The sequence below is a fragment of the Macrotis lagotis genome, chromosome X (assembly GCF_037893015.1).
Source record: "Macrotis lagotis isolate mMagLag1 chromosome X, bilby.v1.9.chrom.fasta, whole genome shotgun sequence".
Lineage (NCBI taxonomy): Eukaryota > Metazoa > Chordata > Mammalia > Peramelemorphia > Peramelidae > Macrotis > Macrotis lagotis.
In genome coordinates, this window is record NC_133666.1 from 24,833,481 (window position 1) to 24,947,292 (window position 113,812).

Here is a 113,812-nt window from a genome sequence, read left to right on the forward strand (position 1 = left end):
ACTAAGTGGACTCCCCAAGATACACAAAGCAGTGTTTCCTTCAAGTCACCCCTTGAACCTCTAGAAGTATTAAAGTGATACCTTTAATCACTGTATATATAAAATAAATTGATCAAAGGGTATAATATCCTTTGGAGGGCCTACTTTGCTCCATGTACATTTTTTCAAAGGGCTAGATTACATGTGAAGTATAACCTTTTGGGAGCAAATATACTTTAAATTTGTTGCACAATTTGCCGAGATTTTTCAGATCTTCTCTGTCTCTTAATGAATTGCCTATTGGTGGATGAAATCTAGTGTATTCCCATTTTCCATTTGTTCTGTATCCCTTGATTACTTTTTTTTTTTTGGTTTTGTTTTTTTTTTTTTTTTGATTACTTATTAATCCTAGTACTCAGGTAATCTTATAATCTTGTTTGGATAAACCTTTGGTAAAAAATGTCCCTAAGGCAAGAATACATACACACACACACACACACACACAAAACAACAAAAACCATTCCATAACTGCTCTGCAGTTCCTTCCATGTTATACCAGCAGGTATATTTTTAATGTGTTTCCATTGGGTCATCAGTTCTACATTTCAAAGAGAAGGATCTGAATTTTTCCATATGTCAGTTTTTCTGCTGTGTGAATTTAACCCCCAACCAAATAAGCTATTAATTCACAGAGAAAATTTTTTGTTCTGGAAAAGAAATGCTTTTTCTGAGGGAGGAAAATTGCACTTCAAAATAAATTTGAAAAAAAAAAACACTAAAAGAAAGAAGGCAGTTTCTTCTCTCTTTTCCTGAGATTAGCTTGCAAATGTTTACACAATATAAAATGTATTGGTAGACATGCTAAAACTGCTAACAACACCTAAGAGTCAATCTGGGAGATTTATCATTTAGGATGACACTTAGAAGTCTTATGTGCATCTTCTGCAGGTCTGACTCTTGACCCCTTTCCATCCTAGTCATCTGCCAAGGCACATTTTCATTTTCTTTAGACTCTAAAGGGGACAGCTCTCAAACCATGGTTCCAAGATTATCATCTCCATAATTAACCCAACTCCTAGCACCATGGGGAATGAGAATCACTGGTTATGTCTTGGATAACCTCAGCAATATCCCACCCTCTCCTCCCACCCCAACTTTAGCTCTGCTGAAGACCACCTCCTCATAAAGAAATCTGGGGAATATGGAGTTTCAATTTTCTTTTTTGAAGAAAAGCCTTACAAGGTAAAAATAGCATCTAAATCCAAACAACAAAAATACTGCCAAGTATATACTATGTTTCTACAAACCTTAAACCTCCCCCCCACACACACACACACACTACAAAAAAAGCTGCTCTTCTTTGGAGGTGGGGTGGGTAGATGGAAAAGGGATGGATCCCAACCCATAGTTGTTGTCAATTCTCTTAAAACTGCCACAGTATGAGAAGACTCAAAATATACTCCAAATGTAAGGACTATAGAAAAAGCAAATATTCATGGACCCTGGTTCAGCAACATGCTTAAATCCACCCTCAGAACAACAAAATGTGGTAGAGAACAAAAAAAATATCACTATTCTCAGGAGAAACTCAATTTTCTAATCTCTGGTCATTTGGAATACTCCTATAATCCTTTGTGGATTAGGCAATGTTCATTCTTAAAAACAAGGCTTTCAATCCTGCATATTTCTTAGCGACTATTGACAATAGCTGTGCATGTCTTGGCTTGTCCAACTAAAGATCAGAAGCTTCTTTGCTCCTAGGACCTACTCCTGAAACAAGGGAACCCTGGACCTTCAGTCATTCACATCTTCAGTTCCTGCACCTCATGGTCTAGAGGGCTATGGGCCCCTGAAAGAGATTCTGGAAACCATGCCCTTGCAGTCATCTCTAATGATGGTAATCCCTTAAAATCAAGTCCTAGGAGATGAACTTTGTGAAAGTACCCTGGAAGTGTAGTTGGCACTTTGTGATTAAGCAAGGCAACTCTCATATACTTGGCTCCCTGCTGCTTATGTGCAGGGATCCAGTCCTGGGTGGCTGCATCTAAAGATGCTAAATCATGGTCCCTCCCCCAAAGTCTCCCAAAAGATCTCTGGTATTCCTGATTTTGCCAACCTGTCTTGGAGCTTCCATGTTCCAGGTCTTAGTGGAACAATGCTGCCCATTCTATTATGAGCCGACCTCTGGCTTAACCACAAGACTCTGACTTTACTGGATTTCTGCCTGGTTGCCTGGGGTTGCCATGTCTGTTCTACATCAGATCTGAATAGCACAGTATCTGGGAATAGCACAGTATCTGGGAAAAGAACATATCTGAAAAATGCTCATCAAATAATGGGAGTGAGTGGGATTTATCAGTTTGGGTCTTACATCAGCCCACCCAGAAGTTGGTAGCCAAAGAGTTAACTTAGTGACAAATAAAGAAGTTAGTAGTAAAGAATGCAACTGGGCAAATATTACTGCTGTACTGCTGCCCCCAAAAAACAAGAATAATTAAATTTCTCATAGATATTTCTTTATTATGTTTTCCCATCTGAATATTTTAGAGAATAATTTAAATGTAATGTGTACTGACAGCAAACACAGTATCAAATATTAGCTTTATAATATTTTTTCTTTTCTCACCCTTTATTCCAGTAGGAAAAAAATATTTAGATGACCTCAAAGAAACAATTATTATGCTAATCATAGTCTGTAGCTCATACTCCAGAGAAAAGAAAGCAACAAAGAAGTCAGAAGTCTATTTCTCCTCAAATCATTTTAATTCTATTTTTCCACAGCCATATAAATTTTAAGTATGAAAGAACAATGATACAACTATAGAATCTAGGTTTTTGTCCAAAGCAGCAGTAGCGTACAAAACATAGAAAAGCTAAAACCTCAGCAGGAACTTCAGAAGAAGAAGGACAGGGAAGATCTTGAGGAAGGCATGAATTCACAAACTACAGGTCACAAAAATTTGGGGAATGAATAAAGTGGAACATCACACGTTTCAGGTAGAAAGCATCATTAAAAGATATAAAATATGCAAAAAATTAGGACTAGCGAGAAACTGTTAATTATTGAGAATACAATAGAAACTAGCAAGATTAATATTTAACCATAAAGAGAATGAGGCTGAGTGGCTGGGGAGGGATGAGTAGACATTCCTCAGTTAACACTACTTCTAGGTTTTACGATTTCACCTTCTTGGTTTCCTTCTTGCCAGAGCCTTCAGTAGCTGACTCCGCCTTTCTTTTCTGGGTCTAAAATAGAAAAGAAATTTAATATTCTGCTCCAATAAGCACATGAAAAACCTGAACCCATCATGTTAAATCTAGGATGTAACTTTAAAAAAAATCTTTAAAACATGGTTATTTCACTTGAAGGTTAGGAATGCATGCAGTCAATGTTCTATGTTGTCCAAGAAAATACACAGACCACAGCAAAAAACCTCACCAAGTATTTTTTACAAGAAAAAAAAAGCCCACATAATAACCTTCAAATAATAGTCACTCTTCATCCACCTACACTATACTTTTATCTATAAGAACCACTTTATTTTCATCAAGTACATTTCTTGAGCAAAATTTAATTTAGAAGAATGTGCTTTTACAACTCTGAGGGTGGCTCTGCAGACAATCCCAAGTTCTCTCAGGTAATGCAATTTATTAAAATATTTCAGATTGTCTATACAAAGTCAAGAGTCTTATTCAGAAGCCAGGGGAAGCTGATTTCACAGAGAATTAACTAATGACTAAAAATAAAGGTTCACGAACTGTTGGAGGTTCTGATTTACACTGAGATGGCAAACAAGGACCAGCTTAAAATAACTGAGCAGGAATTCAAGTTTCCATTCAATCCCCCTGGTTCCATGAACATAGCACTAGCATCATTCAAAGGGCATAGGAGCATAGACCCGTTACCAGAAATCATGAGTCCAAACTCTATTCTTTTACAAATGAGGGGCAAAGAAGTGAAATTATTTGTCTAAGGTTCCATTGGTAGTGACAGAGCTGAGATTTGAACCCAGGCCAGAGGGTATCAGAGGATATCAGATCCATTACTCTTTCCAATGTGACCAAGCTACCTCTAATTATTAGGAATCTTTTGGAAGACTTTTTTAAAATCACTGAGTCCTATTAAGAAAGAGCTAGTAAGTATGTGCTTATTACAGCACGTGAGTCTCATCAACAAAGACATTTACTTTTTTGTTTTGTTTTGTTCTTTCAAGGCAAATGGGGTTGAGTGACTAGCCCAAGGTCACACACCTAGGTAATTATTAAGTATCTAAGTCCAGATTTAAACTCCAGGGCTGGTGCTCTATCCACTGCACCACCTAGCCATCCCTTAGACATTTACTTTTTATAAAAATTGTATAAGCTAATAATTCTTTTTTTATTAAAGATATTGAGTTTTACAATTTCCCCCCAATCCTACTTCCCTCCCCCCACCCCCCATGGAAAGCAATGTCAGTCTTTACTAGGTTTCCATGTTGTACATTGATCCAAATTGAGTGTGATGAGAGAGAAATCATATCCTTAAAGAAGAGACAAAAAGTATACGAGATAACAAGATTAGACAAGTAAGATATGTTTTTTTTTTCTGACAAGTAAGATGTTTTTTTTCTAAATTAAAGGGAATAGTCCTTGAACTTTGTTCAAACTCCATGGTTCTTTATCTGGATACAGATGGTATTCTCCATTGCAGACAGCCCAAAATTGTTCCCGATTGTTGCATTGATGGAATAAGCGAGTCCTTCAAGGTCGAACATCACCCCCATGCTGTTGATAGGGCGTACAGTGTTTTTCTGGTTCTGCTCATCTCACTCAGCATCAGCTCATGCAAATCCCTCCAGGCTTCCCTGAAATCCCGTCCCTCCTGGTTTCTAATAGAACAATAGTGTTCCATGACATACATATACCACAGTTTGCTAAGCCATTCCCCAATTGAAGGACATTTACTTGACTTCCAATTCTTTGCCACCACAAACAGGGCTGCTATGAATATTTTTGAACAAGTGATATTTAGACCCAGTAGTGGTATTGCTGGGTCAAAGGGTATGCTCATTTTTGTTGCCCTTTGGGCATAGTTCCAAATTGCTCTCCAGAAAGGTTGGATGAGTTCACAGCTCCACCAACAGTGTAATAGTGTCTCAGATTTCCCACAACCCTTCCAACAATGATCATTATCCTTTCTGGTCATATTGGCCAGTCTGAGAGGTATGAGGCGGTACCTCAGAGAAGCTTAATTTGCATTTCTCTAATTAATGATTTAGAGCAATTTTTCATATGGCTACGGATTGCTTTGATCTCCTCATCTGTAAATTGCCTTTGCATATCCTTTGACCATTTGTCAATTGGGGAATGGCTTTTTGTTTTAAAAATATGACTCAGTTCTCTGTATATTTTAGAAATGAGTCTTTTGTCAGAATCATTAGTTGTAAAGATTGTTTCCTAATTTACTACTTTTCTTTGGATCTTGGTTACAGTGGTTTTATCTGTGCAAAAGCTTTTTAATTTAATGTAACTGAAATCATCTAGTTGGTTTTTGGTGATGTTCTCCAACTCTTCCTTAGTCATAAAATGCTTCCCTTTCCATAGATCTCACAGGTAAACTAGTCATAAGCTAATAATTCTAAGTACTACTTTAAATTTGCTTTATTCTTTTTCCCCCAAATTAAGATTAGGAATCTAAAATTGACTCTGAACTGTTTTAAAATAATTTAAAAAAAAACACCTTACCGTTGGCCCTTTTACTCCACGTTTCTTTTTTTCTGCTCTTTCTTTTTCTTCAATTTCCATATTTTCTTTTTCAATCAGTGATATGAGAGTATTACAGCGTCTCTGGAATTCCTAAATCAAAATAAGGTTTTAACAACACCATTCATTTCTGCAACATAGTCTAAGTAAGTCACAAGATTTAAAGCTGAAAGAGATCTTAGGAGGCTGCACAGTCTAAGACCTTCATTTCACAAAGAGAGAAACTGAGGCTAAAGGAGAAAAAAAACTTCTGGGAACTCAAACAGGCTCTAAATGCAGTCTTCTTACCAATATGGTCTGCTGTCCTATTTCTACAGTTAGAATGGAAAATGGTGTCCCCAAGAAATTTTAAACACGCTTTCTCAATGGCAGCTTGGAGGTTCTCTCCAATGAAGTGTCTCAGAGATCTGTGCTTAGTCTTGTACTATGAGTAGTTTGGACAAAGGCATAAATGACCCAAAGCTAGCTAGGAGGGCTAGTGAACTTGCCAGATAATGGAATCAGAACATAAAAGAGCTCCACAGGCTGCACTGCAAGGGCAGATCTGCTAAGATGAAAGGGAATAGGAATAAATGTCAATTCTTACACCTAAGTCCAAAACAATCAATGTTAGAGGCACAAGATGGGAGAGGTGGGGCTGGACAGCAGTTCATCTGAAAACAAGCTGAGGTTTATAGTGGTCTATGAGCACAAGTGAGTAAACAGAGTAATATGGCAGCTGAAAAATCCAAGGAGATCTTAGGCAGCACTACAAAAGGTAAATTGGGGGTTCAAAATATGCCCACACTGTCAAGCCAAATTGATATACCCCTTTGTTCTGCTGAACTGGTTTTTGCCAAATTCTTCTTCACTCTTAATCACAAAGGATGGCACTCTGGGGAGGGGAGGAGGAGATATTTGCAAATGAAGGTAATGTAAAAAAGAAAAGAAACCAATAAGAAAAAGTTTCTGAAGAAAGAGACAGTTCCTAGGCTCAATGAAGTGCTAGTCACACTGTCTTCTGCCCTGGTCAAATCATGACTACAGAACTGGATTCAGTTCTGGGCATCAGAGTTTAATGGGGAAATCAATAAACCAGAGAGTCTCCAAAGGAGAGGGAGAAAGATGGCCATAGCATATGAGGAAAGGATGAAGATATTCAAGATGTTTATTCTAGAGAAAACAAGACTTAGAGAATTACTGTGTTCAAGTATCTAAAGGGCTATTCTATAGAAGGAAGATTAGACTTGTTCTGTTGGGTCAAACCAAGACTTATGGGTAGAAATTGCAAAGAGGCTACTTTAGTGGATTGGGCAGCTTTGGGAAGTAGTGGACCCACTCTCACTGCAGGTGTTCAAGTAGAAGTTGTATGATCACTTGTCATTCAGACAGCCAGATGGCTAAGTAGACAGAACACTGGGCCAAGAGTCAGGAAGACATAGAGCCCTAACTAGCTAAGTGACCTTGGGCTAATAACTTATATACCCCTGTCTTAGCTTCCACATCTGGAAAATAGGGGAAATAATAACACCTATCTGCCTGGGTTGTTGTAAAGATGAAAATGAAACATTAAGCATTTTGCAAACATTAAAACATGCTTTAAAAACTAGCTGTTTTGTTATTGTTTGGCTATCAATTGGACAAAAGAGCCTCTGGGGGTTCCTTCAGTCCTAAGATTCTGTGTGTTAACCTTGACAACAGCATAAAATATCAGCAATGAATTTACAAAACAGATTTTTACAAATGGACAACAAATTTACACACTATTCATGAAACCTGGAAAATAGCATGCTATTAGCCCTGTCTGCTGCTTTTCTCTTGGGACAAAGGAATGGTAGTCTCTGTCAACTACTCATTCAACAAACATTTATCCAGTGAATCTCATGTGCCATGGTGCTAGAAACTCACAGGATCTAAAGCTAAAAGGTAAGTGAGGAACAACTCTTCCTTTTCAAGATAAGGAAAATGCATTCTAGAGAGCTTAAGTGACTTTCCAAAGTTATACCTAAGTACTAGAGATGGGATTTGAACCAAGCCTACAAATACAGTCATATTCCATCACTCTGGATCTAACAAAATGAGCATAACTATACACAGTATTACATAATACTTTTAAAAGTTACCAAGATTCTTGGGGCAGCTAGGTGGCGCAGTGGATAGAGCACTGGCCCTGGAGTCAGGGGTACCTGAGTTCAAATCCAGCCTCAGACACTTAATATTTACCTAGCTGTGTGGCCTTGGGAAAGCCACTAAACCCCATTTACCTTTCAAAAAAAAAGTTACCAAGATTCTTGTTAAATGAGGAAATCTTGGAAGAGGAAGCAAGAGATTGGGGATTTTGAGAATGGATAGGAAATCCAATAAGTAAAGAGAAAAGGAGAGAATTCCGTTAATAGCATGTTTCTTATTGATAATAACTACAGTGTATTACCATCAGTGTTCTAAAACATAAACCAAAGTGATACACAACAAAATGGTTAAGTATTTTCAACAACCCTGTTTTCATTATTTCATTCTAGAGCTAAGTCCTTAACTAGGGGTCCATGAACTTTTTTTTAATATTTTAACAATTGTATTTCAGGATAATTGGTTTCCTCTTTAATCCTATGCATTTTCCTTGATGCATTTACAAATGTAATTCAGATTAGAAATTCATAGGCTTCATCACATTGACCACCCAAGGTGTTCACGGTTTATTGTTGCAAAGATACTGAAGTGGTTAACCATTTCCTTCTCCCGCCCATTTTACAGATGAGGAAACTGAGACAAACAGGGTAAAATGACTTACCCAGGGTCACACAGCTAGTAGAACTGAACTCAGGTCTTCCTGAGTCCAGGCCAATCCCAGGTCAAGTTCAGGTTAGAATTATAACCAGAAAAGACCATATTAAAGTTCATTATAAACTTAAAGGTGCAGTGCAAATGTGGGTTTTTTTCCCTTTTGTTTTGACTATTATGATCATCATTACTTCATTCTTCTAATCTTTTGATGGAGTTACAAACAGGACAAATCACTGTCCTGCTATTATTTGTTTACATTCAGTATTATGTGGATTACTGCACAGTGAAGAAAACTGATGCTTTCTTTTTTTTTTTTGGTAATTAACTACAAGCAATGAGTAGAAAGCATCTATGAGACAGCCAGGATCACAGGAATGATATGGTCCTCATGCTGATCCTACTTTTGCTTTCTCCTTCTAAATCTCTGTATTTTGAAAGCTATTTAGTCCATGTAGTTTGGAAATAATGAGTATTTGTATGTGGCCACATCTATTGAAAACACTGTTCTTAAATTTTTAAAGATCAATGTTAGATCCAGGAGTTGTAAGCCACAGTTTATCTCTAACAGTGTTCTAGTTCTTGGAGAGATTATTTGCTGAAATCTCAAGTATGCTTTCAGGTCTGTATTTGCGGTAAGGGGATTGGTCATCTGTTAGTATCTAAAGTAGTGACCTTCTGCTATTGAAATTCCCTCCTGCAGAGAGGCTACAATATCCATGACTGGAAGAATACTCTTGCTGATAAAGTATTAGAAGCATTTTTAAAAAATGAATTCGGAATCCATAAGTATATGGGGAATCTAGACAGTGCAGTGCACCTGGAATGACGAAGACTCATCTTCATGAGTCCAAAATTGGCCTCAGATGCTTAATAGCTATGTTACCCTGGGCAAGTTCCTTTACTCTACATGCCTCAATTTCCTCATTTGTAAAATAAGCTGGGGAAGAAAATGGCAAAACATTCCAGCATCTTTGCCAAGAAAACCCCAAAAAGGAGCCATCAAGAGTCAGGCATGACTACAAGGTTATTCCAGGTTGACCATTATCTTGCTAAAGAATTTAAATTTCCTTACCAAATGATTTTCATACCCTCCCTCAAAAATAAGCACATAAACTAAACAGCATGTTTCTTTAATTTATCTATTATTAAAAGGGCCAAGTTGAGAGCAGATGATGAGATGTGCTCCTCAGTTTCCAGGGAATTTAGGTACACAGCAAGGTCAATTCTCAAATGATTAGGTATCCTCCTCTGGCTATTATTATTTTCAATAAGTAATAGATGCCTGTACCAGCAGATACCTTCAGAGAGGTTCTGTCTCAGATACATATTCATGAGTCATATGGATGAGTCAGAAAGAACTAATACTTTTAGGGGAAGTATGCTATGCAGCAAAGTAAAGCATCTCATTGGGTCTATAAATAGACTGCACAGTAAGTTTGAACCTTTGGGCTTTTCAACTGATCACTAATGATTCAAGGCACAAAAAAATAACCAGAGAAATGCGAGTGGGGATGGATGCATAGGGAGGTGGCTTTCATAGACCTTCAATTACAGGTAATGTCACTTTTCTCTAATGGTACCCACCCTAATATTGATCCCCACTCATAAGTGATCCCAAAACTAAATAGATGACTCTATAAACAGAATCCTGGCTTATACATTGAGTCTCCTGCCAGCTTTTTTAAAAGGAGAAAGTACTGGTATGGCAGTGAGTCTACCTTTAAAAAAAGGAGTGTATATAAAAGATCGTGAAAAATATCTTTTGGGAGAATGTTTTAACTCCCTATAAACTCTACTCCCTTCCATGTCCCTTTGAGCCTTTTATGCTAGCTAGATGACCCAGTAAATAGAATATCAGTCCTACAGTCAGGAGGATCTGAGTTCTAACATTGCCTCAGATATTTACTTGCTATATGACCTTAGGTAAGTTCACTTGACCCTAATGGGGTCACTAGGAGTGGGGTAACGACTGAAAAACAACAACAATCTTTCTGAGTGTTCGGTGAATGGATTGTGCAGCATCTACCAGCTCCACCATCCCATAGTCCTCCTATCACCCAAAAACAAGGCTTTGTCCCAAGGGGCAAAAAATGGGTGGCTTTAGTTGCAGGGAAAAACAATACATAACAACAATAGCAGCAATTCACATTGCCACAGCACTTTGTGTTTACCAAAGCATGTTCCTCAGCACAGCTCTGTGAGTTGATTAATACATATGCCATTATTTCCATTTTAAAAGTATGGAAAATGAGTCCCCTTCCTCAGATCACTTGACTTTTCTCTGCCATGATATCACAACTAGTCTAGCCCCAGGCTTGAGCCCATATCTTCTTGTTCTTAGCTGATGTTCCTTCCAACAATATAAAAACGATAAAACTGCAAAACTACTATCAGGAATGCATTTACTATTCTACAAGGATTTCTGGAAGAAGGGACAATTCTAAAGGTAATGCTAGTGGCACTGAATTTAGATGTGTCTGACATTCCAGTTCTGCAGCGAAAAGTTATAATTCACTAGAGCTTATGGCAAACTCAGCATCCCCTCCAACTTAAAGATGGACATCATCTCCCTCAAGAAGTCATTTTGCAAAATACTTTTTAAAAGTTTTCTTGTATACCACTTCTGTCTTCACTCCTCTACTCAACATTGCTGAATGGCAAAAATTCAGAAGACAGTTTTGTTTCAAAGCTGACCACTAATAGTAGAAACCCCACCTTCTCGCTGCCATCTAAAAGGGCACGATTGATGATGTACAATGTGTAATATACTACACTAGACCTGTCCAACATAGGGAATTCCTGGCTTCAAGAAGCTTATAATCAAACAGTGAGTAAAAGAAGGAAGAGAGGACACGTACTCAGAGAAATATGAAAGTACAAAGTAAAAAGGATCAGGAAAGATCATACCTAGTTTGTGAGAAGAGTCAAGCAGGGAAGAAACAGCCCAAAACACAGACTAGTCAATCAGCAAGCACTTAAGTGCTTACCATGTACCCGGAAGGGCACATAGAAAGGTAGCTAGGTGGATAGAGTGCTGGGCCTGGAAGTCGGGAAGACTCCTCTTTCTAAATTCAAATCCAGCCACAAACATTTCCTACTAAGTGACTCTGAGTGAATCCTTCACCCTGTCTGCTTCAGTTTGCTCGTCTGTAAAGTGAGTTGGAGAAGGAAATGACAAAGTCTTCCAGTATCTTTGCCAAGAGAACACCAAAAAGGGTCACAAAGAGTCAGACACAACTGAAAAATGATTTAACTAATGTACCAGGAATAATGCTAAGCACTGAGAATATGAGGCTCAAACAGTCTGCCCCCTTCAAGGAGTTCACATTTTAACAGGGGAGACAATATGCCAACAACGAGATACCTGTAAAATGTAATGTAAGCCATGTAAATGGGAGGGAATCTATGAGGGAAGGCTCTAGCAGAGGGCGAGATTGGGAAAGACCTTTTGTAGAAAGGAAGATTTGAGGAAGTCAAGAGGTCATGGGTAGGAGGGAAGCATTCTAGGCAGATGCCCACAGCAGGGGATGGAGTGCCATGGTCTGAGCAAATATGGATTGTCTTTCCATCATCTCAGCTGCTTTTTCTGTAGACTTTTCCTCTTTGAAGATTTTTTTGTTTCTTTGTAGATATTTTTCCAACCTCTTTAGCAAAGTAGGGAATCACTAGAGTCAGCATCAGAAGGAAACTCATCTTCATGGGTCTGTTCTTCAGTAACTGACTGCACCTTCTATCACCTTTTTCTCCCTCATTCTCTAAAAATTGCTCCCAAGTTGATTTTTTTTAAATTTCAGCATTTTCTTTAAGACCAGGAACCCATTCACTTTCCATTTTCATGTCACCATCTTTGCATTTCTTTTCTTTTTCTTGAATTAGCTGCAAAAGTAGCCTGGCCTTGGCAATCCATTTCTGAACATCTTTCTGACTTTTCTTTGAGTTCACATCTTCTGTTCCAGAGGAAGCCAAATAGGCTTAGAAAATCATGTCAAGAAGTTTGTCTTTTTAAAAATCATGTTTTGTGAGAGAATTTTTTCATGATTACTCTGACCACAGATAATTTCTGCTAGCTATGTTCCCATCACAGCAGATGTGATGGGATTTATCCAACGGCATGTCCATCGGCTATCTAAGACTACATCTTTTGGTTTATCATCAAATCTAATGTGACCTGGGATAAAACTTTCCAGATGTTGTTACTGATTGCTTCAAAATGATAAGATTTCATTCAAACCACCAAAGCTTTTGAGCTGGGTCTTAAAGGATGAGAAAAAATTGACAGGCAGAGATGAAGTGAAAAGAAAGAATACAGACAAAGGTGTGGAGGTAGGAAAGCATGAGGCACATGAGTAATAAAGTAAGCTTAATGGTAGTCTGGAGTATGTATAAGGAAATAATGGGAGATAAGACTGGAAAAATAGGTCAGGGTTAGAGTACAGAGGGGCTTTAATATCAGGCTAAAGAGTCTGAACTTTATTTGATAAGCAGGTGGCAGGAAGGGGAAAGAAAAGAAAGAATCAGAACTGGATTTGTTGGTGAGAAAAATGTCGAAATTCAATTTTTCAACAGTAAAATTTCAAGTTCTTCCTTCATCTTCCACATGTTTTAGGAAACTTATTTGCTAGTTACAGGACAGCTAGATAATACAGTGGATAGGGCACCAGCCCTGGAGTCAGGAAGACTCATCTTCATGAGTTCAAACCTAGCCTCAGATACTGACTAGCTGTGTGACCCTGGGCAAGTCACTTCACCCTATTTGTCTCAGTTTCCTCATCTGTAAAATGAGCTGGAGAAGGAAATGACAAATCTTTGCCCAAGAAAAACTCCAATGGGGTTACAATAAGTCAGACAGAACTGAAAAACTCCTGAACAACAAGCAATATTTGCTAGCTAATAATCCTGAATTCCAATTTAGGATACTGAAATTCACACATACATCTTTAAAGTAAGATAGAACACCAGCATTGTGCAACATTGCTCCTTAGTGTGAGCCAGAAATATCAACAATGGAGGTGCCCCAATTCCAACAGAGTCTACCCCAATACTCAGTCTCAAAGACTCAATGGAACAGGCACAGAAAACCTGGGAGACTTGAAGTGACTTATTGAACAAGATTAAAGAGACTCAACATTACATTTCCTATGTACTAAAAATCCTAGACACTAAAGCCTGCCTAAGTCTGAATGACAGAAGGCCTGGAGGAGTCCTGGCTGAACGTCAAGGGCAGATGAAGGAGGAAGGGCAAAGAGCTACAGAACATGCACCAGGACAGCTGAACTTGAAGGGGAAAAGCTCTTTATAAGAATCTCAGTTTAGTTCTTCAATTTTTAGCAAATGAAAATGAATGTTCTCTCTCTCTTTCCTCTTTTCTTGTCTCCTTCTCTCGTCTGTTTCTCCTGTTTGCTCATCCCAATAGTCACTCAACTCTTCATTTCCTCCTCCTCCACCTTTCTTTTTTCTCTGCCTTGCCTTCCTTCTTTCTCTCCTCTAATTCTCCCTTCCCCTTTGTTCCCTCCTCTCTTCTATATTTCTCTCCCCGCTTCTTTCTCTCCTTTCTTGCCTTCTCTCTATCCTTTCCCTCATTGTCTCTCTCCCCTTCCTCTGTTTTTCCTTCTGCTTTCCCCACCCCAAATCTCTAATGTACTCACTCTCTCTACTCAACTTTCTCTCCTCCTCTGCTCCCTCCCTCTTTGTTTCAGAAGGACTTTAAAAAAACCCAAACATATACACAAAATCTCCCAAATTAGAAATTCTCTGGAGCATTTTCCAGGTCAATGGCTAACCTGTCCCTTCTCACAAAAAAATTCACAGTTGTTCTCAGGGCCACAAGTACTTAAGTGTGAGCTCTCGGTCCAATAACTCTACCCTGCACTTCTCAGAAAAGACAAAATGTTCTGATACTTCTATTCAACAACTGCTGCTTGAACGTTTTTAAAAAATCCACATTTGTGGCATGTTGTATCACCTTCCAAAAAAGATGATGGAGAGGTAGGAAGACCCTAAGGTGACTGTTGTGGGTACATTTATAACCCTTCTCTTCCCATCAGCATCCCAAATCTAACCCTATAGCCATGTGACAACACCAGTCTCAAATTGCTGAGTGGCTCTTCAAACTTACAAATTAATAAGCACTGTGGGAGCAATGCCTGCCCATCAGCGACACCCCAGAAGTTGTTTCAATCTTTTCATTTTGCACTCCTCACACACAGCCCATCACAGGACTTTGCAATATTTCTTAATTCCTCATAATCAATAACTAGTCTGAATAAGGACAACATTACCAAATTAGGAAAATGAGGTCGAGAACTGTGAAGTTGATTGCGCCAAAATTCAGAACTCCAACAGATACTAAATTCTACATTTCACAAGCAGTCAAAATACTTAGACTTTCAATTGTCCCAAAGACTACTATGTTCCCATGAACATAAAAGGATTTTGCAGGGCAGCTAGGTGGCACAATGGATAGAGCACGAGCCCTGGAGTCAGGAGGACCTGAGTTCAAATCCAGCCTCAGACACTTAACAATTACCTAGCTGTGTGGCCTTGGGCAAGCCACTTAACCCCACTGCCTTGCAAAAAGCTAATAAAAAAAAGGATTTTTCTTTATATTTGGTAAGAAGCCAGTACAAAGTCTTTACTATTAATGTGTACTCTCCTATTGTCCAACTTTCATCTAACCCTTTCTGATTTCTGGACCCCCTGTTGGGCAGGCTGGGGGAAGCCTCAGGATGAGTCTTTTCTAAGAATCATCTCTGTAAATGCATAAAATAAAATATATTAAGATTACCATGGAAACTGATCATATTGAAATACAATCATCAAAATAACTTCAAACCAAGTTCATGGACAACAGGTTAAGAATTCTTTTTAGAATGTGCTGCTTTTTAAAAAAAAGTAACAGAATTAGGTACTAATGCACCAAGCAAGGAAGCTCAAAAGACCATCATCCTTTTCCCTTTTATGTTGTATCACCAAACAAGCTACAAGTGATAAGTAAGACTCTCAAATGAGTTATAGGATTTTAAATCTGGCTTTCAATTTTCTGGAGGAAAACTACAAGGAAAATTCATCCTTGACCAAGCAGATAGTTTATAAAATACTCTTGTGCAATGAACTGATAAACAAGTTAAAGTTTAGACTTCATTGTGAACCCTATCAAAGTGGAGAAAGTTAACACAAAAGTATACCAGTAAAATAAGAAATTCTATGTTCACTTACAGTTCTAATGGGGAATATTATTATTTTCTTAATCTTCATTAAGCTACAAGTTAATTAATAATAAAGTTGTGATTTGTAAACAAACCAGTAATAACACTAAAATCTAATTGCACTGTGGGCAGCAATATTACTTTGTGTGACTCACTCTCAAATTCCATTAAAAAAAGGAAATGTTCATGTTAATACAAAGGACTGAGTCACTCTTTTGAATGGCCATCACTTGACTCAACTGCCAGCATCTACACCAGAGACAATAAAGAAATCTATGGCTTTTTGAAAAGGCTCATCCTGGCCATGTCTCCAAGCTATTGCTCAGTGAGTGAAATGACTCATAGGCTGAGCAGGGTAAAGAGTTTGAAAAAAACTCTAATGAGTCAAAAGGGGCCTTCTGAATTCATGCCAAAAAGTAAGACAGCTCTTGTTTGGGAAGAGAAAAGTAAAAAAGTTCAAAATTTAGAAGAAAAAGAAAATACTGGGGATAGCTAGATGGTTCAGTGAATACAACATTGGTTCTGGAGTCAGGAAGATCTGAACTCAGATCTGACCTCAGACACTTACTAGCTGTGTGATCCAGAATAAATCACTTAATCCTGATTGGGAGGGAGGGAAGAAGGGAGAAAAAGAGGGAGGGAGGGAGGGAGGGAAGGAAGGAAGGAAGGAAGGAAAAAACTGGGGGAAAAGGAGGTAAGCACAATGGATAGAGATGAGGCAAAACTGAGGGATGCTACTGATTAACTGGCAGGAGATTAGAAACCACTCTTTTCCCTTGATACATTTGGAAGAAATAAAGTCAATCAAGAGGATTGCTCAGTGGTTGGTCAGAGTAATGATCTTCAAATATACAGATCTAAACAAATGTATACCTTTGTTCTCTCTAGTATGCATGCCTATCACTCTTTTCTGGATCCCAATAGGTTACCTTATTAAAAAGAATCATAGATTAAGAGCTACCTAGAGGAGCAGCTAGGTAGCGCAGTGGATGGAGCACTGGCCTTGGAGTCAGGAGGACCTGAGTTCAAATCCAACCTCAGATACATAATAATTACCTAGCTGTGTGACCTTGGAGAAGTCACTTAACCCCTACTGCCTTGCAAAAAAAAGAGCTAGAGGAACCTTAGGGAACACTGAGACTAAGCTCCTTACACTTTACAGAGGAGGAACCTGAAACCTGGAGATAGGTAGTGAATCACACATTGCCACCAAATTTGTAAAATGAGGACTTCGATCTGGGTCTTCCTCACAGCAAAAGCAGTGCTCTATCTACTACACCACACTGCCTATCAAGGTATCTATATAAGAAATTGGATAGTAAGAAGAATTTGCTAACAATTAGGAGAGTCCAAAGGTGGGAACAGGCTGCCTTGGGAGGCAATAAATCTTTCAAGTAAAGGTTGGATACCTCCTGCTATTGTTGTTGTATCTTTTTTAGTCATTTAGACAAAGATCCTAGAGTAGTTGCCATTTCCTTCTCTAGCTCACTATACAGATGAAAAAAGTAACTAAGGCAAACAGAGTGAAGTGATTTTCCCAGCATCACAAAGCTGGGAAATTATCTTAGGCCAGATTTGAACTCAGGTCCTCCTAACTCCAGATCTGCCACTCCAACTCACTGTCAGATACACTATTTTGGGGGAACTCAACTATAGAACAAGTTGTACTAGATGTAGATGGTCATCGTGTGCCCTTCCACATTGAGATTTAACGATTCTTTAATGTGTGTATGATTTCAAATTCTATCAAATATAGTCTTGCTCTCAGTCTTTTGGGTTACTTAAGGATGACACAGTTAATGTAAAGGTTTGAAAAATCTAGTATGAAATATAGAAGAACAAAATGTTAGCAATTCCTTTTCTCATAATGATTTTGAAATATTCCATTTAGGTTTGACAGTCTTTGGAAATTCTAAGACTAAGAATCCATCTTGATATGTTCCTCTTGGAAGAAAAATGGTCCTGCCATTTGTATGCTCAAAGCTTTTAAAAGACTTACCAGTTGATCATATCCTTTCTGCTTGTTTATGCAGTTCAATAGAGACTGATTACTTACTTAAATACCAAACAAGTTCTCAGGGAAAGAAATCACAATCTTTTTAGTTTGGAGAAATAAAACTGAGCCTCATTTTCCCTTTTGTGTAGTCAGAATTCTGAATGGTAAAGAAACTCAAAGTAATCTCCAACCTTTAGATGAAGGCCTTCAGAGTGAGGCAAATTTAGAACTGAAGGTTGATGCTTTGAAGTACTCTGAGACTTTTCGTTAAGTCAGAAACCATGGATTCAGTATTTGAGATTCTTGAATAAATTAGAGCCACTGAGGTTTTATAAAATCTACGAAGGGTTTCAGAGTATTTGTTGGTGTCTCCGGGCAACAGAGTAGAATGTTTTTTAGCAAAATCCTGTTTTCACCAGACAGATTCTATGTGAGCTAACTTTAATTAACAGGAGGATTTCAATTTCCATGTAACAATATACTCAAACAATGAAGCCAACTGCATCCGCTGGATTTGTGATATAGGATTCTCAACAAAACCAAGTATCTTAGAAGTCCAGAAATAGAGAGTTCTTTGCCAGGATTACACATAACAGTCACAACCTATTAGAATGCCATTATTAAAACTAGAAGAAAATCACAAAATATAGGAATTTTTTAGCAATGCAATTTATCTAGTCATCCTTATTTCACAATGCTCCCTATATATGGTGTATATGGAATATAATCCATATTCCAAATGAAGTCTATCTTATACATATAGAATAAACACAAAAATAACCATGAACTACGAGTAAGTTAAAAAAAAAGATTACGACCAAGATGGAGTTGACAGACAAAATTATAATAGAAATACATACACATAAATAGATATGTGAAATATAAATCTATAGGTGTGTGAATATACACACACCATAGAACCATCAAATCTCAGTGCCATAGAGGCCCTCAGAGACCATCTACATCTAGTCTAATCTGTACCTATGGATGAAATGCCCCCCAATATAATTGCTTAATTGTATTCTCCCTGGGTTCAACCCTTCACAATCAGAGGTGAGACTCAGCTCTGCCTCACCTGCTGTCTCCCTCAGCCCATATCCCTAGAACAGTGAAGCTTGCATTTAGACTTCATCTGGAAGACTATCATTTCCCCAAACAGATTGATCCCACCTTCCACCTGTTAGCAAGTTCTCTCTTCCATGTAGACAAAATCTGTTTCCCTGAAATTTCTACTCACTGCTCATACTACTACCCTCTGAGACCAAGCAGAACAAACACAATCCCTTCTTCCACATTACAACTCTTCAAATATGTGAAGACAGCTATCAACTTCCATACCACACACACACACCCCTCCTAGATTTTCTTCTTTGAGGGATGAAACATTAGCAATTCCTTCAGCTGAGTCTCCTAAGTCATGATATCACTGTCCAGGTGTTCTCCTAGCTTGTCAAGGTGGTACCCTGCTCTCTAAATATAGCCTTGACAGTGAGGCTCTACCTTCCCTCACTTTGGACCCCGCTTCTCTCAACATGAAAGTTATAAAATGAAACATCAATCATTTTGCAAAGAAAACTTCCAAAGATTCCTTCTCAAAGGTAACAAAAGACAAAGAGATTTTCATTCTTTTCCAGATGCAAAGCAAAGCACTACTCAGAAAATACAATGAAGAGTTAAATTTGATTTTTAAAAGCTTTTGCTTTCAATTTTGAACATATAATGCAGTTGACATCTGCCTTTGGAAAAAATAAAGAAATGAGGGAAAATTTACATCTGTTGGTAGAAAAAAATTGTTCAGAGGGAAATGTTTTGAAGGAGCAGAAGAGAAAATGGAGGCAGGCAAAGCTGATTGTTTGCATGGAACATTGCCGACACCTAGTGGTTCTTAAAGTGAACTGCCTTTTTTCCTCTTCAAATAATGGTGCGTAGTAAGAGTCTGTCTATACACTTTGCTTACAAAAAGCATACAAGGTTTTCCCTGAATTTTTTAATCCGCTTCAACATAAGGCTTTGATACGGTGCTGCCAGAGCCCAAAGGGGAATAAGAGTAGAAATACAGACACAAGCCATCACTGAAATAAGCTTCCTGCCATAAAACCCTGAAGAGATGATTGGCATTCGGATGGCTTCACAGAACAGTTGAACCTGCTTGACATGATATGGTTGCAGGCCTTAAGTCCCATATGCCTCCCAGTGGGAGAAATGTGGCTCTGGGAGGCTGTTCTTTTGCAAACCACACCAAAGAATAACTAATCACTAATGCTTGTTGACTAAGCTTAGAGGAACCTCTAGGTGCCCCTCTCCCTCCCTCTCTCTCTCTCTCCCAGACTCATTCCAGGCAAAGAAGAATTTTATTCTCCAAGGCGAATAAAGAGAATATTCACACTGCATTATTCTTTAATAATCAATTTCCAAGTTAGTCAAAACATTCTGTCCTTAATCTTAATGAGATGGACTAATCATTCTTATTCTTTCTTCATTAAAGATACAGAATAGCTGACCACCCATGTCTCACCAAGATAGAGAGGTAGAGAGACAAATTATACATACAGATTGAGAGGTAAGTAGGGAGACAGACAGGGAAAGAGAAAGAGAGGTAGAGAGGTAGGTAGGTAGGTAGACAGGACAGATAGACAAAGAGAGAAAGAGACAGAGAGGTAGATAGAGACAGAAATGTGGTTAAGTAGATAGATGGACAGTCACAGAAGTAGACAGAGACAGAAAGGTAGATAAGACAGAACAATGGACAAATAAACAAAGAGACAGAGACAGAGAGGTAGAGGCAGAGATTGGCAGATAGGTAGATAGAGAAAAACAAATACAGATGCCTTTCCACATTTATTCTTTTCATATTCACATATTCTTAGAGGTTTTGGGTTTTTTTTTTGTTCTTTTTGTTCCATACCTAAGGCCAAATGTATATCTATTCTATGACAAGAAATGGAAGCTACTATCATCACTTGAAGCAGCTGATTTCTAAAAGTCCTGAATGGCCAGGAGTCTCCTGAGTCTCTGGGTACAACCTCATACCTGGCTGCCTATGGGCTGCGGGGACACACTTCTCTGGGTATCTGCACATTATCTATAATCCATCAGAAACACTTCCTGAATTGCTATTAGCCCAAGCAAGCACAATGCATAGAAATCCAGTAAGACACTCACTTCACTCATCGCAAGACAAACTCCATTGAAACATGAAGCATTTGATGCTAAGTTAGGATGCATGCCTTTATAAGTCAATTACTCATAATGATGCTAATTAGAGAAGTCACGAACACCATGAAATAAAAGAATGTGGCATGTTTCAGAGAAGCACAGTATTACGGAAATAATACTGAAGAGCAGGCTCAGAAGACCTAGATTCAAATGCTGAGTCTGGAACTTATTGATTGGATGACTGTAGAAGGGTCACTTCACCTCTCTAAATCTCAGTGTCCTCATTTGTAACACTTCAAGACTCCTTGATATTATCTGTGAAGGGGTACTCAGTAGATGGTAGGTAGACATGACTATGGCCAAAAACAAACAATATACTTCATTCCCCTGTGGCCAACCAGGAGGCGAGCCTCTCTAGAGTTAGGAGGGTGGACTTCAGCAAAAAGGCATCCAATCTCACTGCGATGCCCATGATCAAATGCCCTTCCCAGCTTGGCACTAAATGCCAGAGCTGGCACAATCTTCAAAAACACTCAAAGTTATCTTCTATGTCCTGATCAGACAGCTTAAGATGACTTTACTGAGGGTGACCACATCTGTCAAATGGGGACAATAGAGACATTCCTAGAGTGCTTTAAGGTTTAGCAAAACAAGCCTTTTCTCCTTGGGGACCTCCCAACTACTTCATAGATGAAGGAAAAGGCTCCAAGAAATTAGGGATTTTTCCCTCTTCCTCCCCTCTTCATGATCACATAGCAAGCATGAAAGGCAGGTATAACTGGAATCCAGATCTTCCAGGCCCCATGTCAGTGCCTCTGGCAATGGTTCTGACACTTATACTATATTCCTTTTAGAAGGTCATTGTGACAAAAGTACTTTGGAGACTATAAAAAATGTTTCTACAAATGTGGCTAGTTATTTAATTTTTAAATGACTTAATCTCCTACACACTAAAATTTCAATTAAAAAAAATGAGGATTTTCCGTAGAATAGCCAAAATCTTTGTCCCTCCCCTCAAAGGAAGGTGAGAATGTGCTCTAAAATAAGCAGGCAATGTTTTATATTCCACCCAAGCTGGAGCTAAGATTGGGCTCTTCAGAGCACCAGCCACTTGTGAAAAATGTGTGCCATTTTAGGAGATACTACGGAATCAATGTTTGGGTTGCTGGCTTATTGATTTTGTTTACTTTTGCCTGAGAAATCTTAGTTAATTCTTTGACTTACTAGATATCTGGCCGTTTGTATGTAAAGTGTTTCACAATGTCAACTATTATGACTATCAGTTATCATGGGTCCATTTATTATCTCTACAGAGTCCATTCCCAATATTCTATAGGCATGTCCAAAAATTTGCATAATGTCCCATTTCTGTCAAGGGCACCAATATCATTCCAGTCTACAAGCTGGCCATCTCAGAGCCATCCTCAACCTTCATCAATTACTAAGTCTTGTGGATGCTATTGCTGTTCAGGCATGTCTGACTCTTCGTAACCCTTCTATCCTCCACTATCTCTTTCTTGTTTCTTCCCTTACATTCACATAACTACCAACTGAGTTCAGGCCCTTCTTACTTCTCACCTGGATTATTTTAAGAGCCTGCCAATTGGTCTCCCTACCTCCAGGGTCTCTCCCCTTTGTAATCTATTCTTTCCACAGCTGCTCAGTTGATTTTCCCTGAAGCTCTGGTTTGATCACATCACATCTCCTGCTTGGAAGCTTTACTAGCTCCCTATTGCCACTATAATAAAATTTAGCTCATCTGTTTGGCATTTAAAAGCCTTCACAATCTAGCTCCAACCTTTCTCCAGTGATTTCACATCACTGTCTCTCACCTATGCTCTATGCCCCTGCATACTGTCCTATTGCCATTCCCCCAGGAGTCATTCCATCTCCTGTCCCTATGCCTTTGCAAAAACTGGCATACATTTATGCCTTCCTCACACATCCACCTCTTAAAATTTCTGATTTGCTACAAGACTCAAATTTATTTGCCACCTCTTACAGGCAGCCTTTCCTGATTGGTAGTATGCCCAGTTCCTGAACTGTCTTAATTTTTATTTTTGTATTTCTTACCTAGCTACATGCTGCCATTCCCCCCTCACTTCTAAAAAATGTAAATTCTGGAGGTCAAGGCCAATTTCATTCTTATCCCAAAACTTAGAACAGCACCTAGAATACTTAATAAACATTTGTTGAATTATAGTAGCTATTTATATTAGCTGGCTACATTGAGAACAGCATAGAAAAAAGGTTATCTTTTGCTTACATGTGTTCTAACTTCTAATGTCTAAAGAGACTCTACATTTGGTCAATGCAACAGATACATACCATGGCAGTTCTGGATTTGATAAACCAATCAAATCTAAACTGAGGAGCATTGCGCACACACTGCCGTAATTCTTCATACACATTTTCCTTGTCAAAACCCATTTTATGTAGCATACAAATCAAGAATCTATCTTCTTCTTCGGTGTAGTTCTTCCCTTTGTTGGTTCCATACTGAATGCGCAGCTGATGAAATGGTGCCTTATATCTTGCAATCTGAAAACAAGACGACAAGTATGTCTATCTGGGTACACAAGTACAAATGAAGTTTAATCACTACCACATTAATAGCAGTCTAAAGATTCCAAAGGGGAAAAAAATACTACTTTAGCATCCAGAGCTTTCTTGATACTGATGCGTCGCTGAATTCTAGCTTCTCCTCGTTCAATCTGAGCCATGATTCTTTCAATATCTTGTAGCTCATTACAACGCTCCCAAAATACAGCTGAAAGACAGATATTTACTTTATCACAAAAACTTATCACCCACACTATATGCACACAAGAAGTGGACAAATTGGATTTAATAGCATTAACTAGATTGGAAAAGAGAGAACATCAATGGAGTAAAAAGAATATATGTTTTACTTACATGGGTAGATAGTATAATGAATTATGAACTAGCCAGGATCTGAGACTTACCTGTAGAAGGCCTCAACAGTTGTTTTTACCTTCCTCAAGAGATACTCTAGTTAGACAACAGATGCAACAAATGAAAAATGATTCACACTTCAAAATTTCATCACAAATTCCCCTTCCTTAAAACAAACGGAATCTTTCATGATGGCAAATAAAAAGTGATTCGGTATCCCAGGATCTCAGACACTGAGGCCCCATTATATGACCTCATTTGATCATCACAATAAGCTTGAGAAGTAGATGCTATTATTATCCACATTTTACAGTTAAGGCAACTGAGGCAGAGTGGTAAAGTGATTTGCTCAAGGTCACATGGCTAAGCTGAAGCCAGATTTTAACTCAAGTCTTCCCTTCTCCAGTCACAGTGCTCTTATCATAGAGATGTAGAAATCTAACATACACTATGACTACCCTAAGGCCCTGACCTATCTAAGCATTCTCTGTGACTACAAAATGACCCTGACCTACCCTGTCAAAAAAGATAAAGAGGAAGGATCTGCAATAACCTACTCTGAATGAATCCAATATGATCACTGCTTCTTTCTCCCAGGCAATCCCCTTAAAGATGCATTCTAGAATATTGCCAGAAATAGAAGTCAAATCTATGGGTTCAAAAGTCTGCATATGCCCCTAAGATTTTTTTTAAAAAAAGGGGCCTTTTTCCTCCTTCAGTCTTGTTCTTTGAAATCTTTCAAGATCACCAAAAGCAATGCCGTACTTAATCCTATCAGTCAATTCCTTCTGTTCAAGCATGCCTGGAGGTCACTGAAGATAGCTGGAAGCTTTCAGACCATCTCTTCTTTCATCTTGGGTGGCCACTCCTCCAAAGTCAAAGTTCATTCACTGCCAACTCATTCTAGATTTAGGTGCTCCTAACACTGTTCTTGCAGGACCATACTAATCCTCTGAATTCATCCTCAGCCATTTGTCTTGATTTTCATCTTTTACTTTAAGTCTTTTAAAACTCTGAGTTTATCATTGTATTCTCCAGGCACCCCAGCTAACCAGCTGTGCCCTTCTTCCTCCTTAACAAAATCATTTCTGCTCAGACCTGGAGAAATTCATTCCTCCTGCCCTTCCTCTTTACAATATTAACCTATTGGAGTCAGGTAGGTGGTTCAGCAGATAAAGTACTAGAATTGGAGTCAAGAAAAGATGAATTCAAATTTGGCCTCAGGTGCTTACTAGCCACGGTGACCTGGGCAAATCATTTAATAGGGATAACAATGGTGCCTATGTCCCAAAGTTGTTAGAGGATCAAATGAAAAAGCATCTGTAAAGTGCTTTGCAAAACTTAAAATGATTTATAAATGTTAACTAGCTATCACTATTATTATTTCTCATTGGTGAAAATCCAGTCCAAAACAGAATTCCCTTTATTATTTCCTCCTTCATTTGAAGGACGAAATTATTAGTAGGGTAAATTCCAAATTGATCAGATTTTGGCAGAGAGATAAGGCCAGATGCCCAGAGACTTAAAAATTCCTAATACTATAGTATCATGTTTTTGTGACATGCTAGATCTGTTTCTCACACTCATCAATTCTTCCTTCTGCCCACTGCTACATAAATTCCATTTCTATGCCTGGTGATCCTTATCATGTTCCTCCCTGTCCAGTTCCCAAATTTCTTCCATGAGTTCTTTTTTTTAAAGGTTTTTGCAAGGCAAATGGGGTTAAGTGCCTTGCCCAAGGCTACACACCTAAGTAATTATTAAGTGTCTGACACCAGAGTTGAACTCATGCACTCTTGACTCCAGGGCTGGTGCTCTATCCACTGTGCCAACTAGCCACCCCAAACATGAGTTCTTTTTTTTTAGGTTTTTGCAAGGCAATTGGGGCTAAGTGGCTTGCCCAAGCCCACACAGTTAGGTAAGTATTAAGTGTCTGATGCTGGATTTGAACTCAGATACTGACTCCAGTACTCTATCCGGTACTTTAGAGCCAAATTCTAGAAGTCGCATTTCTCAAAGTCTCAATGAGATTTACTTCCTTGCATTAGAATCATCCTGTTTACTACCCATCCTTTCTGCATTTGTATGTAACATTTGAAATCTCAGATTTTACTACTGACTCTTTCTCTGAATGTTAAGACACAAGTCAGAAATATATTGAGGCTTCAGGCCCCCATTAGTCCAGATCTGAACCCTCAGAGTTAACTAAAACTAGATTAACCTCCAAGGGTAAAAATTCAGGGCATAATGTGTTGCATTTCTTGCTTTCAATATTTAGCAGGTATCACAGTTTTAGTTATTAACTAATTACTGCAGCACTTTTAATAATCCCAAGCTTCTCCCAGAAATAAAGACCTATCTTTTAACATCTGTATTATTCTAATGATATAGCATAGGTGCAAGCTTTGGAATACCATGGTCCCTGAAGACCATGTTACAGGTTACCCAAAGGGTAAAGTAGAGAATCATTGTGGGCATGTAGCATATTAGCAATAAAGAACTGTGTACCAGAAAAGAAAGCAGGCTAGTCATGTGACAAAGGCTAACCAGTGCTCCACCAATCTATCTCCAGATGATGTTAAAAGATCTAGGGGCGGCTAGGTTGCACAGTGGATAGAGCACCAGACCTGGAGTCAGGAGTACCTGAGTTTAAATCTGGCCTCAGACACTCAATAATTGCCTAGATGTGGAACCTTGGGCAAGTCACTTAACCCCACTGCCTTGCAAAAAAAAAAAAAATTAAAAAGAATCTACAGAAATACCCTCAGGGCACTGGGTGAATTCCCTTTGGACGGCTCTCAAGAGAACTTGGAGGAGAGGATGCCATCTGCACTGTTGGAGGGAAGCCTACACGGATGAGATCATAGATGCCAAAATATTCTAAATCAGATTCATATGCAGAAATTAACATCCTCCAAAGGGAGCTAGTTTAATATTCTACTTTCGTGTAAGTTTTCACACCTGTAAGTTAGAATGATCTTTAAACAAGACAAAATCCTATTTGAGATTTAAAATAAAAAGAAATGAGTAAAACTTAGCTGAGACCTTGTTTCAACTGATGTACAAACCTGAATATTCAATGACCTCCTCAGGTGATTTTCCCTCCACCTCTCGGGCAATATTATCTATATCATCACGCCCATACTTCTCATTAGCTTTAATAAACTGGTTAAAATCTCGTTTGTTCCAGTTTGTGAATCCCTGTAAGCCAAAAGAAAAATATCACTATTAACTACTGTTAATCAAAACCAGACTCGGTGTTCTTTGCACATTATTGTTAATAACGTGGAATCTGTTGAAAACACCTTCTGTTATATATTTTTAAATTTGAGAAATATGATAGTGTTTATTCCAGAATCAAGATTTGAGAGTTATTGTAAAACTAATGCATCTCTTTCATCAAGAGAAAGGAATCCTTCTGATGAATGAAAAGTTAACTGACAACTCTAAATCAAAAGATATTTGTAATTTTTTAATTACAAAACTTATTAATTTCCTATTAATAAAATTTTATGGACCAGTATCATTACTGATCAAGAAATGCTGCACAGTAATAGTCAAGGTAAGGATGACTATATGGGCATTAGGTGGCAAATAGAGCACTGGGGTTGGAATTAAAAAGACCTGAATTCAAATCAGCCTCAAACACTTGCTAGCTGTGACTCTGGGCAAGTCACTTAATCCAGTTTACCTCGGTTTCTCATCTGTAATAAGAGCTGAAGAATGAGTTGTAATATGAGGCAAACCCCTCTAAAGTATCTTTGCCAAGAAAACTCCAAATTAGGGCCATGAAGAGTTCAATACAACTGAAAAACGACTGGAACAATGACAAAAGTAAGAATAATGTTAATGATACTTCTTTGAATTTTCAAGAAAATAAAAGTATCAAATGTAGCTATGCATAGTTGATATGGTACAGGATGTGCAGTGAGGAAGATCTAGCTGTGTTAATGTGAGGAAGTCAATTTCTGAGTCTCTTTTCTAATCTGTAAAATGGACAAAATAATAGTACCTCCTTCACAGGGTTATTGTGAGGATCAAATGACATAATGGATATAAAGTGCTTTGCTAACCTTAAGGAGTTATAGAAATATGAGCTTTTAGGAAAACAGTATTTTCATATTGCTACATTCAAGCAAATTATAAGGAGATACTTGGCAAGAATAAGGAGTGCTGAGTTTTCACATAAATGTACCTTCAATTACAGAATTCTGTTTTCTTATTTTAAAAAACAATCACCCATTAAGTAAATCATTTTCTAACTTCAGTTAAAATGCTGGAGAAACGTTCCTACATTAGACTGAAGACGGCAGCAGGGCTTGGAGAGTATTTGCCTATGGCAGATGTCAATAAATTCAACAAACCCTTTCCTTGTCCTTTAAGGACAGGAAAAAGTGAGGGAAGAGCTGCTTCTCCCAGAAGTGAAATATTGACAAAGGATTTACATCCAGACAATAGATAACAAACATGGTTTCCTCTATATATGTTTTCTCCCTACTCCAGCTACAGCAGAAATGGTTAAGTATGCAGCAGAAAATGTTGTGAAAATTCTAAAAGACTTAGGATAGAAAATGCCATCCACATCCAGAAAAGGAACTACAGAGTTTATGTGCAGACCAAAGCTTACTACCCTCAATTTTTAAAAATTACTTGTATATTATTTTTTTCGCTCTAATTTTTTTCCTGTTGCAATCTGATTCTTCTTTCACAACATGATTAAAATGGATATATGTTTAACATAGTTATACATGTATAAGCCTATATTATATTGCTTTCTTTCAGGGGGAGAGGGAAGGGAGGGTAACAAAAATGTGAAACTCAAAACCTTACCAAACAGATTGCTGAAAACTACTGTTGCATGTTGTTGGAAAAATAAAGAAATAAAATATTTTTTAAAATAAACAAACATAAAAGAAGAGGTGGTGAATATGGCAAGATATCTCAGAAAGGCAATAAACAAAACCCTGGATGCATGAAGGCTTAGCAGGGTAGAAGCACGCCTGGATTTAGCAGAAGCCCCTAGGTTTCCATATTGCAGGACTCACAATCAATCAACATTGATTAAAGTTCCTCCTATGCCCCAAGCATTGCACTAGAAAAACAAAGACAGAAACATGAAGCAAACCCTATCCTCCAAAATATCACAAAAACTTTTTTTAAATCCACAAACTGTTTCATTTTGTAGTTTGAAATTCTGGATAAATTTTTCGTCCATTGGAAACCAACAATGTTGAATTGTAACTGTTTTTCTAAACTATGGTAAGTCTATTAAGCTTATGGATATTTTTTAAAATGTTGTTTTAGGCAGCTAGGTGGCTTAGTGAATAGAGCACCAGCCCTGGAATCAGGAGGACTTGAATTCAAATCCAGCCTCACACTCTTTATAATTATCTAGCTGTGTGACCTTGGGCAAGTCACCTAATCCCATTACCTTACCAAAAAAAGTTTCCCTTCAAATGTTAAGGAACACTAGGGAAATATGAAGCAGAATTGACCCCCCCAAATCTTTGTCACTCTCTACATATTATACCAAACCACTGTACCTAAATCAACTGAACTCAAAAGGATATTTGAAAATGGCAAAGGTAGAAATATCATACTGTCTCCATAACTTCTTCACTAAAACTTCAGTGTTTTTTAACTGCTCAGAATTGAGGAAGAACTACTTTTGGTATTAATTAATATGTCTTAAAATTCACAAGAGAAGCATCTTTACATATTCACTCACCCAGCCCAGGTTGAGTAGGGTAAATATTTAACAACTGACTTTCTTAAGGAAAATAAAATCCCCTGGACATATCTATAAGGTTAAACTATGTTACTAACAATTTTTCCCCAATCACTTTCTAGACTAAACAACAAATCAATAAATCAAGCCCTGACTTTTTTCTGAGGTGTAGATAAATGCTCACACTGAAAATCTGACAATCAGTGCACCAACAAAAAGGAGTTGGCTGTAGCACATCCCTGCACTCACCTTCCCCTCCCTATCCCCTGCCCCATCCACTAAAAAAAAATCTAATTTTTAAAAATATACCATGGATGGCAAAACAGCTCAAATAAGCTAGAAAAGATTTAAGAAAATCTTAAACCTTGTGCTTCCACTCTGCCCATCTTTCTATTCCTCCCTCCTTTTTTCTTAAAAAAACCCCCAACAAACTGTAGTTTTCTTTTAGGGCAATAAATTCAACTACTGAGAGTGATGAGGAGACCTCTTAACTTCTATATTACTACTTAAGCTTGCTCCATTCAAATGCATTCAGCAATCCTCATTCATAATATAGCAACTGGGTAAGCCCAGTAGAATTTTTAAGAACATAGCAGCATAGCTTCATTTTTCTGTGTTGAGGGAAAAAATGAAACTAAAATGTAAATATGACAGTGTTTTAATTCACCTCTGTGAATGTTCCAGAGATGCTGTAAATGATGACTGTACTTTCAAATGAGACTTTTGCACCTATGGGTGGCTCAATTTGAAGAAGTACATTAATGATGTACAATGAAACATACAGCAAATAAAAAGATCCACTGTCAGGAATGGTCTGCTATCTAATAACAAGAGAGTTTTCCTATTGCAAAGCCTCATACATAAGTAGATATTCAAATATTGATTCAGCAAATGGATAAATCTTGCTGTAGTGGGAATAGATCATAGAGAAGCCTAAAAGGAAAAAGGAATAAGAAAAGTGAAGGGAAAATATCAGTCTGAAGAAAGAGACTTTGCAAATCTTTGAAATAGAAGAATGGATGAGTTGAGTAGAGACTAAGAACATTACATAGGGAAATCTTATCCAAGCTGGGAAAGGGAAAGGTTAAACAGAAGGGAGAGACCATAATAAAAGAAAACTAAAAAAATTTAGTTTAGGGGTTATGAAAATGAGAGGGAGGGAAACCTCAAGGAAAAGAATGGGTTCAGGTTAGTATAAGCAAAGAAAATGGAAGACACTAAGTTATGTGCTGACTAAAAAGAAAAGGTAAATATATATGTGTGCATGTGTGTGTGTTTATACACACACATTCTAAAAACATATTCATAAAATAGACAAAGTAATAATCAATGAACAAAGAGCTTACATATATATGCACTATATATATATATATATATATATATATATATACATATAATTCTTCTATACCCATGTAAATTTATATGAAATATATACAAAATTTATGGAAGAAAACAAACTTCACAATTATAATCCTAAATGTGAACAGATTAAATTTTCCCCAAAAAAAGATAAGAAAACAAAATCTAAGAATTTGTTCCCTACCAAAAATAAAATATTTTAAAAATACAGAGATATACAGGGTGAAAACAAGGGAAATAGAAAAAATTCTATTTCGCTTCAGGCAACTATAAAAAGCTGGAGTTGCAATCATGATCTCAGATAAGGCAACACTAAAAATTGAAAAAGTCAAGAGTGACAAACAGGGAAACTGCATTAGGCTTAGGGGCACACCAAGACAATGAAAATAGCAACATTAAATGTATATGTATGAAGTCACATAGCAACTAAGTTTTATAAATCATAAACAAATGTAAAAAGGCAGAAAATGTCTCCTTTTACAGATTTCTTGCTAAAAAATGAGTAAAAATAAAGGAAATGAGCAAAAGATACAGATCTAAAGAAGATGAAATAATGACAACGGGTCCAAAAACCATAGAAACAAGAAGCAATTATGTCAAATAATAACAATGAAATAGTATACTAAAACTTTTGGGATGGTAGTGTAGCAGTCTTCAGATGAAATTATTTCTGAAAACAAAATAGTCAAAGAATAATCAATGAACAAAGCATTCAATTAAAAAAGATAGGAATTAAATTAGCAACTTGAAAACAAATTCAAAAAAAGAAATCTTTAATCTGAGAGAAATACAAACTAAAAAATTTTGGAGAGACCATTAGAAATCAATGACTTTTAAACCTCAAAGACAGAGGATCTTGGTGTGGTCTCTTTGAAAGCCAGTCTGGAAGAAGAGGAACCAACAGTGCAAGTATTTTGATTCTTAAAAAATTGACTGAATGACGTTTAAGATAAAGAACCAGGGGCAGGTAGGTTGCCCAATGGATAGAGCACCGGCCCTGGAGTCAGAAGTTCAAATTTGACCTATGACACTTAATAACTGCCTAGCTGTGTGACCTTGGGAAAAGTCCATTTAACCCCATTGCCTTGCAAAAACTAAAAAAAGGTACCATCTTATTATTTTTCAACTATGCTATCTGGGACACACAATAAAGCAACAGTGACATGAAAACATCATTATTTTGTTTAATTGGAAAAGTTCTTGATTTGATAACTGTGAACTTTTAATTAATCAGTGACCAATGACCACTTTTGAAAAAATTATATTTCCAATTGAAGAAGGCTGAGACATAAACAACATTGCGAATCTTTCACAGTCACACTCAAAATCTTCCCAGAAAGGATAAAAGATTTCTAAGTTGTCCTCTGAAAATTAAATAATCATTTTAGAAATAAAGATTGATGAATAGGGTGCATTTAGAGGTATGAATTATTACTAATCAGCATAAGCAATTTAAATATAAAAAATAAAATTGTAATTGTCTATCAGCATGATTAAATGCCTCTAAAATAAGAAAATGTAAAGGTTCTTCTAAAAATGATTGCTGTAAAACATGTTTCAGATTTCACTGGAACTCCATCATCAGCATGTTGGAGAGGATTTGTTTTATAAAATCTTGAAAGGATTCAGAGGCCCAAGCCTCTTGTTTTACAGATGAGGAAACCAAGGCCCAGTGAGAAGAGTTTTCTTGGGCATTCAGAAAACCAGGTAGCAATAAGGGTTTTATTACTAGGGCCATGCTCTCCTGAGAGCTGTGCAGGGCTAAGCTAAGCCAAAGAGAACCTTAACTGGGATACAACCACTAGCAGATGATGAGCAGCTCAAACACCCAAGGATGCCTGCTAGAAAAGAATATTGGCAATGTGCCTCTGTACGGTCAGGCAAAGGGGCTCTGTCTCTTAAGTGCCTCTATTGTGCCTTGTGACTTTCTCAGGGAAGAGCTTACAAGTCTATCATATACAGAAATTTTTACTTGAGTGAGAAGTTTTTCTTTCTCCTCAGTCTCCTCAGCTGTGTGAGGTTCAGCTTCATCAATCTTCTTCTGCTCTTCCTTCTGAGCCTGAGTGGAATTGGGAAGTTCAGGATTTCTCGGCACCTACAAATCAGCAAAGTAAAGAGTTAATGAGTCAACAGTTAGGGAGCGCTCTTCTTGTGGCTCACAACCCCCCAACAAATCTGACTGGCATCAAGTCTCAACCCAAGGAGATGGCTTTTTGTCACATTTATTACAAAAGGAGCCATTTCAGCTATCATGAAACTCTCATCATGAAAATCATTTCTTAAATGTGCCATACAATGATTGTACTAAATTCTGGATTACCTCATGATACCCCAGATTGGTTTGCATCATGTGATCAATTATGTCTCCTCCATACACAATAACCTATAGGATCTCCTATCTCTCTAATAGAGAAATCTTAGAACATTAAAAGTGAGTATTACCTTCCCCAGATTAATATCAGCATCACACAAGATATTCTCAGTTATCCATTATTTGTCCCCAGGTCCCCAGATCAACTTCAAAAATAAAATTTCCACAGTATCAAAACCCCTGCCCTTGTCACCCAAGGCTTTGGGTGAGAAGAATTAGAAACCAAGACTCAAAGGGTGTGTGTCTGATAAGTTAGCTACCCAAATGCAGAGGATACTCTGCTAGGCCCTCACTGTCTATAACCATTCTATTATTTTTTTTTAAAAACTGGAAAGCTTAATACTGCAGGACAGTGATAGGTGGCTGAAAAGACAAATAGTTGAGAAGATGGCATAGAGGAACAGTCAGAAGACTGTTGGCATGGAATCACAATGCTGACGACAGATATCAGAATAGCTGGCAGTAGCCAAAGGAGAAAAGAAGCAGAGACAGAGATGGCACTGGCTTAAGCCAGCAGAGACAGGGTAGGAATGGAGTTTGGAGGCAGGAGAAAGGCAGAGCAAATGACAAACACTCTGATGGTGGAGAAGCCAGAGTGAGAGATAGAGACAGGACAGCAAAGCTCAGCCAAGGGAGGCCAAAATTCCCAAGAGAAGGAGGGTACCACAGTCACAGCAGGGACAAGCATCGTGTCCCCTTATACACCTAGTCTGAAGTGTGATAACAAGTCATTAACCCATCTCTGTGTCTTTTATCTATGACAGCCAGGTTTATACCTACATCTAACAAAGAAGGGGAACCATCATTTAAGATGGCACTTCATGAGACTGTAAAAAGTTTTCTGTCAAAAAGAAAAAAAGCTTAAAAACTAAAGGGTGTCCTTAAGGAATACAGAATGACATTCCCTATGGGTACCAGCTAAGCCTCTTGTAATGGGATTCTTTTGTAAGTGAAAGTCATAGAATATCATATTGCTCACTTTCCAGGTGTGATGCATGTTTGATGCAGACATGGGGAGTTGGAAAAGAAGTCCTTTTTAATTTAACACCCAAGTGACCACTCTCATCTAAGCTTAGCACAGAATCATAAAAACAAAACACTTGACCTTTAAAGGCTGAATGTTATACAGCAGAATTAAGAGAAGCATCAGCTGGGTTTAAGATACAGTAAAACTAAACTCTCAATTTTTTGTTTTTTAAAAAAAAGGAAATCTGTACATGCAAGTGTTCACCGATAATTTAAATATTACTCTGAAATATATGATACAAACACTTCCCCCTTTGACACGTTCTGGTTATGCCTACCTTTCCCACCTTCCCACACTGTCTTTCCTTGGGCAGCACTCACCTTTCTAGAGCTCATCCTGCCATTCTCATCTTCAATCTATTCACTCAGGCCTGGAATGTATGGCCCCTTCCTTCCTCCCCCACCTTCACTTGTCCTCAAGGTCAGGCTTGGTTATTCCCTCCTCCATGAAGCTTTCCCCAATTATCTCTACCACTTGCCCCAGAAATAATCCCCCTCTCCTCTCCGTACGCTTTTGTAAAACTTTTTTGGTTCCTATCAAATGCTATTTAGCATAGTCTAATTTATCTTAGTAACTTCTGAGTCTACGTGCTGGGATCAGAGGCAAAGAGCCAGAAAACCCTTAGAGGTTATGGAGTCCAAGCCCCTTTTTTTTCAGAGAGGAAAACGGAGGTGCAAGGAAATAGATTCTAAATCTTCTTGAGAACAAAGACTCTCTTATTCAGTTTTTTATTTCCCTCCTCAGGATGCCCAGTGGTAAAACTTAATACACGTTTTTGAATATAACTAAGAAGAATAAAATTCTTAATTTCTTACCTTAGGATAAAAATATTGATATGTGTAGGGAAGAGTGGATCAAAAAACCATGCCGGCATATTGTAAGATCTACTGGGACAGGGCTGGGCCCAGGTTCAAAAACCACCAAAGAATATCAGCCCCAGAAAAAGCATGCAAATAAAAACCAAAACCCAAAAAAGCAGGATGTGGCAGGATGCAATTCAGGGTGGCCCAATGGGATGGCCCTTTCTCCCCCACAGTTAAGTTCTGCTCCTGGTATATATAGCTGCTCTATGATTCTCTTTTGGACAAAGAGCTAACTAACTTGCCTATACAGAAAAGGAACAAAGTAAAGAGCTTGTAATATCAAACATTCCAATAGAGTAATAGCTGAGAAACATGAATAAATGGTTTTGGTCAATGATAAGAGATATGAGATCATTTGGCAGAGCTAGGCAGAAAAAGAAACAAATAAATAACAAGGTCAGAAAAAGAGGTAACACAGAAAATGACGAGGACAAAAAAACACAAATATGAGTCCAAAGTAAGAAGGTCAATTCATGATGGGATGACTGAGTACCTGACGGCTTTGAGAGAGAGGAGGGCAGGACACATGGCCCTTTGCCTGCTGGACACCGGACAAAAGGGAGAAGAACCTTGGTTGGCCCTGCTCTCTCCTGGCCAATAGATCTGCTACCCAGTTTCCCAGATCATGGGAGAAAGCTACCTCAATGACTGACTGAAATTTCCAACTCCCCTTCTAATAAGGATGAGGATGAGGGTAAAAAGAAGGGCTCATGTCTGGAGGGGCAACCTAGCAAAAGGCAATTTGTATCATGCTCTACACCCCTGTTTAGAAATCCTGACCATTTTTGGTGTTCTGGACCCTTTTGGCAATCTGAAGAAGCCTAAGGATACCTTCTCACACACACACACAAAAAAAAATGCTTTTAAGTGCATAAAATCAAATGTGAAGGATTTATAAAGGAAACAAATTATTTTGAAATCGTTGCCAATTTTTAAAAACACAACTTAAGAGCCTAGCTGGATAAAAGCATTTGTTCTACCCTGATTACAGAGAGCTCAGAGAACCCTATATCCAGAATTACCTGCCCTATAGGGATGGGAAAAGTAGCTAGAAAATTCTGTGCCCACCCTCCACCTTCACCAACACAATAAAATGCATACTTTTCACTTTGCAAACAGTCTATATACACTGCATTTGGAGGATGGATGGAGGGGGAGGAACCAGACCTATGATTTCATGGGAATAGAGAACTCTGTAAAACCTCTACCAATGTAGATGGGCACCTGACTTGAAACTCCTAGGATTAGATGTCTGGAGTTAAGAGCAGGGAAATGACTGGAACCTGGAGCTCCAAGGCCAGCTCTCTAGCCACTATCTACTCTGCCTTGTTAGCACTGCATTAATACAACCTACACAGAGATGTCTGATTCATCTTCCCCAAATTATACTTTCACAATATCTTCTCTATCAATCAGTCAATCAACGACATTTATAAAATCACTGAGCTAAACTCTGGGGACACAAAGGGCTGGCTGCCTTAGAGGAACTTCTGATCTAGAGAGGAGGGACCATAATTTCCCATCTAAACAGGATCATCTGAGAGACAAAGCCCCAGAAGTTTGGGGAGGGGGTCAGGAAAGGTAGTGTGAGAGTTGAGCTACATAGGAGCCAGAGTTCTAAGAGGTGGAGGTGTAGATGGAACAGTAAAGCCTGTTAAGTTATGTGAAGATGAATAATGAATAACATAGCTAGAAAGAGGGGAAGGGGGATCAGTTTGTGAAGGGCTTTTAATGCCAAACAAGCTTTCTATTTGATTCTTAAGTAATAGGGAGCCACTGAAATTTACTGAGAAGGTGAGGGAGTGACATGTTCAGTTCTGCATTTTAGGTGCAGTTATATGGAAGATGGTTTGGAGACCAGTTGGGAAGCTCATGTAGTAGAGTTCAGGTGAGAAATAATAAAGGGCCTGAAGTATGTGAGGGCAACATGTGAGAAATGATGGGGAGATAAAATCACAAGCTTAACCAAGTATGAGTTGGAGATAACCCCAGGACAGCCAGTTTAAAACATCCAATAGGTTGTTTGTGGTATTCAAGGTACTGTACAAACAAATGCCGCCTAATTCTTCATTTCATTTCTCTTCTTCACTTTTCTTTAGCTCCCGTGGTTCTTCCCAGGTGAGTCTCCTCCCTGCCCCCTAACATAATAATAAAACCACAGAATGTGAGAGCAAGAAAGAGCCCTGGAAGTCATTTAAAACAACCATTTCATTTTAAGGGTGACAAAACTGAGGCAGGCTGAGGTTGACTTGCTCAAGGTTACACAGTTAATTAAGTAGGTACTCTCCAATGTATCACCTTACTGCCAGAACTGAAAGGCTATAAAATATCTTCCAAGGACATAGAATATATTCTTTCAAGAAAATATGAATATCTAAAATAATGAACCTGTTCATCACTAAACTTCTTGGCAGTTAAATTCCAAAGAGAGTAAAGAAGTTTCCCTAACTTACAACGGAAATTTTAAACCAAGCTATCTAGTACTAAACAGTTTTAAAAACTTCCAGTAAATAGTCTAAAAACTTCCCCCCAGTTATTCCCAGACCAAGTCACTTGGTTTCCTCATCTTTAAAATGGCAATAATAGATAGCATCTACCTCTAATGACAACCAGGAGAATAAAATGAGATAATATATGCAGAACGCTTTTCAAACCTTAAAGTGCCACATAAATGCTAGCTATTATTATTCTAATTGTCATAATGGAAAAGACTTAATCAAACAAAATAAAATGCTTATTCTTATTTAGAAATTCCACATAATCAAAGATCCTACTCGAGTTAATGAAAGTAGAGTTTAGAACAATGAATATTTAATTCAATGGATTCTGGGACCTGCAACAAAAAGCAGCATCAATTCTGAGACTAATGATTTCATTTTGGACTCAAGCATATATGTCTCCCACTAAAGCCTCATTATGGGAACAACACTGAATGCCAGACTTGCTATCCATATCTGATGGAAGTTAGTTCTGTGACTTTCAGCAAGCTCCAAAAATTTCCCTCAGTACTTAAAGTAAGCAGACCATTCACAGATTCTACTTCATCCACTTCGTGATGGTATTTGGCTCCTAGTGAAGTTAAACAATTACAGCCCAACTCCTTTGAAAATGCCAATCCGGTACTTCAAAGGAACCACCAATGTTTTGGTAGGTCTGTCATCATTCTGTTCCAAATATCATACAACCACAATCTCCGAAAATGAGATTTTAAAAGGAATCTCTGACCACAATTTGGATTTCTAGGCAGCATTTGATGATGAGTTATGGGACAGGGAGAGGCAAGGGGCCTTTTTTGGTCTTTTGCCCTATGCTGGCATTTTAGTCAGCATTTCATAGAAACATGAGGCACTGGATTAAATGTGATGGCACATAAAATGAAAACAGTAACCAGAAATCACCCTTTGAGTTGTACCTCTGCAAAACTGGCTGCCTACACTGCCACATCCCCCCAAACTCAAGAACATTACAGAACTGCCTCCCTGTGGAACAAATGCTGTTGGCCACTCCTAAGAATTTTGATAGAGAAAAAATGTCAAAAGGTGTTTACATTTCCCTCATCTACAGAGAGGAACCCAGACAAACCCTTTCACTCCACTTCTCAAAGCCGACTGTGCTATTCTTTCCCTGAAGATATTTAAGTGAGGTTTCAAGAGGAGCATAAAGTGAATAAATTTCAGAGGTTGAACTATCATATGGATCTAGGTAATTCTCCTGACTAGTATCAAGAAGTAGATGAGCAATTTGGCCAGCGGTTTCCATTGCAGCATTGGCAGTAAGGAAGTGGTCCTCTGACACATATTGCCTGAATGACCCTGGATAGGTCATCTGCCTTGGGTACCAAGAGTCTAAGTCACAGAAGAGTTTGCTGACCTCCCTGGATACTGGGAGGGCTCCCATAGTGAAAAGAAATCACAGGTCTGGGACCTGTGATTATTATCTTACTGAATCATTTTTTGAATTGAAAAATAACAACAAAAATGAATTGAATTTTGTCAGGAGTTAAAACATCTGGGGAGTAAGCTGACCACCTGAGGAGTGTATTAACCACATAGCCTTCCACTGGCTCATTAAGACCAAAATTAGAAGGAAACATGCATTTCTAAAACTAAGCATTCTGCTCTTGAGCCATTTATTAGAATAACAACTCACATTTACACAGCACTTTAAGGTTTAAAAAGCATTTTCCTTACAAGAACGCTGTGAGGTAGTTAACATAGATCATTATCCCCATTTTACATATGGAGAAATAAAGTCTGGAAGGTGATTTGTATTCAAGATGACAATGACAGGAAACATCTGAACAAAGACATGAACTCAGGTATTCTCAGTCCTGTGTTCTCTTTATGACATCAAACTACCTTCATTTGGGGATTTGGGGATCTCAGGTCTGATTTATTATCATATCTTGATTGTAACATATCAAACAACATGTTTCAGTGGGAAAATACATTCTGCATTCCAAACAAAGTCTATGGAAATTGAGAGTTTAGAAAAGAAAAACTAAATAGTGAAATCGAGGCTCTCCTGACTTGAATCTCAACCACAAGGCAAGTAGGGAAAAGTCTCCTGTTGCCTGAGGGCACCAGAGAGACCAGGACTCAATCAATAGCTAATCAAACAATTTCTAATCAACAGTATCAAACAATAGCTAATGGTAATTAAAGATTCAAACATTTGAGCAGTTAAAATTTTGGCCATTAGTAAGGACTATATATGATCTCTGAGCATTCTGCCCATTCTGAATTAGTGAAAAGAAATACAAATCTAAATGTGGCATTATTAGGCATTTTGTGATTAAAGCTCAGTAACATATACCTCAAAACTAAAAGTAAAATAATTCCCCCTCAATCACAAACACTAAAAAAAAATCCAGGACATAGCAGGTACCTCATATATGCTTACTGACTGATCTACCTTAGAAAAATCTGGAGTCATTTTCTTCCATGACCACCAATATACTGAAAGGGAGGATATATTCTATTTTGGAAAAGTTTACTCTTAGCCCTTAATTAATCAAGGTTAGCCTTTCAGTAATCAAATTAGTGAAAGAACAGAAAAAATCTTCATCTTAAGATATACGCAATCACATAAAAGGAAAGGTTTTTGTGAGACTCACCAGAGCGAATAATTTCTGCCCAAAGAAGTGGTTTCTGAAAGCACAATGGAAGTGTTTCTAGCAAGGGTCACTACCCAGGAACCCTGGACCAAAACTGGCGATGGCTAAGATCTTCTGATCAAATCTCACCCTACTTTAAGACTAACAGAGAAACAGCCCCCCAAGTCCTGGTCTCTCTGGTGCCCTCAGGCAACAGGAGACTTTTCCCTACTTGCCGTGTGGTTGAGATTCAAGTCAGGAGAGCCTCGATTTCACTATTTAGTTTTTCTTTTCTAAACAGAAGCAGTCCTCGACTTACATAGATTGTGTTTGGAATGCAGAATGTATTTTCCCACTGAAACTATGTGATAAATGGGGTTTAGGTTCCCAGCTCAGGCCAACAAACCCAGCCTATTTCAGCCATGACTACAGAACTGAACCACTGTTTATAACCTCGTTTCTATGGGGAAATGCATTCTAAGTTCCAACTTGGGATGCCAAACGCACATCTCTCTCTAATGTGACCCCAGCAGTGGGAATTCCCTCAGCTCCAAGCTGCTGGTGAAACAGGGGAGCTCATTAGAGCAGAAAAGAAAGCCAAGGCTTCTCAGGACTGTAGAAGAGGCTACAAAGTGGTGGGGGATAGGGGGGGGAATAGTGGCAGAAAGCCCCACTCTCCCCTCTTCTCTCCTGCCAATTAACTTTTCAGGCAGAGAGGAAAAGGAGAGAGCAACAGTGGGGCCTACAATATTCTACCTCCCCTCCCCCACCCCACTTCTCATTCCCCCTCAACACCACCTCCCTGGGCAACAACAGACATCATCCCACAGTCAGGCAACTGATGGAAAGGAAGGGAAGGGAAGAAGTCAGAGAATGGGGGGAGAAAATGAGTGGGAAGAACCCCAAAGCCATTCTTGGAATGCCTGACTTGGATATCCATTGGGTGCCCCGAAGTTGAAACCAAAAGTTAATAAGTTAAATCTAAGACTGGTCTCCAAATTCAGTGGAGCTCACTGGTAAGCACAGCTAAGGTTCATCAGAGATGACAGCTGCACTCTAGGAGTTTGGGCTAGTCCAGTGGGGGATGAAGGATGGCTGTCCATGCAATGTTACTGGCTCCCCAGCACTCCTTAACTGCTCCACTGCTCTTCCTTGTGCCCCCACCTGGAATATTCCATTCCCCATTCATCAGATCACAGTTGTCATGCTCACAGCTGGGTCATCTTAGGGCTACAGAAGGTCATGTGGCCAAATCTCAAGGTGAAATGGGTCATCCCCACTTTGAGATATAGGAGCAAGTTCAAAAGTCAAATGCTAGTCCATTGTTTCAAGTAATCCTTATGATCAGCAAGCTAAATAGCAAATTTTAGAATGTGATTATTAATCCTTCAATAGGTTTTTACCTCCTTAAATTTTTAGGCACCTTTGTTACAAAGGTTTTGTTTTGGTTTTTTGGTTTGTTTTCAGTAGAGAAGAGAGAAATGGGAAGGCAGGAAATTGATTTATGTTCACTAAAAAAAATAAAATGGAATTTTTTAAAACCTGACTTCTCATATTGAGATAAAAAAAAACAAAATGATGTTATAACTAATTTGATGATATTTATCTGATTCAGTTTTTAATAAAATGAGGGACTTCATATTCAGGCCCAGGCTGAATTGTACTGCCTCTACAGTACCAAAATATAAATCATCAACATCCATTCCCACTTCACTAACTTTCTTTGCTTAAAAATTCCTTCTATATCCGTTCTCTTAAGAGTTTTCCTTTTCTTTGTGTGTATGTGTGTGTGTGTGTGTGTGTGTGTGTGTGTGTGTGTGTGTGTTGCTAGGCAACGGGGTTAAGTGACTTGTCCAAGGTCACATAAATAATTATTGAGTGTCTGAGGCTGGATTTGAATTCAGGTCCTCATACCTCCCGGGCAGTGCTCAATCCACTGCACCACCTAGCAGCCCCTCTCTTACGAGTTTTCCCAAGGAGCAATACTGCTTTTCTTGCTCATTGTTTTAAAATCTGAAGATATGTCTTATTCAGCCAAGTTGGTTTCAAGAAATTCACATTTCTAACTATTTCCTCTGCTGATCTCTAAACAGCCCCCCTCTGATCCTGAACAGGCCAAAAGTTTTCTGAAGTATAAGCAAGGCTGTAGGCAGGCTAGGGTCATCTTGGTTAGGTTCCTTTTTCAATATTTCACCACATTGCAGGCTGATTTAAAAGCCTTCCTCCAAGTGACTCCCCAATTAATAAATCGTCAAAGGATACAAATAGGTAGTTTTCAGATAAAGAAATTAAACCTGTCTATAGCCATATGAAAAAACTCTCTAAATCACTATTGATTAAAGAACTGTAAACTAAAACAACTCTGAAGTATCAACTCGTACATGTCAGATGGACTAATATGACAGAAAAGGAAAATACTAAATGTTGGGAAGGATGCAGGAAAACTGGTACACTAATGTACTTCTGGTGGAGTTGTGAACTGATCTTACTATTCTGGAGAGTAATTTCAATCCATATCCAAAGGACTATAGACTGTGCATACTCTTTGATACAGAAATACCACTACAAGGCAAAGAGATCATTAAAAAGGGGAAAAGACCTACATGTACAAAAATATTTATTTATAACAGTTCTTATTGTGATGGCAAAGAATTCGAAACTGAAGGGATGTCCATCAATTGGGGAATGGCTAAACAAGTTCTGGTATTTGAATGCAATGGAATACTATTGTGCTATAAAGAAATGATGAGCAGGTATATTTTAGAAAATCCTGAAAACACTTACATGACCTGATACTAACAAGTGAGCAAAACCAGGAGAACATTGTACAGATTAACAGCAACATTGAGCAATGATCAACTGTGACTGACTCAGCTCTTCTCAGTAATACCATAATCCAAGACAAATCCAAAAAAACTCATGATGGAAAATGTTATCCACATATAAAAAAAAGAACTCTGGAGTCTAAATGCTGATCAAAGCATACTATTTTCATTTTTTAGTTTTTTATTGTGACTTTTCCTTTTTGTTCTATTTTTTCTTTCACAAGATGAATAATGTGGAAATATGTTTACATGATTGCAAATGCATAAACTATAGGAGACTGTTTGCCATCTTGGGGAAGAGGGATGGGTGGGAAGGATGTCTGAAATTCATAACCTCCTTATCATTCCTATTAAACTGACCCCAAAAGCAACTATGCAGTCCCCTAAGAATTATCCACAAGCATAAACATGGAAACCTCATATATAGGCTTCAATCCAAATTTCCTTGACCTTAAATCAGTCTTCCTTTTAATTACATACACAAATCCTTCCATGAAGCTTTCATCATCCAAATACAATCATCACAAAACTGTATATTGATATCTTGTCCAAGCAGTACATAATGTTCCATTCATCCCATTAAGTGACTGAATTGGGGATCCAGGCTCACCATAGTCACTCAAATCTCCTTTTCATTTTATTAACACAGACAACCCTTGCTAATCCCCAGATTCAAGTGAACTGCTACTTTTACATCCCAATAAAGTCCATTGTTAGCTAAAAAGGGGCGGAAAAAAGGAGAAATTACCTTATAACCTATAGTCTTCCGATAATAGAGGATTTCTTTTTCCAGAAGCTCAAATAAACGTGGTGGAAAGAATTGAAAATCTTGGATGTTTGGTTGTTTTGGTGGTCGGGGGGCCTGTAGAAGTAAAACAAATGCATTAAAAATGAAAAAATTCATAATGATAAACAACTACATAAAGAAACTTTACTCATTTTGCTAAAAAAAAGAAAACTATTGTGTATTGGGGAACCACTTTCTGACACTTATGTTAGGAGACTGGGTTCCATCCCCTTCTGATGATATGTCAGAGCAAGCCTTTGGGGGCAGTTGTTGTCCAGCTCAGAGAAGTATGATATGGGTGGTGTATGCCCTATTCTACATATGGTTAACAAAACACGTTCAGACTACAGAGAGCTAGCTTCACTTACCTTTGGAACCTTTGGCTCACTAACACGTAAAGCCTCCCTGAAATAGGCATCCACTGCATAATTGGCCTTCCGTTCTCGCTTAGGAGGTTCTATCCATTCCATCATGCTGAGCTAGATGAGAAACAAAAAGCAGATATTTAAACATTTCCAAAACATGCTTAGAAAAGAAAGCATGCAAAGATTCCAGAAATAAGAGGGAACCAAATCAAACCCAATGAAAAAGCTGTGAACGATATTTCGTAACCTACAATGTCCCAAGAATCTCTGCTTTGATAATAAGCCCAGTTAGAATTTCAATGGAAAAGCTTTGAAAGTTAAGCTAAAATCCTCAATTCCAAAGGAGTTGTCCAGGACCTCTGGGGTATTGATATGAAAAGATTCTTCAATATTATGAAATAACCTCAGTGACAGATTCAGTGGAACTAATATATACAAATATAGGGTTAGGGTTAGGGTTAGGGTTATATAGTATAATATAAAGAAGAAGAGGTTCAAAGGATAAACAAAGACTATGGGCCATATCACAGTAAGAGTTTTTCATACATCCTTTGAAGTCAAGAGAAAGAAGTGAATGGAACAAGGATCATAATCAGCTGGAAAATATAACTCAGAACCCCTTACCCTACACCTTACCCTGCACCTCAGCAGGCTCTCTTCCTCTAGGGTTCAACATTGTCTTTATCAGATCATCCAGTCCAGGTCCTTGATGATCTATCAGCTTCCAGGTCACTTCAAAACACATATAAATGGTCCCTCAAGGCCCCCTTGGCCTCCCACTTCACCCAAATTCCTCAACTCCCAAGTTGACTCTACCTCAGACATTCACAGGAATGATCTTATCTTAGACCTCATCACCATTCACAACTGCTCCCTCCATCGTCTTCAAATGCTGAAATTTCCCTCTCTACCCACCCTGCTATCCTTTCATTGCTCCCTCTGGCTCACTCATAAACCAATACTTCATCTTTGTCACAAATTTTAGTTATTAGCAACAATAATAACAGACAACTTGTATATAACTCTTACTATGTGCTAGCCTAATCGATTTATAATTATTATCTCATTTAAGCCTCACAACCACCTTGGGAGGTTATAGTTTATCCCTGTTTTACAGATGAGGAAACTGAAACAAGTAATGAATAAGTGAAGTGACTAAGAGCTGGCCTTTATGTAATACTCTAATGTTTGCAAATGGAATTATATACATTATCTCTTTACAGTCTCAAACAACCCTCTGAGGTAGGTACTTCAACTCTCATCATCCTCATTTTAGAAATATGGAAACAAAGTCAAAGAGGTAAAGTGACTTGGCCACAGGTCTCAAGTCAGGATAATGACTCCACTCACCACGCCATGTCACTTCAGTTGAATTACCCCTCTTTCTCTGTTCCCAGATCACTAACCCTATTATGGCCTCACTTCCTTCCCTTCAGACCCTTGATTCTGCAGTTCTCCAATTCAACTATATACATTCTTCCCATCCTGAGTGCCTTGTCCTCACACCACTCCTGAGCTGTATCACATCCTACTTTTCTCTCATCCTGCAGAGATGCATGTAGTAGGTAGTTAATAAATGTTTATTGACTGACTGACAGACACTGTTGGAGAAATCACATCACTGTGTCGATTCCCTACAAATTCGGGTTCCCTGCTCTCAGTTTGGCCCTTACTTCTGCAGAACAAAACCGCTCATCTTTCTCACTCATTGATCTCGGCAGCTGTTGTAAATGGTCTTTTCAAGTCTCTTGAGTTCATAATTTTTTTATCAATGTTGCAAACACCCCACAAAATAGCAGCTTTCTAGGGACCACTTCATTTTTTTCTCATTTTAGTCTCCAGGACCTAGTATAGTACCTAGCACACTCAGTTGTTCAGTCATTTTTTGATCAGATATGATTCTCTGTGACCTTTGGTGTTTTCTTGGCAAAGATACTGAAGTGGTTTGCTATTGCCTTATTTTATAGCTCATTTTACAGATAAAGAAACTGAGGCAAACAAGATGAAGTGACTTGTCCAGGGTCACAGTTAAGCATCTGAAGCTGAATCTGAACTCATAAAGATGAGTCTTCTTGATTGAAGCCCAATACTCTATCCCCTGAGGTGCCATTTTGTTGCATCCCATCCCCACCCCAACGAACAGTGAGCATCACAGTGAGCATTTATATAATGCTTCTTTAATCTTTTGTTGAAATGGAAAGATGATACCCTTCTCACTTTGGGTCTTAGTAATAGGTGAGATCTACTATGATTCTGAAGACAAACCTCACAAGAAATGGTCAGAGGATTCTGATATTGGACAAAAATGACAGTAAACTCAGGGTACTCTGGGACACTCCTGTCCTTTCTCACCTCTCTCCATTGGTTCCTTCCTTTTTATCTTGAAAAAAAGCACAAATCTTTCTCATCATGAAGAAAATCTCCACTCATCCCTGATGATAGTTGCACTGACCATACTAATATTATTTCCTTCCCTTTGTGCTTAAACTTCCAGGGAGTTCTAATAATTTAGCTTCTGTCCTCCATTAAAATATTTTTTCAACCACCAAAAACTTCCTCCTAGCTAGATCCAATGATGGTTTCTCTGTTCTTGGGTGTTTTCACTCCTTCCCATTAGACAATGGTGACCACGTATCACTTTTCTTCTTTACAATGCCACTCTCCTTCTCTTCTCTCTCCAACTTCCCTCTTTAGTAAGTCCTCTTACTATCCCATCAAGCTTGTAAGACTCAAACCCTAGTCTTCTCTTTTTCTGCCTCTAAACTTATTTCTTTAATAAAAATATTCACTCTCATAGGTTCAGAAATCATCCCGAGTGGTACAGTAAGATCACTGTTCCAAAGTAGAAATGCATCTCAAAAGCCATCTTCTCCAAGCCCCTCATTTTACAGGGAAGGAAACTAAGGGCCAAGAAGGTAAAGGGATTTGCCTAAGGTCCCACACATAGGATCCTAGATCTGTAACTAGAGGGGACAGCAGAGGTCACATTTTATAGCAAAGGAACCTGATGAGGTCCAGGGAAGTGAAGGGGTGTGCTCAAAGTCAAAGAATCTTAGATCTAGAGTTAGAAGGAGTCGCAGAGGAATCTAACCTCCAACCATTTCACTTTACAAAAGAGGAAACTGAGATCTAGAGAGGAGAAGTCACCAAGGTTGCTCAGGCAGTAAGCATCAGAAGGAGAATCTGAACCTAGGTCTTATGGCAGAACCACAATAGTATCTATACCTCCACTACCCAATTTCTATTTTCAGCACTGACCTCTTAGCCTCTTTTTAATGTGAACTCTTAGTCACACCTAAAAAGTCTCAAAAAGGGAGCTCATTTTCCACCCAATACAAGATATGCTTAGCCTAACCCATGAAAATCAACCTCATTACTTTATTGGCACACTTCATATTGTCAAGGCCTGCATTTAGGCAATATTCCTTCTTCCCAGGGGAATATTCCACACATTTGGAGAACCCTGCTAGCAAAATGGAAGTCACAAAATTTCAATGTAATCTTGGCTCAAAGTCTTGAGAGAAAACCTCCTGCTTATTTATTCTCAGGTATATAAATGACTTCTTGCTTCTTAAATATTACGCCATAATTGATGTGATGACAAAATGCTTCGGCTAGAGCTTTAGATCCCTGTATGCCTGGGGGAGATAGGCTCTGTTGCTAAGAGAATCAGCACCTTTCCATAAAGTAACCAAGTACATTCAAATTAGCTAAGTAACTTTTTGAAAAATCATGTTTGCTTCCTAGGAATGAAATTGAATGTTTTTACTGATTTTTTAGCCTCTTGCAAAATTAATTTTTTCTCTCAAATATAGAAAACATTTTTAGTAACAATAAACCCCTGGGAACGATTTTCAAATTCATAAAAGTCATATATAATGAGTAAAGGATAGTATAAAAAGAAAATTTGCTCATTACCAGGGTAATTCTACACTTAAAATGCAGCTAGTTCTCCAACTCAACAGGAAGTCAAGAGCCAGGGACAGTGACTGAGTATGGTCAATATATTGGTTGTGCTGCAAATGAAAATGTGCAATCAATTTCTTAATAAAATTGACAAATATAAGAAAAAAGTTTTAGTATTCATTAGGCTAGTTCCCAAAATGATGACTTTAAATTCAGACTAAAAACTGCCAAGCATTCACCTGTCCCTGGGTTCCATTATATGGGGCTGCTTTATAGATGACACAATCTCTTTTAGCATTACTTGAAATCCATATATTGGACTGGAGTCAGGCTATAAAATGATGGTTGGAATAAAACACCTTCAGACTCCTCTGGGGCATCTTATATCAAAATGTCTAACCCAGAGATATCTCATTCTCAATATGTCCCAAACTGAACTCATTATCTTGAACCCAAACCCCTACCCCTTTCCTCCCAATCCCTTAGGCTCCCTACCTCGGAGTCACCCTAGCCACCTCACTCTCCCTCACACCCTCAATTTCATCTTTGAAGCCTCTTTGAAGCTCCCTGGTATCCTCTAATAATGCCACCACCCTGATGCGGGACCACATCACCCTGTGCCTTGAATATTACAATAGCTGCTTCTGGTTCTACCTGCCCTCTCCAATCCATCCTCCTCTCAGCTGCCAAGGTGAGTTTCCTAAAGCTGAGGTCCAACTATGCCAGCTCCTACTCCAAAACCCCAGGTTAATAAGATTTCATTTCACTAATTAAATTCTAATCTTCTGTTTGGCAAGGCCCCTTCCTACCTTTTCCCGTCTTCTCACACTTTTCTCCCCTCCACGTACTCTGGGATCCAGTGACACTGGCCTCCTGGCTGTGCCTTGCAAAAGACACTCCACCTCCTGAATCTGGGTATTTGCTGGGGCTGTCCATCACGCCTATAACTCTCACCCTCCTCATCTCCGCCTCCTGGTTTCCGTGGTATCCTTCAAGTCTCAGCTCAAGTCCCCCTTTCTGCAAAAAAGCCTTTCCCAGTCCTCATTAAGTCTGGTGCCTTTCCTCTGAGATTATCTGCAATTCATTCTGGGCATATATTGTTTATATATAGTTATTTGCATATAGTCTCTCCCATCAAAGGATGAACTATCCATAAGAGATCTTTGCCTTTCTTTGTAATCCTAGGACTTAATACACGGTAGTGAACATCACCCAGTAGGAACTTGGTAAATGCTTGCTGACTAGCCCTGACTAAATGTTATAGGTTAAGTTCTAATCAAATTTCATGATCATGAAAAGTCTGACTTGGTTGTTTAAAGGGTAAGGCATACAAATGCTGGGATCAGCAGGAACCTGGACTGAATCCTCAGTCAAATGCTTGGTAAAATATATGAACATGGGCCAAAGCACTTGGTTCTCTGGGCCCCAGGTCTTCATCTCTTAAAGAAAGGAGCTGGCTTGAATAGCTTCTAAAGCCCCATTCAGCCTCAGAACCATAATGTGATGATTTATATGGAGTCCTATATACTTTTCATTTGAAAGTAAAAATATATATTAATAATATAATTACAATTCTTCCATAAATAATAATGGAACAACTTAAGGAGTACAAGACCCCAAAAGATGACCTGGTAGACTGGGTCGGAGTGTTGAGCTTGGAAGCAGAGAGCCCCAAAGTCTGAGCATGCTTCTGCCCCAGACAAGCTCCAGAACCTGGGGTGCCTCAGTCGAAGCCCCAAGACTGCTCCACTGATTCACGATGCACAATGGGCTGGACTGGTGGGAGAGTTCCCCAAACTGAGGAGCAAACAGGTCCTTTGAGGACTCCTGGGCATAAGGTACTGAGGATGCAGAGAAAAATCAGGAAGCAGTCCTTCTTTTCCAGGAACTTCTGTTCTATTGATGGGTACAAATGGACACAGAAAAGGAAAAGCAAGCTAACATGAGGAGACAGAGATGACAAATAATCCAAGGGGATCAGGGAGGCTTCATGGAGGCTTAGGTTAAGCCTTCAAGGAAAAGAAGAAATCTAAGGAGTCAAGGCAAGCAGGGATATGCAATAGAGAAATGGGAGCCAGCTGATGCAAAGGCACAGTGATAAGAAACTAAATGCAGAATCCATGGAACAGTTTGTAATTTGTCAAGATTTAGAACTGTGAGATGGACAGTGATCTGAAATGTCTGGAAGGGTTGATGTTATGGGGGACTGAGGTGTTTGTACCCTGCCCCGTAAACGAGAGGCTGCTCTTGAACAGAGGGAATGATGTGATCAGATCTATGTCTCAGGAAAAAAAAACTGCGCAGATGGACCAGAGAAAACTGGAACCAAGGAAATGATTTAGAAGACTATTAAACCAGTCCAAGCAAAAAGTAATGAGGGCTTAAACTAGGCTGGTGGCCAAAGAAGTGAAGAAAAAGAAAGGAATGTAAGAGATGGTTAAAAATAGATGTTAATAAAGGACAACTGTGCAACTTGGGTCCGTTTGGTCTCACATCCAAAGTTACCTTTTGTTTTTCTCTATAATCTTCACCTTCAAAGTTGTACAAACTTGTTTCAGTGTCCATGGAGAAATTTCTAAGAGAGTTCTCTCCCATTTTCTGCAACCGTTCATTCATTTCTGCAGTCTAAACACAATAAAGCATGCTCAGATGGCCAAATACTTTTTTTATCTCTTATCAACATTTCCCAACTCAATTTTAGACATTATAAAATAACTCTTTATCAAATATTAACCTGCATGAAAATTCTATTTGTCCCCAAGTAGTCTTCAATCACTATTGACCCATTGTTCTCATTTATGCATTCCTAACAACCTTCAACCAATGGCTGCATATTTATATTAGAAGCTGTTCAATTCATTTTCTTTGAATCAATTTATTCTATTAAGAGATAAAAGCACATTTGAGGCAAGATAGTACAATGGTAGGATACATGCTACCATAATATCAGGTAAAATTCAATCAAGGACCTTAGAAACAGAAATTCTATGATAACTGAATTGCCTATAAAATTATAATAGCTTATCAAATTACTTGCTGTCATAAGAGAGGGTGGAAGGCAGGGAGGGAGAGAGAAAATGTACAATTCAAAATCTTAATAAAACAAAGCAATGTTGAAAACTATCTTAATGTGTAATTGGAAAAAAGTAAAATTAAAATTAAAAAATCATGATAGTAAAAACTATATTATTCTGACACTTAAGTAATGTTCTCATTGTTTTATATAATAGCAAAAAAATTAAATAAACACAAATGGAAAAATATAATACTCAACAAGCAAATCTACATTGGGTTGTAGCTGAGATCTGACAGGATGAAACCAGTGACTGCAAAAATATCTGTGGAAGGGTCTATCTTAGCCACAAGGAGGACCAGAGGTCAAAGTGGCAAGGGCTGTGCTATCCTGTATTCTCTTTATCCTAAGCTGGGCACCATCCCATCCCTTCCTTCCGATACCTTCAGAGTTGATCCCTCAATTCCCTCAAAGTTTTCACACTGTCAACTCAGATGACATCTGTGTATAACTGGTCTATTTCAACTGTTTTCCCCATCTTTGCTTTCTCTACTGCCTTTCTTATTTCCTCTAGAAATGCATTCAAGACTATGGATGTTTGGTCTCCTTATTGGTGAAATTTGTTCGAAAACCAATGTGAAATGAACTGTCCTATGTGGTCTAGGCAATTCAGGCTTAGGTAACTATTGCATGTAAGTCCCTTCTAATTCAATGATTCTATGAATTAAAAGTATTCTAATATATCAATAATGAGTAACTTCAAATACAGTGCCTCAAAAATCTTTTTTTTAAAAGTTGTTGCGGGGCAGCTAGGTGGCGCAGTGGATAGAGCACCAGCCCTGGAGTCAGGAGTACCTGAGTTCAAATCCAGCCTCAGACACTTAATAATTACCTAGCTGTGTGGCCTTGAGCAAGCCATTTAGCCCCATTTGCCTTGCAAAAACTAAAAAACAAATAAAAAGTTGCTGCAATCGAACCTGGCAGTATAGTATTCAATAAATTAAGAAACACCAACTATTCCTGGATTGAATCCTTAACAAGGATTAATGGGAATAATAGAATGCAGACTAGTAGAAATTAGGTTAATATGAAAATTCTCTGTCATATCAACAATAAGTTCCAGATGAATACATAAATGGGTGAAGTTCATAGCAAGGCCCTGGGAAACTAAGCAACAACCATGGAATATAAAGAAAAAGGATCAATAGATTTTTTGTTTAAGTTGTTGTCCTAAAACATCTATTTTTTTCATTTTTGGTGAAGACAGGGTGGTTTCCCTGTAACACTTTGGCTGACACAAAGCAGCCATTGATGGCTGAACCAACTGTTGACCACCATGGAAGTTCTGATCTGCCCCATTTTCCAACTTGCACTGTCACTGGTTAACCTCTCCTTGGGCAGCCTACTGGTCCCAAGTCCAAAGGATTGCTCCAAGATGTTCACCATATTGGTAGCAAGGCTTGGGACAGATGCCTCATGAACTTTAGCAACTCAGAGTTCTAGTGATCCAGTGACCTCATCTTCCCCCAGAAGCAGGAGCTATAGACAGGTCAGTCTTAAAATTCATAAATGACAAAAATGATTTGATTTACAAGTAGATCAATTTCCTACTTTTTTCAACAGGTATGTTGAGTTTTCATTTCCTCCCCCAAAAAGCAAAGCAAATTGTCCCTGATTAAAATAAACAATCAAATTGTCGTAATAAACATAAAACAAACATAATCAAGATGCAAAGTTCCATTTCTAAAGTCTACTTTAACTGACCTTCTTTTCCCCTCTCTCTAAAATAGTTGTAATGTCTTCCTCTGTCAGTTCACTTTCTTTGGAAGCAAAAACGTGTGTGGCTCCATGGCGTATCATCTGTAGCATTTCGTCTTTTGCCAACTTGTTAGATTGTTGATCAATGAGTCTACCTAATATCAAAAGTAAATGGTGGGATCTTTAAGTGGATTGTACTACAAAACCCATACAAGAAGGGGCTTTTGTGTCTTTATTTCTTTGGTGCTGACCTACTCCATCATTGTGGAGAGCTCACTGTATCTAAACTCCCTGTATCTGTATCAGACTACAAGAGTTACTTCTTGACTCTGAAAATCATTGAACGCAACATAAGGTTAAGAGACTTATTCACCCTTCCAATTTGGGATATGTTATTGGTAGGACTCAAACAGGTCTTCTCTGTCTTCAAGGAGACTTCTACCTACCTACATTCTGTCTCTCAATCAAACACTATCATATTTAAATCATGAGTAAAGTTTGGGAAGCTGAGGAAGTTGTCCAACTTCAATTTTTCCTCAAAGCTATCTCTTGTGAAGTGTCCCTTCTGACTCATTTTCCACTTGGCATTATACCTTTGTCTAACTTTCTTTTAAAACCCAGAGATTCAGGGGCGGCTAGGTGGCCCTGGAGTCAGGAGTACCTGAGTTCAAATCTGGTCTCAGACATATAATAATCACCTAGCTGTGTGGCCTTGGGCAAGCCACTCAACCCCATTTGCCTTGCAAAAACCCCCCAAAAAAATACCCAAAAAACAAAAAAAAAAACCTAGAGAAGCAAGATTTAAGGGGGGGGTCTAGAACTTCCTCTGAGAGCAGGCACTCCAATTATAATTATAATTGTTTGCAAAAAAAAAAAAACCAAGCCATCAGAACAGGTTGTCCCCTGGATACCAGGTGTTCCAAATCACATGCTATTACAAATAAAGGTTATCAGGTTAGCTAAGGTTCAAATATACAATCTGCATATCAAATGTCATAGACAGATAAGACAGCTTTAAATAACTGAGTTTTCAAAAAAGTATTTGTCAAATTAGACTGTCTTATTTCAAGCTGTGACCAATCTTATAAAAAAAGACATCTTTAAAAGTAGAGGTTTTGAGAGTGCAAATTTTTGCAAGAACCAACTAAGTAATTATAGGGATATTATAATATATATGGATAAACATAAACACACACAGTTATTAATATTATGGAAAAGCATTTGATACCTTGTTGTATAACAATAGAGTCAAGCCTCAGTTTTATCTCTGCTCTTTCTACAATCCTGTCTTCAACAGTGTTGTCAGTAATGAGCCGGAATACCCGTACGGGCTTCTTCTGACCAATACGATGAGCTCGATCCTGATGGAAATGAACCATATGGATATTACTGGGGATTCTGGATCCAATTTCTAGTATACTTGAGAATTTAGGTTCTATGAGATAAGCAGAACCAGAAGAACATTGTACCATCTAAACGCAACATGGGGATGATCAACCTTGATGGATTTGCTCATTCCATCAGCACAATGATCAGGGACAATTTTAGGGGATCCGAGATGGAGAATAACATCTGTATCCTGAGAAAGAACTGCGGAGTTTAAACAAAGATTAAAGACTATAAACTTCAATTTTTTTCAAAAAAAAAAGTAGTCGGGGGTGGCTAGGTGGTACAGTGGATAAAAGTACCGGCCCTGGAGTCAGGAGTACCTGAGCTCAAATCCAGCTCAGACACTTAATAATTACCTAGCTGTGTGGCCTTGGGCAAGCCACTTAACCCCACTGCCTTGCAAAAACTAAAAAAAAAAAAAAAGTAGTCTTATGTACTACATAATTTGCTATCTCAAATATTTTATTTTATTCCTCAAGGATATGATTTTCCTCTCAACACATTCAATTTTGATCAATGTTTAGCATGGAAACAATGTAAAGATTATCACACTGCTTTCGGGGGGGGGGGGGAGAAGGGAGGATGGAGGAAAAATTGTAAAGAGAAAGTTAAGTAGAAACTACTGTTGTATAAAATTGGAAAACAAATAAAATATTTATTTAAAAAAAACAGAGAATACAGACTCTACTGAGCTCCTTGCCTCTGGTCTCTCTCTATTACAATTCATTCTCCACTCAGATGCCAGTGTTATTCCAAAAAGAACAAGGCTGAATATCTCTCCGATTCAACCTAGTCCTCCCTCAATAAACTTCACTGGCTCCCTATTAACTTCTAACTATCTGGCAGTGAAAGCTTTCTATCAGGCCCCCTTTCTAGCTTCTTAACCTCCTTATACAGGACTCCCCCCCCCCCACACACACACACACTCTATTATCCAGTCAAACTGGCCTTCGTTGCTCACAAATCCTCACAAATGACTCTTTATCTCTAGTCTCCAAGTCTTTACACTGGCCTAGAATGTTGTCTCTCCTGACTTATGTTTCTTAGAATCCCTAAATTCCTAGCAAGCCACAACCACAAAACTTCATCTTCCACTGGAAGCCAGTTCTGGTATCCACCATGACAAATGTGTGCTGAATTATGGACATGTTGCCTCCCCTGCCTCGCCTTCTTGAAGTTGAGGGCCACTCCCACTTTTATTCTTTATCCACAGTGCTTTCAAGGGCACAGTATCTGGTGAGTTGTAAGCCCTTAATAAGCGCTTGTTGATTTGGAAGAGTATCTATACTTGGTCAAAAGCAGAAAAAACTGAACTTCCATCTTTTTCCCTTCAGAAGGAAAAGTGTCTGCTGCCTATTCCCAAGGCTCCCCATTCACAGGAGGTATATTCTAAATGGGGAGAATATAAGTATCTGTTAATACTTTCTAGGAGAGAAAGAAATCAGGAGAGAAAAAGGTAAAGGCTCCAAGAAATGAGACTGAGGGAGGCTAAATATACAAGGCAACTCATTACAAGTAAACTGACTTTCACACTAACAATAAATTCCAAATGCCAGTAACAAAAAGCAGGTGGACTTTCAACAAAAGAGCAAAAATATATGCACAGAGCCAAACATAGAAGCCTCCTAGTTTCCCTTGTTTAACTAAGGGAGAATTTTTAATGTAATTTGAACCTGGAGGGAGATGAGACAAGGTTGATGAGGGCTTAACTGTTCTGCAAAGTGAGATGATTATGTGGGGGGTATGATCGAGGGTTCAGGACAAAGGCAAAGGACACACACCTTATCAGTGATCTTTGAGTAGTCAGGGAGAAGCTAACCTTTCAAGGGCTTCTTAAAGGCCCACAAGCTATAGAAGCAGGTAGCTTAAAGGGAAAGTGGGAGTGGGGGTGGGGGGTAAGGGGGACAAGAGAAAAATGAACCACCAAACCGAGATAAGCATAGATATATTTGTAAATTCTATATAGAAACACTATCTGTCACAAAAGTAGCTCTATTCTGAAAAAGTCTTTTTTTGAAGTATCATAAAAAATACATTAAGAGAAGCAGCAATTGATAGAGCACTGGCCATGGAGCCAGGAAGACCTGAGTTTAAGTCCAGCCTTACATACTTGTTACAGACTAGGTGTGTGACCTTACACAAGTTACCTAACCCCACTGCTCCACAAAAACCAAAAATAAGAATAAAAATAAAAAAATAAAGTACAGTAACAAAGTACAATATCTTCTTTCTAAATTCTAATCCTAATGGGAGAAAAGATGTTGGGAGACTAGCTTACAGTTTTCTGGTAGAACTGGTAGAACAGTTTCCAGATAACTGTGAGATCAATAGGGCAAGGACTGGTTTGGCTCTTTGGATGCTCTCAGATGTGGAAAATCCCTCCAGTAAGGCAGATCACAATTCATCCAGAAGTTCCTGATCCACTGGTAAATCAATGAGCATTTACTCAGCTTTCAACTACCATCGACATCCTCCTATTAGTCCACCACAGAGGCTGGAAGTGGGGGAAGGAGTTTTGATATTACATAGCAGCATGAAAACTGTACATGATCATCATGCCCATTTTACAGATAAGTGACTTAGCCAGTCACATCGTTATTGAGAATCAGAACAGGGATTCAAACCCCAAATCTGTTCTTACTTTTACTCCAAGGCTCTTTTCTTTCACCACACTGCAATTTACTTTGGATTCTTAACAGAACTATCCACAACTGTAATTCAATTTGCTGCATGATGTTGGGTCCAAGTTGCTAGGCCTCAATTTTCACCTCTGTAAAATGAGAGGGTCTCTGAGGGCCTTTCTGGATCTAATTTTAGGCATATTGATGTGCATTATTGATAGGTTGATTTTTTTTTAAAAATCAATAAATTGACAGAATTCATGATCAGGGATTTTTTACAAACCTGTTACACATGAGAGGGGTAAACCAGCTGTGTTTTCATATTCATAAAATTCAATTTTTTCCCAATTTTACACTTTTTTAGGCAAGTGATATGGTAGATAATTTCACAGATTTAAAATGATAGTCAACTCTTAATTGTACTATTTATGGAATGCCCATGATGATTTGGGGAAGCATTTTTTTAGCTTCAACTAATATCTTTTCTTTAACCTAATTCTGGGGATCTTGGACTGTGAGGCACATGGTCCAGAAAACAGATGCCAAATGTCCCCCCCAATCTGCTTTCAGAACCTGCCAGAAAACAATCCATTCCAAACCACCCCAGCAGTACCAAAGAAAGCATTCCCTCTTCCTCCTCCTCTCTGTACCCTTCTTCTTGACTCCCTCCTCCCTCCACCCACCTCCTTCAACAAACTCAGGACCCTGAATAACCAGGAAGGGCTCTAGTCAAGTCCTTTATAAAAATAGCTAATTGATTTAAGTAGAAAAGGAACAAGGGAGAGAGAGCCAACTAGTAATGGCCTTCACAATCAAAGAATGCAATCCCTCAAAGGAAAAGTGGTCTGCTTTGCCAATGAAAGATATGGGAATGGTGGGGGAAGCCAGTTAAAAAAAAAGAAACAATGCAGACAAAGGTTAGAAGAATGGGAAAGTAGAACGTAGCCCAAAACATTGGCACTCCTTTGCCTTGAGAAAGCAAGGAAGAGAACCACTTGGGCCAAAGGCTTTGAAAAAGCTAATATAGGGAGTGTCTAGGCAACCATCTTGCCTACCTCTAAGGTAATACTAGGACACCATCACTCAAAGGAAAGACTACCAGATGAACCACAGAACTGGAAGGGACCTGAGAGGTCATTAAGTGTATCTCCCTCACTTTACAGAATGGAAAACTGAGGCCCAAAGAGGGAAAATGGCATGCCCATGATCAATGTAGTAAATGGCAGAATTCCAATTTTGAACCCATGTCCTTTGACTTCAAATTTATCTATTTTCCTACTACAACATATTTCTAATCCACAGGAACTCAGAATCAAATGTTTCATATTCACCCTACATCTCAGAAGTTCCCCCCCCATAAGGATGATGAGGGATCACCAAACTTCAGTACCTTGAGACCAATGAGAAAGATTGTCGGGTATTAAGGCCCAGGGATGTGTTTACTGACAATCTCGGTTTACCAAAGAACCATTCCAGTTGTCTACTCAATGACTTCCAAGGGTAGATAGTCACTATACCCTGCCCATGCAAAAGAGCTCATGTCAGAAAATATCTTTGCTCTGTAGATAGGGAGAGGCAGCTGGCTGGAGGCCCTGGATGTGAGTCCTTTACCCTTTCCAGTCCACTGCTAACCATAAGAAATATCTTCATTTCCTGATACCACAGCAGCTGGACAGAGATGAGAAGAAGCCTGGGAGGGTACTGCATAGGTAGGTGACATTAATGAACAACATGGCAAAATGAACAGTGAGTAATGTCACAAGCAGATTATCCACAAATGGATAACAAAGAGTTGACCATAATCCAAAACTCTCCCCTGCCTCACATTCAGAGGTATGCTAGAGCCAGTTTAAACCCATATGATGACTAAATTTTCACTGTGATCACTTCCACCTCAGAAAGAGGAGAAGGTTCCATCAGGGCTGGAGCTTAAGTATTTTTCTGATTATCCAAACTGGAGAAAGTGATAGAGAAAATGTTCATAATAAAAATTAACTTTTTTAAAAGTGTGTTTGTGTACATTTTTTGGGAGAATCAGTGAGTAAACAATTACTAACAAACTCCTTCCTTGCAATTCAGACTACCTCAGAGCATTGGGAACCACATTACATCCTGGACCATACCACCGGACCCAAATGAACAGATCCATTTCAAGACAACTTACCATAGCTTGCAGATCAACCTGTGGATTCCAGTCTGAATCATATAATATAACCACATCCGCAGTCGCCAAATTAATTCCAAGACCTCCAGCTCTTGTACTCAGCATAAAAATGAATTTGGTACTGTTAGGAGCATTAAAGGTATCGATGGCTTCCTTTGATTAAAAAGAAAGACCAAAAAACATGGTGTCACAATAGCAGCAGTCTCTCTCTTTTTTTTAAGGTTTTTGCAAGGCAAACAGGGTTAAGTGGCTTGCCCAGGGCCACACAGCTAGGTAATTATTAAGTGTCTGAGATCGGATGTGAACCCAGGTACTCCTGACTCCAAGGCCGGTGCTTTATCCACTGCGCCACCTAGCCGCCCCACTGCGCCACCTAGCTGCCCCAACAGTCTCTAAAATATACATACAAGAGGGCAGTTAGGTGGCACAGTGAATAGAGCACTGGCCCTGGAGTCAAGAGGACCTGAGTTCACATCCAGCCTCAGATACTAAATAATTGCCTAACTGTGTGACTTTGGACAAGTTACTCTTAACTCCATTGCTTTAAATAAAACAACAAAAAAAAGATATGCATACAATTATTCAAACTCACTTTATAATACTTTCTTTCATTTTCAAAATGTGCTTCTACATACAGTACTATATATGAAACCATAGAAAGCAAATCAGAGATATTATTCCTAACCTTTAGGAGGGGGATCGTAGCCTTTTGGAGGTACTGGACTTCTTAGGTAGCAAGGGGAATGCCAATAGCCCTTTTTCAGAATTATATTTTTAAATCTGCCAAATAAAATCTTTAAGATCAAAACTGGAAATGGTCTTTTTTTTCCCCCATCAACATCTATAGCATTCAAAGATCCCAGGTTGAGAATCCCTTCTCCAGGAGCATTCAGCAAGAGAAATGACTACACAAAAAGGAGACACCCAGACAGCTTGAGATGAATAAATACTAAATTGTTGCTTTGTCTATACAGCATCAGGATGGTATTGTGGAAGATCTGAATCATGGGCCAAGGAGAGGGGAAGCCAATCTAGGGTGGGGAGGGGGAGGGAGTGGCAGTGGAAGAATAGCAGAAACATCAAACATCCATCCTACCAGCTGCAAAGTAAAAGAAATGTCATTTCAGAAGTTGGTCACCCCATTGACAAGAGAGACAAAACTCGAGTTGGTCAAGATGAGGTGTTTTATCTGGGGACACAGAAGAGTCAAGATTTAACTTGATGGTCTATGCTGCCCACCTCCTGATGGAGAGCTGATGGGCTTAAGATGTAAGAATGAAATATGAACCAGTGTGGGAACTTTTTTTTTTGTCTGCCCTATGTATATTTGTCATAAGGAATGGATTTTCTTTCTGTCTTTTAAATCAAGTGGGGAGGGATGAGGAAAGAAAATGTATGTTTGCTATTTGAAGAAGGAAAAAAAGAAAAGAGAAGGGAAGAAAAAAAGAAAGAAGCTTCAGAAGTCAGGAGTATGAAGAATAGATGCATAAAGGAAAAGGGGAGGAGGCTTCCCTCTGGGCCTACTGACAGGAGGTAAGAGATAAGAGTTGGTCAACTGTCAAAGGACATTTAGTGGAGAGGCTGTTCACCAAGGTCACAGTTAATCTTGGTCCCAAAAGTTAAATGATAAAGAATACCTTCCTCTCTATCCAGAGACCCATGGGATCTCCACTGACTTGGCTAGGTTGACTTGATAGGGGAGGATTCTATGGAGTGGTGGGAGTGATTAGGAAGAGACTGTTACAAACCACAATAAAATACTGGTGAATGCACATGATTTATGTGTGATTTTGTCAACTTGGAAAACTCTTATCAGACCTCGGGGCTAAATCAGTAGGAGAGGATTCAGTGAGCTACACGAGGTAGCTAGGAAGGGTCACTGAAAGAGGTTTTTCAAAATGGGTCTTCCTAACCCTAAACTCAGCACTCTATCCAATATACCAAACTTCCTCTTAATAAAAACGACAAAGTTACAAGTAGTGTAGTCATTTGTGGCTCCCTGACAAAGTCATTCAAAAAGGCAGAGTCCAGATAGAGGTGAGGAGTTCAAGTGAAACATGTCTGTGACAGAGACTCAACTAGGAATTTGTTCAGAATAAAGCCAAAAAAAAATGTTGAGTCAGAATTCAGACAAAGCATATGGTCTTAAGTGACAGAAGATACTTCTTTAGGGATGGGATCAATAGTTGTAATTTCATTAGTTTGGGTAATTTCCAGTTGAGGACATTGGCACTTTGAACTTCTCATTTTAGAGAGATGTCGAGAAAACTGAGAGGTTAAGTGACCTTCCCAGGGTCATGTAGCCAATATGTGTCAATGGAAACCTTTGAACCCAGGTCTCCCCATTTCAGAGGCAAGCTCACTAACTACCACGCACCACTGCCTCTCAGATAACCTATAGAACACCTTACAAAACACATCCCTGATCAACCACCTTTGAACAAGCAGTTTCAGTTAAGGGATGAATGTGAACTGCATCAGACTGCAAAGGGTTGAGGAGTGATGGAACGGCAAATAGGCTAAGAGGACAATTTCACTGAGAAAGGGAGGAGAGATGTGGACTACCTTCAAGGAATGTTACTGTCCTGGGTGAAGAAGACCTGGGCACGATTGAAGGCAACAGAGAAGCAACCAGTAGATAGGGAGAGGCTGAAGATTCAAGACAGTAAGGGGATGACCAAGGAAGCAGTATGATGGGATGACAGGAAGGAACAGGATTGAGTGCACAGACAGAGGAGCTGGCCTTTTTCAGAGACTTGGGGAAAGGAAGAGAGAGGGAGAGATAATGCCAAGGGGATCTAAATTGAAGAGAATGGGAGAAGAGGAAGCTCCCACTGAACATCCTCTGTTTTTTCAGTTAAATAAGAGATAAGATCCTCAGCTGAGAGAAAGGGAAGGAAAGGGGAAGTGGGAGGCTTGAGGAGGGAAGAAGTTTAGAATAGCTTCTGAGGAGATGAGACAGAGAGTCAATCTGAAGGTCTCCCTTGCTCTAATGTGAGCCCCACAGAGATTGGCTAACATGAATTTGAAATGTAACTCATCAGCACAGTTGTGAGATTTCCTCTGGTTTCTTTAATGGCTCCTGAGGAAGGACAGAGGAAGGAGGTTGCCGGAATAATCCAGGGCTGATGTCCAACAAATAAAGTCCAAGTAGGGAAGCAGGAAATGGATTCAAGAGCAGAAGACAATGGAGAATTGAAATGACTAGCTAGTGGGTTGAGGTAAGAAAGGGAGGAAAGTGATAGCAGAGCCTGAGAAAGTACAAGGGGGTGGAGGGATGGACATCCTGATGAGAGCAAAGAACAAGTTTAGGAGGGATAAAGAAAATAGGCAGTTGGAGAGACAGTTATCTTCAGAGAAAAGAATGTCAGAATTTCTAATTAGGAAAGTGGGTAATGGCAAGATGCAATGTGTGGTCCTTTCTTGATATGGCTGGGTTGGAAGAGGTCACAGGGCTTAGGAAAGTGGGAGGAAATTGGGAGTTTGAGAAACCATTGACATAGATATTAAAGTCCCTTAGCATATTAGTCTAAAGGTGGAAGCTGAGGAGGAGAGAAATGTAGCATTTCATATGCTGAACTCCTTGGGAAAGGCAGGAAAATGACTTATAGGTGGATAAACTATAGCCATTACAAGAAGGATACAAATTACTGGCAGAGGCAGGCATAGACCAAAGGTCTCCCAGGTCTTCCAGCTCCTAGTAATGTGTCGCCAACACTACAGGATTAAATGTTTCCAATGAAAATAACAACATCCTAAAAAAAAGTACTTAAAAGTAGAAAAGACATTGCTTAATGGAGCTGTCAAGGCAGACGCATGCTTAATCTTTCTCACCTCCCTTTCCTCATGTGGAGTCTGTCCATCCAGCCGACAGTACTCATAACCCCGCCACATGCAATAATCCTCCAAGATATCCAGTAATCGTGTCATCTGACTAAAAATGAGGACTCTTGACCCTAAAACATTTTCACAAAATAAAAACATGCAAGATTAAAAAGGTGGTTTCAAAATGAGAACACGATAAGCCACACAAACGTACAGCATACATTTTGAAGCACTCAAACATCTGATGCAAAAATGCATGTCCATGTTTTAATTCATTAACTTTATGCCAGGGACAAGGAAGGCTCCAAACTAGACAATGTTATTCCTGTACAAAGGACTGGGAAACATATACTGAGGAAAAGTAACACTCTGCTTTGTTTTTCTCACCCTGTTCTTTGAGTTTTGACAAGAGTTTATCCAGGGCCACCATTTTCCCACTGTTACTGACAAGATGGGTGTCCGTTGTATATGGTGGGCCGGGTTCAGCACCATCAAACAGGTAGGGATGATTACAACATTTTCGCAATTGCATGAGAATATTCAGTAACCTCATTTTATCCATCTTTCCCGCTGAATTTAAAATATCAATATCCTTCATCAGGATTCGTGTGTACCTGCGATTTTAAATTTAATTAATTACATGATTTCAAAGAAGGTTCACTAATATCATAAAGCAATATTTCCTGGGAATTTCTGTTTTAAAATAATGATAGGAAAATGCAGGGCAAAGAAAAAAGAAAACCTATGGAAAAACAAATGCAGATTTGAACATTTAAACTATTTTTCTGTCATTTAAACCCATTTCTCCTGGTTTTATTCAGTAGTTATATACTATAAAATGCTTTTTCTTATACTTGCATATGATTATCAAGTTCCTGGTCTTAGCTTCCCTTGTTTGAACTAAACATCCTCAGTTCCTCTAATCCTTCCCAAGGTCATTTCCAATCCTGTAAACAATTTCTTCTCTTGACCTTTACAAGTCAAAAGGGGATTAAAGACCTGATCAACAACAATCACAAAGGCTCATGTTTTTGTCTCATTAAGGTGAATGAGATTCTGTTCTTTTTTTAATACCATTAATAGGTTGCTGTCCTGTCCAGCCTGTGGTTCATTAAGACTCCCTCTCCATTTCCTCTCTACTTACTTACTGCAGGGCTAATCATAGCTCATCATCCATTTATGTAATATCCACAATCAGTTTTCTTACCTTTATAGGAAAATTTCATGTCAAGCTTATTTAAAAATTTGAATCTGAAATGTTTTTATTTCCAAAAATAAAAAACAAAATTAAAACACTACAAGACATAGTTCAAACAAACAAATCTGACTTGAAAAAATATATGACCATTAAATGAAACGAAAAAGCTTACCATTCCCTTTGCATCTTACTTAGGCCAAGGTAAATTTTTACTTCCTTTTTAGGAGGTAGGCTCTTTTCTACTTCAGCTTTTATACGCCGCAACAAAAATGGTTTTAAAACCTAAAGAGTGAAGTTTTTCGTGAAAGTTTATAAGGCATTTAATATTGCAAGTTACAGATTTTACATGATTTTAACCAACATTCTGATTCTGAATTTCCTTGCTTCATGAGAACTGACAAGACCCAACTTTTCCAAACTTTGGGGCAGTTTGCAAGCCAGCTATGAAAGATTAGGTGTGTAAACGTCCTGTTTCCCTACTGGGATTTACCCATCTGGAGCCAATGGGTCAAATGAATGGCTCATAACCATAATTTCCTTTCCAAATACCACATCTTAACTGTAAGATGCCCCAGGGCCTATGTTATTAAAGAATAAGCAGTTAGAAAGCCTCCAAGGAGAACCTGAAATATGATTTAAGTACTGCTAAGTGTGGGGCAGTGCAGCATAGTGGAAAGAACATTGTTCTTGGCCCCAGGAGACCCTGTTTTGAATACTGTTTCATACTGGCTAGACATTTGCTTGAATCCCGGTTCATACTAGCTAGACATTTAGGCCTTGCTTTTCTGTATGTCAGATAAGGAAAGCTCCCTCTATATTATATGAGAGTAATACTCCAGAAACCATCTATATCAAAGGGTTATTGTGAGTGAAGCCCCCAAAGAACTGTGAGAAACATACAAGGCTCTGGGGGCCAACCAGAAAAAAAAATCAAAGAACTCCCCAATATGTAAATTAGTTCAAGGGCTTCTCTTACTTGGGCAATCTGAACAGGTCTGGACTGAAATAAGACTTTCCCAAGAGGATTAGTAATCTTGGGTAAAAATGGGTGACAGCAAAGTCAGGAATGACCTGACTGCTCCATATGAAATATGCCCAAGGTACTGATGGATGGGACCATAAACTGTTCATCCAACTAATAATCATCAATCAATAATAACGTCAGCAAGCAGTCATCTAAGAATTTTGACCTTATATTTGAAATCACATGAAATATTGTTTTAACTTCATAGCCCCTGTGAAGGAGATAATGCCAATCTTATTAATCTTACTTTTACTTATTGAGAAACTGAGTCAGGGAAAGGGCAAAAGAAATTGCAGAACTTCCTCACTCCTAGCAAGTGGGGGGGGGGGGACAAGCATGTGCCCGTTCTTATCTCTCCAAGCAAGTACCTAATGGCTTCTCTCACAAATTATGAGGGAGTATAGCAGCATTACCTTGACCAAGAATTACTTAAAAAAAAAGACCCACATTGTCCCTTTGGCACATATCCCATTGGTTATCAGGCATTTAGTTTCATAACACTACCAATTATTAAGAGTTTCAGTTTTTCAATGTCAAATCATAACTGTTACAGCAAGATGACTTTCCCAAATATATCCATCCACATAATGGGTCAAGAGTTCCCATTCAGCATGGAAAAATATATAATTGTGAGGGAAACAATTAGAATAACATTTGCATGAGCAGGGAAACCAAGAAATTTTTGGTTAGCACTGAAGTAATAGTAAAAATAATAATAACCCTTAAAGATTCCCTAAGGATTGCAAAGTGCTGTACATTTGTTATAGAATGCTCTACAATTAGAGGTAGGAATGCAGGGTCAATGGTGGGGAGAGGGGAAGCAGGAACCAACCCATATTCTTTCACATACCCTGTTCTAGCTCAAACTTTTTCTGTGCCAAGTCAGAGAATCTTGAGAATTTCTAAACTCAAGTCTGATAGTTATTTAGGACAAAAGCTGTTATCCAGTCCAAGACATAGTTTGGTAGCATTAAGCCTAGCTTTTGTTAGCTAAATGTGGTGGGGAGCCTCTGACTAGGATGAAAGGGATTTGCTTTAATTCAGTTTGTTTTAGTTAGGGAAAGACTATCTAATCACTTTGTCATAGAAAACCAGAGCTAGGATGGCTTGACAGGTAGCCCTGTAGAGTCTAAGCCCAGAAGTTGGTAGCAGGGAATAACAGAGACAGAGATTGAAAAAGGCATTCTCTGGCCTGGCCATTGCCCCTCCACTCCTGTTCCCTGGATAAACATGTCTACTCTTCCCACTAATGATATATAGATATTTGGTGGAAAAGTGTACCCCAAATTTATAAAGATAATATTCTACTGTTATTTTTTCTTATTATTCCATTTAATATTCTTCTTACTATAGTTCTTCTTACACTACTTCTTACCATACTTGCTTTTTCATTTAATGTCAATGCATTGAACGAGCTTCCTGTGGCTGCCTAGGAAAAGTAAACACATCAATAAGGACTAATGAGCAAGAGTTTCCAGGAAAGGTGGTCCCTTGGAGTACCTTGAACCTGGACTCCATTTTCCAGCAGTTTAACAAGTGAAAGGGGTTTACTAAGGTACTATATTATGGGGAGATTCATTGGCTTACCCCTTTTAAATATAGTAAGGATCTTATAGAATATATTCAATCACAATTTAGCAAAAGGTTAACATTTATGTATTGCTTTAAAGTTTGCAAAATATTTTACACATATTGTGAGTCTCACAACCCTGGGAGGTAGCTACTTTTATTATGCCCATTTTACAGATTGGCATAACACTGAGGCATAGAAGAACACACTCTTATAAAATGCTTACTACACACCAGGTACTGTGTTAAGCATTTTACAAATATCCTCTCATTTGATCCTCACCAATAATCCTGGGAAGTAGGTTATTATTTTTTATTTTATTAGCTACTTACTATTAATAGCTGTTATTTATAGCTATGGAAGCTGAGGTAGATAGAGGATAAGTGATTTGCCCAGGGTCCCACAGCTAAGAAGGGTCTGAGGCAAGATCTGAACTCGTCAAACTGACTCTAGGCCCAGCACTCGATCTACTGCTCCACCTCATGGCCTCAAATGTCCAGCTATTCAAGGAGCACTGCACTAAGTACTGAAGGGAGTCGACAGATGCTTGGGCATTAGCAATACCAAGTCCAAGTTGAGTGTCCATCCTACTGGCCACTCAGCTGCTAGACTTATGTGATCCATGTGGTTTCATGGGGGGAGTTCCTCAATGAGAAGAGTCCAGTCAGTCTTAGGAAAAACTTCTCTGTCTTTGGGGGAACACTTAGGTATAAGAGTCAGTCTCTCTTCAGATCTGTATTATTTGAGACACTTTGTTTTTTTAAGATGTCAATTTATTCAATAGAGAATGGACCAATGAGAAAAATGTCTTCAAGTGGCCACAATCTTCTCACTGAGAGGTTTAGTGACTTGTTGAAGAGTCACACAGAGAAGTCCCTGGGGAGGTATTTGAAGTTGGACCTTCCTGACTCCAGGTTTGACAGGCTAGTCCCTGTAAAATGAAGGACACTGAGCTAGAGGATCGTCAAAGTCTCTTCCAGCACTAGATCTAGAATCCAGTATGTGGCCCAGGCAAATCATTTCCTGGGCCTCAATTTCCTTCTGCTTCAAATGAGGGAGGTCTTCTTGCTCTAAATAAATGAGTATATTGGGGACCATAGGAGCAGAATAAAGGTTACACATACTACCTAAAATAGGGACAAATCGAGCCTGCTCAAAGACACAACAAAGAATGGAAATGTTGGGAATAATTGAGATGATATTTTTAAAAGGCTTTGCAAGCCTTAAAGCATGGTATAAAAAATAATTATTTTCCTTATTATTAATATAACAATGGTAATAAGGTAGGAATTAGTGAGAACATGTGAGGCCTTCCGTGGGAAAGAAGTTATTGAGGGCAACATAATGAGGCTCAAGACAACCGACAGAGATGTCACATGTTGAGAGCAGCAACTCACGTTGTCATGACAACAATAATCCCAGCACCACCAGATGTTCAAGCCAGGGACGGAGTTAGCCAGGTTATTAGGCTTATATTGCTACTAAGGGCAAAAAGAACCGAGAATTGGAGTCTGCCACAGAGAGGGGCACACTCTATGGTAATGAATCTTTGCCTCAATTGTCAGAGGATGACTGGTGGCCAGAGTATGGGATAATTTGAAATCAACAAAAAAATAATTCAAAGGAAGAAGTGGGGGAATGACCTCCAGGGACCCCAGTCTTGTTCCTTTCTGTTGAAAGGATGCTATTAGTCATAACCATGGAATGGGGATGCTAGAGCAAGGGATGACCAAGCTCACCCATGGCCCTAACATGCAGTGATGCTTATGGACATCTGGGATAGAAAATGTCTGAGCTAGTGAGAACAGATTCTCCCAGAACCCAATTACAGTAAATATCTCCAAGACGCGTGAGACTGCTAACAGCCAAGACTGCATTCATGGGTGGGTGGGGAGGAAAGTGCCAACAATGAGTGGGACTTGGGCTCCAGGTTTTTTTAATTCTAGAAAAGAAAGATGAAGGGTTATCATCCTACAGCTAGTAGGACATGATGGACAAATCTGTGTCTGTATATGACTTTCCTGCCAGGGGTCACTCTGATCATGATAGAATTTTCAATTAAATTACCTATGAAGAGAGTTTGGCCAAGAAACCTGAGCAGGTTAGAACTTGCATTCTCCTCCTCAGAGACTCTCACACACTCACTGATGAATATGCTGGGACCCTTGAGGTCTGGGCCTGGTGGAACCTAGGAACCCCACAGAGTCCATATGAGGTACTGTCAGGGTCTTCAGGAATAGAAGGCTACTTCCAGCCTACCCACAATGACCTCAAAGCCATATTTCAATATCTAAGCTTTGGAGTCTCAGAATATGGAGAAAAGCCTGAGAGCCTCAAAGTCATCTGTGACTACAAGATTGGTTGAAAGAGATCTCCCACCTCACTATGGTGCAGGCTAAGAAGCAGTAGCATGCCATTCAGGGTCACTGTCAAGATGATTCTGACAAGGTTCTGCTAAGGATGCAAATGGAAGCAGCAGACCAATAGGAAGCTGCCATTTAACAAGTATTTTTGGGGGGGGGATTGAAGGCAAGGGGGTCAAGTGACTTGCCCAAGGTCATACAGCTCGGTAATTATTAAGTGTCTGAGGCTAGATTTGAACTCAGGACCTCCTGACTCCAGGACTAGTGCTCTATCCACTGTGCCACCTAGCTGCCCCTAACAAGCAGTTTAAAGACTAAACAAATTACTAAGGGAGAGGGCCAGTGTTTAAGTCCAAAAATTCAGAAGTACTGAAAGGAGGGGAATGAAGACTCCTAGTCTTCTCTGTAGATATGGATGATCCATGGGTATATATTGCAAGACTAAACAAATTCCTGGTATGGGAAAAGAGAAGGAGGAAGAAGAAAAGGAGGATCGGTATTCCACTTTAGGATTTGCATATATTATCTCATTTGAGCAACAATGTTAGGAGGCAGGCTCTTAGCAGTACTCCCATTTTACACATGGGGAAGTTTAAATGACTTGCCCAGGTTCACACAGTGGTGATAAAAAGGTTTTAAGGTTTATAGCATATTTTGTATATGTCATCTCATTTGCTATTATCATCCCCATTTTACAGATGGGAAAACTGAGGTACAGAGAGGTAAGTGGCTTGTCTGGGGTCATAGGGACAGCAAACCCTCTTATACATAGTTTAAATGAAAAGGTTCTATCATGTTCAGAGGCAGGGAAGCCATATACAGAGACGTGCTTCTCAATCATATCCTACCAGCTGCAGGCCAGTACCAACCCATCTCTTCTAGAACTAAAAAGCTGGTGTGCCTAAATCCTACTCATTATTGGCACTTCTCTCCCCACCCTCCCAACAATACAGCTCAAAATGCTAACTTTTTCATCTGAACACATGAGACAACAGTATCACACATCTCAGAGACATTTGTTATCATTGTGGACTGGTAGAATCTGCTTCTCACTAGCTCAAGTATTCTCGTCTGCCATGGATGTGCATAAGCATCACTAAATGACCATGGGTGAGATTAGTCATCATTTGCTCTAGCATCCCCATTCCACAGCTATGACTAATGCCATCGTTTCAACAGAAATACTGGGGTCCTTGGCATGATGCGAGAAGAAATTGGGTGTTGGTATCCATTATAGGGTTACAGAAATCAACCAAGTCTGTGCCACCTGAAGGGAGGATCCCTGCTTAGTAAGCAGGGCAAGGCTGAAGTCTGAAGCAGCCCCTTTCAGCCATAATACTCCACGGGTGGTGATGCCTGGAAAACAAAAGGCACTTGCAGAGCCTAAAAGAAGCTAGAGTCGTCTGGGACTCGGGAGTGGCCAATAGAGTGTAGGGTTGCCAACCACAAACTCAGGAGGGCCCAACAAGTGGTGATGCTATCAGATCAGTGGTCCAGTTTCCAGGTGAGGCTCTGGGAGAAAAGGGAGAAGTCACTCCTCTTGTAGCTAATTATTGGGGCAGAATTGGAGTGCTGTTCCATGTTCAAACACAGACCAAGCCATTAGAGGGCATGCAGGATGCTTTTGATTACTAATGGAAGGCATTCATTGACACACATTAAGCACCCATTATGTCAGATATTGTAGAGAAACAAAATCAAAACTATCTCTAATTAACTTGAGGTTAGGTAGTAAGTGGCAGGGGTGGGGAAGGGAGTAGCACCAGAAAAGGCCTCCTACAGGAGGTGGTGCTTGAGTGTGTGATCCTGGGCTAATCACTTAACCTCTGTTTGCTTCAATTTCCTTATTTATCAAATGGAGATCATGACAACAAGGTGCTTGGTGAACTTGTGTAAAAAGCATATATTCTCGCTATTATGCACAGGCTGCATGTTTCTCTGTGTCTATATATCTGGTCACTGAAAGTCTTGTGATGCCATATGCTTTTTAATGCATGGAAATTTGGGGGCTCAGATGAATATAGACCATATTGTCGTATGTGTTACAGATGACAGGTTATTAATTCTATTTGGTGCATGCATGCCCTGAGGACAGCTGTATTCAGTTTTAGTTGTTGGGATAGAAATAAGGAAAATTTGGGGATAGGCCTGGAGAAGTGATAGTTCTTTCCCAGACTCTGATTTAGAGGACAGGAAATCTAGGCATCAGTCAAAATTTTGAGAAAGCGGATTTCAAAGGGTTCACAATAAAGATATATATGATCCCATAGACTAAAATGCTAAAGGGGAAAGCAGTCTATAAAGGAAATTCTGAAGATAAAAAGGGAATCATTCCATTGAGGAAGAAAACTGGGATTGGTCGGAAGAGAACAATATGAATGCACAAGGAGCTCACCAACCACCTTTGATTTGAAACAAAAATGTACAGATGATAGAGCAAAGTCAAGTAAAGAAGAGGCACAATTCTGTAAAAATAGCATAAGGAATGTTAAAGCTCAGAAAGAGCTGAGACTAGTAAGCAAAGTTAAGGACAAAAAAAGGGGATAGGGTGGAAAGGAGGAAGCTATTCTGGGAGAAAAGGCAAGATCAAAGAAGGGATAGCACCTTAGCTTGGGGTAGCTGATGATGATAACTCTCATGTTTTCTGTTTTCTCTGCAAAGAATGACCTTGACATGGGAAACAATAGAATAACAATTGCCCTCGATTAATCAAGTCACCAGTCAAAGAAGAACTACACCCTTGGATCTTGAAAGAATGAGTAGGTGTGATTGCCAAGTCATCATCAATGATATTTGAAAAATCATGGAAAATAAGACAGGTACTACAATAAGATTGAATGTCATTTTGTGTTTCAAAAAAAGAGAATGAAACAGTCTACAAGATCCAAGTCAGTGAACTTGACTTCAATTCCAAGGAAAATTCTAGAACAGAACATTCAAGATATAGTTAGCAAACATTTAAAAAGGGAAGAGGCCATGACAACAAGCCAAACCAGCTTCATCCAACTAAACTGATTTCCTCTGTTGACAGGATCACTATAGATGCAGTATGACACAGTGGATGGGGAAGTAGCCTTGAAGTTAAGAAGATCCAAGTTCAAGTCATCACTCCAGTGTATACTGGGTATGTCACCCTGAATAAATAACTTCACTACTTGATACCCCAGGCAACCCTATAAAATGAAAAACTGAAAAGAAAGTGCCACCTGCATCAGGAGAGGCACTGCTCCCATCTGGGAGTTCCCCATTTCAATGAAAATTCAGTTCTACAAAATTAAAAGATGAGATTTCTCTTTAGTTTTCAGCAGAGCTTTGGATAACAGCTCATATTCTTCATGTGGAGATGAAGAGTAATAGATTACACGCTTAATACAATCAGAGGGATTCAGAATTAGTGGAATAACCAGCCTCAAAGGAGAGTAGTTAATGGCTCAATGTCAATATGGTAGAAGGTCTATGATAGAGGAATTCCAGGGATCTGTACAAAGACTTGTGCTGTTTAACATTTTTATCAGTAACTTGGATAAAGACCCAAATGGCATGTTCAGCAGATCTAATAACACAGAAATAGAAGGGATGGCTAACACAGAGAATGGCAGAGTCAGGATCCAAAAAGATCTTCAGGGGTGGCTAGGTGGCGCAGTGAATAGAGCACCAGCCCTGGAAAACCTGAGTTCAAATCCAGCCTCAGACACTTATTAATTACCCAGCTGTGTGGCCTTGGGCAAGCCATTTAACCCCATTTGCCTTGCAAAAATCCTAAAAAAAAAAAAAAAAGATCTTCATAGGCTAAAGCACTGAACTGAATCTAGTAAGATGAAATTTAATTTTAAAAATCTATATAGGGTGGGGCAGCTAGGTGGCACAATGGACAGAACACCAGCCCTGGAGTCAGAAGTACCTGAGTTCAAACACAACCTCAGACACTTAATAATTACCTAGCTGTGTGGCCTTGGGCAAGCCACTTCACCCCATTGCCTTGCAAGAAAAAAATCTATAAAGTCTTGCACTTGGGTACAAAAAACAAGAAACAGTTAAAGGAAGCATGGATAGGCAATAGTTGTCTTGAAAAAGATCTCTGGGTCTGCAAGCTTGAGATGAGTCAGTTGTATGACAGAGTAGCCAAATGAGCTAATGCAATCTTGGGTCACATTCAGAAGGACCTAGTATCCAGGACTAGGGAGCTGATAGTCCCACTGTACTCTGTCCTTATCAGGTCTCATCTGCAGTCTTGTCTTCATTTCTACGCACCATGGTCTAAGAAGGTCATTAATAAGGTCGAACATATCCTGAGAAGGGTGCCCAGGATAGCGAAGGACCTTGAGTCCATCTCATAGGAAGAGTTAGGTACATTTAGCCTGAACAAGAGAAGACTTAGGAATTTCTATTAGCTATGTTCAAAGATCTGAAGGACTATCTTGTAAAACAAAGACTACCTGGTTGGGGATCCCAAAGCCAGTAGCAGAAACTATAAAGAGGTAAATCAAAGTTTAACATCAGGAAAGGTTCCACAACAATTAGAAGTAACCCAAAGAGGAATTGACTACCTCGAGAAGTGGTAGGTTCAATCACCCTGCTCAGAGATTTTCTATTGCCACTGGACACCCACTTATGAGGTATGTTAGATATGTTAGAGTTAGGATTCTCTTAGTGGAAGGGTTGGACTGGAGAGCTGAGGAATTTCCATCTCTCTAATTGTGTGATTCTGAGCTAGACTTCTGAGTGGATAGAGTCACAAAATATTATGAGCTTTGGGGAGATTTTCTAGGGCCCCATATATTCCATATGTAGAGAAAAAGATGGGAATCATTTTAGAGTGAACAGGGAGAACAGTTCTGGTTCTGGGATGTCACTGAGGAAATTCCTAGCAATCTAAGTCTTCACCCTCTTAGTTAATTCTAGTTGTAGGCATTGTGAGATTAAGTGATTTGTCCAGGGTCATACGGCCAGTAAGTGTCAGAGGTAGAGATTGAACCTGAATAGTCCTGGCTCTGAAGTCAGTTCTCCATCTTCTGTACCATACGTAGGGAATTAAATTGGGCACTTAAAAGTTGACAATATTGAATATGAAAATAATAAAGAGGGAAAGGTAATAAGCTAGTCAGGACAGGCAGGGGTACCCAAGAATATTCTGCCTGAGAAATCCTAAGTAGGCATCAAGGACAAGAGATTTAAGAGAATAATTCAGGTGTGATTTTATATTCATGTTAAGGTTTAGTCTGCTCTATATTTATGAAAGTGGAAATTATCTTAATCATTTTACTAAGGACACTGTGTCTAGCAAAAATCTGACACCATCACTAACATCTCTGCACCCAAGAAATAGAAATCCAAAAGACACTTTTAGGCAATGACTGCTCAAGACAGGTAGCTAAGGGGTATACCAGTCAAAGCAAGTGATTGCCCATTTCTCTGTCCCCAAGTTTGAGCTGATCGTATGAATCCATTCATTTCATTTATATGCGCTCAATTACCTTGATAACTATTACTTACTGCATGTAGTCTTTCCACAAGTTTTTGATCACCAAGACAATTTTTAGTGTCAAACCAGGAATCAAAATCCTAAAAAAGAGAGAAAGAATCTGAAATTAAGTATATAGCTTTCTCAAAATTAAATTCACTTTATTGAAAGAGTTGAGTTCACAATTAACTATAAATACAAAGGAGAATAAGATAGATGCCATAGGATTATGGAGACCCAAGAAGAAGGAGAGAGAATAACTAGGCTGCAGGGCAACAGGTGGTGGAGGGACGTCAAGGAGGGCTTTGAGTAAGTAATGGCATTTAAGTGTGAATGATGGGTAGGATGACCCAAATAGAGATGAAGGGAATGACACTGCAGGCAGAGGGGCCAGCAGGAGCATGGATAGTTGGAATTTCCAAGGAATTAACAAAATCTTGGGCCTCCACAGTCCAATTTTGTTCCTAATTGAGGTTCAGCCTAAACAAAATGTAATTAACTACATGAACAGTAATAGTAACTTGCTGATGTAGAAAAACAAAACTAATCATGGAGACACGTGGATAAACAAGGATTAAACAGGTATTAAAATAGGAAAAAATGGGTAGTCAAATTCTGTATTTGTCTATAGGGAGTTCACTTGGGCTCTGAGGAGGATCAGACTCAAAAAGCAAGGGAAAATGTTTGTTATTATATCATGAGCCTTTCAGCACCCAAATCCTAATGGCTTCATGAAATGGATATTGAAGATCATTTCAAAGTGATGCTACACAGTGCGTTAGCCTGCTTGCCAAAGCACTATTCAAAACAAGTCAATGGTGTTTTTAATGTTAAATTCCTCAATCATAAGCCAGGGCAGGCTGGCACAAGAGGTGACCTGGGTCTGCTTCAGATAAAATCACCTAAGTTGGAGTAGCGTCAGGTCCCATGCAATTTAGGGACTGGCTAATCTTGGAACCCTAAGATAAAGAGGAAAAAAATAAAGATCTTACCAGGTGTAACCATTTTAAGATAGTTAAGAACAGCTTAAATTCTTAAAACAACCAGAAACCGCATGCAGATTAAAGTACCATAAATTCAATCAAATTCTACTTTAATAAATTCTGTCTCCAATCTACTTTTGAAATCATATCATCTAACTTGTAAACAGAGGTTTCTGAACATGAAAAAACAAAAGCACATGGTTTAAACTTACATCTGCCGAATTGAAGACATCAGGCAACAAGAAATTCAGTAATGCCCAGAGCTCATGCAGATTATTCTGTAATGGCGTTCCAGTTAGTAACAGTCGGTTTGTGGTCTTGAACTCCCGAACAATCTCAGAAAGCTGAAGAGATAACAGGTAGATCAAGAGTTCACATTAGGGCACTAAGAGATTTGGTTCTCCCTCTCTTCACTCTTTACCCTCCAAGGAAACCACCAAACTGAAGGAAAGAAACAAGTTTGATATGGAAAAAATCATCAAGAAAAATGATCATTGATGGCGACAAGAAGGGATCAAGTCTTAGGAGCTCTCTGATAAAACTCATAAGCTAAGGACTCTAACTAAACTTTCCAGAGACAGAACCCACAAAGGGACCCAGTGAGTAAGTTCTCCTACTCAAGGTAACCTGGAAAAGAGCAGAAAGCCTCTGCTCCCCGGGGTCGGAGAGGCGGCCTTCCAGAGGGGTGGTATGACAGAGCCAAAGAACTTCAGCCTCCTGGAGGCAGCCCCAGGGCGCTGGGAGCCACGGCTCACAGCAGCGGGGGAGTCTCCTGAGCTGCACCCCGAGGAGCACCGGGCACAAAGTAGGGGAACAGCAGGGGACCTCTGCCAGAGCGAGCACATGGAGCTCAGCCCTCAGGGCACACAGAGAGCAGCACTGCCACCCCAGCCCAGATCGGGAAACAGAAGCAGGCTGAGCCGGAAAGCAGGAGCCTCCGGGGCATGAGCCCATCGAGCTGAGGGAGGGGAGTGAAGAGAGACTGCATAGCTCTGTCCTCTGCCTCTCGAACAGGACTCTGGGGCTCTGACCACATTCAGATCCTGCTCGCAGTCTAGGCGCCCCCATAGAACAGCAGGGGCCCCCCCACCTCAGCCCTGTGGCAGAGGGGGGCGCTTATGGTCATTCACAGACCAGGAGGGAGGACAGAGCCCCACACACTGAGACCCTTGTGGGAGTGTCCCAAAAGCTCAGGAAGCACCCCAAAACCAGGCCCAGGCTGGGAAAATGAGCAAGCAGAGAAATAAGAGGAAGACCATTGAGAAATATTTTGCATATGAGCCCAAGAAGGATCAAAACACTCAGTCTGAAGGTGAGGAAGCGCAAGCTCCTGCATCTAAAGACTCCAAGAAATACAGAAATTGGGCTCAGGCTATGACAGAGCTCAAAAAAGACTTTGAAAATCAAATGAGGGATTTGGAAGAAAAACTGGGAAAAGAAAGGAGAGAGATGCAGGAAAAACATGAAAATGAAGTCAGCAGCTTAGTCAAGAAAATCCAAAAAAAATGCTGAAGAAAATAGTATGCTAAAAAACAGCTTAGGTCAAATGGATAAAACAGTTCGAAAAGTTATGGAGGAGAAGAATGCTTTAAAAAGCAAAATTGGCCAGATGTAAAAAGACATAAGAAAACTCTGGGGAGAACAAATCCTTCAGACAAAGAATAGAATTCAGGGAAATTGATGAATTTACCAGAAATCAGGAATCAATACTTCAAAACCAAAAAAATGAAAAATTAGAAGAAAATGTGAAACATCTCATTGAAAAAACAACTGATATGGAAAACAGACTTGGGAAAGATAATTTAAAAATTATTGGAATACCTGAAAGTCATGATCAGGAAAAGATCCTTGACATCGTTTTCAAAGAATTACTACAGGAAAATTGCCCTGATATTCTAGAAGCAGAGGGCAAAATAGAAATGGAGAGAATCCACCGATCCCCCCAAGAAAGAGATCCTAGAAAACCAACCCCTAGGAATATTATAGCCAAGTTCCAGAACTCCCAAGTCAAAGAGAAAATATTACAAGCATCCAGAAGGACACAGTTCAAATATCGCAGAGCTGCAGTCAGGATCACACAGGACTTAGCAGCAACTACATTGGAAGCTCATAGGGCTTGGAATACAATACAAGGGAAGGCAAAAGAGCTTAGAATGCAGCCAAGAATCAACTACCCAGCAAAGCTGAATGTCCTCTTCCAGGGAAAAAGATGGACTTTCAACGAACCAGGGGAATTTCAAATGTTCCTTTTGGAATGGCCAGAGCTGAACAGAAGGTTTGATCTTCAGAAACAGGACTCAGGTGAAGCATGGAGATTGGGAGTAGAGGGGGAAAATATGAGGGACTTGATGATGAACTGCATGTATTCCTGCATAGAGAAATGACACTGATAATACTCATATGAACCTTCTCAGTTAATAGAGCAGGTAGAAAGAGCTTTTATAGTTGAAGCACAGTAGAAAACTGAATTTGAAGATAAAATATGGTGTAAAATGGAGTCAGTAGAAAAAAGGGAAATGTAATGGGAGAAAGAAAAAGGAGAGGGGGAATAGGCCAAGATATTTCATATAATAAGATTTTTTTTGTTTTTTTTTTTTAGGTTTTTGCAAGGCAAATGGGGTTAAGTGACTTGCCCAAGGCCACACAGCTAGGTAATTATTAAGTGTCTGAGACTGGATTTGAACCCAGGTACTCCTGACTCCAAGGCCGGTGCTTTATCCACTACGCCACCTAGCCGCCCCGAGATTTTTCTTTATTACAATGAGCTATTGCAATGATATGGAAGGGGGGAAGGCAAGGGGGAATGAGGGAATCTTCACTCTCATCAGAGGTGGCTAGGAGAGGAAACAGCATATATACTCAATGGGGTATAGGCATCTGGAGTAAGAAGGGGGGGGGGACAGGGGGAAGAGGGGATGTGAGTGATGGAGGAGAGGATGGACCATGGGGGGAGAGTGGTCAGATGTAACACATTTTCTTTTTAACATCTTGCGAGGGGCTGGGATTGGATGGCCTGACCAGGACCATAGGGCCAGGTGGATGCTGAGCCTAAGGGGTGGTATGGGGGCTCTGGGCCTCTTGGCCCCAGAACCGGGGATCTGTCTGCTGCGCCACTCAGCGACCCTACAGCAGAGTCAGAGTGAAAGGAGAGAGAAAGTAGAGTACATGGTAGTGGAGAAATAAGAAAGGAGGGAGTTGCGATCAGCAATGGCAACACTGGAAAAATATGGAAGTAACTTTTGTGATGGACTTATCATAAAGAATGTGATCCACCCGTGACAGAGTTGTTGGTGTTGGAACAAAGACTGAAGCACATTTTTTGTTATCATTATTTGGGGGAGGGTGCAGGGCAAGTGGGGTTGGGTGGCCTGCCTGGGGCCACATAGCAGGGTGATCTTTGGGTGTCTGGGGCCAGATTTGGACCCAGGTGCTCCTGACTCCAGGGCCAGTGCTTTATCCACTTTATCCTAGCCATGCCACCAGTGTTAATTTAAAAGAGAAACATTCAATGAATTCCGAACATCCTTTGAATTAACCCCATTAAACTTTCATCTTATCTTCAAAGATAAGGCCAAAAAAAATTTGATTTTCCAACAAGAGTGTATCACTACTCAAACTCATATTTAGACAGATTCATTATGACTATCATGATCAAAAAATAATGGCTTTTATAAAAATTTCAAAAAAGATATAGATCACTCACTTACCTTGGACTTTTCATTCTTGATTCTGTGAGCTTCATCAATGACTAGGTATCGCCAATTAAATTTTTTGAACACAGACTTTTCTTTAATGACCATCTCATATGATGTGACACAAACATCCCACTCTCCTGGCATCATTACATCACGAATGAAAGCGGCCTGTTACAGAATAAATTTCTTTCCATTAGAATATCATTGTCAAGACAGTTGTTAAAATCTTACCAAATCATTCTTAACAAACATCAGAGGATGCTTCTGGGAAAATTGAATAAATATATGGCAAAAAACAATGTGTTTGGACCCGCACATTATACAACAGAATAAATTCTAACTGAACAAGTGATCTAAATATTTTTTTAAATCATGCAAAAAATGGCAAGAAAAAGGAAAAATATACTTGCTTCAACTATAGAGAGGAGGGAAAGTTTTAATAAATAAATAGAAGTCAATATTAGAGACAAAAATCAACAAGCTCAAATATATAAAATGTATAGGGTTTTTTTTTTAAAAGAAAGAGCTTTAAAATTAAGAGAATGAAAACAGATTGTTTTTAATATGCCAGAAAAAAAGGTGTGATACTCAGAATCTATTAAGGTAATATTACCCATCTGGAAGATTAATAACAAAGGAACCCCAATGAGACAAAAGTCAAGTGACATAGACAAATAATGAAGGAGTAATTAATAAGCTCATGAAAATATCCTCAAACTTCCCAATAATCAAAGGAATGCATATCAATACAACCTTAAAATGATACCTTATATCCATCAGAATATCAAAGACATAAAAAAATTATTAAATCCAATGTTGTAGTGGCTGCAGTGGAAGATTTTGGCACTAAAAAATATAATCACAATTTAAAATTATAAGGAAATATGGAAGGATCTATATAAGAAAATACAGAATGAAAAAGAAACCCAAAGCTAGACATATTGACCAAAGACACATATGAAAGGAAAAAGAGATGAAAAGGAAGGCAAGAAAACAGGACCCAAGGTGGCAGACTGAATTCTCCTAGAAGAAAAAAGCATCTTCTTTGCTAATTCCCATGGTTGGGACAGAAAGAAAGATGTTTATTTTGAGACTGCCTCTCCCTATCTCATCCAAGTTAAAAATACAGTGATCTTTCATGGGTCCAATTCACACTGCTGATTGTCACAGAATCTTTGACCAGATCCACTTTGTGACTTGGGCAGGTTCTTTTGGTTCTGCCCTTTTACAGACTAAGGGATTTTGGGGGAGATTTTTTCTCCTTGTCTTATGCCTCCTGGATTGTTTAGTGGTTTTTTTTGTTTGTTTTGTTTTTTAGGTTTTTGCTAGGCAATGGGGTTAAGTGGCTTGCCCAAGGCCACACAGCTAGGTAATCATTATGTGTCTCCAATATGAACTCAGGTACACCTGACTCCAGGGCTGGTGCTCTATCCACTGCACCACCAAGCCGCCCCCTTGTTTCATGTTTTTTAAATCCAAAGGTCAAATATACAAATATTTTCAGTTAACAAAAACCAGTTTTAACAACTAAAAAGGAATTACATCTATATCAGTGACTCCAATCATTTTGGAACCTTAATTCTGAGAAAATGTCCTCCTCTAAAAAAGCAATTTTTTTATTTTTAACCAAAATTTGTAACAATGGATTAAATGTTCATGGCCCTTGGTGAGGAGAAGAAACTGAAAAAAAAAGAGGAACGAAGTTTAGAAAGTTGGTATCAGCCTGAACTATGAAAAGGGAGGATATCAAGAGGAAGAACAGGATATCAGAAGCCCAAAAACATCCAAAAAGAAGAGTAAAGGATGAGTAGAAGCAATGTGGAAAGGAGACACAGTAGATAAGGTCAAGATGACAGATTCAAACAGAACAGGAGTGGAGGAACCCACTAAAATATCTCAAATAACCAAAAGGTTGATTATTAGATTAAATTATGGAACAATGTCAAGAACTAGGGGGAAAGGTAGGAAAAAAACCAGCATCAGAGTAAGGAGTAGGCTAGATTCATGGCAAAGAAAATAGCTAAAACATCAGGGCAGTTTTTGACCAAAAGTGAGTCCTTCTTCTACCCAGGATCTAGAAGGGATCTACAAAGATAGCTCAATGCCAGACTCAAGAGCCTAAAGAGCACATAGAGGACGTGACCTAAATGTTTTCAATCCCCAAGCAAGCCAGTTGTAAGGGAGAAGACATCAAAGTTCATATACCCTGAATGCTGAACCTGACATAGGTCAAAAGAAATCATCAGAAATTAACATGGAGCAATAGGGCTATACTAAGAAGGATCTGCCTAATACAATAAGGCTGCTGAGTAACTGAATTTAACTCTGCTCTACAGTCTTTATTTTTCACGGACAATAAAAATTGGCTGGGAACCAAACTAACCATGAAAGTTCACTCAATTTCCAATCAACTATTCATTGAAAGTCTCCAGGGTTCAAAGGGATTGGTTAAATTTAGGAGAGAAGATGGAAAAGCCTGGATTAGGGGAATCTCCATTTTGTCACGGTGAAAATCTGGCTTTGTGACTTATGCCATCTGCTGGTTCTTCCAAGTTTTGCACAGCATTTGCATTTTAGTTTTGTGGGGGTGTTTTACATTTCAAAGAAATAAAATTCTGCTTTGAGATGTCTGAACTTGAGGCAGTTAGAGAATTTTAGATTTGGGGGATGCCTTAAATCATAAAAGTTCAACCCCTACAGTTTTTCAGCTACAGACTAGAAGGGAAATTAATTTTCCCAAGATTCTACCTAAAATTAGTGCCAGAGCTAGGTCTCAGAAATAAATTCGATTCTCAATCCCTTTTTTGTACATATATAGGTCATAAAACTAAGGAGGCAATCACTAATATGCATACTTTAAAGACTGGGTTGGCAATGCACATGGATGGTGCTCGATCAATTTTTCCTATTAATTCCCAGCTATACCAGAAAACATCTACTTGTGCATTGCTGAAATAATGGCTTTTGAAAACATTGGGGGAAAAGCATGAACACAGAGACCCAAGTAGAAGGAAATCATAATCCTTGATAAGTTGACATTTCTGTAACGTAACAATTCTCCCTAGTATTCCTATGTTGTTCTCTGCATGTCTCGGGAGGCACATTTGTTATTATGCTAGTGATGTCTAAATGCCAGATTTCCCCTAACCCCAAATTCCAACTACTAGTGGAATTATTGAGGTAGGGTCTAAAGGTGATAGAAGTGGTATTAAGTTACTTTGTGCAATTGGCCATGCTTTCTGTCAAGGAACCCTCCTCTGATCAGGGTAGAAGGAAAAGGTAGGAAGGGATTCAGAGAACTATCCAAAAGTTACCGTTTCCGAATGCTCCATTGTACAAGAGCTCATAGACTGATCTGTTTGTGATGTTTAAAAGATTATATCAGAGGAAGATTCATATTAGCAACACACAGACATTCTGGAGACCTGAAAGACTGAATAGTCCCCCACACACACACCTTTCAGGTGCCTAATTTATTTCTTGAGGCTGAAAAAGAAAAAAAAGAACCTTCTATTCCTTCAATTTCCAAATTCATAAATTGGATATTTCAGTATATGAATGAGTAATAAAATTAAATCTAAATCAAATACCTTTTTTCAAGGCAAAATGGAAAGAGAATTACATAATTCATTGTGCTTCATACTTTGGAAAATATCTTTTTATAACCCACACAGAATAGGGTGAATTCTTAATCTGAACTCTGTTCTCTAGAGGTATAATTCTGAAACATTAAGAGCTATCCATGTTCTCCAGACTAATTGTTTGGTTCAATGTTTGTGCATAAGTGATTATAAACCAAAGTATTAAGTCACTACTTATTGAGAATATTTCTGGACAGATTTCTGGGTTCCCAAGATTAGCCCAGTGGCATATTGTACACAGTTGGAAGGACTTCAAATATCAGTGCAACTGAAACAAACTTGAGGCTGCTAGTTCAGGAAAAGTCTAACTAAAAATGAGAAAGTTGACCATTAGGTCAACCATTCATCATGAAAAGTCATGGAACAGGTGAAAATATAAAAATGACCATTGGTCTTGCTGGGTCCTCTTTAGCTTCTGCTGTGATGATGACAGAGGAGTAAACCAAAAAAAAAAAAAGATTCTAACAATCGAACTATGGCTCTAGAGACCAACTGGTCCCATTTTACAGAAAAAGAAGCTGAGTCCTAAATAGCGGAAATTACTTACCCAAGTTCACCAACAGGAGCATCCATCTAGAACTAGAAGGGACCTCAGAGGCATCTAGTCCAATCCCTCATCTGACAAATGTGGAAATTGAGGCCCAGAGAGAGGAAGTGACTTCTCTAAAGTCATCCACAGTCGTTATATTAGAGCAATTTGAAACCAGATCCTCAGATTCCAAAGCAAGAGTTTTTCCCACAAAATGGCAGAGAGAAGACAGGCACTGTTCTAAAGTCTCCTGATCTCTTCCCCATCTATCACATGAAACAAACCTCTTAAAAGAAATCTGACCCACAAAACCCAGAAAGAAAAGCCAGGAGAAGGAATATCTACCTCAGGATTTGTCTCCAGCAGCAGGTTTGGCCGAATTCCGGCAGGTGAGTCTGGGCTCAGAGGGAGGCTCAGGCCCAATCAGAGAGATAAGCAGCTGAATTGGAGCCGGGAGTCTGAGGGCCCAAGAACTGGACCTGCTGGAACAGCGGTGGGGCTAGACCGCAGGGGCTTGAGTCAACTAGGGAGCAGAGGCACTGGTGTTGGTGCTGTCCCCCGGGGAGCTTGAGGACAGGGCTGGGGGGAGAGTCCCAGTGCAGTAGAGCCGCGGACATCATCCCTGGGCATCTCTGGTCTGAGGAACTCAGAGTCCCATTACAGCTCAGACCTCCTCCCAGAGCAAACAAATGCAAACTAATTCTGCCTCAGGCACAGGTGTGTGAGCAGAAGAACCAGCCCAGCTGAGGAATGACCTCAGGCCAGGGTAAAGCCCACCACTGATCAAAGACAAAAGAATTCAATAGCTCCAACTCCTCCCTTCAAGCAAAGGGAGAAGGCCTCAATCAAGGTCACACACACTCCAGAGAAAGCAACCAACACCTCCTACTGGCTAGCCAGAGAAATTGCACTCAGTGAGTAAAGCCTCTGGTTATTCCCAAGCCCCTGTGAACCAGCCCCTCCCCAACTAAAGGTCTAAGCAAAATGAAGAAGGTTCAGCAGAAAGGTGGATGCATAGAAAAATTCTTGGAAGGGAAAGACCCTAACTCAGCGAGACCTGGAACCTCTGAGGAGAATATGATCTGGTCTTCAGCACAGAAAGACTTCCTTGAAGAAATAAGGAAGGAGCTTAAAAATTTGGGAGAGACAATTAATACCTTGCAACAAGAAAACAAAACCTTAGAAAGTACAATTGGAAAATACAAAAGGAGAATAAATCTCTGACATCATCAATTGGACAAATACAAAATGAGAATAATTCTCTCAGATCCACAAATGGACAAATGCAAAAAGAAAATAAGTCTCTCAAAACTTCAATTGGTCAAATAGAAGGCTTTCAAAAGTAGAATTGAGCAATTGGAAAAGGAATTGCAAAAGGTTAATGAAGAAAACTCCTCCCAAAAAGAAAGAATGGAGTCTACAGAAACTAATGACTCCATGAGACAGTAAGAGTCAGTTAAACAAAATCAAAAAATAGAAAAAAATATTAGAAAATGTAAAATACCTCATCAACAAAACCACTGACCTCGAGAATAGATCAAGGAGGGGCAACCTGAAAATTATAGGACTTCCTGAAAACACTGAAGAGAAAAAAAGCCTGGACTTAATATGACAGGATCTAGTGATAGAAAACTGCCCTGATATCATGGAATCGGGGGGCAAAGTAGTTATTAAAAGAGTACATCAATCCCCACCAGAAAAAAAAAAAATCCTAAAATGAAAACACCAAGGAATGTTGTGGCCAAACTCCAGCACTATCAGATAAAAGAGAAAATCCTGCAAGCAGTCAGAAAGAAACAATTTAAATATCAAGGAGCCACAGTAAGGATCACCCAGGACCTGGCTGCATCAACATTAAGGGATCGAAAGTCCTGGAATGAGATATTTCAAAGACCAAGGGAGCTTGGAATGCAGCCAAGAATTCACTATCCAGCAAAGCTGAGCCTTCTCTTCCAGGGAAAAAGATAGACATTTAACGAAATGGAAGAATTCCAAAAATTTCTGATGAGAAGACCAGAGCTAAACAGAAAATTTGGACATCAAACAGGAGGTTCAAGAGACACATGAAAAGGTAAAAAAAAAGGGGGGGGGCGGTAAAAGGGGAAAAAAATGCTATCCAGTTAGTTGAAACTGGCTATATCCCAGCAAGGCGGAAAAAAGATTCTCATAAATCTTAAGAATTGTAACTCTAACAGAGAGAATATACCTAGCCAGAAATGATGGACATTCATGACCTATCCATGAGATTGCTATCTAATGGGATGTAACTGGCTTTAACCCCACTTGGGAGAAAGACTCTAATAACTCTCAGGAATGTTGACTCTATTCGATAGAATATACTGAACTAGAAGGGATAGACACTCAGAATTTTCTATGACTTAGATAGAATGATCTACAAAACACTACCTCCTTAAAAAGGGGGACAGGAAAGAGACAGGAGGAGGGAGGGGATTGAATGGGGTAAATCTCATTACACTAAGAGGTACAAAAAACCAATGGTAATAGAGGGGAAGAAGGGAGCAGATGAGAAATACTTGAATCTTCACATTAGACTTGGCTTAAAGTCAACCTACACATAATCAGTTAACTTATAAAACATCCAACCTTTCAAGTATTAAAAGGGGAAAAGGGGATAAAGGGAAGGGGAGTGGGGGGGAAAGGGGGAAATAACAAAAGGAAGGGAAGGGAAAAGGGAAAAAAGGAAAGGGGAAAGAAAGGGGAGGGGTGATATAGGAGGGCAAACATAATGAAGGGGGTGGTATTCAGAAACAAAATACTGGGGAATATGGATAAAGGGGGAAAGGGGAAAAAATACAAACAGAGGGAAGATAGCATGGAGGGCAATAAAGAATTAGTAATCATAAACTTGAATGTAAATGGGATGAACTCTCCCTTAAAACATAAGCAAAGATCAGAGTGGATGAAAAACCAGAATCCTACAATATGCTGCTTACAAGAAACTCATTTGAAAGAGAGAGATACATATAGAGTAAAGGCAAAAAGTTGGAGCAAAATATATTTTGCTTCAGCTGAAGTAAAAAAAGCAGGGGTAGCAATCCTAATCTCAGACAAAGCAGCAGCAAAAATAAATAGCATTAAAAGAGATAAGGAAGGAAATTTTATCCTCTTAAAAGGTACCATAGACAATAATGTCATTTCAATACTCAATATATATGCACCCAAGTGGGACAGCACCCAAATTCTTAGAGGAGACGCTGAAAGAACGACAGGAAGACATAGACAGTAAAACTCTACTAGTGGGAGACCTCAACCTCCTGCTCTCAGATATAGATAAATCGAATCATAAAATAAACAAGAAAAAAGTTAAGGAGGTAAATAGATTGTTAGAAAAATTAGATATGGTAGACTTATGGAGGAAACTAAATGGGGATATAAAGGAATATACCTTTTTCTCTGCAGTACATGGAACTTATACAAAAATTGACCATGTACTAGGACATAAAAATCTAATGATCAACTGCAGAAAGGCAGAAATAGTGAATACATCTTTCTCAGATCACAATGCAATAAAAGTCATATGCAATACTGTGCCAAGGAGATATAGACCCAGAACAAATTGGAAACTGAATAACCTCATTTTAAGAAATGAGTAGACCAAAAAACAAATTATAGAAAGAATTAACCATTTTATCCTAGATAATGATAATAATGAAACAACATTACCAAAACCTATGGGATCCATTCAAAGCGACTCTCAGGGGATATATTATAGCTCTAAATGCTTACATGAATAAGTTGGAGAAAGAAGAAATCAATGAACTAAACATGCAGCTAAAAACATTAAAGAAAGAACAAATCAAAAATCCCCAATTAAATACCAAATTAGAAATTCTAAAAATTAAAGGAGAAATTAATAAAAATGAAAGCAAAAAAACTATTGAATTAATAAATAAAACCAAAAGATGGTATTATAAAAAACCAATAAAATTGATATACCTCTGGTCAATTTAATTAAAAAAAAGAAAGAAGAAAACCAAATTGCTAATATCATAAATGAAAAAGGTGAACTCAACACCAATGAGGAGGAAATTAAAGTAATAATTCGAAATCATTTTGCCCAACTCTATGCCAATAAATTTGATAATCTAAATGAAATGGATGAATATCTACAAAAATATAAGTTGCCCAGGTTAAATGAAGAAGAGATTAAATACCTAAACAACCCTATCTCAGAAAAAGAAATTCAACAAGTCATTGTTGAACTCCCTAAAAAAAATCTCCAGGGCCTGATGGATTCACAAGTGAATTCTACCAAACATTTAAGGAACAATTGGTTCCAATTCTATATAAACTCTTTGGAAAAATAGGGAAAGATGGAACTCTGCCTAACCCTTTCTATGAAACCAATATGGTGCTGTTACCTAAACCAGGAAGAGTTAAAACAGAGAAAGAAAATTATAGACCTATTTCCCTGATGAATATAGATACAAAAATCCTAAATAAAACCTTAGCAAAACGATTACAACAAGTTATCACTAGGATAATACATTATGATCAACTTAGGATTTATTCCAGGAATGCAAGGTTGGTTCAATATTAGGAAAACTGTTAGTATACTTCAATTATATCAACAACAAACCCATCAGAAATCATATGATCATATCAATAGATGCTGAAGAAGCTTTTGACAAAATACAGCATCCATTCCTATTAAAAGCACTAGAGAGTGTAGGAATAAACGGACTGTTCCTTAAAATAATTAGCAGTATCTATCTGAAAACATCAACAAGCATTATATTCAATGGGGAGAGGCTAGAGGCATTCCCAATAAGATCAGGGGTGAAACAGGGGTGCCCATTATCACCACTACTATTCAATATTGTATTAGAAATGTTAGCATCAGCAATTAGAGAAGAAAAAGGAATTGAAAGAATTAGAATTGGGAAGGAAGAGACAAAACTCTCACTCTTTGCAGATGACATGATGACCTACCTAGAGAATCCCAAAAAATCATCCAAAAAACTACTGGAAACAATGAGCAATTTTAGCAAAGTTGCAGGTTATAAAATAAACCCTCATAAATCCTCAACTTTTCTTTATATGTCTAGCAAGATACAGCAGGAAGAGCTAAAAAGTGAAATCCCATTCAAAGTAACCTCAGACAATATAAAATACTTGGGAGTCTATTTGCCAAGACAGAATCAGAATCTTTTTGAAAACAATTATAAAACACTTCTCAAACAAATTAAATCAGATTAAATAACTGGGCAAATATCAACTGCTCATGGACAGGTAGAGCTAATATAATAAAAATGACAATTCTACCAAAACTAAACTATCTGTTTCGTGCCCTACCAATCAAAATTCCAAAAAATTACTTTAATGAGTTAGAAAAAATTGTAAGTAAATTCATATGGAAAAATAAAAAGTCAAGAATTGCCAGGAGCTTAATGAAAAAAAGTATAAAAGAAGGTGGCTTAGCCCTACCTGATCTAAAATTATATTATAAAGCATCAGTCATCAAAACTGTTTGGTATTGGCTAAGAAATAGAGTGGTGGACCAGCGGAATAGACTAGGTGTAAAAGCAGGAGATGATTACAGTAATCTGCTGTTTGATAAACCCAAAGAGTCCAGCCATTGGGATAAAAACTCCCTCTTTGATAAAAACTGCTGGGATAATTGGAAGTTAGTATGGAAGAAACTTAGATTAGACCAACACCTCACACCCTTTACCAAGATAAGATCCAAATGGTTACAGGACTTAGACATAAAAAACAATACTATAAGCAAATTAGAAGATCATTGATTAGTTTACCTGTCAGATCTATGGAAAGGGGAGCAGTTTATGACTAAGGAAGAGTTGGAGAACATCACCAAAATCCAATTAGATGATTTTGATTACATTAAATTAAAAAGCTTTTGCACAGATAAAACCAATGTAATCAAGATCAAAAGAAATGTAGTAAATTGGGAAACAATCTTTACAACTAATGATTCTGACAAAGGACTCCTTTCTAAAATATACAGAGAACTGAGTCATATTTTTAAAACAAAAAGCCATTCCCCAATTGACAAATGGTCAAAGGATATGCAAAGGCAATTTACAGATGAGGAAATCAAAGCAATCCACAGCCATATGAAAAAATGCTCTAAATCATTAATTATTAGAGAAATGCAAATTAAAGCTTCTCTGAGATACCACCTCACACCCCTCAGATTGGCCAATATGACCAGGAAGGATAATGATCATTGTTGGAAGGGTTGTGGGAAATCTGGGACACTATTACACTATTGGTGGAGCTGTGAACTCATCCAACCCTTCTGGAGAGCTGTTGCCCAAAGGGCAACAAAAATGTGCATACCCTTTGACCCAGCAATACCACTACTGGGTCTATATCCTGAAGAGATGAAGAAAAAGGGTAAAAACATTACTTGTACAAAAAATATTTATAGCAGCCCTGTTTGTGGTGGCCAAGAATTGGAAATCAAGTAAATATCCTTCAATTGGGGAATGGCTTAGCAAACTGTGGTATATGTATGTCACGGAACACTACTGTTCTATTAGAAACCAGGAGGGACAGGATTTCAGGGAAGCCTGGAGGGATTTGCATGAGCTGATGCTGAGTAAGATGAGCAGAACCAGAAAAACACTGTACGCCCTATCAACAGCATGGGGGTGATGTTCAACCTTGAAGGACTTGCTTATTCCATCAATGCAACAATCGGGAACCATTTTGGGCTGTCTGCAAAGGAGAATGCCATCTGTATCCAGATAAGGAGCTGTGGAGTTTGAACAAAGTTCAAGGACTATTCCCTTTAATTTAGAAAAAAAAACAGATATCTTACTTATTGTCTGATCTTGTCACCTCTTAGACTTCTGTTCTTTAAGGATATGATTTCTCTCTCATCACACCCAATTTGGATCAGGGTACAACATGGAAACAAAGTAAAGACTGACAGAGTGCTTTCTGTGGGGGTGGGGGTGGGGAGGGAAGCAAGATAGGGGGAGAAATTGTAAAACTCAAATAATATCCTTAATAAAAATTAATTTAAAAAACATATGATCAGATGATTCCCTTCAAAGTTTCAAAGATGATTTTCTTAGAATACAGAAATATTCAATTTTGGAGAAGATATGTGAAGTCTCTCCCCACTCCAATCCATTCCTCATTCAGCTACTAAAGTGGTTTGCCTAACGTGTGGATTTGACCAGGTCATCACCCCCAATCCCACTCAAGAAATTCCAGTGGTTCCCTATTACCTCAAGAATCAAATACAAAAAGAAAAAGAATCAAATAAAAATCCCCTCCTTGGCATTCAAAATTTTTTATAACAACTCCCTCCTATCTTTCTAGTCTTCTTGTAGCTTATTCCCTTCCATACTCTTCCATCCAGTAATACTGACCTTCAGGCTGTCCTACAAATAAGAACTTCTACCTCTTGACTCCAAACATTTTTTTCTGGCTGTCCCCTATGCCTGGCATGCTGTCCCTCGATCTTTAAGCTTCCCAGACTTCCTTCAAGTCCCAACTAAAATCCTGTCTTCTACATGAACCTCTGTCCAACTCCTCTTAATTCTAGTGTCTTTCTCCTGATAATTATTTTCTTTTCATCCAATATGTAGCTTATTTGTATAAATGTATTTGCTTGTTGTCTCCAATTAGATTGTGAGATCCGTGAGGGCAGGGACCATCTTTTTCCTCTTTTATTTATCCCTGGAGTTTAGCATAGTGCCTACTATATAGTAGGGATTTAATACATGTCTACTGACTAATTAACAATACACTGTTGGTGGAGTTGTGAATCTGATAATTCTCCTAAATAATATGGAATTTTGTAAGAAGAGAAACTAAACTATTCAAATCCTTTTATCCAGCAATGGCAATATTAGGTAAAAATTCCAAGGACATCAAACACAAAAAATTAAGTCTCATATATACCAAAATAATTAGAATGGTACTTCTTCTGATTGACAAGAAATAGAAACAAAGTAGGTATTAATCAAATGGGTAATAATAACTAAACAAGTCATGGTATATGAACATAATATAATATTCCTGTGCAAGAAGAATACCAAATACTGATCCAACCATCCAATATAGTCTTATTTTACTTGACTGCAGTTTGTTAGTAATGACTTATGAATGCTAGGAAGGGTGGAGAAACAAAATTACTTTAGTTTTGTGGAAGATTGGCCTTTATCAATGATCTGCTTTCCTAGTAGTGATTGCTAACTTTTATATAGGTGTTAACATCTGTTTCAGGAACATGGCAGTATGTTTACATGTTCAGTTTTGTTTAATTCAGTGACATTTCTAAGTTGATTTGTTTAAATAAATTGAGCAAATGATAAAAAAAAAAAGAAATAATACCAAACAGACAACAGAGAAGCATGGGAAGACTTATATGAACTGATATAGGGCAAACTGAGCTAAACCATGGAACAAATTGATGACAATAATGTAATCAATTGTTATAATATTAACAAAAATAACACTAAACTAAGATTTTCTATAACCATACTATCAGATGCTGTCACTGTGTTGTTACAAAACCAGTTGGTATGGGGCGGCTAGGTGGCGCAGTGGATAAAGCACCAGCCCTGGAGTCAGGAGTACCTGGGTTCAAATCTGGTCTCAGACACTTAATAATTACCTAGCTGTGTGGCCTTGGGCAAGCCAGTTAAACCCCATTTGCCTTGCAAAAAAACCTAAAAAAAAAAAAAAAAAGAAAATTAAGGACAAAGTGGGCTAGCTAGATGGTGCAGTGGACAAGCACTGACCATGGAGTCAGAAAGACCTGAGTTCAAATCCGGCCTCAGACATTTAATAATTACCTAGCTTTTTGACCTTGGGCAAGTCACTTAGTCCCACTGCCTTGCAAAAAGAGCAGAGGAGAGGAGAGGAGAGGAGAGAAAATGAAGGACAAACAAGGCCTTCACCTTCCCCAATTCACAATTATCCTATGTAACAAAGAATAAAAAAGCAAAGGGAAAAGGGCTATTCAGGAAAACAAAGCACCTTATGTAAACTAAATCTGATAATACATATAGTGTTCCACAGCCATAGTACCCATTCTGAAAAAAAAGGAGAGGTTCATTTGATCATCATCTCTTCACAGTTAAGCATGACCAACAAAATTTCATAGTGTTCTTTTGGGGGTTTTATTTCTCACTGCTCTTTCATTTACATCATATATATTGTTTTCATGGCTCTGCTCACTTCACTCTACATCAGTTCATGTAAGTCTTCCCATGCTTCTCCAAATTCTTCATATTCATCATTTTTTTTGCAAGGCAGTGGGGTTAAGTGGCTTGCCCAAGGCCACACAGCTAGGTAATTATTAAGTGTCTGAGGCCGGATTTGAACTCAGGTACTCCTGACTCCAGGGCCGGTGCTCTATCCACTGTGCAACCTAGCCACCCCCTGTATTCATCATTTCTAACAGCACAGCAATGACTCAGTACATTTATGAACCACAACTTATTTTAGCCATTTACCAATTAATCAATCAAGAAGTATTAATTAAGCACCCATGGTGTGCCAGCAGGCACTGTGGTAGGGATAAAAACAATCCCTACTTATAAAGAGCTTACATTCAAATGGGAGAGAGCTCAAGTACATGTAAAATATATAACATGAATAAATTACAAAGTAGTTAAATACAAATAGTTTAAGAGGGAGGACACAAGCAGTTTAGGGTAAACAGCAAAGTCTTCAGGCAGAAGACAGTGCATGGTATTGAGTTGTGAGGTAATTCAACCATTCTGAAGAGCAATTTGCAACTATTGGAAAGGGGATATAAAACTGTATACCCTTCAACCCAACAATATCACTAATAGGTCTATATCAAAAGGGATAAAAAAAAAGGGGGAAAGGATTTACTTGTATGAAATTATTTATAGCAGTTATTTTTTGTGGTAGAAAAGAATTGGAAATTGAGATGTCAATCAATTGGGAAATGGTTGAACAAGTTGTGATATATGATTGCAATGAAATACTATTATGCCAAAAGAAATGATGAGCAGGGGTGGCGTAGTGGTGTAGTGGATAGAGCACCGGCCCTGGACTCGGAAGAAGCTGAGTTCAAATACAGTATCAGACACTTAATAATTACCTAGCTGTGTGGCCATGGGCAAGCTACTTAACCCCATTTGCCTTGGGGGAAAAAAACCTAAAAAAAAAAAAGAAATGATGAGCAGGATGATTTCAGGAAACAAAAAAAAATTTAAATGAACTGATGCAAAAAGAAGTGAGAAGAAGCAGGAGAACTTTGTACACAGTAAGAGCAAGATTGTAAGATGATCAACTGTGAATGACTTAGCTATTCTGAGCAAACCAAAGGACTCATGATAAAATTGCTATCTACCTCCTGAGAAAGAACTGATGGAGTCAGAAGGCAGATCAAAACATACTTTTTAACTTTCTATATTAGTTTTGTATTTTTTGGTCTTTAATTTCTTTTCTAGATCAAATTGCCTGCCTTCTCAAAGTGAGGGAGAAAAGGAAGAGAGGGACAGAATTTGAAACTTGGAATTTTTATAAACGAATGCTAAAAATGTTACTTATGTGTATTTGAGAAAAAAATGTTTTTAATTCTCAGAGAAAAAAATAAGATGGATCATGAGTTGCATCTTAAAGGAAGAGAGAGAACTTCTGTGATAAAAAAGAGGAAGCATATTCAGGCACAGAGATGAGAGTTGGAACACCTCGTATGATGAATTAAGAGATCAGTATGGCTAAATCCCACAACATAAGAGGGGGAGTGATGTCCAATTATTCTAGGAAACTAGGTTAGAATCATATAAAATGTAAGGCTTTAAAAGCTAAACTGAGGAGTATATATTTTACCTTAAAAGTGATGGAAGGGGGGCATCTAGGTGGCATAGTGGATAGAGCACTGGCCCTGGAGTCAGGAGAACCTGAGTTCAAATCCAGCCTCATACACTTAATAATTACCTAGCTGTGTGGCCTTGGGCAAGCCACTTAACCCCATTTGCCTTGCAAAAAAAAGTGATGGAAGCCACTGGAATTAACTGAATAAGGAAATGACATGGTTAGATGGGCATTTATGAAAAATGGCTTTCACATCAATGTGTAACATGGATTGGAATGAGGAGAGACTTGGGGCAGAGAAAACAATTAAAAGACAAATGTGAAAGTTAAAATGGCAAAATGTCCATTTGAGAGGCGACCACGACCTGAATGCAGGTTATGGCTAGTTGTATGAGTAGAGAGGAAGTATTGGTTATAGATGTTATGAAGGTAGAAATAGCAAGATATGGTAAATGATTACAGAAGTAGAGTGAGAAATCAAGGATAATTCTAGGAATGAACCTGGGAGACTAGAAAGAAGATGGTGCCTTTGAGAGAAATTAAGAAATTTGAAGGAGGGAAGATCTAGGAGTAGAAAGATAAGTTCATCTTTCAACAGTCTGAGCTTAATACTTCTCCTGCATATCCAGTTGTAAATCCTCAGAGGAGCAACAGGGGCTGAATCACAGATCTAGGAATCACCTTAATAGCAATAATAGTTAACCCATGGAAGTATATAAAGTCAATGACAGGAAATGTGTCTAATAGAGCAAAGAGATGAGAGTTGAGGCCAAAACCTGATGGAATGCCCATAGAAGTCTTTAAATTGGGGGTGACAAACTGAGAGAAAATAGTGTCACAGAAACCCAGTAAGAGGACTGTATCCAAGAGGAGAGGGTAGTAAATGGTGGTCAAATGTATCAGATAGGGTTAGGGCTGGACCAAGACTATCAGATTTGACAATTTAAAAAGATTATTAGTCATTTTGTAGAGTATTTTCATTGAGTCCTGAGGTCATAAGTCAAGTTATGATAAGGAGTTATGGAAGAGTAACAAAGGGCAGCAGAAACTGAATATTTTTTAGAAATTTGACTAAGAAAAGGAGGCGAAACATAGAACAATGGCATGAGAGGATGGCAAGTTCTAGTTAAAGTTTTTTAAGGATAGAGAAGAGTTGGCCATATTTGAAAACAATAGGAAAGAAAGCAACTGAGAGGGAAAAGTTGAGGATGGGGTAGAAGGGAAGATCAAATTTGCTGGAAAAGATGAGAGCAGTGAGATGAGATGAAGGATATAAGAAGAAAGGTTCTTTCAGCAAAGAGAAAGGCCATCTTTTCATTAGAGATTGAGGAAAGGAGCAAGTAGAAGATGAAATCAAAGGGATTTGAGATGAATAAAATGAGAAAAGAGGGAGTTCACACTGAATGTTTTCAATTTTCTCAGTAGAAGCAAGGTCTTCAGTTGAGGAAAGAGAAAGAGGGTTGAGAAGGCTTGAGGAAGGAAGAAAATGTCTAAAATAAGTTCTGAAGGAAATGAAATGGAATTCAATGAGATTGTCTTATTCCAGTGAGGACCTAGTTGAGGCTGGATAATGTAGCACATTAGTGCTGTCGTAAGATATCCTCTAGCTTCTTCAGTGGCTCATGATAAGGAGTAGAAGAGGAAGACTGTGGTAGAAACCCAGGTCCTAGGTTTAACAAAAGAAGAGTGGCTGCAGGGATTCCAGAGCTGAGGACAGTGGAAAACTAACATGGCCAACTAATGGGTTGAGGTTAAAAAGGGAGGAAAGTGTTGTCAGAGCAGGGGCAATGGTCAATCAGGTGGAAGGAATAAAAGGGGTTTTTTTTAATTAATTTTTTAATTTCTGAATTTTACAATTTTCCCCCTAATCTTGCTTCCCTCCCCCCCCATCTTCCACAGAAGGCAATCTGATAGTCTTTACACTGTTTCCATGCTATACATTGATCAAAATTGAATGTATTGAGAGAGAAAACATACCCTCAAGGAAGAAATAAAGTATAAGACATAGCAAAATTACATAAGATGACTTTTTTTAAATTAAAGGTAATAGTCTTTGTTCAAACTCCACAATTCCTTCTCTGGAAACAGATGGTATTCTCCATCGCAGATACCCCCAAACTGTCCCTGATTGTTGCTGCACTGATGAAATGAGCAAGTCTATAATGGCATACAATGTTATGGTGCACAATGTTCTTCTGGGAACAGAAGGTTTTCATGGGTTTCTGTTTTGTTTCCAAAACTGCTGCTATAAATGTCTGGGGGCACATGGAACCTTTCCTTTCTTTTTATCATTTACTTCCTTAGGGTATATTGCTAAGCATGTCAAGAGACATGGACATTCATGGAACACTATTGTTCTATTAGAAACCAGGAGGGATGGGAATTCAGGGAAGTCTGGAGGGATTTGCATGAACTGATGCTCAGCGGGATGAGCAGAACCAGAAAAACACTGTACACCCTTAACAGCAACATGGAGGTGATGATCAACCTTAATGGACTCACTCATTCCATCAGTGCAACAATCAGGGACAATTTGGGGTTGTCTGCGATGGAGAATACCATCTGTATCCAGAGAAAGAACTGTGGAGTTTGAACAAAGACCAAGGACTATTGCCTTTAATTTAGAAAAAAAACTGATATCTTATTGTGTGATCTTGCTATCTCTTATACTTTATGTTTCTATCATAAGGATATGATTTCTCTCTCATTACATTCAATTTGGATCAATGTATACCATGGAAATAATGTAAAGACTAGCAAATTGCCTTCTGTGGGGGGAGGGGGAGGGAAGTAAGATTAGGGGAAAAACTGTAAAACTCAAAATGAATAAAATCTTTAAGAAACAAAAAAGAGGGGCGGCTAGGTGGCGCAGTCAATAGAGCACCGGCCTTGGAGTCGGGAGTACCTGGGTTCAAATCCGACCTCAGACACTTAATAATTACCTAGCTGTGTGGCCTTGGGCAAGCCACTTAACCCCATTGCCTTGAAAAAAAATCTCAAAAAAAAAAAAGAGACAGAGATGGACATTGTAGTCACTTTTTCCACATCACTTCAAAATTGCTTTCCAAAAAAGGCTAGATGTCTCCCCAACACCATTCCAAAATTAGGATTTTTTTAAATATGAGAATTGGAAGAATGAGAAACATCTCAAAACCTGAAACTAATATTCTGGAAAGAAAATAACAGGTTACCAACGTTTGAGTTATTTCAGACATTACCATCTGTGTTTCTAGTTTGAACCCTATGACCTGGACAGATGTCCAAATAAACTCCAAATTAAAACAAAGGATATGGAAAAGATATTAAGTGTAATTATAACAACTCCTACCCAATCAATGTAAATAAACTTTTGAAAAGATATACATACATATATATATAATATACACATATTTACATATCCTATAGGTAATATATAACTATATATTTCTATAGGACTATAGGAAATGGATAAAAGACATTGACTGCTCTTTCTTAGAAAAGCTTAACTAATATTTTAAAAAAAACACCACCAGAACAAAGAAGTCGAAAGAGTCTCCATATTTTTTCAGTCAGTAAAGCCTTGATCTCATTGCCAAGCAGAACAAGTCAGGGCAACACCAATGTGGATAAACTCCTTGACAAAATACTGCAAAGAAAGATGACAAGATTGGAAGCAGAATCACCTCATAAAATAATGTAAAATCTTAGGGAAAAACACCTAAACTAAATCATTATGCATTTAAGAAACTAGAAAGCAAGATACAGATGAATTACAATCTCTGTCTGTATTGTGATGATATATTGCTATTGCTACCTGTTCTTATCATCACTGTCAAATTTAACAACACATTTGGTAAATTCTCATAAAGAAGAGACAGAGACTTATAGATGAGACAGTTGTACAATAATAATTATTTAAAAGTGCTTTCATAATGGATCCAAAAAATAATCATTGATGGATCAGTATCAACTTGGAAGGATATTGCTATTAACTCACAAAAGGTATCCATGATTTGACCCTGGACTATTTAATTTTATTATCAACAACTTAGATAAAGGAAGAGAGGCATATTTATCAGATATACAGGTGATCAAAAGATAAAAGGGATAGCTAACATATGGGATGACAGTGAGAATAAAAAGAAATCTTAAGACTGTAGCACTATACTAAATCTAAGAAAATGAACAGATGATGGGGACATGTAAAGTCTTACACTTGAGTTCAAAGAAGAACAAGGGGGCAGAGTATAGAGAGACACTCAAATTAGTCCAGGAGCTCTTGTGAATAGTGAGCTCAGACTAAGTTCACAACTTTTTATGGTAGCCATATAAGTGAATGCTATTTTAAATAATTAAAAGATAATGTAGACATTAAAAGAGGTGTACAGAAAGTCTAAGGAGGTGGCTAGGTGGGGGGTATGGGGTAAGAGACACTAAGAGCAGTTTTCAAGTATTTGAAAGTCAAATACCTAGAAGACAGATTTAGTTATATAAAGTACAGATCTGGAGATGGAAGAGATCTCAGAAGTCATGTTCTGTCTGACCCCAGAGGGCAGAATGAAGAATAATATAGAAAAGTGACAAAGAGGTACTTAAGGTTTAATATCTGGGGGAAAACATCCAAACAATTAAAGGTTATCCAACAGTGTAGAGAGCTTCTTTTTAGGAGGTCTGGGACCTCCTCCAATGCCCCACCATCCCCCATCTGCTTATTTGTTTGGAATGCTGTGGAAAGCATTCTTGTTTAGGCATCAGTTATAATATCAGTTATTTAAGTCCCTCCAGAATAATGGAACCACCACAATTAGACTAGCTCCTCAGTACCAAATGAGAAATCAGAATTGGCATTCAAGAAAATAAAGTTCGAAAGAATTAGCTACAACTACAGGAGAAATTCATAAAGGAGGCAAAATGAAATACTGTTAGAATTCCTTATTTTCTATGTAGAGGTGGAGGCCTATATGGGGTACAATGCATAAACTGCCAGACTTCTTCAATGAATGGTGCTAATCTGCTCCTCCCCCACATCAATTTGTTGTCTTCATTAAAAGGAATGGTTCTCTGGGTAGGACAGAGAGGAAGGATATATTCAAAAGTGAAGGTGATATAAAATAAAAAAACATACTCTTTTACTTAGATGAAAAATAAGATTTTAAGCACCAACCTTGGAGTCAGGAGTACCTGGGTTCAAATCCAGTCTCAGACACTTAATAATTACCTAGTTGTGTGGCCTTGGGCAAGCCACTTAACCCCATATGCCTTACAAAAAAACCTAAAAAATAATCATTTTTTAGTTCTTTTATAACTCTTGTTTCATTTATTCCAAGAATTCTGCTTGAGTTTATTTCCAGGATGCATATTTCTTTGAAACTTTGTCTATAGTTATTTTAGTTATTCTCTTTTTCTAAGTTTGTGTCTTAAGGCTTCTTATCACTCTAATAGTGCTTTATGATGGCATCCTTTTTGATTTGCTCCTTCTCCCAGACTGGGTTCTGTACACTTTGAGGTAGAGGGCTATCTGGCCTGAGCTCCTGTTTTCTTGGGGTACTAAGTGTTGTATTACTGGAACTCAGGAATAACTCAAACTCAGAACTCACAAGTTTTTGGTGTGATACAGGTTAACAAAATGTGATTGCTGCTCTCCTGCTCTGGGTTCAGCAAAGTCTTGATCCAAGTTCCAATAGACTGATTTTGGACTAAATCACTAGAAGCCAGCAAGGAAGCTCTTCTGATTCTGAGGCACAGAACTGCAAACTCCTGCTTGGGCTGGGATTCCTGCTATGGTGATTACTGTGCAGGCTTCAGATTGGGCTGCAGGCTGGAACTGAGACTCTGCCCTGCTCCTGGCATCAGAGTAACACCACTACTGCTTTAGTCTGAACTTATTTCCTGCTCAGTACACAGCCTAGGTATAATATACACAGTATATAGTCAAGAGTCTGAGACTGCTCCATAGTCCAGAATGCTGTCCCTGGATGCAGTCTCCTCAATCCAGAGCTGGGTAGTAAGTGACAGAGTTGTCAAATGCCACTTGCTCCCAATCTCTACACAAGATCAAGAATCTCAGATCCTGTCTTGTCTTGGACACAGCTTCAGCTTCTTTTAGCTCCTAGGCAGAAAGGCTTCCTTGTGGCACACTCCTGGCCAGATCCCATCCTCTGGGATCACGAATCTCTCTTCCATCTCCCTCTATCAATTTGGTCTATTCAAAATGACTTAGTGTTAATTTTTTCTTGGATTTCCCTAATCAGAATTTGGTTGGACACATTTTCTTGATCTTTGTGGAGGAGTTGGGTTTTCTTCTTCATGCTACTCTGCCACCTTGGCTCTGCCCGTGACTGTTCCATGCTTCATCTATGTACATTATCAAACTATAAGACTGGTGTCTAAAAATAAAAAGTGCTGGATTCAGATTTGGGTTAGAACTCTGGCTCTGCCACTTACTACTCATGTGACTTAAGGCATGTGACTTCCCCTCTCTGGTCAGTTTCCCCAGTAAAATGAAAGGAATGGATTAGCAAGAAAGCCCTAAGGTGCCATTCAGTTCTAAATCTATGATTGAATGATTCTACATACTTCTATAGTCATATTCCATATTCCTAAGACAAATTCGATGCAATTTAACAAGGACTTCTATTGAACACCTAATACACATAAGGCACTGGTTTAAGTGCTGAGGATACAATGAGAAAAAGGAAAAATGCTTTGTGTCCTCAAGAAGTTTACATTCTACTGGGAGCTCCCCAGCCACAAGATAATTGGAGAAGTAAAAAGAGTATTAACAGCTGGGCAAATCAGGAAAGCTTTCCTCAGGGGGTGGCACCTGAGTTAAGCCTTGAAGAGAGCTAAGCACTCTACAACAAAGGGGTTGGGGAGGGGTACATTCCAGGCAAAGAGGCATACTCTGTGCCAAAGCATGAGGGTGGGAGATGGAATACTATACTCAGGAAACCAGAAGCAGGAAAGTCTAGCTTGAATGTAGAATGAGAGAAAGATAGCAGTGTGCAATATCTCTTGAAAGGTAAGAAGGAGCCAGACAAAACTGGGAAACAATTGCAATGCACCAGGCTACCCAGTTATAAATAAAAATATTCTTCCCTTGCAAATGAAATCAAATCTAAGCCAAGCAGCACAGCAAATGTCCAAGTCATATACATTTACAAAGTAGTTTTTGGCTTCAAATGCCTAAAATACTGCTTATTTCAAGCTAACATCAACACTTGAGCCAAAGATAACATTTTGAGGAATAGACACGCCCATTCTGGTAAGATACAGCAAATAGCTAAACATGAGTTCAATTTTAAAATGTTTAGACTAATTATCCACTAGTTTAAAAAAATGAATTGTGTATGAGAGGAGTCATATGGATGGATGGAAGTAGAAGGAAACCAAACCAGGAAAACAAGATAAATATTGACTACCACAATGTAAATGGCAAGAAAGTAGGTGAAAAAAAAAGAAGCTGAGCACTGTGGGATTCCAATGCCTTAGCATGACCCTAAAGGAGAGATATGAGAGTGCACAGCACCCTCCCTTCTTTGCACAGGTCGGGGGATATGTGTGTGTGTGGATAATAACAGAGTTGGTTGCTGTGTTGGTTAGTTTTTACTGAACTATTTTTCCCATCTTTCCTTTTTAGTCTTCATTATAATGAATAGTTCTCTGTTGTGGGGAGGAGGGATTTTATTTTAATTAACAAATTAAAGTACTAGAGAAACACAAGATAGCAATAATACAATTCTAAAGCAAAAGAAAAGGTGTGTAGCACTGTTCAGCTAGTTGTGTAGTTACTAGGAGGAATAGGAGCAGCCCCAAAACTACAACATGAACATACTGGTTTTTCCAAGCACCATTAGATTTGGATATACCTAGTTCTTACTTACTCTTGCATCCTTGTCCCCAATGAGACAAACAGCCCGGAGAGAGGGCACCCAGCGTTTAAATTCATTCATCCAGTTGTGTAGAGTAGACTTGGGAACCAAAACCATGTGAGGTCCAGGAATGTTGCGATAGTGTTTTAGATAGCCAAGCAATGCAATAGTTTGTAATGTTTTTCCAAGACCCTGCATTAGCAACACAAGAAGAGAAAAGTCATAAAACTTAAAATAATGAAACATGTTATCAGCACTAACAATGGAACTGAATATTTGCCCATTCTCCCACATGTAGAAGGAAAAAACAATTAAAAATACATCAAGGGGAAAAAGTCAACTTTGATTCCTAGATTCTTAGTATTTCCTGAATCAACAAAAGAGAACTGCAACAAGAAGCCAGGAGACATTGGAGTGGAAGAATTTTCAACACATTCGATCCAATCCAAGAGGCATCACGTATATAAATACTATATACAAACCAACAGGCTAGGTAGGGGGAGGGAGAAATAGGCTATTACATTATACTGGAATTATAGAGGGGACATTCCAAGACTTCTTTGGTTAGAAAAGATTGAAGCATGGCTCCAGAATCCAATAACTGAAAGTATGCCCACTGAAGGCCTCCCAGAGGCACCCTTAAGGTGATGCAAGAGTCCTGAAGGCTCTGGCACAGCTAAGCCACAGTCTTACAATATAGTCCAGGTGAAAGATAGACCATCACTTATGGGAGCAGTCTCTTTCACACAGCTTATTATCAAAAGGTTCTTTGAACTCCACTATTTCAGAAAATGACCATGTAGACTTCGTTCAACTCAATTAAGCACCAACTGTCTACAAGGAGTTGTGCTTAGGCACTGGAGAAACAAAGAAAATTATAAATTCTGTGACCTCAGAAATCAATATGGCCTCCACCAGATCATATTGGAGCACCACTAGATTAACCAGATCAAATAGCCCCATTCCTTTTTATAATAAGATGTCATTTCTTTTGTCTAGTACCCAACCTTGAGATGATGCTACCTCAAAATCTGCTGGTTATTTACAGATTCATCTTTGTATATCAAATTCTGGGTCTTCCCTGCAGCTCTAAAACAGAACCAAGACAAGGGAAAGGAAACCCCATAGTATAGGTTAAAGAAGGCAGGAAACCTGCCTCTTTCACTTAACCCTGGACAAGTCACTTTGGTTCTCAGAACCTCAATTCTCTCACCTGCAAAATGGGAATAATAACACACTGGGTTGTCATGATAATCAAGTGAAATCATATTTGTTAAGCACTTTACAAGCTTTTAAGCACTTTAGAAATCAGGGACAATTTGGAGCTGTCTGAGATGGAGAATACCATCTGTATCCAGAGAAAGAACTCAGAGTTTGAACAAAGAGCAAGGACTATTACCTTTAATTTAGAAAAAAAACTGGTATCTTATTGTCTGATCTTGTTATCTCTTAGACTTCTTGTCTCTTCTCTAAGGATATGATTTGTCTCTCATCACAACCAATTTGGATCAAGGTACAACATGGAAACAAAATAAAGACTGATAGATTGCTTTCCGTGGGGGTGGGGTGGGGGAGGGAAGCAAGACTGGGGGGGATTGTAAAACTCAAATAAAATCTTTAATAAAAAAAGAAAAGAAAGAAATGCTAGTTGTTCATATTACATATGGAACAAGAGGTCTTGCTGAGAAACTCAGGAATTTTGGAGTTTGGAAAATCAGTCAAGAAGTTACTTTTACTATTTTTTACAAACTTTTAATATTGTGCTACATCACAAGGACACTATAAAATAGCCAGCTGGGGGCAATAGACATATTTCTCCATAATCAGGAACTATTTCTTCCCCCAAACTTAAACAGAATTTTGTCTTATGTAAAGCCTTGGAAAGGAGAGGGAGTCACTACAATGACCCCAAAGGATTCTGTGACTAGGCAGATATCTCAAGGAAGTTATTGACAAAAAAGAAGGCTCAATCTATATCAAACTATTCAAAGCATCACTCTTCATAACAGCCCAGAACTGGAATCAGAGTAGATGCTTATTGCCTGAAGAATAGTTAAACAAATTATGGTACATGAAAATAATGGAATGTTAGAATGCAGCAAAAACCAACCATCGTGATAAATACATCATCTATGCGTTGGGAGATTCACCTGAACCAATATAAAATTAGGGCTAGTAGTAAAAGGAAAAAGACACACAAATGACTACAACATTATAAATAAAAAGAACAACCAACCCAAAATAAATGAAACTGCATATCACCACATTATAAAGAACAAGTCTGACCCCAGAAAAAAAAAAAACAGAAGATAGCTCCTCCCCCACTCCTTGGCAAAAGTGGGGCTCAACAGATAAAGAATACTGAACTTAAGGTCAGATTTCTTTAATGTGATCATTGGTTTTGCTCAATTAGTTTTCTTCTTATTCCTCTTCAAAAAATTTCTTTTTCCTAGCTGTGCGACCTTGGGCAAGTCACTTAACCTCACTATCTTGCCAAAAATCAAAACAAAACAAAAATTCCTCGTTATAAGGGATGACTCTCTGGAAGGTGGGAGAGGGACAGATTCAGGGGGGAAATGTAGGCACAGTAAAAACAAACAATAACAATAAAAATGAATTTGAAAAGAGAGGGAATCCAGGACTCACTGTTTTGCCACCAGTTCCTTTGGTTCCTTACCATTTCATCAGCCAGAATGCCATTAACTCCATTTTCATAAAGTGAGATCATCCAGTTCAGGCCCCTAACCTGATAATCTCGCAGAGTTCCTCCTTTGACATCTGCAAATTAAAATTAGATCAACCATCTTACCATAAAGTATCTTTCTCTTAATGGCACCAAGTAATGTCATCCTTAAACCAACCCGGAAAAAAATCATTGAGGCTATGTAGTACTCACATGATGGAGACACTTCGAATCGAACACAAACATTCGATGTCTTTCGACTTTCAGACAACAGTTCTTCATCTTCTTCTTGTTCCGTCCGTCTGTGGCGATAACTGAAAGGGACAACGAGAGAACTACCTGCCTTCATGTTCAATCTGAACTTGGGCTTTAAAAATAAATGAATGATGACTTCCTTGTCTCCTCTGAAATTTATTTGGACACATCTGCATTATGGCTAATCCTGAAATAAATCATCATTAAGTCTGACTTCAGAACTTCTGGTGGAAAGAGTTCTTGCCAGCTCCATAGCATCATAACTAAACTTACCACAATCTACTCATATGGGACTGTCTAACATATGACTAAAAAGAGAAAGATGCAAACATACTCCCCAGCTGAGAGAAGGCATTGCTTTTCATCACGCTTCACTCGGGGACGTCCCACTTTCACCTTCAGAGGGGATGTTGGTGATTTCTGGGCTGCAGGCTGAATGAAATGAGCAAAAAGCTCGGTCTGCTTTAATAGAAATTCAAATCTTTTTGCTCGATCTGTTTTCTAGAAAGAAAAATAACACATTTATAACATCTTTTAATCATTGTTAGAAACAAGAAAATTTTGCTTTAAAGGTCTTCAAGTCATAATATAATTATTTTCTCTTTCTCATTTTTAAAAATCCTTTAAGACAACAGTCAAAGAAACTTATCGGTGCTACTTCATAAAGACCTCCCCCAGATGACTTCACCAACAAAATGTGAAGAGATTGGATTTGATGACATTCAGGGACTCTTTCAACTGTAAGATCATTTCATTCTTTCAGGGCACTGGAATATGTTTAGTAAATTATTCCACCTCGGACATTTATTGCCTATGTGAGCTTGACAGGTTACTTTCCCTGGAAAATAAGGGTTATCCTGCTGCATTACCTCTGAGGTCCCTTCCAGCTCTCAATCTATGATCCTATGATCTTTTCAGATCAATTAAGTTAATAACCCACTCACTTGAATGACTTCATAAACCCCTGAAAACAAGCAGCACAGCCTTCTTCAATAGTTAAGACCAAAAGAAAATCAACTTTCTGAAAAAAACAACGTGGTATTTTTCAATTCCAAACTAATGAAACTTGAATTCTACTCTCATTTACCCAGCACCATATATAATGTACTATCTTATAAAGTGCCTAACAAACATTATCAGATTTGATCTTCTCAACAACCCTATCAAGGAGGTACCATTTTACAAGGGAAAAAACTGAAGTTCAATCAGATCACAGAGCTAAGAAGTTCCTTGAAATGGTACATAAATAACGAATTCTCTGAAAGACTCATAAAATCTGTTATGAAATTAGGAATGTTAGTCATTACTTTTTTTTTTTAGGTTTTTGCAAAGCAATGGGGTTAAGTGGTTTGCCCAAGGCCACACAGCTAGGCAATTACAAAGTGTCTGAGGTCACATTTGAACTCAGGTACTCCTCACTCCAGGGCCGGTGCTCTATCCACTGGGCCACCTAGCCGCCCCAAGTCATTACTATTGATGAATAATGTAATGCCATATGCTAAATTCTTTTAGGAGTAGACTATAACTAAAACCAATACCAGAGGTGGCTAGGTGGCGCAGTGGATAGAGCACCGGCCCTGGAGTCAGGAGTACCTGAGTTCAAATCCAGTCTCAGACACTTAATAATTACCTAGCTGTGTGGTCTTGGGCAAACCACTTAAGCCAACTACCTTGCAAAAAAAAAAAAAAATCTAAAATAAAAAAATCAATACCAGCCTATTTCTTCTCCAAAGTGTTTCAATAGCATTTCCCTCCTTTTTTTTTCCTTTTTGCAAGACAACAGGAGTGAAGTGACTTGGCCAATGTCACACAGCCAGTGTCAAGTGTCTGGGGTCAAATTTGAACTCAGGTCCTCCTGACTCCAAGGCCAGTGCGCTATTTGACAGAATTTTCTAAATTGACGAACATTTCTCCATTCAGATACACTCACGGGGAAGTGTGTATTACACCAACAGATAGGCATTTTCACTGGCTGTCCCCCACACCTGGAACACTTTCTCCCCTTTCTGGCTTCCTGACTGCCTTCAAGTTCCAGCTCCAATCCTACCTTCTCTGGGAAGCCTTTTCCAGATCGCTCTTTAATTACTCCCTCTTTGCAGGATTACTTATTTCTCCTTTATGTGGTTTCTTTGTACCTAAGTCTTTCCCTGCTGTCTTCCCTGTTAGACAGCTGCTCAAGAACAGGGCCTGTCTTTGGTCTATCTTTGGAGCTCTGGCTCAGAGTCTGACACCTAGTAGGTATCTAAGAAATGCTTCTTGGATGACTCATGAGGTCATTCAGTGTATTAAAGCTTGAGACATCACAATACCTGAGAGTAATTCTCAAAACATTAGATTGCTTCTTGCCACAGGAGAGCAACACAGCATTAGCCTTTGCTAAAAAAAACTCCTCCCCTATAGCCAGATCAGCTGTGTCTTTCTTAGATTCAAAGGGACTTGGAGCATTTAGGAAGGAAGGTCACAAAAAGGAAAGCACCCGGAAAAACCTATGTGGGACTCTGCAATTTAAACATATTCAAAACAGTAGCTGGAAGAAACTGGAAATGTTTCCATTTCATTTTGCACCCCCCCCCCCCATCATTCACATCAGCTGTCCTGGACAAGGCAAAATCAGAAAAATAAATGTGTTTCCCCTTTTTTTGAGGGGAGCAATCATCACTAAACAAAGAGCTATAATGCCATCATCTTCAAGTAGCAATCTGAAACAACCCCCCATACATACACACACACACACACACACACTCTCTCTCTCTCTCTCTCTCTCTCTCTCTCTCTCTCTCTCTCTCTCTCTGTCTCTTCTAGCTTTCCCAAGCTAATGTTTTTATTTAGCAGCCTATCTCTCTCCCCAAAAAAAGTGAAATTCAATGATCCCAGGGATAATAATAATAGTAATAGTTAACATTTATGAAGTACTTACAATGTAAGTGCCCATTACAATTATCATCTCCTCTAATCCTCACAGCAACCCTGGGAGCTTCAGTTGAGAAACTAGTCAAAATTGAAGTCCCCCTCTCCCAATGGATTCTAATACATGAAAATGAAAATGTAATCTGAGAAATGTGGAAAACAGAAAGTTACCTTTCCCTAGGAACATAACTCACCTAGACCATGATATTTCTTTCAACTTACTACAATTCACTCACAAAAAATACACCAAAAAGTGTTCTGGGAATGTGTCAGTTTCCTCAGCTTTAAAATAGGGCTAATAACAGCAACTACCCTGAAGGGTTGCTATAGGACTCAGAAAGAGATCCCCCAAGTAAAGAGCTTTGAAAATGCTGGTCATTATTATGAAAACCCTGGCTATTATTATTTAATGTTGCTACAGTGAGGTCCAATGGGGTCTTAGAAAAGAGACATAGAAAGCAAGTCATAACTTCAGTTTTACTGTCCTCTACTAGAAAACTGGGGAGCAGCTTTTGGGGGGAATAGAGCAGCACTGGTATAGAACGTAGAACCAAAGAAGTTTGGAACCACAAGGGATCTTAGGGCTCCTGGGAAATTATTTGATTCTCTTATCATCTCACACTTTTATTCGCTCCCTTCCACTACACTAAGACAAACATGAACCAATTCAATCACACTCAAGCTAAAGCACATACCATTTTCTCTTCATATTCAGAATCAATTTCCTTTTCAGATCTGCAAGTTTTGGGAGGAGGTTTCAGTTGAAAAGGAGAGCTGTTTTTCTGAAATTTATAAGAACAAACAAGATCAGATGACAAGGTAAACAGCAACAACAAGAGAAATAGTCTTAGTTGACTCATAAAAAAAGAAGTAAATTGATTTCAACAGACAGAAAGTAAAAAAAAAATCACTTAGCTGTGTGACCCTTGGTCAAGTCACTTGACCCTGTTTGCCTCAATTTTTTCATCTATAAAATGAGTTGGAGAAAGAATGTTAGCCCAGAGGGCCCCAAATGGGATAAGGAAGAGTATGATCCAACTGAAAGCACCAGACCCAGCCCAGGGGGCCTAAAGGCACACACCTTTGAAGTAGAATCTCCACAAGGAAAAGTACTCTGAGGACAGGAACTGGGTTACCACCCCTAATATGAATTTTTTGTCATTCTTTCCAAAATATTAGATCGCAGAAATCATAATTTAATTAATTTAAAATGAATAATGTTCAGTATATTCTAACAATCTAGAATATACTGTTTAATTGATAATAATCCAAAGTTAAAGAACATGATTAAAATGCAGAAATTCTGATTTCCATTTATGTAAATTAAGTAGGCTCTTAGAAAATCAGAGTTATCATTTTTATAAATTTATGTTTTGATTAGTAATTTTAAAAATGTTAGTATTAAGGCAACATGAAGAAATCAAAAGCTGGCAAACAAGTGGCTGAGGCCAGGAGCCATCTTTTTTTTTTGAATCTATATCTCTAACACCTGGTACAACACCTTTCTCATTGGAGGCACTGCACCCATTGCTAGCAAAGAAGTACCCTTAGGATCACCACTGCTGGGCAGTAAAGAAAGAAAAGAAATATCTCATCTAAGCAAGCAGGCAGGCAATAAACAGTTATTAAGAACCAGAGGGTCCAAAGAATACCAAAAAGACAAATTCTGCTGTCGCAGAATTTCCACATTGTCACATTTCATCTGTTAGACAAGAACTAGAGGGGTGGCTAGCTAGTGTAGTGAATACAGCACCGGCCCTGGATCAGGAGGACCTGAGTTCAAATCTTGCCTCCGACACTTATTAATGACCTAGCCCTGGGCAAGCCACTTAACCCTTGCAAAAACCTAAAAAGAAAAAAAAAACTAGAAAAAAAAAGAACTAGAAGCCCATCAATGTCTGATGACTGTCATGGTTCAGTCATTTCCTCCTATACTCCACTATCTCTCAAAGTCTGTAGAAGTAAGGAATGGCTAAATAAATTGTAGGCATCAAGATGGAAGCTGCAGTGGCTTCTGAAGTCAGGAAGATTCCTAGGTGTGTGACCTGGGACAAGTCACTCTGCTTGCCTCAGTTTCCTCATCTGTCAAATGACAGAAAAAAATGTTCATACAAAGATTTATTTTGACCTAGTAATTTCTAGAACTTCTCAGTGTGGAAGAATACTTAAAAGAATAAGGAACCCTTGGGTTCTAGCCCTATTTCTAAAGTGAAGAACAATGGGGAAAGCAGGTCCCACAGGTTCCAAGTCCTTAGAAGTTGGAAGGTGAAATTCGGTTTTCCAATTTCATAATACTAAAAATTGCCACCTTCCTCAGGCAAGACTATAAACATACACTCAGGAACTTTTACTCAAGGAAAAAAGGAAAGTCTTAATATAACAAAGCAATTTGACTCAATGAGCTTTTGCTAACTTTTCAGAAGTATCTGAAAACCCCCTGATAGTTTATAATGCTAATTAAAATTCTGGATCTGGGAGCAGGAGAGACCAAGTTTCCCTTAATTAACTTGCATTCCCTTCCCAAAGTATTTGTTTAAACCTATCAGGTAAATTTGGTCTCCCAAAATATACATGTTGTTTTCAATGAAGTTGTAGATTGGGGGTACCATGCAAAATGGAGGGGCATGGCACCCAGAGGAGGAACTCAGGAAAAGGAAACGAAAGAAATGAAGAACACAGAAGGGGGGAGGCAAGACACCATGATTATAATCCCAATTTGATAAACTAAAAAGCAGTGCTTTGAACCTTTGAACCCCCCCCACCAAGAGATGATGCACCACCTTCCTCCAAGAGAGGAAGTGCAGCTTGGAGGAGAATGTGGCCCACCCCTTTTCACTTAACTGTGTATCTTAGCTGGTAGATAAATGCTGTTAATAATGACAAAACATTTTTTCTGATATCTAAATAGGAAAAAAATCCAGGCCTTAATGTGGTAGGGTCAACTTTTAAATTTTATCTTTAAATATTTCAACTAGCCAGAGGCTGCAATGCAGGGTCCTCATCATACTCTCTTTTTCTTTTCTGGTCAGTTCACTTTGTGCCTCTAAGTTTCAGTTTCCCCATCTGTGAAATGGGGATAAGAATCTATGCACTACCAAACTCACAGAGCCATATTAAGGAAGTGCTTTCAAAACCTTAAAATCCTACAGACACAGGCATTATTGTTTTTTCCTGGGTATTTTTGTTCCTAAAAATACCCTCTCTAATAGGGCAACTTCACCTCCCAAGAAAACACATCCCAGAAGCAAGATTGCCTCCAAAATCTGTAATCAGTCAAGAGAAGTCAGAAGTCTCCAAAGGTTATGTAACACGGACTTGTTCTTCCTGTGCTTAAACCCAGCACATTTACTGTTACTTTGTACATAATTTTAACAATATTAGTTAGCAGAGTGTTCCTTAGACAACAGACAGCTACAAGTGACTCTATGGTCCACCCACCAAAGCTTGGGAAGGCCCAGCCTAGCATGTCCTCATATAGAACTGTTCCAGTCTTCCTAATCCGATGGTTTGGTCCCAGTCCCTCCAAAAATCCTCCCCGGGGGACCCTCTGCTGAGTCTTGAAATTGGGTCAGCAGTGAAGTTAAATCGCCCCATTTTCCTTTCCCCCTTCATTCATCCATCACTTGTTATCTTGCACACATCTGGAGCCCAGAATCATCATGGTTAAGACGCTGCAGGCAACTTACACTCAGTATGCAATTCTCTGGGCCTACATACTGACATACAACACAATATTATATATACCTGATGTCCCCAAAGGCTAATTGCAGTTGAAAATCTTTTTTTTTCCTAAGAATTGAGTGAAGTGGCTTGCCCAAGGTTACAGAGCTAGGCAATCATTAAGTGTCTGAGGCTGGATTTGAACTCTCATTGTCCTGACTCCAGGGCCCATGCTCTAGCCACTGTGCCAACCCAGCTGCCCCCAAAACCTTTTGTTAAATGGTTGAAAAGTACCCCTAAGACTTTTGGAACACACTGCAAAACAGGACCAGGGGGGTTCACAGTTCCCAAAACCTTGTCCTTGGTTTTTATAAAGATGAAAGCAGATGGCAGGACCCAGCCACAGGCTTTCCCGATTCGGCACCATTTGAGAGATTGTAAAGTGTGATCTGAAACTTAGGCATCAAAAGAACTGAGGAGCAAATAAGAGGCCTCTGGATGTTCTTTGGAATCTTTATGAAAAAAACTTTGCTCCCTGCTGCTATTTCCAGCGAAACACACTCAGGTTGGATTTCTTGGAGCCTCCTTTGAGCTTTATCAAGGGTCAAGTGGCAAAAGAGTCCAGTGTCTCACTAAGGAGCCTCCTTTTAAGGCCTTCAAGCTTCTAACAGGTTCTTTGGGGGGGGGGGCTGCAAGGGAGATTGGGATAGCTTGGCAAGAGGAACCATACTGATTGCCTTCAAAGGGCTGCTATTTGGTCTTGGGGATTCCTAGGCCCAGCCCGGTCACTGGAGAGCCTGGGAGCACTCCTCAATGGCCCTCCACAGTACAAATGCAAGTGTGGCGCACCTTAAAAGGGAAAATCGCAATGTAAGGCCAGACCACCCCAAAAGCCATGGTGGATCAGCAGCTGCCCCCACAGTGGGCAAATGCTGGGGCCAACTTGGAGCTGGGCTTCTGACTCAGATCTCTGGGAGCCCGGGCCCTGAGGCCGGAGGGAGGAGGGCCAGGGAAGCATCCCTTCTAGAAGACGAAGCCCAGAGCAGACACCGATCCTCACAGGAGCTGGCGAGGAGCTGGCGGGGCTCATCACCCCAAACATCTGGCATTCAAGGAAAGCTTCCACTGCGCCTGTCCTAGGGGCTGGAGGAGGCTGAACGGGGAGGGAGGAGAGGGGGGGCCGAACGGGAAATCGGGGGCAGAGGGGGCCCAGAAAAGCCGCGACGGCGGGGGCGGCCGCTGCCCCCCTCCCTTCGAGGGGCTGCAGTCCAGGGTGGCCTGGCTCGGCCACGGGGGGCGGGGAAGGCCCAGCCCGGGGAGGATGTCGTCTCCCCATCCCCAAGGCCGGCCGGGCCCCGGCTTCCCCCCCCCATTGCGAGGGGGCTCGGCCTCCGCGCCCCTGCCCAGGCGGCCTCTCCCCGCCCCGCCCCCTCCTCCGGGCCCAGCCGCCGGCTCCGACGGTGGGCCCGGAGGGGGGCACCCTGCGGGCATGGACGCCGCGGCGGACGCACCCAGGCAGCGCCAAGGCAGCGGCCCCACCCCCCCCACCCCCCGTCCCCCGGGCACCTACCTCGTCTCCGTCTTCGTCTCCCCGGTCCCTCAGGCCCGCTCCCGCCTCCCGGGCGGTGGAGGGGCCCGGCTCCTCGTCTGCTCCGGCCCCGGGGCCGAGCTGCTGGGCTTCCATGGCGCGGCGGGGAGGCCGCGGGTTCGAGGCTCGGGCCGAGCCCGGGCAGTCGGGCAGCAGGAGAGCGGGAGCCGGGAGTCGGAGCGCACAGCCGCCGCCCCCTTCTCCTTCTCCTGCCCAGTCTACGTCACGCTTTTCTCCGCCCCCCGGGCCCCCTCCCGGCGCCCCCCACAACAATCGCGAGACTCCCCCCCTCCCTCCCAGCGCTCGAGTGCTGCCTCCACGCCTGGGGAGGGACGAGAGCGAGCGCTCCTCGCCCCCCCTTGACCCCCAGCGCAGGCGCTGGACCACCCGTCGAGGGGGAGGGGAGGCGGGGGAGGGGGCCCAAGTGAGGTCCGGCTCCTTGCCTTTCTGTTTTGCTTGTTTTGTCACCTCCCAGGGCTCCGATTCCCTGCCTGCAGAGCTCCGCCAGGCCTTTAGGCCCACACCCGAAGGGACTAGGTGGACACCCCCAAAGCCCAGAAACTGGCTGGGGCCGCCGCGGCCCCAGGGGGCTATGGGAGTCCCACCTTCTCCTGCTTCTCCTGGCAAAAGCAGGCAGAAGATAGGCAGAGGAGCTGACACCCAAAGGCCTCCCAGCCATCGCCTGGCTCCCAACTGAAAAGCCACCCTTCTGCTCCAGGAGCAGAAGACTCACTCCTGGACCCGGAGGGCCCCGAAAA

The 113,812-nt window shown here is 39.2% G+C and overlaps 1 protein-coding gene across 3 annotated transcripts; it reads right to left on the reverse strand.

The window, feature by feature from the left end:
- Positions 1-2,712: 2,712 nt before the first annotated feature.
- On the reverse strand, positions 2,713-113,271 carry SMARCA1 (SNF2 related chromatin remodeling ATPase 1). Of its 3 annotated transcripts, none has more exons than XM_074207815.1 (24): positions 113,037-113,271; positions 108,502-108,588; positions 105,234-105,400; positions 104,858-104,958; positions 104,639-104,739; positions 101,974-102,153; positions 79,157-79,312; positions 75,662-75,793; positions 74,499-74,567; positions 64,221-64,330; positions 63,238-63,464; positions 62,860-62,981; positions 59,026-59,178; positions 54,080-54,212; positions 52,858-53,006; positions 50,586-50,705; positions 44,178-44,288; positions 43,771-43,884; positions 32,814-32,936; positions 26,823-26,955; positions 23,490-23,608; positions 23,167-23,379; positions 5,704-5,814; positions 2,713-3,225 (listed from the first exon to the last, which is right to left on the reverse strand). In XM_074207815.1, the coding sequence occupies exons 1-24, from the start codon at positions 113,148-113,150 to the stop codon at positions 3,154-3,156; spliced, it is 3,117 nt and encodes a 1,038-aa protein (XP_074063916.1). In that variant the 5' UTR covers positions 113,151-113,271; the 3' UTR covers positions 2,713-3,153. The 3 variants fall into 3 exon arrangements, with proteins under 3 accessions (XP_074063916.1, XP_074063918.1, XP_074063917.1); XM_074207817.1 differs by lacking the exon at positions 2,713-3,225 and adding an exon at positions 3,232-4,743; XM_074207816.1 differs by lacking the exon at positions 2,713-3,225 and adding an exon at positions 3,232-4,847.
- Positions 113,272-113,812: the final 541 nt, after the last annotated feature.

What these genes read in the sequence shown, in the direction of transcription:
- SMARCA1 (XM_074207815.1), bottom strand. Translation starts at nt 113,150, where the DNA reads ATGGAAGCCCAGCAGCTCGGCCCCGGGGCCGGAGCAGACGAGGAGCCG. An exon ending in CTCCACATGAGGAAAGGGAG is followed by an intron (nt 59,179 to 62,859) that starts GTGAGAAAGATT and finishes TTTTAATCAAAG; the next exon opens with GAAGCCATCGATACCTTTAA. An exon ending in CTCTATTGTTATACAACAAG is followed by an intron (nt 53,007 to 54,079) that starts GTATCAAATGCT and finishes TTTTGATATTAG; the next exon opens with GTAGACTCATTGATCAACAA.